General features: G+C 41.8%; 5 protein-coding genes across 5 annotated transcripts; 3 read left to right on the top strand and 2 right to left on the bottom strand.

Moving 5' to 3' along the window:
* Nucleotides 1–10,911: 10,911 nt before the first annotated feature.
* On the bottom strand, nucleotides 10,912–15,097 carry LOC110539100 (tryptase). Its single transcript, XM_021626074.2, is given in 7 exon segments — nucleotides 10,912–11,530; nucleotides 11,533–11,623; nucleotides 12,080–12,150; nucleotides 12,153–12,209; nucleotides 12,990–13,267; nucleotides 13,968–14,138; nucleotides 15,006–15,097. Coding segments are annotated over 5 exon segments (435 nt in total). The 5' UTR covers nucleotides 13,111–13,267; nucleotides 13,968–14,138; nucleotides 15,006–15,097; the 3' UTR covers nucleotides 10,912–11,435.
* A 13,556-nt stretch (nucleotides 15,098–28,653) lies between these two features.
* cln3 (CLN3 lysosomal/endosomal transmembrane protein, battenin) lies at nucleotides 28,654–54,392 on the top strand. Its single transcript, XM_021626061.2, has 15 exons — nucleotides 28,654–29,081; nucleotides 29,224–29,260; nucleotides 32,947–33,043; nucleotides 33,157–33,231; nucleotides 33,565–33,644; nucleotides 33,868–33,953; nucleotides 40,801–40,873; nucleotides 41,024–41,167; nucleotides 42,317–42,462; nucleotides 42,648–42,700; nucleotides 43,009–43,077; nucleotides 43,235–43,290; nucleotides 46,288–46,381; nucleotides 53,396–53,536; nucleotides 53,690–54,392. Exons 1-15 carry the CDS (start codon nucleotides 29,027–29,029, stop codon nucleotides 53,804–53,806), a joined length of 1,323 nt encoding a protein of 440 aa, XP_021481736.1. The 5' UTR covers nucleotides 28,654–29,026; the 3' UTR covers nucleotides 53,807–54,392.
* Nucleotides 54,393–61,243: 6,851 nt separating this feature from the next.
* pp4c (Serine/threonine-protein phosphatase 4 catalytic subunit) lies at nucleotides 61,244–62,889 on the top strand. Its single transcript, NM_001165130.1, is given in 4 exon segments — nucleotides 61,244–61,313; nucleotides 61,775–62,056; nucleotides 62,141–62,192; nucleotides 62,487–62,889. Coding segments are annotated over 3 exon segments (168 nt in total). The 5' UTR covers nucleotides 61,244–61,313; nucleotides 61,775–61,946; the 3' UTR covers nucleotides 62,493–62,889.
* A 24,010-nt stretch (nucleotides 62,890–86,899) lies between these two features.
* On the bottom strand, nucleotides 86,900–121,698 carry mmp25a (matrix metallopeptidase 25a). The gene is made up of 10 exons (XM_021626048.2): nucleotides 120,817–121,698; nucleotides 120,081–120,213; nucleotides 119,295–119,442; nucleotides 98,069–98,379; nucleotides 97,404–97,583; nucleotides 97,169–97,265; nucleotides 96,960–97,042; nucleotides 90,295–90,444; nucleotides 89,806–90,087; nucleotides 86,900–87,447 (listed from the first exon to the last, which is right to left on the bottom strand). Exons 1-10 carry the CDS (start codon nucleotides 120,916–120,918, stop codon nucleotides 87,185–87,187), a joined length of 1,749 nt encoding a protein of 582 aa, XP_021481723.1. The 5' UTR covers nucleotides 120,919–121,698; the 3' UTR covers nucleotides 86,900–87,184.
* An 18,986-nt stretch (nucleotides 121,699–140,684) lies between these two features.
* Nucleotides 140,685–143,438, top strand: si:ch73-248e21.5. Its single transcript, XM_021626057.2, has 2 exons — nucleotides 140,685–140,813; nucleotides 141,157–143,438. Exon 2 carries the CDS (start codon nucleotides 141,159–141,161, stop codon nucleotides 142,767–142,769), a length of 1,611 nt encoding a protein of 536 aa, XP_021481732.2. The 5' UTR covers nucleotides 140,685–140,813; nucleotides 141,157–141,158; the 3' UTR covers nucleotides 142,770–143,438.
* The last annotated feature ends 741 nt before the right edge of the window (nucleotides 143,439–144,179 follow it).

Below are 144,179 nucleotides of genomic sequence, written 5' to 3'. Positions count from 1 at the left end.
CAAGCCTAACCTTGACCGTGTGGCATTAACCCTTAACAGTAAAACAGGGTTTTTTGATCTCACAGATTACAGTGACATCTCTCCCCATAGGAATACATTGCCTGCACCCCTAAATTCAACCTGAAGCCTATATGGGTTATGAATGCCGTATGAACCTGTCTTCGGTACCAGTCCATCAGGCCACTATGAGGTCTACCTGTGTTGATTCTAAGCTTCCTGGACCAACCGGAAGTGATTAAAAACAACCTAAAAGTGTATATCCATACCCTGCCTGCAGTTTGACAGACATAGTGCATTCAACCCTGTGTAAATCAGTCAATTCTTAACGTAAAGACTTAAAACTCAGGATTCTGTAAAAGCATACCACAATGAGGATATGTGGTGACTTATAGCTTCCTGTGCCAACCGGAAGTGCCATAATTGGTGTCTCAGGGGCTGTTTCGAAGGGTTAAAAAAGTCAGATCTGTCCAAAACTTCATATATGTGATTAGGCAACCCCCATGAACTGTAAATCAGTCATTTTTCCCCAAAAAATTCAAAGGAAAAAAAAATCACACTAAAACACAACTTGGAAGGAGGGACGTATTGGGGTGCGTAGAGACAGACAGTGGCTGCAATAGTTAGCTTTGTTCGAGCTAAAAAAGAACCGTCAGACCTAGAGTTCCGAAACTTTACAATCCTGTTCTAGACCTCATGTCGATAGTGCGTGGTGAGTTAGGTGGTTCTAGAAGGTTCTCGGACCGAGAAACAGCCTCATACATTTGCAATACCTTCAATTCATTTTTGCATCACGAAAATGACGACATTTAGAAATATCCCAGAGTCGCAAGACTAGGTGCATTGCGAACGTCTTGGCCCATATAGACAGACCCCAACGTTTCTGTCTGATAGCTCGTTCAAGGACCCCGTAGCAAGTCATGGAAAATAGTGGATTTTCATCACCAATTAGGGTTTTTCTCGGACACCAAATGACCTATCGAGCCGAAACTTGGGATTCGCTAGGCCAACACATAACATAAGAAATGGACCCGCAGCTCGAACGTAACTACGTGTTTTATGTTTTTTTTATGGTTTGAACCGAAGGCGTTGTGAATTTTGGGCCAGCTCTGAAGTATGTAATAGTTGGCTACTAAACGAGTTGGAAAAAGTGGGTTTGGTGTCAGTTTGTATCAGTTTGTTGTCAGAATGATATCTAATTGACTGATGGACTCTTGTCCACTTGACTCTTGTCCATTTGCAATATGTTTAAACAGTGAGGTACCATCACCAAAAGCGACATTCTGAAATCTACCCTAACGAGCCATTGAGATGAACCAGAATCACTGCAAAGCCATCCCGAGTTCATCGGGCCAGTCAATTTCACATTTCTGCAGGATTTTTATAGCATGACAAATTTGTGATGGTACCTGCCCATTAAAACATTTTGCAAATGCACAGTGACTTTGAAAAAGTAAGTAAACATAAACAAATGGACATCACAATTTTTTTATTTTTCGGTTACCAGTTGCACAACAATGCATGTGCATTTGCAATATGATTCTATAGTGAAAAAACATCACCAAAGTGACATTCTGAAATCAACCCTAACGAGCAATTGAGATGACCCAGAATCACTGCCCAGCCATCCCGAGTCCACCGGGCCAGTCAATTTCACATTCCTGCAGGATTTTTATAGCATGACAAATTCGTGATGGTACCTGCCCATTAAAACATATTGCAAATGCACGTGCATTTGCAATATGATTCAATGGTGAAAAAAACATCACCAAATGGACATGATGAAATCAACACAACGAGTGATGGAAATGAACAACTATCACTGCCCGGCCATCCCGAGTTCATCAGTTCAGTCAATTTTGGCCCCAAAAAAATTGACTTTTGACTTTGACTTTTGACTTCCTATGAAATCATATTGCAAATGGACAAATCATATTCCTTATGCACAAGTAAAAAAAAAAATTATGATAATACAAGTTGACAAAGGTATAGTTTGAGCAAAGTATAGTTTGAATTTTGAGCATGACAAATTCGTGATGGTACCTGCCCATTAAAACATATTGCAAATGCACAGTGACTTTGAAAAAGTAAGAAAACATAAACAAATGGACATAATGAAATCACAATTTTTTTATTTTTGGGTTACCAGTTGCACAACAATGCACGTGCATTTGCAATATGATTCTATAGTGAAAAAACATCACCAAAGTGACATTCTGAAATCAACCCTAACGAGCGATTGAGATGAACCAGAATCACTGCAAAGCCATCCCGAGTTCATTGGGCCAGTCAATTTCACATTCCTGCAGGATTTTATAGCATGACAAATTCGTGATGGTAAATGCCCATTGAAACATATTGCAAATGCACGTGCATTTGCAATATGATTCTATAGTGAAAAAACATCACCAAATGGACATGATGAAATCAACACAACGAGTGATGGAAATGAACAACTATCACTGCCCGGCCATCCCGAGTTCATCAGTTCAGTCAATTTTGGCCCCAAAAAAATTGACTTTTGACTTTGACTTTTGACTTCCTATGAAATCATATTGCAAATGGACAAATCATATTCCTTATGCACAAGTAAAAAAAAAAAAAATTATGATAATAACATTTTACAAAAGTATATTCATACACTTCTTACACATGATTAATTGTCTTAAAATCGAAACAAATTCGAAAAACGGTCCAGAAAGCACTTTTTTAAGGGTGTGTGAAGTTTTTTATAAAATTTTGACATTTTTGACTTTTGACTTTTGACTTCCTATGAAATCATATTCCAAATGGAGAAAACATATGCCTTATGCACAAGTAAAACAAAAAAAAATATGATAATAAAGTATGACTAAAGTATGTTGATAAAGTTCTTATACATGTGTAATTGACACAAAAATCGTAAGAATTTTGAAAAAACGGTCCAGAAAGCACTTTTTTAAGGATGTGTGAAGTTTTTTACCAAATGTTTGACATTTTGACTTTTGACTTTTGACTTCCTATGAAATCATATTCCAAATGGAGAAAACATATGCCTTATGCACAAGTAAAACAAAAAAAAATATGATAATAAAGTATGACTAAAGTATGTTGATAAAGTTCTTATACATGTGTAATTGACACAAAAATCGTAAGAATTTTGAAAACGGTCCAGAAAGCACTTTTTTAAGGATGTGTGAAGTTTTTTACCAAATTTTGACATTTTTGACTTTTGACTTCCTATGAAATCATATGGCAAATGGACAAAACATATGCCTTATGCGCATGTAATTAAAAAAAAATAAATTAATGATAACAAAATTGGACAAAAGTATATTCATACAGTTCTTACACATGTGTAATTGACAAAAAAAATCTAAAGAATTTCAAAAACGGTCCAGAAAGCACTTTTTTTAAGATATGTGATAAGTTTTTGACAAAAAAATCCATTTTAAAAATGTTGCTTTTGGATGTTGACTTGGGTTGCATTCCAATATGAAAAACCCCGGTGGAGCGCCCTGTTGGATTTTTGAAGTGTTACAACTGGCAATTGCCATATGGCATTTGCAATATACTTTGCATGAATCAACGCCACATTGGGTGGTATTGGACATCGTGTACATGGTTTGTCCAATGCCAATATGTTGCCATTCATTTTTGTCCATTTCAGGGGGGTATTCCCTTACAAGCATAACCACCTCCCGGAGTCACCCCATGGAGACGATTAGGATTACCAAAAGGGCAATCAAGAGGTCCTCCAAAAGTATTGCAAGGCTCTCCAAACCATTAGTATAATGTCCAGGTTTCTCAGGCACGGGGTTAATTACAACAGGCGATGAATTATACCATACTTATCAAACCAGCTATCAGGCACATAACCCCTCAAACCACTCAAATCCCTTGGTTTAGCTCTACGTAACGACATCTGCCTAACTGTTGTATGAACCACAAGAGATTTCACCAAGGGTAAAACACAACAAAACACAATACCCAGCGCCAATAGACCCCCACCCAGCATAATAGCCATTCTAGAAAACATAGCACCCCACTTTCCCAAAGCTAGGTCCAACCAATCCCAAGCATGAGTATCAAACCCAGCATTAGCCTTAACGTCTGCTCTTAATCCTTTAAGTTTGGCCATAGCAATAGAGAAAGATCCATTAGGTGCAGTGTATTGGGAACGAAAGTGCAACATTCATCTCCAAACATTACACAAACACACCCCTTTTCTGCTAAGAGCCAGTTGAAAGCTTGTCTATTCTGCCATGTCATCTTACTGGTAGCCTGTACCTCTTCTCCCAATGCAGTTAAAGCAGAGTCAGTATAGTTAATGAACCTCTGTTGATTATAGTAAATATAATGAATCCACTCTACATTCTTGTTAGGCGTTATCCACAAGAATATAGATTCAAATCCTGATCTAATCTCATCTCTGGCCATAAACTCATTAGGTACTCCTCTAGGTTGTCCAATTGCATCAAGGTATACTTTAGGATCTGATTCATAAGCCCTTCTAACTCTAGTTTTAACATAGTCATCCTGTTGTGATTTAATAATGGTAACCTGTTGAATTGCTCTGACTAAAGCACAAAGACCAGTCCAACCTTCAGGTAAAACATTCAAGACTCTGTTTTTTCCCACACATCCAAAACTATCAGCGATACCTCTGTGTCCTGATTTTTCAACATAGTGAGAGATGGTGCAACCTGAGTTATGTGCCCACACAAACCTTTCCTATTCTCAAACAAACCTTTCTCATCAAATGTGCGAACTCCTGCAGATTCTAACACCCAAATAGTGGCACACTTGACAGTAGTGTTTCCTACATCAATTCCATCAGTACCATAGCTATAGAAGCATTCATATTTTCCTTTAACAATAGTACTTTTGTCCAGTTGAGATCCAGACAAAATGAGAAACAAAATCCAGAAAATCACATTGTAGGATTGTTAATGAATTTATTTGCAAATTATGGTGGAAAATAAGTATTTGGTCACCTACAAACAAGCAAGAATTCTGGCTCTCACAGACCTGTAACTTATTCTTTAAGAGGCTCCTCTGTCCTCTACTCGTTACCTGTATTAATGGCAACTGTTTGAACTTGTTATTAGTATAAAAGACACCTGTCCACAACCTCAAACAGTCACACTCCAAACTCCACTATGGCCAAGACCAAAGAGCTGTCAAAGGACACCAGAAACAAAATTGTAGACCTGCACCCAGGCTGGGAAGACTGAATCTGCAATAGGTAAGCAGCTTGGTTTGAAGAAATCAACTCTGGGAAAAATTATTAGGAAATGGAAGACATACAAGACCACTGATAATCTCCCTCGATCTGGGGCTCCACGCAAGATCTCACCCCGTGGGGTCAAAATGATCACAAGAACGGTGAGCAAAAATCCCAGAACCACACGGTGAATGACCTGCAGAGAGCTGGGACCAAAGTAACAAAGCCTACCATCAGTAACACACTACGCCGCCAGGGACTCAAATCCTGCAGTGCCAGGACGTGTCCCCCTGCTTAAGCCAGTACATGTTCCAGGCCCGTCTGAAGTTTGCTAGAGAGCATTTGATGATCCAGAAGAAGATTGGGAGAATGTCATATGGTCAGATGAAATCAAAATATAAACTTTTTGGTAAAAACTCAACTTGTCGTGTTTGGAGGACAAAGAATGCTGAGTTGCATCCAAAGAACACCATACCTACTGTGAAGCATGGGGGTGGAAACATCATGCTTTGGGGCTGTTTTCTGCAAAGGGACCAGGACGACTGATCCGTGTAAAGGAAAGAATGAATGGGGCCATGTATCGTGAGATTTTGAGTGAAAACATTCTTCCATCAGCAAGGGCATTGAAGATGAAACGTGGCTGGGTCTTTCAGCATGACAATGATCCCAAACACACCGCCCGGGCAACGAAGGAGTGGCTTCGTAAGAAGCATTTCAAGGTCCTGTAGTGGCCTAGCCAGTCTCCAAATCTGTTGAAAGTTTGTGTTGCCCAGCATCAGCCCCAAAACATCACTGCTCTAGAGGAGATCTGCATGGAGGAATGGGCCAAAATGCCAGCAACAGTGTGTGAAAACCTTGTGAAGACTGGTGGAAAACGTTTGACCTCTGTCATTGCCAACAAAGGGTATATAACTTCTTGATACTACCCATCCCGCATGCGGGAGCGTAATCATAGCCTCAAACTAATTAGCATAACGCAGCGGACATAAATCTTCCGAGAACATTTTCCTATTCATGAAAATCACAAATGAAATATATTGAGACACAGCTTAGCCTTTTGTTAATCACACTGTCATCTCAGATTTTTAAATTTGCTTTACAGCCAACGCTAGACAAGCATTTGTGTAAGTTTATCATGGCATAATGCTATGGCTAGGCTCTGCTAGCATCAGGCAACATTTTCATGAAAATAAGAAAAGCAATCAAATTAAATAATTTACCTTTGAAGAACTTCAGATGGTTTTCACTCAGGAGACTCCCAGTTAGATAGCAAATGTTCCTTTTTTCCAAAAATATTATTTTTGTAGGCAAAATAGCTCCATTTGTTCTTCACGTTTTGCTGAGAAATCGACCGGAAAATGCAGTCACTACAACGCCAAACTTTTTTTCCAAATTAGTTCCATAATATCGATAGAAACATGGCAAACGTTGTTTAGAATCAATCCTCAAGGTGTTTTTCCACATATATATTCGATAATATATCCGTCGGGACAATTGGTTTCTAATAAGAAGCGATTGGAAAGATGGCTACTTGTGTACTTTACACAAGATTTTCTGCCGGAGCCATCATGTGACCACTTGCTAAATGTGGTCCCTTACGGCTATTCTTCAACATAAATGCGTAAAAAGACGTCACAATGCTGTAGACACCTTGGGGAATACATAGAAAATGTAAGCTCATTCGTAGCTCATTCACATTAAAAGGAGTCATTGGCATGAGGCGGTTTCAAAAAATGCGGCACTTCCTGATTGGATTTTTATCTGGGTTTCGCCTGTAACATCAGTTCTGTTGCACTCACAGACAATATCTTTGCAGTTTTGGAAACGTCAGAGTGTTTTCTATCTGTCAATTATATGCATAATCGAGCATTCTGTCGTGACAAAATATCCCGTTTAAAACGGAAAGGTTTTTTATCCAAAAATGAAAATACTGCCCCCTAGTTATAAAAGGATAACAAAGTATTGAGATAAGCTTTTGTTATTGACCAAATACTTATTTCCCACCATAATTTGTAAATAAATTCATAAATAATTTCAAAACCCACTCTCTCCCCCCCCCCCCCCCCCCCGGACTCTCTGGCCCTTCAGGAGAGAATATCCGTTGTTTGCAGCATTGTCTCGCTTTCGTCCTCCTCTTGGTGCATCCTGGCTTCCACCTGGTCTGCTGACTCCTCCCCAGCGTCTCAATTTCCTCCGCTGCTCCTGGTCTTTCCGGGCTCCCGCCTGGTGAATCAGCATCCTCTGTGTCCTCATCCCTAGGTGGTTGTCTACGACGGGACTCTGAGTCGGTTCCAACATATGTTAAGGAGTCCACTTTGTTTTCGTTTGGCACACACATGCATTCCTCTCTTCCCCCCCCCCCCCCCCCTCCAACCTAGTTGGAGATATGTTTTTTTTTTTATTACTCCTTGTTCATTCTACATCCCTAATGGTTAAGTTTCTTGGTAGAATTATTTAATCATTTATCTTAAACCTTGATAAAATATCTTAACAGTCACCAACTCTGTCTTTCCTTTGCATGTTTTTATTAATCTTCAGCATTTTTCTTGCTGTCTTCATGCTGTCTTCATGCTTTTCAACAGACCAACTCCTTCTTCCTTGAACATTCTTAGTAATTCATTTTCTCTCTATCGCTTATATTTCCTTTTCTGTTTCTTGTCATTTGGTTTGTGATTCTTTATCAGAGTCTCCATTTCCTCACACACAGAGACATCCAATGTCCCTGCCGCTGGCCATTTAGTGTTCAATTTCTTTATGCGTTTTTCCCATTTTATAGAAGTCTTTATTATTTATTCTTTGCTTAGGGGTGTCTAGCCTCTAAGATCTCTACTGGTGTTCTGTTCATTGTATCAGTTGACTTATTTTATTATCTTAACTTTATTCAGTGTTATATGCTATTTAATACCTTTCTATTTTTATTTCAGCTGTTTATAATGTTTGTACTTTATCTTTATTTATTCACTTATTATATTCTATCCTACTGTTACTTATTGTTTTTTATTCCTATTTAATCTTTTCTCTGCACTACTTCCTATTTTACTGAATTTACTCAAAACCCACTCTCTCTTCTAGTTTCTGTAACCTTACATGTCTGTCCTCTCCTTAGGCTATATTCCCTAAAGGTTCTGCTGCTACAGAGTACTTAATTACCCACTGTTTCCTCCTTACCGTCCTTCACGGTGCTATAGTATCTCTAGTAGGTACTATAAACTATGCCACGGTACTGTTCTTTATGTGTTCGTTATTACTATTTATTTTAACCATATAGTATAGCTTATGCTCATCTGTATGTTTTATCTTTCCACTTCATACAATGTCATGTACTATATATGCCTTGTTTAATACTTTATTTAACACATTCTATGTATGACAAAATAGTCACTTAACACACTATTATGTCAATGTCCTATCTTTACACAGTTCCTTTTATCCAACATCTATTGATTTCATTCCCTCTTCCCAGTGAGAGCTAGACGCACTCCTCTCAACTTAATTCAATTAACTGTCACAGAGAGGCTGCGTAATCCTTTCTCTGGACCAACGACACTTAGTCCTCACAAATGCACATACAAAATGATGTTTAACAACCCCCAAAGCTTAAGCATGCAGTTTACTGAATTCAAAAGCTCTAAGCATTACTAGGTTTTTAAGAAATGTAAGGAGAGACCTACATGACACCGTTCCCGCTGAGACAGAATCCCTGAAGCAATTTACACAAACATTCAACTATGTAAGAACAAGCTTATCTGATATAGCTGGGTGGCCACACATTTGTGAGATTGCCCAGAAAAACCGTCGCCAGCCAAAAACGCCACTGTCCTATGGTCCCTTCAACTCCTGGCAAGCTCGCCAAAATATGGTGTGGAATATTGCCTCAGAATATAACACTCTTACATAGAACTCAAAATTGACTTTCTTACGAAGTAGCAAAGCCGTGCTGATCCGCGGAACAACCAACCTCTCTGAGCACAGAGCTTTGCCTTTATAGCTTTTCATCCTTGCATACAACATATGGTACATCCCATATGTAAATGAAATCACTCCCCTCGTCCTCTCGCCACCATTATCTTTGAGTCCAGTTCTTTGCTTGTTCACGCCCAATAATGCCCACATCTGCTTCGGGTTAGATTATAATGGTGGCGGGACCCTTATGTCATACAAAAAAATACATGTATTGCACACTTATGTTTCAGATGTTGGTCATTTTGCTACCATCCTCTCTCCACGTACTCCTGACATTAGTATGTCCAGGTGTAACAAATTAAATTCGTCCTTGGCGAATGTACTCATGTACATTAGCTTAATGTAATCTTTGGCATGTTATCCTACGGCAAATGCACTAGGTGTCACCATTTCTCCATCTGGCCAATGTAATTATTGTCCTTACTACTTCATGTTAATTTAATTATTGTTATTGTTTCCTCAGCATGGCAGCTGCACCTAGTTACATTCCATTAACTCCCACACAGCCTGGATTCAAACCAGGGACTGTAATGACTCCCCTTGCATTGAGATTCAGTGCCTTAGACCGCTGCGTCCATGTGTTGTTAACTATTTAACTGTACTAGAATGCTTAAAAGGCCGCAACAAATCTTTATATCGCTTACCGGTGTAGTTGGTATCGGCCAGAAATGTCATATCGGTGCATCACTAGTTTCCACCACGATCCCATTAAACTTTGCTGCATGTAGCATGGCCAGACACAGACCTTTGGGGATGCAGGTTCTCAAAATGAAAAATGCAGCCAGAAAATTCACAACTCAAAATTCATAATTTACAAACTGTTTCTGTATCAAATTGTTTTTTGTTTTGTTGCAATGACCTATTTATCTAATGCAACAACACACTCATGCCAGTGACTCCTAGTAGGGTAATAACTAGAGACGTCCCACTGGGCACAGACGTCAATTCAACGTCTATTCCACATTAGTTCAAAATAATTTCATTCAAATTACGTGTAAACAATGTTATTTGAACCACTGTGTGCCCAGTGGGATAAAGAGTGACATTGGGAAAAGAGGCTATCAGCTGATCATAGCGAATTATGATGTAAATCTGCTAGTTAGCTAGCTAGTTAGCTATGCTGTCAAACCAAACAATTTTTTACTTGATTTGAGTTTGCATCTGCCGCTTACTAACAAACAAGTGAATGCCCCATCTCTGTCCATAACAGTACAAGACATACATGACAGGGCCAACTCAAAGGTAGCCTACCAGTATTCAAACTCACCACCGGTAGCCAATTACTGTACATCGCACTACATGCAGAAGTCAGGCAAGTGCACACTTGAGGTGGGAGTGTGGGGGAGGAGATATTTTTCAAGATTCACAAATATTAAATGCGATAGTTTGTGCAATTCGTTACATATCAAATCTATATTTTTAAAGACACTATAAAGTAATTAATCAACTAAAAAAAAATTACGAGCTGATAGAAGGGCAAAAGGGCCCTTACTCATAGTATGGGCAAAAGGCTTGAGCACTGGTGGAGCCCTATCTGTGCACATGCCTGGCATGTAGAGATCATGGATGTCAGACAAGGATGTCCCCTGTCTCTCCTGCTGTATACTTTGATATCGAAATCCCTGGCCCAGATGATAAGAGAGGACCTTAGCTCTGGTCGCTGCTTCACACCGCTCAACCTAGATTCTAGAACCAGTCACTTTCTATTTTGTGACACTCTCACACAAAAAAAACTGAAACGGAAGGGTTGATGCTTGCAGTTTACTAAGGAGCTACTATTGAAAAGGACATAGCCAGTAAGTCATTGAACATTTTTTTTTTACAACAGACCTGGGTTCAAATACATGTTTATTAAAGTATTTATATTTTAAAGATGTATTTTCTGTATATTTTCTAATCATTTTCTATACATTATATTTTAAACTATTTTCAATTACTTGTTTCCAAATCATGTACAAATACCCCTGTGTTCAAACAGACCTGGTTTCAAATGCATAGAGTACTTAAATATTTCAAATAAATATTCAACATCTTGTATTTTCAAGGAAGAGTTGACTAAATACTTCGAAATATATTGGAAAATAATTTAAAGGTCTGGTAAAGAATAAAACCACAAAGTAATTCACAATCAATACCAATATCTTGTCATTTTAAATCACTTCCAGCTGCATCTCAAGTAAGGACTTTGGCTCAATAGGGAACTGAAGAGAAAGGGAAGACAGAGCGAGAGGGGGATATGGACTGTAAACAGACAGTGTTTCATGGTGACCTAGGCCTCAGCAGAAGCCTGTCTGTCTGAGGTTATAGTCTCGCTGATGAAGTCCATGTAGCGTTTCACACGGGTGTAGACTTCAGGGAAGCCTTCAAAGCACAGCCATTCTTATTCCCAAAACTCACGATTCCCACCTGGACAATCTCACCAGATGAGCGACAAACCAACGGCCCACCAGAGTCCCCCTGTAGAACAAAGAAAACAACACAAACATACATTTACAACATTCAAGTAAGTATGTGTGTACGTGAGAGAGAACGATAGAGAGAAAGAGGGTGTGTGTGTGTGTCAGTGATGTGGGTCAGCTGTTTGTTCACCTGCACCCACCCACAATTGCTAATAACCCATCCACAACCAGCTGATTATGTGATAAAGCAAAAAATCTAAGACCTTACCCAAAAATATAGAGAATGCTCTGTACAGTTCCTTTTTTTCCCTCTTGAACATTTGTTGAATAATTAACAATATTTCATGACCCTAAACCCGCCCGCCTCACGGGGACTGGCGCATCACTAGTGTGTGTGCCCACGTGTGTGTGTGTGTGTGTGTGTGTGTGTGTGTGTGTGTGAGAGAGAGGGAGGGTCTGTGTTTGTATAAAACATGTATATGTACCAATCAGGAGACCAGGAAAGAAGACTCACCAGACAGGAGCCTTTCCCTTTTATGGAGCCAGCACACAGCATGTTGTCAGTGAGGCCCGGAAACTTTTTCACGACTGTTTCACGATGGGCAACTTCAGCTCCTGGAGGGTCATATTACCAGACAATTCCACTGGAGGGAGGGAAAAGAAGAAGAGTAAAATGTAGGATAGAAACTGGTGGGGAGGCAGTGAACGGGCAGGGAGAATTTAAGGGAGAAATACTCACTAACTACAAACAGCAGCTGGATGAAAACAAAATACATTGTGTAAAGTGCACAAAATACAGTATATCTTATTATAATCTGGCATTCTGATTTAATTGGAAATCTTTCTTTAACAATGTGCAAATGTTTCAATTGCTTATTATAACTTTATTATAACTTGTTTTTATCTTTTTTGTTGTTGTATTGATTGTGTTTTTTGGGGGTCCTCAGGGCACCATTGTAAATGAGAAACTGGTCTCAATTGAGTTCCTGTGAGTAAATAAACGTTTATAAATCACACTGCCAGATTATAATTAAGCAATAAAGCACGAAGGGGTGTGATATATGGCCAATATACCCCGGCCATGCACAACGTGGAGTGCTGGGATACAGCCATTAGCTGTGGTATATTAGCCATATACCTCAAACCCCAGAGGTGCCTTATTGCTATTATAAACTGGTTACCAACATAATTAGAAAGGTAAAACATTTTGGGGGTCATAACCAATCAGCATTTCAGCCAGTCAGCATTCAATGCTGGAACCATCAGCTTTATAATGAGGTTTGTGGTAAATCATTTTACACTACTAAAATGTCGCCCACAGAATTGAATGCTGACATTCAATCAAAACCAAACCAACCAAAGATATGCTTTAGAACCTGGCACTGTGAGTGTTTGTATATCGGTGTTGCTGTGTGTTTGCTCACCATTGTTCCCGACATCGCCCCAGCCAGCGATGAAGCACTTCGACCTTGGGCCAAAGGCATCACTCGGTTTGGGCAGGTACATGGGCTTCACCAGGGAGGAAAAGGACACCTTTTTACTCATCTTCACCAAAGCGATGTCGTGCAGCAGGGCCAAATGCTGTTTCTGGTACTGTGGGTGACTGACGATGCGTGAGATGGATCGATAAAACACTGATGGCTCATTCAGGCTGTGTGTCCCCAGACGAATGGAGGAACGGTCTGGAATAGGGTTGTCATTCCTAATACACATGCAGACAGGTAAAACAGCCTGGTCTCATAGACTAGGTGTAACATAGTACATTTAAATCCAGGACACTGAAATTAGAATATGTTACATTTGATATGGTTACATAAGATAGGTTACTTAAGGCAAAAAACGAAAGTAGGATGGTTGTAATGTGAATGTCTATTAACCCAAAGGTTGCGTGTTTGAATCTTATCACGGACAACTTTAGCATTTTATCTTATTAGCAACTTTGCAACTAGTTACTACTTTTTTAGCTACCTTGCAACTAAACATTTAGAAAATTCATAACATATTGTAGGACTTGCAATTCGTAACATATCATATGAATTGTCATTTGTAACATATCATACGAAATGGATGATGGACATCCACAAATGAATAGATACCATACATAGTAACATCATACTAATCGGCATGGTTCAGATTTACGTTTACTCTGTTATGTCTACCCTGAGTCCAGGTTGGATTGAAACATTACACAGACATTGATATATTTCATACAGATCTTTCGGTTCTATTCCAGCAAGCAAATTTGGCCTTTGAAATTATAATGATGTCATTCTAGTTGGTAAACTGGTTTTCTGCTTGCAGACACGTTAAGAAAATTACATCCATGGAAAAAACGTCATTTTGGTTGCAGACACGATAATGAGTTCAACATGCAAACCTCCTTCACACACAAACACACTTACGGGTCAACACAGTGTGCAGCGGTGAGCACCCATTCCTCAGTAAGGAGGGATCCGCCACAGCTAAAGGAGCCTGTATTATCCGTGATTAAAAGGTAGACTATCCACGGCCAGCGGCCCTTTTGAGCATCCTTTCCCCCACGATAGAGCTCCGAGCCTGGGGCACAAACGACTCTAGAGAGGGAGGTGTTGGAGGGTGGAAAGAATGCCAGACTGTGACACTGTTTCCTGTACAAACACTCTGCATTTGATTACTTTGCTCCTGTCAGAACTCTGAAATTAGTGCCACCGCACCAGAACATCTGAGCAGTTGAAATAATAACAGTAACAATAAGTGATCCTCCCCACCCCTGTCTCGGTAAAAAGTGGAGGGATTGGGCTGGAGGATTGTAACCACTTTCAAATTCACAGACAGAGCTCTGGATGCAAGGACTGACCATCCATGATATCACAATTACAGTTTTAACCATGTTTGAGGCTATATAATGTTTGTTTATGTTTACTTTGCAAAACTTGGAGTAAAATAAGCTTTGGGTTCTGATGGGTTACAAACTCAAGAATCTGCTTAATTTATAAGTCCTAATTGGATGTAGCAACTGCAGATTTCCCCTTAAGAGGATTTAGTGGTGATATGTATTTATATGTAGTGGTGATATTCGTAGCTCTGAAGAGCTGCACAAAAGTGCAATACATTTTAAGGCAATGTTCCCGCGTTAGCAGAAGCTGCATTCATGCCACGATAAATGCTACATATGTCGTCTCAGTTGGAAATTACATTTTAATCTGAGCTATAAATATGGTTTGAATAGAGCCCTTAGTGGTCACTAATGCCAAAACAGAGAGATATGCTTGAAGTTCTTTGTTCTAGTGGATGGAAAAACAATTATGTACATGCCCAAATATGTAGGCTAATGATGCTCAAATTAAAACACCAGTAAAAAAAATGCTGTCACTATCTGATGAATGTAATAGTTACTGTGGACCAAGCAAGTTAAACACGATTTTATGCTCTTTTAATTAATACATTTCTGTTGACCTCACCTGCAGCATCTTGGACCAGCAAAATTACAGACAGTAGTCCCCAAAAACCCATAGCTTTTCCTGTCAGTATCCAACCACCAGACGGCTGTTTGATGGATAGACACTGACTGACTGATGTCCAGATTTATAGACGTCCATGCTTAGATTACATCAATGTTACACATGTGCAATCTGATTAACAGTTCCAATGATAGCAGGCTGCTCATCTGGGTTGCTGATAAAATCATGTTTTCTTTTATTTTCAGAATGCAAATTCTCAAAAGAGAGATGAGGTGATATTTCTATCTCAAGCTATTCAATTAAAGAAACAGTGTCCACTGACATTTCTAGTTTTCAACCAGAGTTTGTGTTTACTATATAGAGGAACCAGGCAAGGCTGAAATTACCTTTAAATGGCTCAGCGCTCCATGGACTGAATCCCGGCCTAAGAACAATTAACCTGCATTATTATATGTACATTTTCAGTCAAAAGTTTGGACACACCTACTCATTCCAGGGTTTTTCTTTATTTTTACTATTTACTACAATAGTGAAGACATCAAAACTGTGATATAACACATATGGAATCATGTAGTAACAAAAAAAGTGTTAAACAAATCCAAATATATTTTATTGTTGTAGATTCTTCAAAGTAGCCACCCTTTACATTGATGACAGCTTTGCAAACTCTTTGCATTCTCTCAACCAGCTTCATGAGGTTGTCACCTGGAATGCATATTCATTAACAGGTGTGCCTTGTAAAAGTTAATTTGTGGAATTTCTTTCCTTCTTAATGCATTTGAGCCAATCAGTTGTGTTGTGACAAGGTAGGGGTGGTATACAGAAGATAGCCCTATTTGGTAAATACCAAGTCCATGGCAAGAACAGCTCAAATAAGCAAAGGGAAACGACAGTCCATCATTACGTGAAGACATGAAGGTCAGTCAGTCTGGACAATTTCAAGAACTTTGAAAGTTTCTTCAAGTGCTATGATGAAACTGGCTCTCATGAGGACCGCCACAGGAAAGGAAGACCCAGAGTTACCTCTACGGCAGAGGATAAGTTCATTAGAGTTACCAGCCGCAGAATTTGCAGCCAATAAATGCTTCACAGAGTCAAGTAACAGACACCTGTCAACATCAGCTGTTCAGAGGACACTGTGAATCAGGGCTTCATGGTCAAATGTAACCTTTATTTTAACTAGGCAAGTCAGTTGAGAACAAATTCTTATTTACAATGATGGCCCACACTAGCCATACCCGGACGACACGGGCCAATTGTGCGCATCCCAATGGACTCCCAATCACGGCTAGTTGTGACACAGCCTGGATTCGAACCTGGGTGTCTGTAGTGACACCTCTTGGACTGAGATGCAGTGCCTTAGACCGCTGCACCACTTGGGAGCCTTATTTGCTGAACAGAAACCACTACTAAACGAAGCCAATAAGAAGAAGAGACTTGCTTGGGCCAAGAATGGACATTAGACCAGTGCAAATCTGTCCTTTGGTCTGATGAGTCCAAATTTGACATTTTTGGTTCCAACCGCCGTGTCTTTGTGAGACGCAGAGTAGGTGAATGGATGATCTCCGCATGTGTAGTTCCCACCGTGAAGCATGGAGGAGGAGGTGTTATGGTGTGGGGGTGCTTTGCTGGTGACACTGTCTGTGATGTATTTAGAGTTCAAGGCACACTTAACCAGCATGGCTACCACAACAGTCTGCAGCTATACGCCATCCCATCTGGTTGAAAAACAAATGATAGGACAATGAACCAACACATCTAGGCTGTGTAAGGGCTATTTTGACCAAGAAGGGGAGAGATGGAGTGCTGTATCAGATGACCTGGCCTCCACAATCACCTGACCTCAACCAAATTGAGATCGTTTGGGATGAGTTGGACCGCAGAGTGGAGGAAAAGCAACCAACAAGTGCTCAGCATATGTGGAAATCCTTCAATACAGTTGGAAAAGCCTTCCAGGTGAAGCTGGCTGAGAGAATGCAAAGAGTGTGCAAAGCTGTCGTCAAGGCAAAGGGTGGCTACTTTGAAGAATCTCAATATTGTCAGGCTTCGAAGAGTGATGGGTGTGGAATCAGGCGCAGAGAGCAGAGGATTCGGGAAAAAAAATTATTTCCGGAACAATCACAGCAAACAAAAGAGGGTAACGCCGAACACAGGCGTAAAACACACTAAAAGTACAACACCGGTACATACGCTGTACAGCAGAAAATCAAGACAGGACACTCCTGAACCAAAAACAGCAAACAAGCCCGCACGACCACAGGCGGGCTAACTGAACTTAAATAACCCCAACCCAAAACCCCAAACAAGGAACAGGTGAAACCAATTAGTCCAAACAAAACGAAAAGGGGACAAGGGATCGTAGCAGCTAGTAGACCGGTGACGACGACCGCCCGAGTGCCACCCGAAGGGGAAGGGGAGCCACCTTCGGTGAAAGTCGTGACAAATAGAACATATATTTTGATTTGTATAGCACGTTTTAGGTTACTACATTATTCCATGTGTTATATCATAGTTTTGATGTCTTCACTATTATCCTACAATGTAGAAAATAGTACAAATAAAGAAAAACTTTGAATGAGTAGGTGTGTCCGAACTTTTGACTGGTACTGTTGTTGTTTTTTGTGTCGATTTTGATTGATGAAGGAATGTAACTTTGAGCCGGATGGAGGAAGTTGACATGGTGGAATCAGAAGTGTTATTTGAAGCTGAAAGCACGTCGACTACAGTTAGTGAGAAAGATGAGTGAACAGTGAAGTCAGAATGAAACAAAAGTGCTAAATTGAAGTTCCTTTGGGAAACCCTTTGAAGTCACGAGGTAAAGAAGGCGCTGGGAGAAGTGGATGCAGTCAAAGTAACCAGGACGGTTTGATGTTAATATAGCAAAAGGAGCGCGCATTATGGCTCACAAAATTATCAACACATGAATTGAACAGCTGTGATTTTCGGAGTAAAAGATATTTCTGGAATCCCGTTGGACATTGAAAATCAATATCTTAGGCAAACAAATTCAGGGGTAGTTAATGCACATCGCTTTACCTGTGTGGAGAATGAGAAGAAGTAGCTCTTTTATTGATGTTTGATGTAGAGTATCTACCAACCTATGTAAAGTTGGATAAACAGTGCATTCGGAAAGTATTCAGACCGCTATAGTGACAAAGAAAAAACAGGTTTTTAGAAATCTTTGCTTAAAAATAAATAGAAATGGAAATCTCATTTAGAATAGTATTCAGACCCTATACTCAGCACTTTGTTGAAGCACCTTTGGCAGCGATTACAGCCTTGAGTCTTCTTGGGTATGACGCTACAAGCTTGGCACACCTGTATTTGGGGAGTTTCTCCCGTTCTTCTCTGCAGATCCTCTCAAGCTCTGTCAGGTTGGAAGAGGAGCATTGCAGCACAGCTATTTTCAGGTTTCCCAAGAGATGTTCAATCAATCGGGTTCAAGTTAGGGCTCTGGTTTGGCCAATCAAGGACATTCAAAGACTTGACCCAAAGCCACTGCTTTGTCTTGGCTGTGTGCTTAGGGTCGTTGTCCTATTGCAGGTTTTCATCAAGGAACTCTCTGTACTTTGCCCCGTTCATATTCCCCTTGATCCAGACTAGTCTCCCAGTTCCTTCCACTGAAAAACATCTACACAGGATGATGCTGCTACCACCATGCTTCACCGTAGGGATGGTGCCAGGTTTCCTCCAGATGTGACGGTTGGCATTCAGGCTAAAGAGTTCAATCTTGGTTTCATCAGACCAGAGAATCGTATTTATGATAGTCTGAGGGTCGTTTAGATGCCTTTTGGCAAACTCCAAGTGGACTGTCATGTGTATTTTACTAAGGAGTGTTTTCCGTCTGTGGCTACTCTACCATAAAGGCCTAATTGGTGGAGTGCTTCAGAAATGGTTGTCCTTCCTGTCTTGGTGGTTCCAAACTTCTTCCATTTAAGAATGATAAAGGCCACTGTGTTCTTGGGGACCTTCAATGCTGCAGAACTGTTTTGGGTACCCTTCCCCAGACCTGTGCCTCGACAAAATCCTGCCTCAGAGCTCTACGGACAATTCCTTCGACCTCATAGCTTGGTTTTTGCTCTGATATTGAGATAAGATGGTTCCGAGAGGGCTGCCTCGCTTCTAGTTCTTAGGAAACTTTGCAGTATTTTGTGAATTTATGTATTATTTCTTACATTGTTAGCCAAGAAAATGTTATGTGTTATTATATACAGCTGGGAAGAATTTTGGGATATAAAAGCAGCGGTAACTCACCAGCACTACCAGTATTACGATTAGGAATACGATTTTCCCGAAGCTGATCCTTTGTTCCCACCACCCAGGGCAATTGAACTGATTCCAGGGGCTGACCAAAACAACGCCGGTGAAAAAGAGGGACTCGAATAGGTCTTCTAGTCTGACTTAGGAGGCACGCACACCACCCACTGCTTCCGAGTATATTAATCGCTAATGTTCAGTCCCTGGATAACAAAGTTGAGAAGATCAGGGCAGGGTTTCTTTCCAGAGAGACATCAGGGATTGTAACATACTCTGTTTCACGGAAACATGGCTCTCTCTGGAAATACTGTCGGAGTCGGTCCAGCCATCTGGATACACAGTTCATCCCGCCGACAGGTATGATTGTAATAACATATAGGACCTCAAGTTCTTTTGTTCACCCAACCTAGAATACCTCACAATCAAATGCCGACCATATTATCTCCCAATAGAATTCTCTTTGGTTATTGTCACAGCAACGTATATCCCCCCTCAAGGCGATACCACAACGGCCCTCAAGGAACTTCACTGGACTTTATGCAAACTGGAAACCATATATCCTGAGGCTGCATTTACTGTAGTTGGGGATATTAACAAAGCAAATTTGAGGAAAAGGCCACCTAAATTCTTTCAGCATATCGACTGTAGTACTAACGCTGGAAAAACTCAACCATTGTTATTCCAACTTCTGGGATTCATACAATGCCCTCCCCCACCCTCCTTTTGTCAAATCTGACCACCACTCCATTTTACTCCTCCCTTCCTATTTGCAGAAACTCAAACAGGAAGTACCCGTGCTAAGGAAAATTCAACACTGGTCTGACCAATCGGAATCCACGCTTCAAGATTGTTTTGATCACTCGGACTGGGATATGTTCCGGGTAGCTTCAGAGAATAATATTGAAGTGTACACTGAGACGGTTGGGAGATGTAGGAGATGTTGTACCCAGTGTGACCATTAAAACCTACCCTAACTAAAAACCGTGGATAGATGGCAGCATTCACGCAAAACTGAAAGCGCGAACCACCGAATTTAACCATGACAAGGTGACTGGGAATATGGCAGAATACAAACAGACTAATAATTTCCTCTGCAAGGCAATCAAACTAGCAAAACATCAGTATAAAGACAAAGTGGAGTTGCAATTCAATGGCTCAGACACAAGCCGTATGTGGCAGGGTCTACAGACAATCACGGACCACAATAAAAATCAGCCACGTCGCAGACACCAACGTCTTGCTTTTCGACAAGCTAAACACGTTATTTGCCCGCTTTGAGGATATCACAGTGCCACCTACGCGGCCAGCTACCAAGGACTGTGGGCTCTCCTGCTCCGTGGCCGACATGAGTAAGACGTTTAAACGTGTTAACTCTCACTAGGCTGCCGCCCCGTGTCGGCATCCCTAGCCGCGTCCTCAGAGCAAGCGCAGACCAGCTGGCTGCTGTGTTAAGAACGTATTCAATCTCTCCCTATCCCAGTCTGCTGTCCCCACATGGTTCAAGATGGCCACTACTGTTCGTGTACCCAAGAATGCAAAGGTAACTAAACTAAATGACTATCATAGCACTCACTTCTGTCATCATGAAGTGCTTTGAGAGACTAGTCAAGGATCATATCACCTCTACTTTACCTGTCACCCTAGACCCACTTCAATTTGCTTACCACCCCAATAGGTCCACAGACAATGCAATTGCCATCACACTGCACACTGCTCTATCCCATCTGGACAAGAGGAATACCTATGTAAGAATGCTGTTCATTGACTATAGCTCAGCATTCAACACCATAGTACCCTCCAAGCTCATCATTAACCTCTCTGGGAAATGTGGGACGGTAGCGTCCCACCCCGCCAACAGCCAGTGAAAGTGCAGGGCGCCTAATTCAAGACAACAAAAATCTCATAATTAAAATTCCTCAAGCATACAAGTATTTTACACCATTTTAAAGATAAAATTCTCATTAATCCAGCCACAAAAAGGCTTTACAGTGAAACCCCAACAAACGATTATGTTAGGTAAGCACCTAGTCACAGAAAAACACAGCCATTTTTCCAGCCAAAGAGAGGAGTAAACAAAAGCAGAAATATAGATAAAATTAACCACAAACGTTTGATGATCTTCATCAGATGACACTCATAGGACTCCATGTTACACAATACATGTATGTTTTGTTCGATAAAGTGCATATTTATATCCCAAAATGTAATTTTACATTGGCGTGTTATGTTCAGTAGTTCCAAAACATGCTGTGATTTTGCAGAGAGCCACATCAATTTACAGAAATACTCATAATAAACATTGATTAAAGATACAACTATTATACATGGAACTTTAGATAAACTTCTCCTTAGTGCAACTGCTGTGTCAGATTTCAAAAAAACTTTACAAAGCACACCATGCAATAATCTGAGTACAGCGCTCAGAGCCCAAACAAGCCATTAAGATATCCGCCATGTTGTGGAGTCAACATTAGTCAGAAATATCATTATAAATATTTACTTACCTTTGATGATCTTCATCAGAATGCTCTCCCAGGAATCCCAGTTCCACAATTTTTTTTGATTTGTTCGATAAAGTTCATAATTTATGTCCAAATACCTCCTTTTGTTAGCGCGTTCAGTTCACAAATGAATCCTACAGACGAAGAACCATATATGTGACAATTTTTCCATTTTAAGATAATCAGTTATTTTTATATTATTAATTGTGTGTACCACATTAGGTGTTTTATGGTTGACAAATAATTTACCATACCCATATCTTCCAACAACAATTTATATTTTTTTGTCATTTCAAAAAATACTTTTTTTATTGCCGTTTTAATTTTAAGAATGTGGAAGAACAGTATATCTCCAGTGATGATTTCAGTTTGTGGAAGAACAGTAAATGTGACATTTTGCATGACTCTTGTAAGATGTCCTTTTTTAACACCTGATATGATGTTTTAAGTACTTTCAAGTACAGATGCCCTTCATGTAAATAACTTAAATGCAATATGTAGTTAATTCATTTGTATGGAGGTTCATTTAAAGGTGGTCTATCAACTTTAGCACTGATGACTTTTCTTAAAAGTTGAGTCATGAAATCTTAGTCTCATTTAAAATGAAGCCCTCAATGTGAACATACCATGGAACTACAAAACACTCCCAATCTATACACAGAATGAGTTTGTATTGCACCATTGTGTAACACAGCACTTTTAGAGTTAACGTTAATGTACGTATCATTACTGTCAAAGTTAAACTATGCAAGTGTTCAATATAGCTATTATAATAATAGGCGTTTTGTCTTATTTCTAACCTGTTCTAAGCCGGAGAGAATCAACGCTTGTTGTTTTTCGTATGGGACAGTGTAGAAACTGTTGAACAGATGCAGCTTGCGCTCATCAGTCACTTTCCACACTCCTTTCTGCACGTCGTGGAACACGCTATTCCCTGCAGGACACAGTGTAACTAGCTAGCTACTGTAGCCATGTCGAATCACCCGGTGGATGGAGAAAAAGTAGCTAGCTATGTTTCTTCTATAATCTAGCAATAGCATTTGTAACGATAATGTATGAGTTATTAGCCAACGAACTTTAGCTAATATGTTTTCTCTATAGTTACAAATTAGACAACTCACAACATACATGTTAGTTACTGTACTCTATAGCTAGCTAGCTTGATTGTTTGATATACGGTTCTTCCACATACCTCATTTGGACAGATTTACCCAGTTTTTTCTTGACCCTTACTATTTGTATAGGGTTTTCACGCATCCCGTAAGATCTTCCTTTGCCTGTCTTTCCATTCTTTTAGTTTTGTTTTACGTTTTTTTCCCACATTTCTGCGATTTTCATCAGCAACAGAAAGGTTGTGCGCTTGTCCATCCATTCTGAGTGGTGCACATAAACGGTTATTCCACGAGAGCCTATCTTTATATTTAAGATGATTGTTAATTAGCGCGTGGAAAGCTTGTGAAACCGGTTCACTATAGAAAAAGGGTGTCCAATAATGATTGTTCATGTATATCTCTTTTTTTTTTGTAAATGTCACATATATGGATCTTCGTCTGTAGGATTCAAATCCAAACTCACGAAATGCGGGCAGGTCCAGCCGAAAGGTCGGACGAAAAGTCTAAAAAGTTATATTACACGTCGTAGAAACATGTCAAACGAAGTATAGAATCAATCTTTTGTAACGGCTGTCTTGGGAAGAAGGTGAGGGCCAATCCGCAGCGTGGTACGTGTTCATCTTTTTAATAAAGTAAACTGAACACTGAATAACAAAGAAACAACCGGAACAGTTCTGTCTGGTGTAGACACACAAAGACTGAAAACAACCACCCACAAAACACAATCGAAAACAGGCTACCTAAGTATGGTTCTCAATCAGGGACAACGATTGAAAGCTGCCTGTGATTGAGAACCATACCAGGCCAAACACAGAAATAGGAAGTCATAGAAAAACTAACATAGACAACCCACCCAACTCACGCCCTGACCATACTAAAACAAAGGAACTAAGGTCAGAACGTGACATCTTTAGGATGCTTTTATCATAAAGCTTCAATAATGTTCCAACTGGAAAATTCCTTTGACTGTAGAAAAGCAATGGAACGCGAGGTAACTCTCACATGAACGCACGTCACAAGCCCATGGCACTCTGCCAGACACCTGGCTCATTCCCCTCTCTTTCAGCCCCCCTTCACAGTAAAAGCATCAAACAAGGTTCTAAAGACTGTTAGCATCTAGTGGAAGCCTTAGGAAGTGCAAAATGACCCCACAGACACCACAAGGTTGCGTGCTCAGCACCCTCCTGTACTCCCTGTTGTTAAAGGAATTGTATTCCTATATGTTAACCAATTCAATTAAAACACTCTGTCCGTTTCTAAGAATGTGTAAGATACTTATTTGCATAAAATGGACAGAGACCAGTCTCAAAATCAATTAATAGCGTTTATTCTCGAGAGTACTGAACATAATCACAAAGTACATCAGTTTTATATATCCCACATTACATCATGTCTTACGAAAATGTCTATCCTCCTCCTGGACCATGACAAAGCTGTTTTTCAATTCCGTTCCAACACATACCTTCTGCTACCATATGTTACACAATCTACTGCACACCCAACGGTTTCTCCCCACCCTGGTTGGGGACCAGACATATTTCCTGTTGTTAGTTTCACTGTGGTCACGAGTTGTCTGTTGACCCTTCCTCTTTGCCTATGTACCAACATATTCCTTAACAGACAACATATAACTCTGTGAGTTATAACTCTATGCCCAATGTATACATTATTTAGTCAATATTGACAAAATTCCTTCAACACCTGTTCACCCATGACTGCGTGGCCATGCATGCCTCCAAATCAATCATCAAGTTTGCAGACGACACAACAGCAGTAGGCTTGATTACCAACAACGACGAGATAGCCTACAGGACGGAGGTGAGTGCTCTGGGAGTGTGGTGTCAGGAAAATAACCTCTCAGTCAACATCAACAAAACAAAGGAAATTATCGTGGACTTCAAAAAACAGCAATGGAAGCACCCCCCTATCCACATCGATGGGACAGTAGTGGAGAAGGTGGAAAGTTTTAAGTTCCTCTGTGTATATATCACTGAGAAACTGAAATGGTCCACCCACACCGACAGTGTAGTGAAGAAAGCGCAACAGCGCCTCTTCAACCTCAGGAGGCTGAAGAAATTTGGCTTGTAGGCTAAAACCCTCACAAACATTTACAGATGCACAATTGAGAGCATCCTGTTGGGCTGTTTCACTGGCTGGTACGGCGACTGCACTGCCCACAACCGCAAAGCTCTCCATAGGGTGGTGAGGTCTGCACAACGCATCACCGGGGGCAAACTACCTGCCCTCCAGGACACCTACAGCACCCGATGTCACAGGAAGGGAAAACATATCAAGGACAACAACCATCAGAGCCACTGCCTGTTCACCCTGAAATCATCCAGAAGGCGAGGTCAGTACAGGTGCATCAATGCTGGGACCGAGAGACTGAAAAACAAAAACGTATATCTCAAGACCTTCAGACTGTTAGCCATCACTAGCACAGAGAGGCTGCTGCCTACATACGCATACTTGATATCATTGGCCACTTTAATAATGTTTACATGTCTTGTATTACTCATCTCGTATGTATATACTGTATTCTATACTATCACTGTATCTTAGTCTATGCCGCTCTGACATTACTCATCCATATATTTATTGTTAATTCCATTCCTTTACTTAGATTTGTGTGAATTAGGTATTTGTTGGGAAATTGTTAGATATTACTTGTTAGATATTGTTGCACTGTAACGGTTTTCCTGTTGTGAAGGAGAAGCGGACCAAAATGCGGCGTGGTGGTTACTCATGTTTAATGAAAAAACGATAAACACGAACACTACAAAACAATAAACGTGGAAAACCAAAAAACAGTCCTATCTGGTGCAAACACAGAGACAGGAACAATCACCCACAAACACACAGTTAAACCCAGGCTACCTAAGTATGATTCTCAATCAGAGACAACTAATGACACCTGCCTCTGATTGAGAACCATACTAGGCCGAAACATAGAAATACACAAATCATAGAAAAACAAACATAGACTTCCCACCCAACTCACGCCGTGACCATACTAAATAAATACAAAACAAAGGAAATAAAGGTCAGAACGTGACATGCACTGTCAGAACTAGAAGCACAAGCATTTTGCTACACCCGCATTAACATCTGCTAAACATGTGTATGTGACCAATAAAATTTTATTTTATTTTATTTGATATGCACTGTCAACTGTGGAACCTTATATAAACAGCTGTGTGCCTTTCCAAATCATATCCATTCAATTGAATTTACCACAGGTGGACTCCAATCAAGTTGAAGAGACCGCTTAAGGATGATCATTGGAAACAGGATGCACCTGAGCTCAATTTCAATTATCATAGGGAAAGGTCTGAATTCTTATGTAAATAAGGTATTTCTGTTTTTTATTTGTAATAAATTTGCTAAAATTTCTAAAAACATGTTTTCACTTTGTCATTATGAGGTATTGTGTGTAGATTGATGAGGGAATATTTTTTTATACATGTTAGAATAAGGCTGCAATGTAATAAAATGTAGAAAAAGTCAAGGAGTCTGAATACTGTTCCGAATGCACTGTATAATATACTTTGTGAGAGTGTTTGTGCAAAACCCGATGCAATGCAAGAAGTGTAAAACGTTTGGCCATGTGTCAAGTGTTTGCAGACGTTATTGAATGTTGCAACTGTGGTGGGGATTATATTCCTGAATTCCTTCAGTGCCCTGTTATGGTGAAAGAGGTTGAGGTGTCAAGAATCAGGGCTGTACAGCAAATATCCTATAGGTTTTGAAAAGAGTTGATGGGGCAAGAGGCCACAGTGTTGGAGAAGATGTGGCGTTGGATGCACCTCAATCAGTTGCAAATGTTATACGTCAATCAACTGATCTAGATACACTTCTTGTGAAGAAGGTGGATTTTGTAGCATTTACAGTTGAAGTCAGAAATGTACATACACATAGGTTGGATTCATTAAAACTCGTTTTTCAACCACTCCACAAATTTCTTGTTAACAAACTATAGTTTTGGCAAGTCGGTTAGGAAATCTACTTTGTGCATGACACAAGTAATTTTTCCAACAATTGTTTACAGACAGATTATTTCACTTATCGGTCACTATCACAATTCCAGCGGGTCAGAAGTTTACATACACTAAGTTGACTGTGACTTTAAACAGCTTGGAAAATACAAGATAATGATGTCATGGATTTAGATGCTTCTGATAGGATAATTGACATCAATCGAGTCAATTGTAGGTGTATCTGTGGATGTATTTCAAGGCCTACCTTCAAATGCAGTGCCTCTTTTCTTGACATCATGGGAAAATCAAGAGAAATCAGCCAAGATCTCAGAAAAATTATTGTAGACCTCTACCAGTCTGGTTCATCCTTGGGACCAATTTCCAAATGCCTGAAGGTACCACGTTCATCTGTACAAACAATGGTACGCAAGTATAAACACCATGGGACCATGCAGCTGTCATACCGCTCAGGAAGGAGACTCATTCTGTCTCCTAGAAATGAACGTACTTTGTTGCGAAAAGTGCAAATCATTCCCAGAACAACAGCAAAGCACCTTGTGGAGATGCTGGAGGAAACGGGTCAAAAGTATCTACGTCCATAGTTAAACGAGTCCTATATCGACATAACCTGAAAGGCCGCTCAGCAAGGAAGAAACCACTGCTCCAAAACCACCATAAAAAAGCCAGACTACGGTTTGCAACTGCACATGGGGATCATACTTTTTGGAGAAATGTCCTCTGGTCTGATGAAACAAAAATAGTATTGTTTGGCCATAATGACCATCGTTATGTTTGGAGGAAAAATGAGGTAGGCTTGTAAGCCGTAGAACACCTTCCAAACCGTGAAGCACGGGGGTGGCAGCATCATGTTGTGGGGGTGCTTTGCTGCAGGAGGGACTGGTGCACTTCACAAAATAGATGGCATCATGCGGTAGGAAAATTATCTGGATATATTGAAGCAACATCTCAAGACATCAGTCAGGAAGTTAAAGCTTCGTCACAAATGGGTCTTCCAAATGGACGATGACCCCAAGCACACTTCCAAAGCAAAATGGCTTAAGGACAACAAAGTCTAGGTATTGGAGTGGCCATCACAAAGCCCAGACCTCAATACTATAGAAGATTTGTGGGCAGAACTGATAAAGCGTGTGTGAGCAAGGAGGCCTACAAACCTGACTCAGATACACCAGCTCTGTCAGGAGGAATGGGCCAAAATTCACCCAACTGTGAAGGTTGTGGAAGGCTACCCGAAATGTTTGACCGAAGTTAAACAATTTAAAGGCAATGCTACCAAATACTAATTGCGTGTATGTAAACTTCTGACGAACTGGGAATGTGATGAATGAAATAAAAGCTGAAATTAATAATTCTCTCTACTATTTCACTTTCTTAAAATAAAGTGGTGGTCCTAACTGACCTAAGACAGTTTTTCGCAATTCCTGACATTTAATCCTAGTAAAAATTCCCTGAGTTAAATTGTATTTGGCTGAGGTGTATGTGAACTACAGTCAGTTATTAATTATATTGCACAAGTGTCCAAGAAGCTGGACATCATTACATCTGCAGCTGAGAAGTTTTTTGTAAAAAAATAAGTAACCTTGGCCTAGAGAGATACGCATGGTTATCAAAACGTCATGTCAGGGTAAGTCTATACAAAATATAGCCCTTATTTTAAGTGTTTTAAAATTCCCTATGGAAAAATGAATTGTGGAAAAACGATTGGAACCATTTCCTTGTTTGACCTCTAGGTTTTATGAGTATTATTACTCATACATACTGTGGTACTCCACTTGCAATATGTGGAACCAGCAGTGCGCTGTAGTATTTTCAAGGGGGGGATATTTCGCTGCTACACGCGATGTTTGTTGTTTTCCTTGAATCAGTCCGAAGTTGCAATGTCGTAAACACCTATGAACCAAAATTTAAGCGATAAGAAAAACGTTTTATACTAGTCAATTATAACATATAACAGCTATAACATTTTTCTGTCTGCCCGAAGTTCTGTAAAACATGCTGTCAAATCTGTGACGTATGGAAATTTGCGGAACACCACAAGATAACATTGAGGAAGTAGCTAGCTAGATTGCTAGCTAATCGGACAGCTGTGTAAGAATAACGTTAGATAGCTGTTTATGTAGCTGCTGTTTAATAATCGATTTAATTCGTTTTTAATCATGGACCAAGCAGTCAGCGTCAATGCAGACCCAGATATGCCATCTGACAGTGAAGGTAAATCGTGTGTCACACTTATGATTTGTTTCACCGATCAGACAGATCACACTGCTGTGTGGATGGCTAGCTAGTAGGCTATTTCACTATTTATATTTTATTTTGTTATTTTATTAACACCGTGTCTCTCTACTGTCTACAGGTCGTAGCTCGCGCTGGAGAAATTGGACTGGTTTTTGGTGAGTTTAGTTTTGGGATGTTCTACTGTGGTGAATGTGATGTGAAATCAGAAACGAGCCTAGCTACCAGTGTTTCATTTCTTTAAATGTAACGTTATTTGAATCAAACCTATTTAGCTAGCTACAGTGAACACGGTTACATGCACACAATCTTGCGATTACTGTGGATAGTCAGGTTAGTACAATAGTTTGTTTAAATTGTGTTTACATGCTTCGACACGTGAAATCAGGCTGCTGATGGGACTTTTGATAAATGCAGAAAGTCGCCAATCAAGAAACATTCTACCACAGTGACCATGTTGTTTTTGCATAGACTATTTGATTCGGATTTCGGACACACTGTATGAAGTTTGTATGTAAAAACAATTTATAAGATGCATATATATGTTTTTCCTAACTCACTTCACTCGCGCAAATGCACCAGTGTATCGCCGATTAAACTGTTAATATGTGCTAATAATTCGGAAGATTGCTCATAAAACCAAGTGTTTTAATCGGCGTATGTTTACGTCGATTATGACCTTACGTCGATATAGATAAACAGAGTAAGGTGTTTACATGACGACTTCCATACTCGCCGGCCTTACGCCATAATCAGTTGAATATTGAATAATTGGTGCGCATGTTAAGTACTCGATGGAATAGGGCAGGCAAGCTGCAGGGCCTTCAGAAAGTATTCACACCCCTTGACTTTTTCCCCATTTTGTTCTTACAGCCTGAATTTAAAAGGGATTCATTTGAGATTTGTTGTCACTGGCGTACACACAACACCCCATAATTGTATTTTATTGTATTTTATTTAACCTTTATTTAACTAGGCAAGTCAGTTAATTAAGAACAAATTCTTATTTACAATGCCGGCCAAACCCTCCCCTAATCCGGACGACACTGGGCCAATTGTGCGCCGCCCTATGGGACTCCCGATCACGGCCGGTTGTGGTACAGCCTGGGATCGAACCAGGGTCGGTCGTGACACCTCTGCGCCACTCATGAGCACCTCCAACATTTTGAGCACTTGAGCACTCATGAGCACTTTCCAACATTTTTTTAAACAAATGTAATTAAAAATGAAAAGCTGAATTGTATTGAGTCAATACGTACGTATTCAACCTATTTGTTATGGCAAGCCTAAATAATTTCAGGAGTAAACATTTGCTTAACAAGTCGCATAGTTGCATGGACTCACTGTGTGCAATAATAGTGTTTAACTTTTTTTTTTTTATGACTACCTCATCTCTGTACCTGACACATACAGATAATTGTAATATCCCTCAGTTGAGCCTGTGAATTTCAAACACAGATTCAACTACGAAGACCAGGGAGGTTTTCCAATGCCTTTCAAGGAAGGGCACCTATTCTTGGATGGGTAAAAAAAAAAAAAGCATCCATTCAATATGTTGAAGTTATTAATTACACTTTGGATGGTGGATCAATACATCCAGTCATTACAACGATACAGGCATCCTTCCTAACTCATTTGCCGGAGAGGAAGGAACCCGCTCAGGGGTTTCACCATGAGGCCAATGGTAACTTAAAAGCAGTTAGTTTAATGGCTGTGATTGGAGACAACTGAGGATGGATCAACAACATTGTAGTTACTCCACAATACTAACCTAATTGACAGAGTAAAAATAAGGAAGCCTGTAAAGAATACAAATGTTCCAAATCATGCATTCTGTTTGCAACAAGGCACTAAAGTAATACTGCAAAAAATGTGGCAAAGCAAATCACTTTTTGTTAATAAAACAAAGTTATGTTTGGGGCAAATCCAATACATATTTTTCAAGCATAGTGGTGGCTGCATCATGTTATGGGTACGCTTGTAATCATTAAGGACTGGGCAGTTTTTCAGGAAAATCTATGGCAAGACCTGAAAATGGTTGTCTAACAATGATCAACAACCAATTTGACAGAGCTTAAAGAATTTTGGAAAACAAAATGGGCAAATGTTGCACAATCCAGATTTGAAAACTCTTAGAGACTTACCCGGGAAATAAAAAAGTATTTTGACACTCCTTCAAATTAGTGGATTTGGCTATTTCAGCCACACCCGTGGGTGACAGATGTATAAAATAGAGCACACAACCAACCATGCAATCTCCATAGACAAACATTTGCAGTATAATGGCTTTACTGAAGAGCTCAGTGACTTTCAACATGGCACCGTCATAGGATTCCACCTTTCCAACAAGTCAGTTTGTCAAATTTCTGTCTTGCTAGAGCTACCCCGGTCAACTGTAAGTGCTGTTATTGTGAATTGGAAACATCTAGGAGCAACAACGGCTAAGCTGCGAAATGGTAGGCCACACAAGCTCACAGAACGGAACCGCCAAGTGCTGAGGCGCATAGCTCCTCGGTGGCAACACTCACTACCGAGTTCCAACCTGCCTCTGGAAGCAACATCAGCACAATAACCGTTCGTCGGGAGCTTCATGAAATAGGTTTCCATGGACGAGCTGCCTCACACCAGCCTAAGATCACCTTGCGCAATGCCAAGCATCAGCTGGAGTGGTGTAAAGCTCACCGCCATTGGACTCTGGAGTGATGAATCACACTTGACCACCTGGCAGTCCGACGGACAACTCTGGGTTTGGCGGATGCCTAGAGAACGCTACCTGCCCCATTGCATAGTGCAAACTGTAAAGTTTGGTGGAGGAGGAATAATGGTTTGGGGCTATTTTTCATGGTTTGGGTTAGGCCCCTTAGTTCCAGTGGAGGGAAATCTTAACATCTCAGCATGCATTCTATGCTTCCAACTTTGTGACAACAGTTTCAGCATGACAATGCCTCCGTGCGCAAAGTGAGGTCCCATAGGGAAATGGTTTGTCGATCGGTGCGGAAGATCTTGTCTGGCCTGCACAGTCTTGACTCCAACCCCATCGAATACCTTTGGGATGAATTGCTGCGACTGCGAGCCAGGCCTATTCACCCAACATCAGTGCCCGACCTCACTAATGCTCTTGTGGATGAATGGATTCAAGTGCCCGCAGCTCCATATTAATGCCCATGATTTTGGAATGAGATGTTCGACGAGCAGGTGTCCATATACTTTTGGTTAAGTAGTTTATATCAGTGTCCCCCCCGCTTTGACATGACAGAATACTTTGTGTATATTGTTGACAAAAAGGACAATTAAATACATTTTAATCCCACTTTGTAACACAACAAAATGTGGAAAAAGTCCAGGGGTGTGAATACTTTCTGAAGGCACTATATGTTGTAAAGACTGACTAAACCCCTCCTTGTAGATTCTGTCTGGCCCCAGCAATAAGTATGTATGTAGCCACAGCAGCCATTATGGAATTCTAAAGTGGCTTCTGCTAGCTAGCATGAGGACAAAAACTAGCAGTCGTTCCTTCTACTCGGTGTAGCAGTTGGGACAATTCGAAGTACAACGCAATTGTCATACCTAGATTGAGGTACGTTTTCCAAGCCATATCTTGCACTGGCTTCGGGGTGTCTTAATCTACATAGGAAGGCTGGCTACATCTTATCCTCAGTTTGCCCTACAACATCATTGCGTAGCCTCAGTGAACTTGCTATCATTCATTGGCCCACTGATACTTATCATCATCTCTGCATGCCCCCTCCCCTGCACTGAATGTTCTGAAATGCAGGCAATAGAAATTAATGATTTGAAATTCAACATTGTGTCTCCCACCTTTCCTCCTGACCCTTGTCTTCAGGTTGCTGGGGTTGTGCAATAACTTTGCGTACGTGGTGATGCTGAGTGCAGCCCATGACATCTTAAAACAACAAGGGTCTCACAACTCCACATCGCCTGTAAGAATGGGTTGTAGAATGCTGTATCACCATAGCATTTGTATCTGTTGTTAGTATCAAAGTACTATATTGGCAATATTCTTTCATTCTCTCTCCATGTCCTTCTTCTTCAGACCCCATCCACAGTTGCCTTGGACGTTGAAGGTGGAAAAATAAGTCGTTACGACTGCAGCCCTGTTTCTACCGCGGTAAATAGAGATGCACTGCAGCTGTGAAAGTGTGTGTGATCAAATGTTATTTTATTCAGCAGATGTTATTGCGGGTGTAGCGAAATTCTTGTGTTCCTAGCTCCAATAGTGCAGAAATATTTTACGATTCACAACAATACACACAAATCTAAAGTAAAAGAATGGAGTTAGAAATATATAAATATTAGGACGAGCAATGTCGGAGTGGCATTGACTAAAATACAGTGTATATACATATGAAATGAGTAAAGCAGTATGTAAACATTTATTAAAGTGACCAGCCTGATCCTGCCTGGTTAACATGTGTGTGACCTCTCTGTCCACCTCTCCAAGGCTGTTTTGTTGGCTGATATTCTTCCCACTCTCATGATCAAGTTTTCTGCTCCATTCTTCGTCCACAATCTCCCTTATGGGTAAGAGAAGGACAGATGGTGCTTTCCCAGTTGTCTTTGAATACTTTTTCTTACAGTAAAGGAACATTGTAATAAGATGTTGTCAATGGCTGTATCTTAGCTTTTGCTAATCATAACATAATACAGAAACAATATTATCCTACATTACCAGTTTGTTTGAGTTTGCGAAGGTTTGCCAATTTGAGTGCACATGTCAATTTGGAGGTTGTGTTTTTGTCCACAGTTTCCGAGTGTTGGTATGCGTTGCAACAGCGATTGCAAGCTTCCTTGTGGTGTCCTTATCTTCTACCATGTGGATAAGCGTTTTGGGTAATGTGTGTGTGTGTGTGTAGGCCTATGTTTGTGAATGGGGATGGAAACATTTGAGATATGATCATTGATCACTATTTTAATTCCTAGAACATTGCAGCTCTGACATTTCCCCTGAAACCAGACACTATCTCGCTGATATGGTAACCATGGGGACACATCTATCAGCCAGTCAGCAGTTCTGTTAATAGCTGATTTAGGTGATTAATTAAGCATTTTTATTTAACTAGGCAAGTCAGTTAAGAACAAATTCTTATTTACAATGACAGCCTAAATCAAATACAATTTTATTGGTCACATACGCATGGTTAGCAGATGTTCATGCGAGTGTAGAGAAATGCTTGTGCTTCTAGTTCCGACCATGCAGTAGAATCTAACAAGTAATCTAACAATTTCACAACAACTACCTTATACATACAAGTGTAAAGTAATTCATAAGAATATGTACATATAAATAAATGGATGAGCGATGGCCGAACAGCATAGGCAAGATGCAGTAGATGGTATAGAGTACAGTATATACATATGAGCTGAGTAATTCAGGGTATGAAAACATTGTTTAAAATGACTAGTGATACATTTATTACATCCAATTTTTTGTATTATTTAAGTGGCTAGAGATTTAAGTCAGTAGCAACTCATTGTTAGTGATGGCTGTTTAACATTCTGATGGCCTTGTGATGGAAGCTGTTTTTCAGTCTTTCGGTCCCCGCTTTGATGCACCTGTACTGACCTCGCCTTCTGATGATAGCGGGGTGAACAGGCAGTGGCTCGGGTGGTTGTTGTCCTTGATGATCTTGTTCGTCTTCCTGTGACATCGGGTGGTGTAGGTGTCTTGGAGGGCAGATAGTTTGCTCCCGGTGATGCGTTGTGCAGACCTCACTACCCGCTGTTGCGCCTTCTTCACTACGCTGTCTGTGTGGGTGTACCATTTCAGTTTGTCCATGATGTGTTCCCCCCTGTAACTTAAAACGTTCCACTTTCTCCGCTACTGTCCCGTCAATGTTTGTAGGGGGGTGATCCCTCTGCTGTTTCCTGAAGTCCACGATCATCTCCTTTGTTTTGTTGAGTGTGAGGTTATTTTCCTGACACCACACTCCGAGGGCCCTCACCTCCTCCCCGTAGGCAGTCGTGTCATGGTTGGTAAACAAGAATACCACTGTAGTGTCGTCTGCAAACTTGATGATTAAGTTTGAGGCGTGCATGGCCACGCAGTCATGGGTGAACAGGGAGTACAGGAGAGGGCTGAAAACGCACCCTTGTTGGGCCCCAGTGTTGAGGATCAGCGGGGTGGAGATGTTGTTTCCTACCCTTACCACCTAGGAGTGGCCAGTCAAAGTCCAGGACCCAGTTGCACAGGGCGGAGTCGAGTCCCAGGGTCTCGAGCTTAACGACAAGTTTGGAGGGTACTATGTTGTTAAATGCTGAGCTGTAGTCGATGAACAGCATTCTTACATAGGTATTCCTCTTGTCCAAATGGGTTTGGGCAGTGTGATTACGATTGCGTCGTCTGTGGACCTATTGGGGCGGTAAGCAAATTGGAGTGGGTCTAGGATGTCAGGTAGGGTGGAGGTGATATGATCCTTGACCAGTCTCTCAAAGCACCTCATGATGACAGAAGTGAGTGCTACGGGGCGATAGTCTTTTAGCTCAGTTACCTTAGCTTTCTTGGGAACAGGAACAATGGTGGCCCTCTTGAAGCATGTGGGAACAGCATACTGGGATAGGGAGAGATTGAATATGTCCGTAAACACACCAGCCAACTGGTCTGCGCATGCTCTGAGGACTTGCCTAGGGATGCCGTCTTGGCCGGCAGCCTTGCGAGTGTTAACACGTTTAAATGTTTTACTTACATTGGCTGAGGTGAAGGAGAGTCCACAGATTTTGGTAGCGGGCCGTGTCGGTGGCACTGTATTGTTCTCAAAGCGAGCAAAGAAGTTGTTTAGTTTGTCTGGGAACAAGACATTGGGGTCGGTGACGGGGCTGGTTTTCTTTTTGTAGTCCGTGATTGACTGTAGACCCTGCCACATTCCTCTAGTGTCTGAGCCGTTGAATTGCGACTCTACTTTGTCTCTACTGACGCTTAGCTTGTTTGATTGCCTTGCGGAGGGAATAGCTACACTGTTTGTATTCGGTCATGTTTCCAGTCACCTTGCCCTGATTTAAAAGCAGTGGTTCCTGGGAACAGTGGGTTAACTGCCTTGTTCAGTGGCAGAACGACAATTTTTCCTTGTCAGCTCAGGGTTTCAATCCAGCAACCTTTCAGTCATGTGTATATTAACCTCTCTGCGCACGGAACACGCTAGCGGGCTGAAATTCCACAACATACGTTGATCGTTACATAAATAGTCATATTAAACATTCATGAAAATACAAGTGTCTCACATGTATCGAAAGCCTAGAATCTTGATAATCCAACTGCGTTGTCAGATTTAAAAAAGGATTTACTGCGAAAGAATACGATGCAATTATCTGAGCATAGAGCCCCATAAAAACATTTTTTAAAACCAGCACAGGCGTAACATAATCACAAACTGCATTAAAATAAATAGTTTACCTTTGACGATCTTCGTCTGTTTGCAATTCCAATGCTCATTGTTACACAATGAATTATCTTTTGTTTGATAACATTTTGTGAACCGTGTCGTGAATTCCGTCTCATTCCATTTTCGACGACAAATTCCAGGTAAATAACCCACAAAGAACGTGACTTTTCCAGTCATGTTTGGTTTCACTGCAATCAACTGGTTTGTTTGTAACACAATCAAACGTGATGGGCCATTTCGCGGGACGTATTGACTGAAAGAAACTGATTTGAAGACAACAAGTCATGACATCATTGTGCACCAATGATTTGCCTGCTGTTTCGTTGATTGACTGTCTTTTAACCCAATGACCACTGATCGTCTTGAAATCTAGCTGGGTAGATTGCCAATGAGCTGAGCTAAACAGCAATATGCCATGTTTATGTGTTGCAAGACCAACCCATGTAGTAAGCTCCAGCTTAACGAGAGTCTTTCGCTATTGAAGTTTCATACCGGAAGGAGCTACGCATATTACGCACTGCATTGTTTGGTAAACGCGCAGATTCAGCTGTTTATATATCAATCATTATGGCGACTAAGTCAGGGAAAGCTAAATCTAAGTCTAGATATACAGATGTACACACAATTTTAGAATAAATTGATTGGGAAAGTGAGACAGAGATTGTTGTAGGATGCTTCATTTAGCGATTGTGGAGGGATATTTTTTGAACGGGAGAGGGCATCGTTTTGGACTGGTAAGTTCTTATCATGCTAATACCCTTGTTTGAAATTAATAATATAAAATATTATTTGTGATATGAAATTGAAATTGAAATTTTAGAAGCAATATATAATCATGTAATGTCATGAAATGTGAGATGCGTGTGTCTGCCGCCCCACCCCAACCCACATGAAATAGCCTATTTGAGGCTGTTGAGGAGAGGGCAGGACCACATCAATGGCAAAAGTGAAATGGAGACGGTAGATACAACTGGTCTGTTGTAATATAATGAAGACAGTAGATCTAGCTGGTCTGTCATAATATAATAGAGACAGTAGATCTAGCTGAAATGTCATAATATAAAAGAGAGAGTAGATCTAGCAGGTAATAATAATATATTCAACCTTCTATATATATCTGTTTATTATACCTGTTGATACAGGGCTCATACAGTGGGGCAAAAAAGTATTTAGTCAGCCACCAATTGTGCAAGTTCTCCCACTTAAAAAGATGAGAGAGGCCTGTAATTTTCATCATAGGTACACTTCAACTATGACAGACGAAATGAGGGAAAAAAAATCCAGAAAATCACATTGTAGGATTTTTAATTAATTTATTTGCAAATTATGTTGGAAAATAAGTATTTGGTCAATAACAATAACAAGTTTATCTCAATACTTTGATATATACCCTTTGTTGGCAATGACAGGTGTGTCAACTTTTGACTGGTTGTGTGTGTGTGTGTGTGTGTAGTGCCTTTGGTAAGTATTCAGACCCCTTGACTTTTTCCACATTTTGTTACGTTACAGCCTTATTCTAAAATGTATTAAATGAAATTTTTTAAATCCTCAGCAATCTACAGACAACACCCCATAATGACAAAGCGAAAAGAGGTTTTTACATTTTAGCACATTTATTTCAACTTAAAAACGGATACCTTATCTACATAAGTATTCAGACCCTTTGCTATTAGACAAGAAATTGAGTTCAGGTGCATCCTGTTTCTGTTGATCATCTTTGATATATTTCTAGGATTTGATTGGAGTCCACCTGTGGTAAATTCAATTGATTGGACATGATTTGGAAAGGTGCACACACCTCTCGATATAAGGTTCCACAGTTGACAGTGTATGTCAGAGCAAAAACCCAGCCTTGAGGTTAAAGGAATTGTTCGTAGAGCGCTGAAACAGTATTGTGTCAACACAAAGATCTGGGGAAGGGTACCATAAAATGTCTGCAGCATTGAAGGTCCCCAAGAACATAGTGTCTTCCATCATTCAAAAATGGACGAAGTTTAGAACCACCAAGAATCTTCCTAGCGCTGTCGGCCCGGCCAAACTGAGTAATCTGGAGAGAAGGGCCTTGGTCAGGGAGGTGACCAAGAACCCGATGGTCACTCAGACAGAGAGCTAGAGTTCGTCTGTGGAGATGGGAGAACCTTCCAGAAGGACAACCATCTCTGCAGCACTCCCAATCAGGTGTTAATGGTGGAGTGGCCAGACGGATGCCACTCCTTTAGTAAAAGGCACATGGCTACCCGCTTGGAGTTTTTCAAAAAAGCATCTAAAGACTCTCACACCATGAGAAACAAGATTCTCGGGTCTGATGAAACCAAAATTTAACCATTTGGCCTGAATGCCAAGCATCACGTCTGGATGAAACCTGGCACCATCCCTACGTTGAAGCGTGATAGTGACAGAATCATGCTGTGGGGATGTTTTTCAGCGGCAGGGGTTGGGAGTCTTGTCAGGATTGAGGGTAAGATTAACTGAAAAAAAATACAGAGAGATCCTTGATGAAAACCTGTTCCAGAGCTCTCAGGACCTCAGACTGGGGAGAAGGTTCACCTTCCAACAGGAGAACAACCCTAAGCACACAGCTAAGACAACACAGGAGTGGCCTCAGGACAAGTTTCTGAATGTCTTTGATTGGCCCAGCCAGAGCCCAGACTTAAACCTGAGGGGACCTGCAGAGAAAAATGGGTGAAACTCCCCAGATACAGGTGTTCCAAGCTTTTAGCAGTTCGCTTAATTTTTTTATAATATATTACACTTGATTTTTCTTGAATAAGTTCCTATTTGTTTTTGTTTTCCACATATTCTGTGCCTCTATGGTACAATTTTTATTGCTATCTATCTGTACTGTTAGTCCTGCTATTTCCTTTGTTAATATGAACTCTTGACCTAAATTGCTATTTTTTTAAAGATGAGTGTTGAATTGCATGTCCTCTAAAGGAACATTTTAAAAGTGTCCCATACAATAAGGGGATCTGCATAACCTATGTTATGTTGGAAAAAGTCAGTTATAAATTATTCTTTCTTGGTTAAAAACAAGTTGTCATCCAATTTCAAATATCCTTTTCTCAAGACATGGTGCTTTGCATTCAGGTCAAAGAGTACATTCTTTGTCTCATCAGACCACAGAATCCTTTCTTTTATGATCTGAGTCTTTCATGTCTTTTTGCAAACTCCAGGTGTGCAGGTGCTTCTACACCTGCATTGCTTGCTGTTTGGGGTTTTAGGCTGGGTTTCTGTACAGCACTTTGAGATATCAGCTGATGTACGAAGGGCTATATAAATAAATTTGATTTGATTTGCTGTCGTGCCTTTTTCTAAGTTGTGGCTTCTGTCTGGCCACTCTCTTATAAACGCCCAGATTGGTGAAGTGCTCTAGAGACCGAATGTCCTTCTGGCAGGTTCTCCTATTTATGACAAGGAACTCTGTAGTTCTGTCAGAGTGGTCATTGGGTTCTTGGTCACCTCCCTGACCAAGGTCCTTCTTGCCTGGTTGCTCAGTTTGGTCAGACGGCCACCTCTAGGCAGAGTGGGTGGTTCCATATTTTTTCAGTTTCGCAATGATGGAGACCACTGTGCTCTTGGAAACTTTCAACACTCTAGAAATAGTTGTATACCCTTCCCCAGATGTATGCCTCATCACAAATCTCGACGATCTATGAACAGTTCCTTGGACTTCATGGTATAGTTTCTGCTCTGACATGAGCTTGTCAACTGTGGGACCTTTTTATATAGTTTTTTTATTTTGTAAATCATGTCCAAACAACTGAGTTGGCCACAGGTGGACTCCAATCAAGTTGTTGTGACATATCAAGGATGTTCAAGTGAAATTGGATGCACCAGAGCTCAATTTGGAGTGTCATAGCAAAGGGGTGTGAATACTTATGTAAATTAGATGTATCTGTATTTCATTTTCAATATATTTGCAAAAATGTCAAAACATATTTTCACTTTGGCATTATGAGGTAGATGGGTGAGAAACATTTTGAATTCCGGCTGTAACATAACAAAAATGTGGTATAAGTCGAGGGGTTTGAATACTTTCTGAAGGCGCTGTAGTTTTAACCATGTTTTGAATCTTAACCTTATTTATTTACAATGATATATTTTACCAACAATGGAGTAAAACAGACTTACATTTGGGGTTTTGATGGGTTAGGACAGTTGAACTAAGCTCATGAAGCATTTATAAGTATTCTTCAAGAATCCATGGCTATATACTGTATATAGTTTAAAAATAATGTACCAATCCCAATCGTATTAGAGTACATATTTGCATCCATATTAAAGTACTGTGTATCTTTTAGGTGTGATCTTTGCCAGTGTGAGCGCTGGACTGGGAGAGCTCTCCTTCCTCTCTCTCACTGTCTTCTTTAGCAGGTAGACTATCTCCCTGATTTACTAACAGTTCTGTAAGTTGTTTACTTTGCAGCTCTTTTTTTTTACATAAAAGGTATTCTCACTCAAACCCCTCTCAATAGTTTTTTTCCGACACTCTCACCCCGTGTCTCTTTCTATCCGCCTTCTTAGAGATGTGTTGGGGGGCTGGGGCTCTGGCACCGGTGGAGCAGGTGTGGCCGGGGCTCTGCTGTACTCTGGTCTCACGCAGGCTGGCCTCTCACCCAGGAACACGCTGCTCATCATGCTGGTCGTCCCTGTAGCCATGGTGATCAGGTCAGTCCCAGGGGTGAATGTAAGGTAGTTCGGTACGGCGTACTGGCAAAATAAATAGTGGGGGTACGCTGTACCAGAAACATGAGCCTATCACAATAATTCAAGCAAATGTAAATGAAACTTTAGGCTTTTATGCCATTATTTATCATTACCGTACGTCAGAGGCATGAAACATTTGCGAATGGTGGTATAACCTACGCTCAAAACTGCAATGTGGTTCAACGAGAACACTAACATTTTGCCAAGGCAGAGATGAGTGGCTGAGACGCGCGAGGACAGCAGTGGGTGCATCAATTCTCCAAATGTCAATACATTTTTTGGGCGTTTTGTGTAACCGATGTCTCTTTCCATTCACCAGTTTGGAGGCTGGAAATATGTTGTGAGTGGATGAGCGTGTGTCGGTAGTCTAGTAAAGGAGCCCTTTTAAGTGATAGTTTGACAAGCGCATGCACACACAGGAGGTCCCATACCGGGAAGAAATGAGTTCTATACTGAACAAAAATATAAACGCAACATGTAAAGTGTTGGTCCTATGTTTCATGAGCTGAAATAAAAGATCCCAGACATTTTCCATACGCACAAAAAGCTTATTTCTCTAAAAGGTTGTGCACAATTTGCCAGTACGTCCAACCAGCCTCACAACCGCCGACAATGTGTAACCATGCCAGCCATTGCCCAGGACCTCCACATCCGGCTTTTTCACCTGCGGGATCTTCTGATTCTGAGACTAGCCACCCGGGCAGCTGATGAATCTGAGGAGTATTTATGTCTGTAATAAAGCCATTTTGTGGGGAAAAACACGTTCTGATTGGGTGGGCCTTGCTTCCATGTGGGTGGCCCTCCCAGGCCCACCTATGGCTTCACCCCTGCCCAGTCATGTGAAATCCATAGATTAGGGCCTTATGAATTTATTTCAATTGACTGATTTCCTTATATGGACAATAACTCAGTAAAATTGTTGAAATTGCATGTTGCGTTTATATTTTTGTTCTGTATGCTTTCACCCCTGATCGGTCCCATAAACAATGTGGATGTGATAAGTTAATGTGTTGTTAGGTGAGTGGGAAAGGATTACTCTCCTTTTCTGTCAGTTTATCTGAACCCTTCACCCCCTTTTTGTCTCTTCCTTTTCCCCCACTTTCCCCTCAGCTATTTTTTCCTGCTAGTCTTCCCCCCATCCTTCCCACAGTGGAAGTGCAGGGAGGTGGAGTCTGTGAGGGGCAGAGACTCACAGAGCAGGCAGCCCCTATTGGATGACACTGATGAAGAGGAGGAGCGGGAGAAAGGTGCTGAAGGTGTGTTTACCTTACCACATGCTGACATGATAAAGAATTTTGAGGAAAGTGATGTGTGGTAATATGGATGTTTAACACAATATATTTTTAAGTAATGAAATATTACATTTTAATTGTAAAATATTTTGTAGGACATTGATTAACCAAACAGCCCATCTTCACTTCCTTCCTTCTGAATATAATAGAAGACAAGGTCACTGGACCACTGACATGTATTGAGAAACTACACATCACTAAAGTGAGTTTGAAGTCACTTTAGAAAAGTGGACTTGGTCTGTACCATTTTCAGATTAAAAAGTTATATACGCTCTCAAAGTTGGCCCAGACCAGGGTAAGCCAGGCCAAAATCTCATAAATATCATTTTTTCCCAGTCGATATAAACTCAATTCCCCAATGTGATAGACATAGAACAGTTTTACTTTAATTTCATTTTCACATGTGCTAAATAATCAGTTTAACCCTGGCCTAGTAAGTTTTACTCAGTCTTGATGTGCTCCATATGTTATTGCCAATCTGCTAATATCAATTCTACCGCCTCCCCTCAGGGTCTGCTGAGGTTTGTGGTTCCGTTAGGAGTTGTCTACTTCGCGGAGTACTTCATCAACCAGGGCCTGGTGAGTAAGGCCTCTGTCGCCCCTTGGCAGTTTATAGTGTCACTGCAATTAGTTGATATTCTCACCATCACTTCCATTCTCATTGTATAGTATGGATGACCCCCAACTTCTTGTTACAGTTTGAACTCATTTCCTAATTTTTCTACTTTCTTTACAGTTGGAACTCCTATATTTCCCAAACTTCTATCTCTCCCATGCAGAGCAGTATCGCTGGTCAGTACCATTCAGAATATATACAGTTGAAGTTGGAAGTTTACATGCGCTTAGGTTGGAGTCATTAAAACTCATTTTTCAACCACTCCACAAATTTCTTGTTACAAACTATAGTTTTGGCAAGTCGGTTAGGACATCTACTTTGTGCATGACACAAGTAATTTTTCCAACAATTGTTTACATACAGATTATTTCACTTAGTCACTGTATCACATTTCCAGTGGGTCAGAAGTTTACATACACTAAGTTGACTGTGCCTTTAAACAGCTCGGAAAATTCCAGAAAATGTCATCATTTGAGTCAGTTGGAGGTGTACATGTGGATGTATTTCAAGGCCTACCTTCAAACTCAGTGCCTCTTTGCTTGACATCATGGGAAAATCAAAAGAAATCAGCCAAGACCTCAGAAGAAATTGTCCACAAGTCTACAAGTCTGGTTCATCCTTGGAAGCAATTTCCAAACGCCTGAAGGGAACACGTTCATCTGTACAAGCAATAGTACGCAAGTATGAACACCATGGGACCACACAGCCGTCATACCGCTCAGGAAGGAGACGCGTTCTGTCTCCTAGAGATGAACGTACTTTGGTGCGAAAAGTGCAAATCAATCCCAGAACAACAGCAAAGGACCTTGTTAAGATGCTGGAGGAAACGGGTACAAAATAATCTATATCCACAGTAAAACGAGTCCTATATCGACATAACCTGAAAGGCCGCTCAGCAAGGAATAAAAAAGCCAGACTACGGTTTGCAACTGCTCATGGGGACGAAGATTGTACTTTTTGGAGAAATGTCCTCTGGTCTGATGAAACAAAAATATAACTGTTTGGCCATAATGACCATCGATACGTTTGGAGGAGAAAGGGGGAGGCTTGCAAGCAAAAGAACACCATCCCAACCGTGAAGCACGGGGGTGGCAGCATCATGTTGTGGGGGTGCTTTGCTTCTGGAGGGACTGGTGCACTTCACAAAAAAATGTTCCTCTGTCATGATGACATCTATATGGATATTTCGAAGCAACATTTCAAGACATCATTCAGGAAGTTAAAGCTTGGATGCAAATGGATCTTCCAAATGGACAATGACCCCAAGCATACTTCCAAAGTTTTGGCAAAATGGCTTAACCTTTCTAGGGCAGGCTAGCGGAACCCCCTCGACAACATTCTGCTGAAAAGGCAGTGTGCAAAATTCAAAAATATTTTTTTGAAAAATGTAACTTTCACACATTAACAAGTCCAATACAACAAATCAAAGAAGCTTCTTGTTAATCTACCCATCGTGTCTGATTTCAAAAAGGCTTTACAGCGAAAGCACAACATATGATTGTTAGTGCATAGCCAAGTAAAAAAAAACACAGCCATTTTTCCAGCCAAAGATAGGAGTCACAAAAAGCAGAAATATAGATAAAATTAATCACTAACCTTTGATCTTCATCATAGGACATCATGTTACACAATACATATATGTTTTGTTCAATAATGTGCATATTTATATCCAAAAATCTCAGTTTACATTGGCGCGTTACGTGAAGTAATGTTTTGATTCCAAAACATCCGGTGATTTTGCAGAAGTACTCAATAAACATTGATAAAAGATAGTGTTACTCACAGAATTAAAGATAGACATATCCTTAATGCAACCGCTGTGTCAGATTTTTTTTAAACTTTATGGAAAAAGCATAATCTGAGTACGGCGCTCAGTGCCCAATCCAGCCAAAGAAATATCCGCCATGTTGGAGTCAACAGAAGTTAGAAATAACATTATAAATATTCACTTACCTTTGATGATCTTCATCAGAAGGCACTCCCAGGAATCCCAGTTCAACAATAAATGACTGATTTGTTCCATGAAGTACATTATTTATGTCCAAATAGAGACTTGTTGTTAGCATATTCAACCCAGTAATCCATCTTCATGAGGCACGAGCACTACGTCCAGACAAAAACTCGAAAGGTTACGTTACAGGTCGTATGAAACATGTCAAACGAAGTATAGAATCAATCTTTAGGATGTTTTTAACATAAATCTTTATTAATGTTCCAACTGGAGAATTCCTTTGTCTGTAGAAAAGCAATGGAACGCGAGGTAACTCTCACATGAACGCGAAGTCACAAGCCCATGGCACTCTGCCACACACCTGGCTCATTCCCCTCTCATTCAGCCCCCCTTCACAGTAGAAGCCTCAAACAAGGTTCTAAAGACTGTTGATATCTAGTGGAAGCCTTAGGAAGTGCAAAATGACCCCACAGACACTGTATATTGGAAAAACTACAAACCTCAGATTTCCCACTTCCTGGTTGGATTTTTCCCAGGTTTTTGCCTGCCATAGGAGTCCTACTCAAACAGTTTTAGAAACTTCAGAGTGTTTTCTATCCAATACTAATAATAATATGCATATATTAACATCTGGGACAGAGTAGGTTCACTCTGGGCACGCTATTCATCCAAAAGTGAAAATGCCCCCTATCCCAAAAATGTTAAGGACAACAAAGTCGAGGTATTGGAGTGGCCATCACAAATCCCTGACCTCAACCCTATAGAAAATGTGTGGGCAGAACTGAAGAACCGTGTGCGAGCAAGGAGACCTACAAACCTGACTCAGTTACACCAGCTCTGTCAGGAGGACAGATTCACCCAACTTATTGTGGGAAGCTTATGGAAGGCTACCCAAAACATTTGACCCAAGTTAAACAATTTAAAGGCAATACTGCCAAATACTAATTGAGTATATATAAACTTCTGACTCACTGGGAATGTGATGAAAGAAATAAAAGTTGAAATAAATCACTGTACTATTATTCTGACATTTCACATTCTTAAAATAAAGTGGTGATCCTAACTGACCTAAAACAGGGAATTTTTACTAGGATTAAATGTCAGGAATTATGAAAATCTGAGTTAAAATGTATTTGGCTAAGGTGAATGTAAACTTCTCTGATTAAGTTGTGTAAAGCTATTAACTCACATTCTTTGTGTGTGTGTGTGTGTTTGTGTTCAGGTACCAGACACTGTACCAGGTGGGGGTGTTGGTCTCGCGATCCTCTCTCTGCTGTGTGAAGTTCAGGAGAATCTGGGCTCTCTCTCTGCTTCAGGTGAGTGAACAATAGATGATATACAGTACCTGTCAGAAGTTTGGACACCTACTCATTCCAGGGTTTTTCTTTTCTTTTTACTATTTAGAATTATAGTGAAGAGATCAAAACTATAAAATAACACATGGAATCATGTAGTAAACAAAAGTGTTACACAAATATAGATTTATATTTGAGAATCTTCTAAGTAGCCACCTTGATGACAGCTTTGCACACTCGTAGCATTCTCTGAACTAGCTTCACCTGGAATGATTTTCCAACAGTCTTGAAGTAGTTCCCACATATACTGAGCACTTGTTGGCTGCTTTTCCTTCACTCTGAGGTCCAACTCATCCCAAACCATCTCAATTGGGTTGAGGTCGGGTGATTGTGGAGGCCAGATCATCTGATGCAGCACTCCATCACTCTCCTTCTTGGTCAAATAGCCCTTGAAAAATGACAGTCCCAAACCAGATGGAATGGCGTATCGCTGCAGAATGCCGTTTTAGCCATGCTGGTTAAGTGTGCCTTGAATTCTAAATAAATCAGTGTCACCAGCAAGCGGTGATGAAATTGTCGGTCATTACATTTTATCAGCCGGTAACTGTTATGCAAATAACTGCCTGTCTCACTGTAATATTCCTTTTAAATAACAAAACATTTAGCATCTTTGGGCTTCCACGCATAGCCTACAAGCAACTCTGATGCAGATATTTGGAACATCTGCATTTTAAAAAGTCTAATAAATCCATTTAATATAGCCTACACCATCACAATAAATTAATTATTTTAAGTAGATCTAAAGAACCATTATATGAAGAAAATGTAACCTATACCGAAGAACAGAACAGCATATTTTGAGTTGTCCTCATGTTAGGCCCTGATCTGGCTCTGCCATATGGCTGTGGGCTACACTAATTATTTTTACAGGATTTTCTTAGAATTCCGTGGCATTATTTGATAGGAAGAAGAATATAATAGAAAGGATATTGACTTCAGAGGGTGTGCCCACAAATGGCTATTCTGTGTTGTGGTTAACAAAGTGATCATTTGAAACAGGTCCTTCTATATGCTGAATATGTAGTTATGTATGCAACTTTAGTTGTGCGACTAATGATGATTTGAAAAGAGTTGGATGAAAGGCATGCGCTCTGCTGTTTCTTGCTCAGGTTGCACACACTTCATCAGTCTCTCATCCACAATTTGACAAGTACTTGATAATATTCTCAACTATCTGACTATTCTCAATGTAATCTGGTGTTTACATATTTGTGCATTTTTTTTATTTTTAGAATGGCCCACACAAAAAAAAATCAGTAGCCTGCACTCAAATAGAAAGAACGTTACGTGCGATTTAATTTTTTGTAGATGCCAGGTAGGCTACACTGGTCATAAAGAGGATTAATGTGCTTAATTTTAAGAATTGAGCAATAAATATAGCATCACAAGAAAGCTGGGATCCTCTTTTAAATGGTGGCCAGTCAAAACTCTGTTCACACGCCATAGCGCAATGACTGGGCTTATAAGAACACGGTTCACCAAGTTCTGTTGGCTATGGGCTCTCCAACCCTGTTCCAGGGGTCCTAGGCTTATAGGCTACGCTTTGAGTAATTTGGCCGTGATACAAACTGTGATACAAACCTTATCAAAACGTATAGGCTTATGAGCTGAAAAAGTTTTAAAATAATGCATGTGCTGTTTTTCTTTAGACTGCACACACTGGGCATCATTCACAAGTGATAATATTCTCACCCATTAGACTATTCTCAATTTAATGTTGTCTTTACATACTAAATAATATACTGAACAAAAATAAACACAAAATGAAACAATTTCTAAGATTTACAGTTCAGTTCATGTAAGGAAATCCGTCAATTGATATGAGTTCACATGACTGAGAATACAGATACCTTTAAAAAAAAGAGGCTGGATCAGAAAGCCAGTCAGTATCTGGTGTGACCACCATTTGCCTCATGCAGCGCGACACATCTACTTTGCATAGAGTCAATCAGGCTGTTGATTGTGGCCTGTGGAATGATGTCCAACTCCTCGTCAATGGCAGTGCAAAGTTGTTTGATATTGGCGGGGACTGGAACACGCTGTCGTACACGTCAATCCAGAGCATCCCAAACATGCTCTACGGGTAACATGTCTGACTATGCAGGCCACGGAAGAACTGGGATATTTTCAGCTTACAGTAATTGTGTACAGATCCTTGCGGCATGGAGCCGTGCACGACAATGGGCCTCAGGATCTCGTCACGGTATCTCTGTGCATTCAAATTGCCATCGATAAAATGCAATTGTATTTGTTGTCCGTAGCTTATGCCTCCCCATACCATAACCCCACCATGGGGCACTCTGTTCACAACGTTGATATCAGTAAACCGCTCGCCCACACGATGCCATACACATGGACTGCGGTTGTGAGGTCGGTTGGACGTATTGCCAAATTCTCTAAAACAATGGAGGTGGCTTATGGTACAGAAATTAACATTTAAATTATTTGACAACCGCTCTGGTGAACATTCCTGCAGTCATCATGCCAATTACATTCTCCCTAAAAATTTGAGACATGTGGCAACTGGCTCTAACCAGAATAGAAAGAGTGGGAGGCCCCGGTGCCCAACTGATCAAGAGGACAAGTACATTTAGTGTCTAGTTTGAGAAAGAAGCCTCACAAGTCCTGAACTGGCAGCTTCATTAAATAGTACCCGCAAAACACCAGTCTCAACGTCAACAGTGAAAAGGCGACTCCGGGATGCTGGCCTACTAGGCCATTTTTATTTGGTACTATGCCTTAAATGTATTCACACCCTTTCGATTTTTCTACATTTTTATTGTGTTACAGCCTGAATTTAAAATGGATTCAATTGAGATTGTCACTGGCCTTCACACAATACCCCATAATGTAAAAATTGAATTATGTTTAGAAATTTTTACAAATTAATTAAAAGCTGAAATGTCTTGAGTTAAGTATTCAACCCATTTGGAAGCATAGATAAGTTCAGAAGTAAACATTTGCTGAACAAGTCACACAAGTTGTATGGACTCACTCTGTGTACAATAAGTGTTTAACGACTACCTCATCTCTGTACCCCACACATACAGACAATTGTAAGATCCCTCAGTCAAGCAGTGAATTTCAAACAGATTTAACCACAAAGGTTTTCCAATGCCAAGGCAGCAGCTAATGGGGATCCATAATAAATACAAATTATGTTCTAACTTCTAAAAGTAACTGTATCCACTGGCAAATTGGGAGAGAGTGAGGTGATTGCCGTGTAAGATCCAACATAATATTTTGCGGCAGTGTTGCCTGTCAGCATTAATCATCTCTGATTGAGAGATTCAAGGAGCTATCATCGTTAAGTAACAGATGCAAAGCATTGAATTTACATTCATGCACTTCTAAATTAAATTTGTATCTTTGCCAAGAAGCATTTAACTGCAGGGTACACCCACATATGGAGGAGTGTGCTTACCTGATTTTAGGAGTTGGGGTCAATTTAATCGTAAAACGATTCCTCAGTGTTAAATACAGTGTGTGAACAGACAATGTATAAATTGATGGTTCAGATTACGGGATGCCAAAGTCATGTTTTTCAATGTTCTGTTCCAGTTAAAGGGTTGTTCCGAATTCAATTTGATCTATGGACCATTTTTTTTATGACTAGCTCAGAATGAGCTTTCCAAAAGTTTTCTATATTATAGAGATCAGTCCTTTTCAGGAGCCCAGATCATTTATTTATAAATCCCAGCATTGGATGGTTCGGTAGTTGGGTTTCCCAGGGGACTCCATAGGCCAGCAAAGCTGAACTAAATTGTAAATATAGAAAAAAGATTTGCTTGGTATGTACAGTGCCTTGCGAAAGTATTCGGCCCCCTTGAACTTTGCGACCTTTTGCCACATTTCAGGCTTCAAACATAAAGATATAAAACTGTATTTTTTTGTGAAGAATCAACAACAAGTGGGACACAATCATGAAGTGGAACGACATTTATTGGATATTTCAAACTTTTTTAACAAATCAAAAACTGAAAAATTGGGCGTGCAAAATTATTCAGCCCCTTTACTTTCAGTGCAGCAAACTCTCTCCAGAAGTTCAGTGAGGATCTTTGAATGATCCAATGTTGACCTAAATGACTGATGATAAATACAATCCACCTGTGTGTAATCAAGTCTCCGTATAAATGCACCTGCACTGTGATAGTCTCAGAGGTCCGTTAAAAGCGCAGAGAGCATCAGGAAGAACAAGGAACACACCAGGCAGGTCCGAGATACTGTTGTGAAGAAGTTTAAAGCCGGATTTGGATACAAAAAGATTTCCCAAGCTTTAAACATCCCAAGGAGCACTGTGCAAGCGATAATATTGAAATGGAAGGAGTATCAGACCACTGCAAATCTACCAAGACTTGGCCGTCCCTCTAAACTTTCAGCTCATACAAGGAGAAGACTGATCAGAGATGCAGCCAAGAGGCCCATGATCACTCTGGATGAACTGCAGAGATCTACAGCTGAGGTGGGAGACTCTGTCCATAGGACAACAATCAGTCGTATATTGCACAAATCTGGCCTTTATGGAAGAGTGGCAAGAAGAAAGCCATTTCTTAAAGATATCCATAAAAGGTGTCATTTAAAGTTTGCCACAAGCCACCTGGGAGACACACCAAACATGTGGAAGAAGGTGCTCTGGTCAGATGAAACCAAAATTGAACTTTTTGGCAACAATGCAAAACGTTATGTTTGGCGTAAAAGCAACACAGCTCATCACCCTGAACACACCATGCCCACTGTCAAACATGGTGGTGGCAGCATCATGGTTTGGGCCTGCTTTTCTTCAGCAGGGACAGGGAAGTTGGTTAAAATTGATGGGAAGATGGATGGAGCCAAATACAGGACCATTCTGGAAGAAAACGTGATGGAGTCTGCAAAAGACCTGAGACTGGGACGGAGATTTGTCTTCCAACAAGACAATGATCCAAAACATAAAGCAAAATCTACAATGGAATGGTTCAAAAATAAACATATCCAGGTGTTAGAATGGCCAAGTCAAAGTCCAGACCTGAATCCAATCGAGAATCTGTGGAAAGAACTGAAAACTGCTGTTCACAAATGCTCTCCATCCAACCTCACTGAGCTCGAGCTGTTTTGCAAGGAGGAATGGGAAAAAATGTCAGTCTCTCGATGTGCAAAACTGATAGAGACATACCCCAAGCGACTTACAGCTGTAATCGCAGCAAAAGGTGACGCTACAAAGTATTAACTTAAGGGGGCTGAATAATTTTGCACGCCCAATTTTTCAGTTTTTGATTTGTTAAAAAAGTTTGAAATATCCAATAAATGTCGTTCCACTTCATGATTGTGTCCCACTTGTTGTTGATTCTTCACAAAAAAATACAGTTTTATATCTTTATGTTTGAAGCCTGAAATGTGGCAAAAGGTCGCAAAGTTCAAGGGGGCCGAATACTTTCGCAAGGCACTGTATCTGTCTTTCAATTCTTGGAATGTTCACGAACCATTACTATCCATGACATCAGCAAGGGTATGGATTTCACATTTGGACCATTGGGAGGGATGCAAAAGGCCACCCTCCAGATCACAAGGCATTATTGTGAAATATTGGAGTATAGGCATGTCATTTTGAATCCCAGTTATATCGATTTTCAATTTGACGCCATATAAAAATGGTGTGATCAATAATAGGACCAAAGCGTAGTTTACATTTGTTTAAGGGTTATATCAGTGAAGACCACCTCTTCCAGGGCAATAGGAGACACCATATTTCACTCTATACTCCGCAACGGGGCAGAAGATTCATGTCTAAACCAATTTAGGATGGAACGAAATGCTAGTGCCTGGAAATACAATTTAAAGTTCGGTACGGATAGTCCTCCTACGTCTTTCCCTCTTAGTTTTTTTCATTTGATCCGGGCTCGCTTATCCTGCCATATATATTTAGAAACTGCATTATGATTTTATCCAAATAGCCAGAAGGGGAAGCATTGAACTCAGCCATGGAAATATATTCATTTGGACAGATATGCCATTTAAAGCTACTGAGATATTAGTCAGTCTCATCTCACTGTCAGAGCAGCTCACAGACTACTGCACCTGTACTTAGCCCACCTATAATTTAGCCCAAACAACTACCTCTTTCCCAACTGTATTTAATTAATTAATTTATTTATTTAGCTCCTTTGCACTCCATTATTTTTATTTCTACTTTGCACATTCTTCCACTGCAAATCTACCATTCCAGTGTTTTACTTGCTATATTGTATTTACTTTGCCACCATGGCCTTTTTTTGCCTTTACCTCCCTTATCTCACCTCATTTGCTCACATCGTATATAGACTTGTTTATACTGTATTATTGACTGTATGTTTGTTTTACTCCATGTGTAACTTTGTGTCGTTGTATGTGTCGAACTGCTTTATCTTGGCCAGGTCGCAATTGTAAATGAGAACTTGTTCTCAACTTGCCTACCTGGTTAAATAAAGGTGAAATAAAAAATTAAGTGTTTGATTAGATGTTTGGAATGCATTTGCATTGAAATAGAGGGACAATAGAGCGCTGAGTACCAGGTCATTAGCGACTGGCTGTTAGCAAGTTTGGTAGGCTACTAATGACCATCGGCAACATCAGAGTGCAGTTTTGGAGAAGCATAGTTACCGTGACTCAACTGTCATGTGGAATTTGACTGCGGTCATGACTCGTGATTGCAGGTGTGGTGGTAATACGGTCAGCGTAACAGACCTAGTGGTGGAGCTATAACTTTCTCTGATCTTTCTCTCTCTCCACCTGGCTTTATATTTTCTTCTTCCTCCCCTCTATCTCCCCCACCATCCCCACCACTACCTTTTGTACCCTTATTCATAAAGCGTCTCAGTGTAGGCGTGTTGATCTAGGATCGGGTCCCCCCTGTCCATGTCATTTTATCGTCCTAGATCAGCACTCCTACTCTAAGATGCTTTGTGAATACGGGCCCTGGTCCCTCAGTGTGTGAACGCGGTGTTGCTCTGTCTCCCTCAGTGTGTGAACGCGGTGTTGCTGTTATTGTCGGTGTACTACCAGTTCCTGCCCAGTGCATGGCTGGTGTTTGTGATAGTCCTCTACGAGGGGTTGCTGGGAGGAGCTGCATACGTCAACACATTCTACTTCATCAGCAAGGAGGTCAGTCACCAGTGTGTGTGTGTGTTTGTTTGTCAGCCTGCATATAAGGTTGTGTTTATGTCAATATGTAACATTAGCTGGAGGGTCAGCCATCGGACATGTTTTTGTGTGTTTGCGTGCCACACCCCTTACCTTTCCCCTCTCTCCCTGCAGACTGGAGACAGACAGAGGGAGTTTGCCATGGTGGCAGCCAGTGTAGGAGACAGTCTGGGCATCGCCGTCTCCGGCCTCATAGCTTTCCCAGTCCACAGATACTTCTGCTCACTATGAGAGATAGTAGAGGGAGAAAGACTGGTGGGAAGTGCAAAAGAGGTAGTATCATGTTTTGAAGTGCTTGGTATTTCCTTGGAGGTCTGAAGAAGAGACTCTCTACAGCTGGGGTGGATGGAAATTGCTGATAATTATTGTTATGCTTAAATTAGAGGTCTGTTCAGACATCTTCCTGCACCTTAGCAACCTTGCTGGGTGTGTGGTAGATTCCTCCATTTACTTAGAAATCACATTGTTACGACTGGTACAAGTTTCATATCACTAGCCAACTAACTTCAATATTTCTGCCATCACCAAGGACATTTGTCAATGTGCCTTTGATAATTATCAGGATTGTATGTTTTAATATATTTATCTTTTCACTACATTCCAATGTCTAGTATCCTGCTAATATTTTTTAAAAATGTAACCACTAACTTTTTCTTTGCTGCTATTGTTGAGTTACTGTTATAAAATTGTGAATGCTCTAACTTAGCTCTGCTTACAGTGTTTACATGTGGTGGGCTTGTATGATCAATGTTCAACTTTTGAAAAATGACCTGAGATTCTACAAGTGATTAAAAAAAAAATAAGATTTTGAATCAAATGTGTGGTTTATTGTTCTGTAGGCCTATTTTGTTTTTAAATAAGATAAATTCCATAATTAAAGCTAGAATCCTTAGTTGCTACATCCATTTTGACTTTTAAATTAATTATACAATTGAAGTCAGAAGTTTGCATACACCTTAACCAAATACATTTTAACTCAATTTTTCACAATTCCTGACATTTATTTCCTTGTAAAAAATGCCTTGTCTTAGGTCAGTTAGGTTCACCACTTCATTTTAAGAATGTGAAATGTCAGAATAATAGTAGAGAATTATTTATTTAAGCTTTTATTTCTTTCATCACATTCCCAGTGGGTCAGAAGTTTACATACACTCAATTAGTATTTGGCAGTATTGCCTTTAAATTGTTTAACTTGGGTCAAATGTTTTGGGTAGCCTTCCACAAGCTTCCCACAATAAGTTGGGTCAAATGTTTTGGGTAGCCTTCCACAAGCTTCCCACAATAAGTTGGGTGAATTTTGGCCCATTCCTCCTGACAGAGCTGGTGTAACTGAGTCAGGTTTGTAAGAGCTCCTTGCTCGCACACGCTTTTTCAGTTCTGCCCACACATTTTCTATAGGATTGAGGTCAGGGCTTTGTGATGGCCACTCCAATACCTCGACTTTGTTGTCCTTAAGCCATTTTGCTTTGGAAGTATGCTTGGGGTCATTGTCCATTTGGAAGACCCATTTGTGACCAAGCTTTAACTTCCTGACTGATGTCTTGAGATGTTGCTTCAATATATCCAGATCATTTTCCTCCCTCATGATGCCATCTATTTTGTGAAGTGCACCAGTCCCTCCTGCAGCAAAGCACCCCCACAACATGATGCTGCCACCCTGTGCTTCACGGTTGGGATGGTGTTCTTCTGCTTGCAAACCTCCCCCTTTTTCCTCCAAACATAACGATGGTCATTATGGCCAAACAGTTCTATTTTTGTTTCATCAGACCAGAGGACATTTCTCCAAAACGTACAATCTTCGTCCCCATGTATAGTTTCAACAAGTCTGGATTTTTTATGGCGGTTTTGGAGCAGTGGCTTCTCCCTTGCTGAGCGGCCTTTCAGGTTATGTCGATATGGGACTTGTTTTACTGTGGATATAGATACCTTTGTACCTGTTTCCTCCAGCATCTTCACAAGATCCTTTGCTTTTTCTTTTGATTCTCCCATGATGTCAAGAAAAGAGGCACTGAGTTTGAAGGTAGGCCTTGAAATACATCCACAGGTACACCTCCAATTGACTCAAATGTTGTCAATTATCCTATCAGAAGCTTCTAAGGCCATGACATTTTCTAGAATTTTCCAAGCTGTTTAAAGGCACAGTCAATTTACCCACTGGAATTGTGATACAGTGAAATAATCTGTAAACAATTGTTGGAAAAATGTCTTGTGTCATGCACAAAGTAGATGTCCTAACCGACTTGCCAAAACTATAGTTTAACAAGAATTTTGTGGGGTGGTTGAAAAATGGGATTTAATGACTCCAACCTGTGTGTAAACTTCCGACTTCAACTGTTTATACCCCTTGATTATTGAATAATATAACTTATAAATGCCACATGAGCTAAGTTCAACTGTCGTACCAATTCAGAACCCAAACTATAGGCTTGTTTACTCCCGATGTTTAAAAACAATGTAAATGTAAACAACCATTTCATAGCCTCAAAACATGGTTAAAACGATCATTTTGATATCGTGGATAGTTGGGTGTCTAAATCTGAGCGTGGTTACATTTCTCCAGGCCACTTTGTTATTGTTTCAATTAAGTAATCTAACTTTAAACAGACACAATGTGGATCGACGTCCACTTCGGTTTGCAAATTACATTCAGAGGTACTAAAGTAATCTCAGCCAGGGTTTCCCCTCCCATTTCATGACTAAGAAATGTGCTTCCCCGACATCGGAAGTTGACTGGTTCCCAAACTGTGGGTCGAACCAGCCCAACTGGGTCGTGGGATGACCAAAGATTTACAGTGCATTTGGAAAGTATTCAGACCCCTTGACTTTTTCCACATTTTCTTACGTTACAGCCTAATTCTAAAATGTATGAAATAGTTTTTTTACCTCAACCCATACACACAATACCTCAATTTAATACATACAAAAAAAAAATATATATATATATATATATATATACATTAGTTAAGTATTCAGACCCTTTTCTGAGTACCTTGTTGAAGCACCTTTGGCAGCGATTACAGCCTCGAGTCTTCTTGGGTATGACTCTACAAGCTTGGCACACCTGTATTTGGGGAGTTTCTCCCATTCTCTGCAGATCCTCTCAAGCTCCGTCAGGTTGGATGGGGAGCGCTGCACAGCCATTTTCAGGTCTCTCCAGAGATGTTTGATTGGATTCAAATCCGGGCCATGGCTGGGCCAGTCAAGAACATTCAGAGACTTGTCCTGAAGCCACTCTTGCGTTGTCTTGGCTGTGTGCTTAGAGTCATTGTCCTGTTGGAAGGTCAACCTTCGCCCCGGTCTGAGATTCTGAATGCTCTGGAGAAGGTTTTCATTAAGGATCTCTCTGTACTTTGCTCCGTTCATCTTTCCCTCGACCCTGACTAGTTTCCCTGTCCCTGCCGCTGAAAAACTATCCCCCACAGCATGATGCTGCCACCATGCTTCACCGAAGGGATGGTGCCAGGTTTCCTCCAGACGTGACGCTTGGCATTCAGGCCAAAGAGTTTAGTCTTGGTTTCATCAGACCAGAGATTCTTGTTTCTCATGGTCTGAAAGTCCTTTAGGTGCCTTTTGGCAAACGTTAAGCCGGCTGTCATATGCCTTTTACTGAGGAGTGGCTTCTGTGTGGCCACTCTACCATAAAGGCCTGATTGGTGGGGTGCTGCAGAGATACAGTGCCTTGCGAAAGTATTCGCCCCCCTTGAACTTTGCAAACTTTTGCCACATTTCAGGCTTCAAACATAAAGATATAAAACTGTATTTTCCCACAACAAGTGGGACACAATCATGAAGTGGAATGACATTTATTGGATATTTCAAACTTTTTTAACAAATCAAAAACTGAAAAATAGGGCGTGCAAAATTATTCAGCCCCTTTACTTTCTGTGCAGCAAACTCTCTCCAGAAGTTCAGTGAGGATCTCTGAATGATCCAATGTTGACCTAAATGACTAATGATGATAAATACAATCCACCTGTGTGTAATCAAGTCTCTGTATAAATGCACCTGCACTGTGATAGTCTCAGAGGTCCGTTAAAAGCGCAGAGAGCATCATGAAGAACAAGGAACGCACCAGGCAGGTCCGAGATACTGTTGTGAAGAAGTTTAAAGCCGGATTTGGATACAAAAAGATTTCCCAAGCTTTAAACATCCCAAGGAGCACTGTGCAAGCGATAATATTGAAATGGAAGGAGTATCAGACCACTGCAAATCTACCAAGACCTGGCCGTCCCTCTAAACTTTCAGCTCATACAAGGAGAAGACTGATCAGAGATGCAGCCAAGAGGCCCATGATCACTCTGGATGAACTGCAGAGATCTACAGCTGAGGTGGGAGACTCTGTCCATAGGACAACAATCAGTTGTATATTGCACAAATCTGGCCTTTATGGAAAAGTGGCAAGAAGAAAGCCATTTCTTAAAGATATCTATAAAAAGTGTTGTTTAAAGTTTGCCACAAGCCACCTGGGAGACACACCAAACATGTGGAAGAAGGTGCCCTGGTCAGATGAAACCAAAATTGAACTTTTTGGCAACAATGCAAAACGTTATGTTTGGCGTAAAAGCAACACACCATCCCCACTGTCAAACATGGTGGTGGCAGCATCATGGTTTGGGCCTGCTTTTCTTCAGCAGGGACAGGGAAGATGGTTAAAATTGATGGGAAGATGGATGGAGCCAAATACAGGACCATTCTGGAAGAAAACCTGATGGAGTCTGCAAAAGACCTGAGACTGGGATGGAGATTTGTCTTCCAACAAGACAATGATCCAAAACATAAAGCAAAATCTACAATGGAATGGTTCAAAAATAAACATATCCAGGTGTTAGAATGGCCAAGTCAAAGTTCAGACCTGAATCCAATCGAGAATCTGTGGAAAGAACTGAAAACTGCTGTTCACAAATGCTCTCCATCCAACCTCACTGAGTTCGAGCTGTTTTGCAAGGAGGAATGGGAAAATATTTCAGTCTCTCGATGTGCAAAACTGATAGAGACATACCCCAAGCGACTTACAGCTGTAATAGCAGCAAAAGGTGGCGCTACAAAGTATTAACTTAAGGGGGCTGAATAATTTTGCACGCCCAATCTTTCAGTTTTTGATTTGTTAAAAAAGTTTGAAATATCCAATAAATGTCGTTCCACTTCATGATTGTGTCCCACTTGTTGTTGATTCTTCACAAAAAAATACAGTTTTATATCTTTATGTTTGAAGCCTTAAATGTGGCAAAAGGTCGCAAAGTTCAAGGGGGCCGAATACTTTCGCAAGACACTGTAGTTGTCCTTCAGGAAGGTTTTCCCATCTCCACAGAAGAACTCTGGAGCTCTGTCAGAGTGACCATTGGGTTCTTGGTCACCTCCCTGACCAAGGCCCTTCTCCCTTGCTTGCACAGTTTGGCCGGGCAGACAGTCTTGGTGGGTCCAAACATCCATTTAAGAATGAATGAGGCCACTGTGTTCTTGAAGACCTTCAATGTGTCAGACATTTATTGGTACCCTTCCCCAGATCTGTGCCTCAACACGATCCTATCTGAGCTCTACGGACAATTCCGTTGACCTCATGGCTTCGTTTTTCCTCTGACATGCACTGTCAACTGTGGGACCTTATATAGACAGGTGTGAGCCTTTCCAAATCATGTCCAAATTTACCACAGGTGGACTCCAATCAAGTTGTAGAAACACCTCAAGGAGGACAAATGGAAACCGGATGCACCTGAGAGAAAATGTTGAATCTCTTAGAAAAGGGTCTGAATACTTGTAAATAAGGTATTTTCGTTTTTTGTTGTTAATGCATTGATATAATTTCACTTTGTCATTATGGTGTATTGTGTGTAGATAAGGATTTATTTTTATTTGATACATTTTAGAATAAGGCTATAAAGTAACAACATTTGGAAAAAGGGAAGGGTCTGAATACTTTCCGAATGCACTATATATATATATATATATATATATATATATATATACACACACACACACACACACACACACACACCATCCATACATACATACATACATACACACTAGATGGCGAACAGGGGGCTCTGCCACTGCGCCTCCATGTTGGCACTCCCCCACAATGTAAAAAAATATTTTGGAAGCTATAGAAATGTATGTCTACATTTGTTTGTTCCACTTTTATTATATTACAGACATCTTAATGCATTCTTTTAAATAATACACTGAACAAAAATATAAACGTGACATGTAAAAGTGTTTCATGAGCTGAAATAAAAGATTCCAGAAATGTTCCATATGCACAAAAAGCTTATTTCTCTCAAATTACTGTTAGTGAGCATTTCTCATTTGCCAAGATAATCCATCCACCTGACAGGTGTGGCATATCAAGAAGCTGATTCAACAGCACGATCATTACACAGGTGCACCTTGTGCTGGGAACAATAAAATGCCACTAAAATGTGCAGTTTTGTCACACAACACAATGCCACAGAGCTGTTGCCAGAAAATATGTTAATTTCTCTACCATAAGCTGCCTCCAATATCATTTTAGAGAATTTGGCAGTACGTCCAACCGGCTTCACAACCGCATACCACTTGAATGGCGTTGTGTGGGGGCGAGTGGTTTGCTGATGTCAACGTTGTGAAGAAAGTGCTCCGTGGTGGTGGGGTTGTGGTATGAGCAGGTATAAGCTACGGATAACAAACACAATAACATTTTATCGAGATGGGATTCTGAGGCCCATTGTCATGCACGGCCCCAAGGATCTGTACACAATTCCTGGAAGCTGAAAATGTCCCAGTTCTTCCATGGCCTGCATACTCACATACTCACCCATTGAGCATGTTTGTGATGCTCTGGATCGACGTGTATGACAGCGTCTTCCAGTTCCTGCCAATATCCAGCAACTTTGCACATCCATTGAAGAGGAGTCGGACAACATTCCACAGGCCACAATCAGCAGCCAGATCAACTCTATGCGAAGGAGATGTGTCACGCTGCATGAGGACAATGGTGGTCACACCAGATACTGACTGGATTTTTTTATGGTATCTGTGACCAACAGATGCATATCTGTCTGTATTCCCAGTCGTTAAATCCATAGATTAGGGTCTAATTTATTTATTTCAGTGGACTGATTTCCTTGCATGAACTGTAACTCAGTAAAATATTTTAAATTGTTGCATGTTAAATTTATATTTTATTATGTGTGCTAAACAAAAAAACTAAATATATATAAATTTTCCTTAAAGTTTATATATATTTTGAAGTACTAATGTTAGTGTCTGCACTACAACAACAAAAAATGCTTAAATACATGTAACATTGTCCTCACAACATTCAATTTAAATTCCGTAGAATTCCATCAATTCCTTCTGGGGAGTGCCAATGGCTTCAAAGCCTCTCATTGGCCAATACATAGAAAATGCAATCGGGGGTCCATATACATCAATGGGGGTGAAATTGTTTGTGGATAGCAAATAAATATTGTTATTATTTGACATTTTCAGATGGGAAAAACTATTTCAGTGGCAACTTAAACGACTAAAACCAAATAGAAAGTATGTAGAAATTTTGCTTAAAAACTGAAAAATTCCCCTCCCGTTTCATGACTGCGAAATGCGCGTTCCCGACAGCGGAAGTTGCAGACAGAGCCCGTCCGGCTGTGGTTTGGTGAACCGGTGAAAAAAGATAACCGTGGTGGAGCGGAAAAATTGCTTTTACGTGGAATAAAACAGCTATATGTATGTATCTCGAGTTCTTCTTCCCCAATATTCAAAGGTATTTATGTTAGTTTTGGATTACGCCGTTTCGACTAGAACACATTGGTAACAGCTAGCTAGCAAGCTAAATTAGCTAGCTAAGCAACGTTAGCATTTCGTAAGTACCTGATAAACAGGCCAAGATTGTTAGCTAATCCTAACAACGCAGTTCTCTTTTCTACCACAAACGATCTGAGTATTACATATGAATACAAATATAGCCATAATACCAACCTTAATGAAAAGACCAACCAACTAGCAGACTGAGGTAACGTTACCAATTAACTAACGTTATTATGTTAATGTTTAACTCACTTCATGCTAACTAACTCGCAAACTTCGCTAGTAACGCTAACTATTACGCTAGTTGGTTTATTGGGGTTTACACTATTTGAAGCCCTCACATTGAACAGGACAGACATATAACAATGTCTACATGTTACCATGCTATAAAAAATGTATTTTCTTACTCTTCCATAGATCCCTCTATCTGCCGCTCTCTCTTTGTGACTATAACTGCCTGAACAGCGAGTGTGTGTGTGTTCCGGACCAGGGTGACTGTGTGTGAAGAATACACTCTGTGTTTGCGAGGCCCTGTAGGTGACTCCTCCAGACCCCAGAGTGAGGATTGTGTGTGAGCCTCTCGCTCCATATGTGTGTGACAATGGGGGACATCAGTGATCTGGACAGACAGATAGAACAACTTAGGCGTTGTGAACTTATCAAGGAAAATGAAGTCAAAGCACTGTGTGCCAAGGCCAGGTAATTAAACACAAAGACCATATTACTATAACATTTATGATACTATCTAAATCTTCATCACTATCTTCATCGTTTGTGTTACAGGGAGATTCTGGTAGAGGAGAGTAACGTACAGAGGGTGGATTCTCCCGTTACTGTGAGTATTTTCAGAATAGAAGACACCTTGGTTACTTCGTAGATCTGCCTAGACTGCCATTATTTGCACTTCCCAATCTGAGCCCTCGTGTTATGTGTAATGTTGGATGGCTGAATACATTAAGGGAGAATGGAAACACTAGGCTTTAGAACCCCAGTTAACTGTAAAGTCTAGTTCATACTTGGTCTACATGTTTGTAGGCAATTAGAATGCGACCAGTGTCACTGGTCAAAACAACATTTGATTTATACTCAGGTGGAATGTCTGTAGACCGTCACTTTCCTTGTCGCACAGACGTGAAAAAAGTTTACTTCTCTGCGACTCGCAGTGTCCGTTGATGTGGTTACCGTACTGTCACAGCAACCAGACCAAATCCTCCTTTGATGATGATGCTGTTCTAAAAATTCTCAGAATGACCAACTTTTATTTTGTCACACTATGGCACTAAGCTATTTTCTGTAAGCTCGCAATTACCTTGTAAATAATTAGGTTGGTTTACTTTCCTGTAATAATGGATCACAAGTAACTAAAGTTTAGACGTTGTCAGCTATACTCTGGTCATTATTTGAACTGGCTAGACAACGAACCAAAACATTGTTTAGAAAATAGCTTTTTAGTTGCCTGGCTTGCTAGGTTGACATTTACTGAATTCATTTTTTAAACGGATGGGTTTTATTGGTGATAAAATAAAGTATGCTATTTGGAGCACTGGGGTGCTGATGTCATGCAGAGACTGTTTTGTTTATACTTTTTCATAAGTGTAACGTTTGATGTCGGACGACGATAGAATGTTCATGATGTCGCTAAGACAATTGTCTGCAGACATGTCGATAGACAGACTGTAAACCTGACTTAATTGTAAATCGCCATATTGGCATTGTTGCATCATCGGTTGGAGAGTTTTGAAATTCCTGAATTTACTGAGATCTTGCATACCTAAATGAGCTATACTTTGCTGTTGTCAAACCATTATGAAAACATGATACATATTTTGAAAGCTGAGAAAGAGCCCTTTCAAATGATATGACGTAAATCAAATGGTAATCAGTCAAGAAAAAACACCTGTGAAAATGTGCCATACACTTTTTTTTCTCCAAACAACTGCAATTTACACTTCCTAATGAAGATAGAGAAACACTTAGAATATATTGAGTCTTCCTTGTCTTGTAAAGATTGACTGATATCAGAATAGTAATACCTTTTAACTGTGAATGAGTTACAGCTGTTTTAAAGACCCGTGGTATTTTTGTAGAATTTTATGGAATGTTCTGCAATCAGACACTTTCTTATTTGGATAGCATAGTAAATGCATATATGCACCAAAACATATTACAACTGTCATTTAGTCTTACATTTGATAAGGAAAGACTTTATATTACTTAAGGGAATACATGATCTCATTCCACCCTGAAAACAAAGTGCAAGTTACATCATGCTATACTAACCATAACATTATATACAACTTTCATCTTTGGGATATTGTCATCAAAATTTTACTGGAATTACAAAATATAAGAATGAAGCATATAATAACAATTTGCTTTTACAACTTAAATTTCTTCTTACAAACGTTCTACTAGGCATATAGCCTAACACACGAAGAGTCAAAAAGGGAACAAATGAAAAGCATGCAAGAAAGGGCAAATGACAAGTGACAATCTAAGCTATTGGGTGAAGACTAGGAGTCACTTCACTAGTACCTATGTATATCTATGTATCTGTCCTGTGAGTGTGTGATTGTCCCTCAGCACTGTTTGCAGCATGTTGTCCAGTCTCTTCAGCCCCTGCCTCTCCTTGTTACTGTGGGTTCAACTATTGACTGCCTGGTGCACAGGTGACATGTCTATAGTGTCGTCCTCAACACAAAGGTCTGAGAGCTGACAGTGCACCACAGTGTCATATAGAGAGTGAGTGTTTAGAAAAAAAAAACATAGGCCTAATGGTACATAACAATAAGAATTGACAGTTACCTTCCAGTCAAAAAGCTTGGCAGAGGCAGCAGTATTACGTGGTGGCTCAAACTTCCTCCTGCTCGTCCATTTTCAATCTCGTCCTCATCTTCCCCAAGTAATGATGACCCTTCAGCACATAAAACATGGAACAATGAATGGAAGGGAGTTGTACAAGTTATCAAACGGCTTGCAAGTTGACAGTTACATTTTATTGTCCAAAGGTTTTGAGCAAACATGTAACATTTTATATAACATAATACACAAATTCCCATCAAAATCATTCAGTTTAAGCTATATAAGATCCGTCTCAATTCACCGCATCTGCCTGTCGGCCTTCACATCTACGGTGGAAAGTGGCAGCGCTACAGCGCTGTTTGTCAGAACAGGAGACATCCCATCTCTTCTCATGAAAACGTCTATAGCGTCCAAACGGGTTTGAAAAATGGAAAGTTAAGACTCTCAGGAGCACAGTGATGTTCACTGTTTTGCTCTACGACCACCAGAAGCCACACGGACTCGTCTGAAGTCAGTACCGCCGATATACCTACTTCTATCTGTAGCGTCTGTTTGGGCTACAAACTAGTATGAACCCACTATGGAAAGGGGAGAATTGTTTTTCTGTAAGCTCGATATGCAGTTTCTGTAGATATATCAGATCAAGCCTGAACTGTGCGATGTAGTAGGGAGTTGTAGTTTCCAGGCCAATATTCTATATAGTTAAGCACAGAACTTGGTAATTAACTACAATGCCCATAATCCATTGCACGCCCACTTAAACTTGTCCGGTCTGTGCGGCGCAAGACCCTGAGACTGAGAGAAGAGAGAACACAGGATGGAGAGAGATAGAAAGCAGTTGCTTCGCGAGCCTGAAAATACATGATCTAAGGCAGGGGTGTCAAACTCAAATACCCAGTGGGCCAAAATGTAGAACCTGAACAAAGTCACGGGCCAACATTGAACAAATTAACCTTTTAATATGGACCCAAACAAGTTTTGCTTTAACATTGAATATGGAACAAGCATCGCTTATTACCATACAATATATAATTTAATAGTGGAGACATGCAAAATCGAATTTCAAATGAAAAAACACATCAATGGCATTCATTTATTAAATAAATAAAATTTAAATGAAAATTGTATGCCTCTTTTCTATTTGCAGCCTTCTGATTTAAATACCAAAATAAACTTTTTCCACTGGCTAATAATTTTACAAATAAAATGATAATAAATCGATCAACCATTCAAGCCCATGCCTTGTAGCAAGAAAAAGTGCATAAAGAAAACGTTAATTATTGCACACTGGTTTAATCTGATGTGCCCAAGCCAGATACCTGGCATCTCTTCTTGGATGTTAGTTCATCAATGTCTGGGCTCAAGCTCTGAGCTGAAGAAATCCTCAGTATCGAGGGAAGATGTTCATCAGTCAGACGTCTCCTGTGAGTTGGTTTGGTCATCTTCATCGAGGAGAAAAGTTGCTCGCATAGATAAGTGCTGCCGAACATGGAGAGCATCTGAGCAGCTTGGGTGCGGAGCTGAGGCATTGTGTCAGGGATGAACCGTGGAAACTGTGCGGCGCCCACAGCATCATACTTTGACTTCAGCGTGTCGTTGCACTGGAGTTCAATCAGCTCCATTTGGATGTTGGTTGGTGCATTTTCCACATCAACTGCGAAGGGATTACTAAGCAGTTCAAACTTGCATTTCTGGGCATCGAAGTCGGCAAATCGCCGGCTAAACTCAGCGCGGCGAGAACACTGAGTTTTTCAGCAAACTGTGCGCATGGGAACACGGCGGTAGAGATCTGCGCTTTTATGGATTGGCAGCAGGGAAAATGGCAAGGGTTTCCTTGCAGCATCTGATTCTCCCACAGGCACAGTTTAGTTTTGAAGGCCCTCACTGCAGCGTACATGTCTGTGATGATGCGCCCCCGCCCCTGAAGCTGCAGGTTCAGCGCATCGAGATGGCTCGAGATGTCACAGAGAAAGGCCAGCAGACACAGGAACTTTTGCTCCCGGAGCTCTGCTGTATCCTTCCCTTTGGTTTCCAGGAATTGACATATTTCCTCACGCAGCTCGAAACATCTGTTCAGTACTTTTCCTCTGCTTAGCCATCTCACCTCTGTGTGATACGGCACGTCTGCGTATTCCGAACCACACTCCTCCAGAAAAGATTTAAACTGGCGGTGATTTAGACCTTTGGCTCTTATAAAGTTAACTACCTGTGTTACTGTGGTCATAACATGTTCCATCTTTAGGGCTTTGGCACACAGTGCTTCCTGATGTATGATGCAGTGGTAAACAGTTAGCTCACCTGCACAGTTCTCTTCCCGCATCTTCTCCCGAACCATGCCCACCAGTCCACTCTTTTTACCGCACATTGCTGGCGCACCATCTGTCGTTAATCCAACGAGTTTATCCCACGGCAGCTTTATTTCAGTTACACATTTGGAAACCTCAAAGATTTCCTTTCCTGTGGTTGTGCCATGCATTGATTTGAATCCTAATAGCTCCTCCGTAACACACCGATTTGAGTCCACTCCACGGATGAAGACTGACAGCTGAGCAGTATCAGATGCGTCGCAGCTCTCATCCACAGCGAGGGAGAACGCAACAAAATCCTTTCCCTTTTCCATCAGCTGGTCATACAGATTGGTGGCAAGATCACATGTGCGATCAGCTACTGTGTTCCTGCTCAGGCTCACGTTTGAAAATGCTTGTTTTTTCTCTGGGCATACAAGGTCACAAACCTTCATCATGCACTTTTTCATGAACTCTCCCTCATTAAAGGGCCGGGCTGATTTTGCGATCTCTGCTGCCACTATATAACTAGCCTTTACAGCAGCCTCGCTTTGTGATGTGGCTTTTTTAAACATATTCTGTTGTGAAACCAAACTTCTTTTCATCTCCTCTACTTTCTGGCTCCTTTGAGTCATGTCCAGGTCCTTGTATTTGTCATGGTGTTTCGTTTCATAGTGTCGTCTAATGTTGTACTCCTTACTTACAGCCACATTGACTCCACAAACAAGACAAACAGGTTTGTCTTTTACATATGTAAACAGATATTCTGCCTCCCACTTGTCCATAAAGCTCCTGTTTTCTGCCTTTCTTTTCGCCATTTTTGGGAAGGGTTAGCTCGTTGACAGTTGTAGCGTCTATGTTGCTATGACTACTGTCACAGAGGAGAGAGCGTTTCTGGGTCCTGTCCTGATTGGCGCGCGAAAACAGCAGAGCATTATGGGATTCGTATTATTAGTGGTGAATGCGCTGTATAATACCGGCGGGCCAGCTCTAGTAGTAATTTGGTATTGTCTCGCGGGCCAAATATAATTACCCCGCGGGCCAAATTTGGCCCACGGGCCAGAGTTTGACACCCATGATCTAAGGGATTGATAGTTGGTATTCAGCATTCATAAAAGTAGGCTATGTCTTTATTTACTTTGAAAAACTACTAAAATAGTGATTTTTGTCAGACCGCATAGGCAGCAGCTCTATATGAAATGATGACTTGGAATGAAATAATAAACTCATCAAATATTTTTATTAATGTAGATAAATGGTTAGTAAGCAGTAATGGGCAGTCATTACCGTCATGCGATTTTTATTAATTATTTTATTCTGTGTTACAGCATTCAACCCACATAATGCATTTAATGTAAAAAATAATAATAATAAAAAAAACATTTTAAAGTGATTTATTTAACTAAACTGACCTAAAAAAGAGCTAATCGCTCAGCACTGGCCAACAAAAAAGGGGTTGAAAATGTCCAAAGAACACAAATATTTCCTGAGCATATCTCCTATATATGACAGACACTTCAAAACCTTAGTCAAAAAATAAATCATAAGGAATGTCTGTTTTGCCATTTATGAATGTGTTATTCAATGCGTTTTAATGGGCTATAGTAGTGAAAGCCAAATTCAGTATTTTCTGATGCCTACAGGGGCCCTAAAATAAAATATCTAAATGATCCATGGTATGACCATCTTTAAACAAATCCATATGTTGGCTTAGTAGAACCTCCCTCAAAAGGTTTAGACTTCGCGATAACAAAGTTGGTGAGCTTAGAGCAAGGGGGCCTGTAACATACTTTGTTTCACAGAAACATGGCTCTCTCGGGATACTCTGTCAGAGCCGGTAAAGCCAGCAGGATTCTCAGTACATCACACAGACTGGAATAAATTTCTCTCTGGGACAGAAGGGTGTTTTTCATGATTAATGACTGGTGTAATTCTGGAAACATACAGGAACTCAAGTCCTTTTGTTCACCCGACCTAAAATACCTCTCAATTAAATGCAGACCATATTATCTCCCAAGAGAATTCTCCTTCGTCATCGCCACGGCCGTTTACATCCCACCTCAAGCCGTTACTTCGACGGCCCTCAAGGAACTTCACTGGACTTTATGCAAGCTGGAAACCACATATCCTGAGCCTGCATTTATTGTAGCTGGGGATTTTAACAAAGCAAATCTGTGAACTCGGCTGTCGAAGTTCTGTCGACATATCAACTGTACTACTCACGCTGCTAAGACTCTCGACCATTGCTATTCAAATTTCCGGAATGCTTACAGGGCCCTCCCCTGTCCGCCTTTTGGCAAATCTGACCACAACTCCATCTTTCTCCGTCCTATAGGCAGAAACTCAAACAGGAAGGACACATGCTTCGCACTATTCAGGAATCCACGCTTCAGGATTGTTTTGGTCACGTGGACTGGAATATGTTCCGGGCAGCTTGCGAAAATAATCAAGACCCATACACGAATACTGTGACTGAGTTTAGGAGGAAGTGTATAGGAGATGTGGTACCCGGTGTGACTATTAAAACCTACCCTAACCAGAGACCGTGGATAGATGGTAGCATTCGCGGGATGGAAATATGGAAGAAGTGTAGTGTAGTTATTCACTCCGCAAGGAAATCAAACAGGCAACACGTAAGTATTGAGACAAAGTTAAGTCTCAATTCAACGGCTCAAACGATACGTTTATTGACATAGCTCAGCATTCAACACCATAGTACCCTCCAAGCTCATCATTAAGCTCGAGGCCCTGGGTCTGAACCCTGCCCTGTGCAACTGGATCCTGGACTTCCTGACAGGCCGCCTCCAGGTGGTGAAGGTAGGAAACATCACCTCTACTCCGCTGATCCTCAACTCTGCGGCCCCACAAGGGTGCATGCTCAGCCCCCTCCTGTACTCCCTGTTCACCCATGACTGCATGGCCAAGCATGCCTCCAACTCAATTTGCAGACCACACAACAGTAGTAGGCTTGATTACCAATGATGATGAAACAGCCTAAGGTGAGGGCTCTGGGAGTGTGGTGCCTGAAAAACAACCTCTCACTCAACGTCAACAAAACAAAGGAGATGATCGTGGACTTCAGAGGGTGCACCCTCTGCTATCTACATCGACGGGACCGCAGTGAAGAACGTGGAAATCTTCAAGTTCCTTGGCGAACACATCACTGACAAACTGAAATGGACCACCTACACAGAGAGTGTAGTGAAGAAGGTGAAACGGAGCCTCTTCAACCTCAGGAGGCTAAATAAATGTGGCTTGTCAACTAAAACCCTCAAACTTTTACAGATGCACAATTGAAATCATCCTGTCCGGCTGTATCACAGCCTGGTATGGCAACTGCACCGCCCACAACCGCATGGCTCTCCAAGGGGTGTTGCGGTCTTCCTGATGCATTACCGGGGCAAGCTACCCGCTCTCCAGGACACCTACAGCACCCGATGTCACAGGATTGCCAAAAAGATCATCAAGGACAATAACCACCCAAGCCACTGCCTGTTCACCCCACTACCATCCAGAAGGGGAGGTCAGTGCAGTTGCGTTAAAGCTGAGACCGAGAGACTGAAAAACAGCTTATCTCAAGGCCATCAGACTGTTAAACAGCCATCACTAGCACATTAGAGGCTGCTGCCTATAGGCATAGACTATAAATCACTGGCCACTTTAAGGAATGGCACACTAGTCACTTTTAATAAGGTTTACATATCTGGCATTACTCATATATGTATATATTGTTTTCTATACCATTCTATGGTATCTCATTCACTTAATGTTTACATATCTTGTATTACTCATCTCATATGTATATGCTGTATTCTACACTATTCTACTGTATCTTAGTCGATTCCGCTCTGACCTTGCTCGTTTATATATATATATACACACACACACACACACACATACATACATACATACATACATACATACATACATACATATATATACACACACACACACACACACACACATACACACATACACACATACACACATACATACATACATACATACATACATACATACATACATACAGTGCCTTGCGAAAGTATCCGGCCCCCTTGAACTTTGCGACCTTTTGCCACATTTCAGGCTTCAAACATAAAGATATAAAACTGTATTTTTTTGTGAAGAATCAACAACAAGTGGGACACAATCATGAAGTGGAATGACATTTATTGGATATTTCAAACTTTTTTAACAAATCAAAAACTGAAAAATTGGGCGTGCAAAATTATTCAGCCCCTTTACTTTCAGTGCAGCAAACTCTCTCCAGAAGTTCAGTGAGGATCTCTGAATGATCCAATGTTGACCTAAATGACTAATGATGATAAATACAATCCACCTGTGTGTCTCCGTATAAATGCACCTGCACTGTGATAGTCTCAGAGGTCCGTTAAAAGCGCAGAGAGCATCATGAAGAACAAGGAACACACCAGGCAGGTCCGAGATACTGTTGTGAAGTTTAAAGCCGGGTTTGGATACAAAAATATTTCCCAAGCTTTAAACATCCCAAGGAGCACTGTGCAAGTGATAATATTGAAAGGGAAGGAGTATCAGACCACTGCAAATCTACCAAGACCTGGCCGTCCCTCTAAACTTTCAGCTCATACAAGGAGAAGACTGATCAGAGATGCAGCCAAGATGCCCATGATCACTCTGGATGAACTGCAGAGATCTACAGCTTAGGTGGGAGACTCTGTCCATAGGACAACAATCAGTCGTATATTGCACAAATCTGGCCTTTATGGAAGAGTGGCAAGAAGAAAGCCATTTCTTAAAGATATCCATAAAAAGTGTAGTTTAAAGTTTGCCACAAGCCACCTGGGAGACACACCAAACATGTGGAAGAAGGTGCTCTGTTCAGATGAAACCAAAATTGAACTTTTTGGCAACAATGCAAAACGTTATGTTTGGCGTAAAAGCAACACAGCTCATCACCCTGAACACACCATACCCACTGTCAAACATGGTGGTGGCAGCATCATGGTTTGGGCCTGCTTTTCTTCAGCAGGGACAGGGAAGATGGTTAAAATTAATGGGAAGATGGATGGAGCCAAATACAGGACCATTCTGGAAGAAAACCTGATGGAGTCTGCAAAAGACCTGAGACTGGGACGGAGATTTGTCTTCCAACAAGACAATGATCCAAAACATAAAGCAAAATCTACAATGGAATGGTTCAAAAATAAACATATCCAGGTGTTAGAATGGCCAAGTCAAAGTCCAGACCTGAATCCAATCGAGAATCTGTGGAAAGAACTGAAAACTGCTGTTCACAAATGCTCTCCATCCAACCTCACTGAGCTCGAGCTGTTTTGCAAGGAGGAATGGGAAAAAATGTCAGTCTCTCGATGTGTAAAACTGATAGAGACATACCCCAAGCGACTTACAGCTGTAATCGCAGCAAAAGGTGACGCTACAAAGTATTAACTTAAGGGGGCTGAATAATTTTGCACGCCCAATTTTTCAGTTTTTGATTTGTTAAAAAAGTTTGAAATATCCAATAAATGTCGTTCCACTTCATGATTGTGTCCCACTTGTTGTTGATTCTTCACAAAAAAATACAGTTTTATATCTTTATGTTTGAAGCCTGAAATGTGGCAAAAGGTCGCAAAGTTCAAGGGGGCCGAATACTTTCGCAAGGCACTGTATATACTGCTCAAAAAAATAAAGGGAACACTTAAACAACACAATGTAACTCAAGTCAATCACACTTCTGTGAAATCAAACTGTCCACTTAGGAAGCAACACTGATTGACAATAAATTTCACATGCTGTTGTGCAAATGGAATAGACAACAGGTGGAAATTATAGGCAATTAGCAAGACACCCCCAATAAAGGAGTGGTTCTGCAGGTGGGGACCACAGACCACTTCTCAGTTCCTATGCTTCCTGGCTGATGTTTTGGTCACTTTTGAATGCTGGCGGTGCTTTCACTCTAGTGGTAGCATGAGACGGAGTCTACAACCCACACAAGTGGCTCAGGTAGTGCAGCTCATCCAGGATGGCACAATGCGAGCTGTGGCAAGAAGGTTTGTTGTGTCTGTCAGCATAGTGGCCAGAGCATGGAGGCGCTACCAGGAGACAGGCCAGTACATCAGGAGACGTGGAGGAGGCCGTAGGAGGGCAACAACCCAGCAGCAGGACCGCTACCTCCGCCTTTGCAAGGAGGAGCACTGCCAGAGCCCTGCAAAATGACCTCCAGCAGGCCACAAATGTGCATGTGTCTGCTCAAACGGTCAGAAACAGACTCCATGAAGGTGGTATGAGGGCCCGACGTCCACAGGTGGGGGTTGTGCTTACCGTCCAACACCGTGCAGGACGTTTGGCATTTGCCAGAGAACACCAAGATTGGCAAATTCGCCACTGGCGCCCTATGCGCTTCACAGGTGAAATCAGGTTCAGTACATTACTTCTCGTGCTTGTCGTTTGCATTTTTCCTCACCCAAGTAGCCCTCGTGTATTTTCTGTAGTGTTTCTTTCTATAGTGTCAATCTTGTTGCCTTTGAACACTGTCATCCACAACGGTGAGCTCTGCCCTGCACATCCAGTAATCCTGTATTCTCCTTGGACAGTTGTTTTCCTGTGCGGGCTATCCTATCAGTGTTGTTTCTTTCAACTCTATCATTGTTTGGTCAGCTGCAGCTTCTCTTTTGATCTGCTCCATTCTCTCAGAAGACACAGGGAGTAATGCTACAATCATGTCGACGTAGGCCTGAAATTTGTGTGTTTCTGTGTTTCAAAGCTCTCTTTCTTGTCGACTGCTTGAGAAAGAGTGTCGGCGGCGAACAAACTTTCCCGGGGTATAGATCGTCTTCACATTATACTTTTGCTGTCTGGTCAACATTCTTTGGATTCTCATTGGACAATCATTCAGTGGCTTAGACTGATTGACACCAATGGTTTGTGGTCGTGTCTACTTTGAAGTCTCCCAAGCCAAACTGACGCATCTGCAGAAATCCTTGTGCTTTTCTCTGAATCGTAGAACTTGATCACGGGCTCTTCTGTGATTGTCTTTGTTTTTCAAGCAGTTTTCCTGTTCATGGGACCATTCCCATTCATTTTTCTGTTCCAGAAAACATCTGAGTGGAGCGGACTTTGCTAACAGTTGCGGAATGAACTTTGCAATGTAGGTGATCATGCCCATGAAGCGTCTCACGTCGTCCTTTTTCTTCGGGCGCTCCATGTTGTTGATGGCTAATGCTTTCCTCAGGTCTGGTTTGACTCCATCCTTTGAAAGTACGTCTCCCACGAAGGTAAGTGTTTTCACACCAAACTCAGATTTGTCCTTGTTTAGTTTTAGGTTGACTTTCCGTGTCAGGTCCAGCACTTGTCTCACTCTCACGTCGTGTTCTTCTTTTGTGGACCCCCAGACGATGATGTCATCCATCATGGTCTCCACTCCTGGAATGTGTTCGAAGATCATGTGGATTGTCTTGTGGTAGACCTCTGACGCTGAGAGAATCCCATATGGTAGATGAAGAAATCTGTACCTGCCCTCAGGTGTGTTGAATGTGCATAGCCTTGAGCTTGCATCGTCAAGCTTCATTTGCCAGAATCCTGATGAGGCATCCAGCTTACTGAACCACTTTGCTCCACTGCAAACTGCGACATTCTCTTCTCTTGTTGGCAACTTGAAATGCTCTCTCTTTCTTTGTTGAGATCTCTTGGGTCTAGACATCCTGAGATCGCTGTTCTTTTTCACCACCACAACCAGTGAGCTTACCCAGTCTGTAGGTTCATCCATTTTTGTGATGGACACATGGAAAAGATGGATGTCGAGTTCCTCCTTGAGCTTTTTCCTCAGTGCAAAATGGAACTTTTCTGCATGCATGCACAACCGGAGTAATTTTGTCATAAGTACGTATTTTGTGTTCTCCTGGTAAACATCCAAGACCCTCAAACACGTCCTCATACTCGGCCAGTAACGATTCTTGGTCATTTTCAGTCTGTAATGTCAATACATACACTCTTTTCAACAAATTGAGCTTTTCACATGCATTGATTCCTAGAATAGGCTGTACACTTTTCCACGATCAGCAGCTGTGCTTTGAACTGTTTTCCTTTGTGCTGTAAAGTTCCTATGCAGCTTTCTTTGACTGGTACGTTCTCCCCAGTATAACCAGTAACCTTAATTTTCACCAGATGTATTTTGCTCTTCACCTTCAGTGTTTTATAGTCATCCAGTAACAATAGGTTTACCTGTGCTCCAGTATCAAGCTTGAATGGTATTATAGTTTCACACAGTGAATGGCACAATCCATTCAGCTTTTACTGCGTTGCCTATTTCCACAGACTCAACAAAGATTTCTTCAATCTCCTTGACTGTGTGAACCATTTTCTTTGTAGCCTCAGCTTTGCAGCATTTTGTAAAATGATTATTTTTCCCACTGTTGTTACATGATTTGCCATATGCAGGGCAATTTTTTTGCTTGTGGATAAATCCACATTTTCCACATGTAGTGTTTTGATTTCCCTCTTTTGCTTGTTTTTTGTTTTGTAAGGTGTTGTGTGTGTGTGGTGCTCCTCTATTTTTATTGCATGCACTGATGTCTCATCCCTGTGCAGCTCTTTAGCTTGTGCTCTGGTGGTTTCGGCTGCTGGACACAAATTCACTGCTTTATAAGTATGCCACAGACAGGAAAGTCTTTCACTAGTGAGTCTTTCAGTTTTTCAAATTCACACGTTTTGCTCAGTGTGTTCAGCTCAGCCAAATACGGGTCAAAACTGACACCCTGTTTCTGATCATGAGAGAAACTTGTATCTCTCAAACGTGACGTTCTGGCATGGTACAAAGTACTCCTCAAATTTAGCACAGTCAATGTCAAGTTTGCCTCGTCTTGCTGAAAGCTATTGTAAATGTCCAATTCATTCTCTCCAATAACATGCAGAAAAATGGAAGCCTTCCATTTGTCATCTCCCCCTGCTCCACTGGTTGCTAGGTAGAAATTGAATCTCTGCTTGAAATGTTTCCAACTGTCAGCTAGATTTCCTGTTAACTGTGTAGAAGGACTAGGCCTATCCATGACGGAGAACAGGAACAGTGTCAATTTCTCTTACTTCAGTATGTTGCTCATCAACTTGCTCGTCAACAGATTCCAATGCAGCCTCGCTCTCGCTACTGTCACTCTTGCTGCTGTGGCTCGTTGTCCTCGCTCTTGCAAGCTAGCATCTTCGACTACTCACGTCACTTCACTTGTGGTAGAATGTTCAATTTTCATCACAGAAATTTGTGGTGTACTGCTTTCTTTTCTCTTTGTCTCGTCATAGCGACTACCGATTTGACACCATGTTATGTTTGTTCCTTGTATAATGACAAACCGGGGCGTAGGTTTAACTACTTTTAATGAACATGTACTTAAGCTAAACTCCTTGTTTAGCCATGCAACTCATTATTCAACCCCCCCCCCCCCCCCCCCCCCCTTAGTCTAAATGTTATTAACACATAACGGGTAGTATCATATGAAACAGCACTATGGTGTTCTAAAATGTTGGTATCCATAAGTATCATGATGTTTTGGTACCGTGGTACCAGTATACCATGCATCACTTCTTCATATTTAACTTAATCATTAGCCAGTTCGTGTTAGCTAGGTCTAGCTCATACCTAATGACAAATGCTCTTCAAAGTGTCAGTAGGAGTATTTTAGTTTGTAGTTATCAATGAAAATATTTACATAAAGACAAGTTGAGCTCAATCAAGAAGGCTGGCTAGCTAGTTATTAACTACTTTGCCTCATTTTGGCTGATTTGTCTACTCCGCTTGTTGTCAATTTCATTTCACCGACTTATCAACTGAAAAAATACTCTAAAGTGTACATGTCATTACATCAAAATTAATTGTATACAGTTTCATTCCTTAATATTGTTGTCCTGATCGCAATCCAGTAGAGGCGAGGAAATTCCCAGTGGCAGCATTCACTTGCAGTCTCTGTGCCAAAACTCACAATCTGCTCACTCCTACCAATGCAATGACACATCGGCGCTACCATGGCAATTCAAGATAGCGCTACCCTTACCTCTAATAAACGTTGTTAAAGGTCAAAATACAAAAAATATAGATTTTTCTATGTTACAAGCACATGTTTAGTATTAGTGGATTAAATACATTTTTGCTCAGCTTTACTTCCTGAATTGTTTCCCTTTAATTCCCTACAATTCTCCTTTTCTATCACAGGTGTGTGGGGATATCCATGGACAGTTTTATGACCTGAAGGAGTTGTTTAGAGTAAGTTGTCTCCTTTTGTCTGCATTTCATCTGTATGATTTCTGAGTGTTGCTCTGTGCGGTGTGTGTGTGTACAGTTCCAAACTCAACATATGCACAATTTTTCTTCATAATGCCATAAACTCGATGTAATTTACATACATGTTATATTCTACTGTGCCCTTTTTGCTGTGTCATTATTTAACACTTCAATTACGTGTGTGCAAGGTTGGGGGTGATGTTCCGGAGACAAACTATCTCTTCATGGGTGACTTTGTGGACCGAGGCTTCTACAGTGTGGAGACGTTCCTGCTGCTGCTAGCACTCAAGGTACTCGAGAGAAGCCAGATCAAAGCTATTCAATTATTTTTATTCTTCTGACTCTCTTTTACCGCCTCTGTAGTAGTGTTTCTAATGCTATGCAAGGTGGGCGTTAATTCAATTTAAACTTATGTAAATTCAGGAAATGCAATGATTGGACATTTTTGTGTACTTCTTCATTATACTGTGCGATGTGTGCCCTTTGTCTAGCCCTACTACTAACCTAAGCTCTCTATAGGTCAAAGTTGGACCTACCACCCCTCTCATTTGCTTTTTAGCCAGTAGGGTCCCTCTGAAGGACCCATTCTAACACGTAACTTACCCCCTCCTCCTCCCACAGGTGCGGTATCCAGACAGGATCACTCTGATCCGAGGGAACCATGAGTCACGGCAGATCACACAGGTCTACGGCTTCTATGACGAGTGCCTCCGCAAGTACGGCTCGGTCACTGTTTGGAGATACTGCACCGAGATCTTTGATTACCTGTCCCTCTCTGCCATCATCGACGGCAAGGTGCGCTCCCCGGCCCCTTCAGTCATATTTCTCTGCTTCTCTCTGATTGTTATTTGTGCCATCTTACCAACTCCTATGGTCATGCCAAGTACGGACGTGACAATGAACATAGGAGTTGACAATTCAGAACAAATAGATCTGGGACCAGGCTAGATTGTTATGGTTAGATGGCTAGTCTCACTAAATAGCTAGCTCTCACTGAAACAGCATGACTCGCTACAATCTCCCCTCTTTATATATTTCCTGCTAGCTCTAGTTTTCCTCTGTAATTGTTAACTCTGTAATTAATGCAAGTAACGATCGCAATTGCACCCATCGATTCAAACATGTTTTGCTGCTGTATGAGGAAGAATGTTTTTAAAGAAACCTGTTTCTGGAGTTGGATTGTGTAAGGCCTTAACTAGACTGAACAACAATTTAAACACAACATGCAACAATTTTAAATATTTTACGGAGTTACAGTTCATATAAGAAAGTCAGTCAATTGAAATAAATAAATTAAGCCCTAATCTATGGATTTCACATGATTGGGAATACAGATATGCATCTGCTCACAGAAACCCTGGAAAACATCAAATTGCCTCATGCAGTGCAACACCTCCTTCGCATAGAGTTGATCAGGCTGTTGATTGTGGCCTGTGAAATGTTGTCTGACTCTTCTTCAATGGCTATGTGAAGTTGCTGGATATTGCCAGGAACTGGAACACGCTGTCATACACGTTGATCCAGAGCATCTCACAGATGCTCAATGGGTGCCATCTCTGAGTGTGCAGACTATGGAAGAACTGGAATATTTTCAGCTTCCAGGAATTGTGTACAGGTCCTTGCGACATGGGGCCGTGCAATTTCAGGTGATGACTGCGGATGAATGGCACAACAATGGGCCTCTGTGCATTCAAATTGCCTTTGATTAAACAAAATGCTATTGTGTTCGTTGTCCATAGCTTATGCCTGCCTATACCATAACCCTACCGCCACCATGGGGCACTCTGTTCAAAATGTTGATGTCGGCAAACTGCTCGCCACACGACGCCATACATGGGGTCGGCGGTTGTGAGGGCTGTTAGATGTATTGCCAAATTCTCTAGATGTTGATGGCTTATGAGAGAGAAATTAACATTCAATTCTCTGGCAACTGCTCTGGTGGACATTCCTGCAGTCAGCATGTCAATTGCACAGTCCCTCAACTTGACAGCTGTGGGATTGTGTTGTGTGACACAACTGCACATTTTAGGGTGGCCTTTTATCGTCCCCACCACAAGGTGCACCTGTCTAATGATCATGCGGTTTAATCGGCTTCTTAATCCGTCCTCCTGACAGGTGTGGCGCATCATCTTGGCAAAGGAGAAATGCTCACTAAAGTTGTGCACAAAACTTGAGAGAAATAAGCCTTTTGTGCGTATGAAAAATGTCATGGGTCTTTTATTTCAGCTCATGAAACATGGGATCAACTTTTTACATGTTGTTTATTTTCTCTTTGTGTAGATATTCTGTGTGCACGGCGGCCTTTCTCCATCTATTCAAACACTGGACCAAATCAGAACTATCGACAGGAAGCAGGAAGTGCCTCACGACGGCCCCATGTGTGACCTGCTGTGGTCTGACCCAGAAGGTAAGATACTGGTACTGTCCAGAAACAACCCCCTAAATAAACTTCTGCCCCAAAAACGTGTAGCTGTAAGCAAGATGGTGAAGATTCCTTCAAGTCATCCTGTCACACATTGTAGCATCTATGCCCCAACGAAAAGGAATGAGATGACTCCAGTAGCAACCAGAATGTCTCTCTGCTCCTCTCTCTCCCAGACACCACAGGGTGGGGTGTGAGCCCTAGGGGGGCGGGCTACCTGTTTGGCAGTGACGTGGTGGCCCAGTTCAACGCAGCCAACGACATCCACATGATCTGCAGGGCCCACCAGCTGGTCATGGAGGGATACAAGTGGCACTTCAATGAGACCGTGCTCACTGTGTGGTCTGCACCCAACTACTGCTACAGGTCTGTGTCCTGTCTCCATCTTTTTCTTGCTCGCTTGTCTCGTTTTCTTCTCCCGTTTATGGACAAACTCTGCTGTGTATGCATGTGCTTTGTTAGCTTATAACAATGTTTAGGTCGCAACTCTCTCTCTCTCTCTGTGACAAACAGATGTGGTAATGTGGCGGCCATCTTGGAGCTGGATGAGCACCTGCAGAGGGAGTTCATCATATTTGAAGCCGCTCCGCAGGAAACCAGGGGCATTCCCTCCAAAAAGCCAGTGGCAGACTACTTCCTGTGACCTCTCACCCTGGAGGGAATATGGCGCCTTTGGTCGCGTTCCCCTGCTTAGACGTTGCGTGCATCAACCAATGGTTACGTGCCACGTCATCGACTGTCGTCGATTGCTATAACTTGATGCGTTGTTTGCTATAACTTGATGTGGTTAGCTGATACTTAAAATACCTATCCAGGGGTTGTAAGATCTGGCATGCGTCAGCAATGCCTGGGCAGAGGAACGCGCCCTTTATGTTAGGATGGATTCTGGTGTCTTGAATCTCTTCAGTTCCGTTTCAAACTGACCCCTAGACCAGGGGTAGACAACCCTGTTCCTGGAGTGCCGCAGGTACTGTACAATTGTCTCAAAGAGCCACACTGAGCTACTAAGCTTATTGTTCAGTGATTGCCTAAATTCAACACACTTGGTTTTCCAGGTCAGTTTAATCAAAAACAGGAAGTGTCTGCCGCACTCCAGGACCAGGGTTGCAAACCCCACTCTAGACACTTCTTGATTCTCCACTGGAGAAATGAAAGCGCTGTGTCGGTGTGAGCAATATGGCAGAAACTCTACCTAGCCCTCTATCTACCGTATCAGAGGATGAGGTAGAGCTATTACCATACTGCTGATACTGTCCAGACCTTGGTCGGAAGATCATTAAGTATTTAGTTGTGGCCGCTTTGGGTCCGTTTGAAACTGTGCCCATGACTTGTTATTTCAGCTCTATAAAATGGTCATCACGGAGTTCTCCTTTTTCTTCCTCCCCTCCTATTAACTTCTCTTATCCCCTCTTGCCGCCATTGAGTTGTTTGGTATTTGTCATTCCCCCTAATCTTGTAGTATTTTTACATTTGAAAATGGGAACATTGTCCTACAGATGTCGGGATACTTGAAAGGAGATGAGAATATTTTAATCTGCAGATATAGGAAATTAACCCCATTTCTGGGTTGAATTTTCCATATGCATAATTTCTTAAACATTTTTCTTTTCTTAGATTTTTGTATAACTGTTGTGTAAAGGATGAACTGCAAAAATGATTTTTGCTCCAGTTTGCTATTTCAGTTTACTGTTTGCTTGTGTTTTGTCTCCAACTCAGTTTTCAAAAACATTGTTCTCAATGCTACTCAGCATGCACCTACACTCAAACAAAAATAAAGTAACTGGTTAAATGGGATCACTACACACAACTGTTTATTTTTTTTCTCTCTACCCTGTTGATGCCTATTGATCCACAAATCTCTGTAGGGTTCACTGTTGACTTTTGATATTGTGAAAATAAAATCTTTTTGTATCAATCTCCTTTATCTGCTGGAGGTTTCAAGTTCTGTTTATTTAGCCAGTTGATGCATGGATTGAAGAAAAAAAACTGTTTTTGACCTACTTCAATTATGTATCCAGACATGATATACTGTTGGGTGTTGTTCCCAACAAATCCTAATAGCAATATTACAGAATGCATGAAATGAGTAAGTGTGGTGATTGTAGATAACATTTTAGTAATTTAGCAGGCACACTTGTCCAGCGTGACTGCTATATATTTCCACATATATGTTTATATATTTAAATATGTGGAAATTCAGAGAAACATTCAGAGAGAGCTAATGAGCAGATGGGCTCCTGCATTTTCAGCATGTTTTTACAGAAAGATGGATTAAGAGCTAGATAGTTTTGCTTTTCTGCAAGGACATATACAGGATTCTACCCTCCACAACATAACCTTCAATCCAAATCAAAACTCCAAACCTGCAACCTAATTTTGGACAGAATTGCCTGGAAGGATTCCTACTACCAAAGATTATTTCCTAGGTATATACAACGAATGCGCTGGCAAACTAACTACCAACAAAATAAACACAAGAAACCTGAAAACACCATCTAACCTGGAACTGAGTAATGTTTAGTCTGAAGTTACATTTAAAGCCAAGAAGAAAAATAAATATGAATTATATATTTTACTTTATAAGGACTGAATGCGAAGTTAAGGCTACCAAGCTTGCTAGGACAGATCAGATCAATTAGCACAAGTGAGCGGTGTCAAAGCCCTTGAGCCCAACAATGGCAGGAGAGTTTCACAGCCTCCCCCACCCAAATGCAGAGGCCTTTGAAGCCCCCCCATCTGTGCAGAGGTCCTTACAATACAGTATCCCCTGGATGTATCTCTATTTTGAACTGATATGCTGCAAGGACACTTCAATTGTTAATTACATCAAACTATTTTGTTGCTTTGATCACATCAGAAAATATCCTCCCCGCAATCTCCAAAATACAACAGCCGCAGGACAACTTTGTTTGGAAGTCGTAAAGGACGATTCGCCAACACTAAAGAGATATAGCTAGCTAACGTCCTCCTTTTCCACGTGGAAAAAAAACAGTGGACAAAGACTTGCTAGCTGGGAATTTCTACAAGGAACCCGAAAAATCTTCTCCCAAGTGGGTGTGACACCTACTCCCGTTGCCTGCTACACTGCTGCTTGGATTCCACCTGGCGATCTGTTCACCGTCTGCCCTAGCCTGTCTGGGTACCTGTGCCCTCCCCCTGTCTGGTACAGGTACCCCCGCCACACTCCCCTCTTTCTCCCAAGCTTTCACTCGCCTCCAGCACATGCACTGTTGGGGCGAGTGACTCTTTGCTAGCCCCAAGTTATATATTTTATCTTGTGCTTTAAGCTATTTGCCTCATGACTCCTGTGTGCTTGATTGACTATGAACTTCCTTGTTTACCCAACCGTGGGACAGACTACGTTTGTTTCCACACTCGGGACGCCGACTTTGTACTCATGTTACCTGATGAAATTGCTGTACAATATGATCTTGTTGCCATCTAATCCACATTCAAATGTCATAAATCAACACTACAGAGCTCTCCCTGTCCTCTGCCGTGCCCTGATTGTATTACTGCTGATGATATCTGGAAATGTGCATGTACACCCTGGTGCATCTACTGTTGCTAGCCCTAATTCTCACTTGTGCTCTGGCAATCTTTACCAAGGAACACCTTCAGTGCTTGCTTGTCTCCACAAATTCTTTCTCCAAATAATTTGATTTGCTGTTTTTAAGCATTCAACTTTCAAATATCTCTTGACTGTTTCTGGGTATTATCGTCCTCCATCAGCACCGGCCTGTCCTCTAATTGCCCTAAGCGCTCTCCTGGACCCTTACACTAAGTCTGAATGTGTCCTGTTAGGTGACCTAACCTGGGACATGCTTAAACCACCTGATCAAGTCCTAAAGCAATGGGGCTCCCTAAATCTTTCTTAGATTATTACCAATCCCACAAGGTATGACTCCAAACACCCAGGAAAGGCTAATCTCGTTGATGTTATCCTCACAAAGAATCCTGATAGGTATCAGTCTGGTGTTTTCTGTAATGTCCTTAGTGATCACAATTTTTACAGCCTGTTTTCGTAATGGCTGCTCAGTGAAACGACCTCTCCTGATTTGTCATGAATGCCTGCTAAAAAACTTTAATGAGCAAGCCTTCCTTCATGACCTGGTCTCTGTAAATTGATGTAGAAACAGCTTTATCCCCTCTGTCGAAGACACCTGGACCTCCTTTTTTTATATTTTCAGTTGTACTGTTCATGTCCATTACATGAAATCCAAATAAAAATTGATTCAAATTACAGATTGTAATGCAACAAAATAGGGAAAATGCCAAGGGAGATGAATACTTTTGCAAGGCACTGTACTCCACCTCAAGAATACCATTTGGCGAAAGGCTCGGCACACGCATAGTTAGGCTGACTGGCTCTCGTTCAGGCAAATGAGAAATAAGTGCACTCAGGCTATCCGGAAGACCAAAATGAGTTACTTTAAGGAGCAGTTCTCTCTCTGTTGGTCTAACCCCAAGAAGTTATGGAACACGGTTAAAGACCTGGAGAATAAACCCTCCTCTTTCCAGCTGCCCATGTCCCTTAATGTCGATAATGTGGTTGTTACTGACAAGGAGCACATGGCTGAGCTCTTTAATCACCATTTCATTAAGTCAGGCATCATATTTGACTCAGCCATGCCTTCTTGTCCGTCCAGCATTTCCTCATCTTCCACCCCTTCTAATGTGACTATCCTTGATGCTGCTCCTCTTTTTCCCCTGCCCCGCTACAAAGTTTCTCCATGCAGGCAGTCACTGAGTCCGAGGTGCTAAAGGAGCTCCTTAAACTTGACCCCAAAAAACCACCTGGGTCAGATGGTTTATACCCTTTCTTTTTTAAGGTTGCTGCCCCTATCATCACCAAGCCTATCTCTGACCTTTTTAACATCTCTCTCCTCTCTGGGGAGGTTCCCATTGCTTGGAAAGCAGCCACGGTGCATCCTTTATTTAAAGGGGAGATCAAGTTGAGCCTAACTGTTATAGGCCAAATTCTATTTTCCCTGTTTATCAACAGTGTTGGAAAAACTTGTCAATGATCAGCTGACTGGCTTTCTTGATGTCTATAGTATTCTCCCCTCCGGATTTTGTGTTAAACGCTCTGCAACAAAGCTTTCTCTGCCCTTAACCTTGTTCTGAACACCACCAAAACAAAGGTCATGTGGTTTGGTAAGAAGAATGCCCCTTTCCCCACTGGTGTGATTACTACCTCTGAGGGTTTACAACTTGAGGTAGACACCTCATACAAGTACTTGGGAGTTTGACTAGACAGTACACTGTCCTTCTGTCAGCACATGTCAAAGCTGCAGGCTAAGGTTAAATCTAGACTTGGTTTCCTCTATCTTAATTGCTTCTTTGCCCAATAATGTTTGTACCATGTTTTGTGCTGCTACCATGTTATGCTGCTGCCATGTTGTGTTGCTTCCATGTTGTTGTCATGTGTTGCTGCCATGCTGTTGTTGTCTTAGGTCTCTCTTTATGTGGTGTCTCTTGTGATATGTGTTTTGTCCTATATTTTTAATCCCAGCCCCTGTCCCCGCAGGAGGCCTTTTGCCTTTTCGTAAGCCGTCATTGTAAATAAGGATCTGTTCGTGACTGACTTGCAGAGTTAAATACATCCCAAATACATTTTGACAGCATGCTATGGTAGTTAGTCAAATATAATCCAACATATTTTTCATAAATACTGTGCATTGGGAAAGTATCCAGACTACGTTTTCTAAAATGGATTACATTTTTGAGAAATGTTTGCAAAATAAAATAGAAATACTTAATTTACATAAGTGTTCAGACCCTTTGCTATGAGAATCTAAATTTACGTCAGGTGCATCCTGTTACAATTGATCATCGTTGAGATGTTTCTACAACTTGATTGGAGTCCACCTGTGGTAAATTAAATTAATTGGACATGATTTGGAAAGGCACACACAGTGGATGTCAGAGCAAAAACCAAGCCATGAGTTCGAAGGAATTGTCCGTAGAGCTCCGAGACAGGATTGTGTCTAGGTACAGATCTGGGGAAGGGTACCAAAAAATGTATGCGGCAATGAAGGTCCCCAAGAACACAGTGGCCTCCTTCATTCTTAAATTGAGGACTCTTCCTAGAGTCAACCAAACTGAGCAATCGGGGGAGAAGTGCCTTGGTCAGGGAGGTGACCAAGAACTCGATGGTCACTCAGACAGAGCTCCAGAGTTCCTCTGTGGAGATGGGAGAACCTTCCAGAAGGACAACCATGTTGTCCAACCAGCACTCCACCAATCAGGCCATTATGGTAGAGGGGCCAGATGGAAGCCACTCCTCAGTAAAATGCAAGCTCGCTTGGAGTTTGCCAAAAAGGCACCTAAAGGACTCTCAGACCATGAGAAACAAGATTCTCTTGTCTGATGAAACCAAGATTGAACTCTTTGTCTGAATGCCAAGTCTCACGTCTGAAGGAAACCTGGCACCATCTCTATGGTGAAGCATGGTGGTGGTAGCATCATGCTGTGGGGAGGTTTTTCAGTGGCAGGGACTGGGAGACTAGTCAGGATCGAGGGAAAGACGAACGGAGCAATGTACAGAGAGCCTTGGCGAAAACTTTCTCCAGTGCGCTCAGGACCTCAGACTGGGGTGAAGGTTCACCTTCCAACAGGACAACGACCCTAAGCACACAGCCAAGACAATGTAGGAGTGGCTTTGCGACACCTCTGAATGTCCTTGAATGGCCCAGCCAGAACCCGGACTTGAACCCAATCGAACATCTCTGGAAAGACCTGAAAATAACTGTGCAGTGACGCTCCCCTTCCAACCTGACAGAGCTTGAGCGGATCTACAGAGAATGGGAGAAACTCCCCAAATAAAGGTGTGCCAAGCTTGTAGAATCATACTCAAGAAGACTCAATGCTGTCATCGCTGCCAAAGGTGCTTCAACAAAGTACTAAGTAAAGGGTCTGAATACTTATGTAAATGTGACATTTTTATTTTATTTTATTAGCAACAAAAAAACATTATGGGGTATTGTGTGTAGATTGATGAGAGAGAAAAAAACATTTAATCTATTTTAGAATAAGGCTCTAACCTAACAAAATATGGAAAAAGTGAAGGGGTCTGAATCCCTTCCGACATTACATTAAAATGTGTTGAAAGTGTTTCTTTTTAAGGAAATAGTATTTCACAGTTCACTAGCTTCATGCTAACTGAATTTAGCTTCGCCAATCTCTAGCTAGCTTTAGGCTATTAAGTTTCAGCTATTGTTAGCTCACATGTTGACGGTTTAGAATGTAATGGTTCTAGCATTGTTTATCTCATGCCGTCAGTCATTTGTAGCTTCATGGGAATTGACACTGCTGAGTTCTATATAATGTTACCCGCAACACTATTGCTAATCATTTGTTTTTGTTAGTGATGATTCATTTGCTTTTGGATCATGAAATATGTTTGTGAAACCATATGGGAACATTTACACACTTTGCATTCAGTATTTTCACAACACATCTTGTGTTTGGGACTTATTGTTCATATGTTTATGCCCCAAAAAATCTCAGCCTTTTTAATTTACATTTCTTGATTCTTATTTTTTAATACAATCTAAGAGGTGAACCTGCAAGAAGGCATTTAATTGTACACCATGTGTATCCTGTGCATATGACAAATACATGTTGATTTGAATTACATAATTTTTCTCGATATCTATCTTTACCAACATCTCTGTGTTCTTGTTCGCAAATGTAGCAAAACATTCAATCAACTGAACGTGCCCCTAAGCTAAGTTCAGAACAACTAAATAATAATTGAACCAATCATGGCATTACACAGGATAGGATAGAATAGTATAATTTAATATCCCATACGGAAATTGTCTTTGCAACAAAGGACAGGCATACTTGGTGTACAGATAACATACATCATATCAGGTGACATACAGTACATCACAAGACCTAATGACCAGATGGACATACTTAAATACACTGTAAATGTCTTATAGTCCTCTGAGCACTGAAATCATCACAACTCCTGAACCTTGCTTGCTGTCTGTCTTTTTATCTATTTAATTTTCACCAAATCATTGTAGTTGACAGAGAAAAAAAAACATTGAAAACAGTGAATACTAACATACAGAAACAGAAAATAACAACAAAACAGAAACAGACACTATGATTAGCCAATAAGATGCTTGTATTGTTACAGTTCTGCTCCGGTCACAGTCTCTGCCTGTAGGGTGAGGCATCTTGGGTAAGTGGGTGGGAGTTGGTCCACCAACCTTACATTTCATCCAATCCACTGCTGTGGATTTTGGAGTGATACTTCCCTGGTCCAACCCCCCTCTCTTTAGCACCCAGTAGGAGGTGTCCTTGAAGAAATAAGCATCTCCTGAGGGAAGAGAGTGATTGTGGTATGGTTTGTGTACTTCAAGGAGAGATGTGGTCAACTAAACATATTGGGAGATTCTCAATTGGTATTGCTCGATTCCTCGCTTCATCTCCTCGCCTCCTTTTGAAAAAGGTCAAAGGTAATCTAGGAGCGGAGGCGAGAAGAGGATACGTTGAAAGAAATGCGCTTGTATGAAGTTAGACTCTCCTCCACTCGTGCGTCATCAGGCAAATTACATTTACAGGGGAGGAATCCAAAAATAAAATGGTTATATAACTACTGTATAGTTTTTAAATGTGTGCATGCTTTTCTCCTTTGAGAGGGTGTGGTAGATTTGTTTTTAAACACTTCTGCGCTAGCTGCAAGGAAGAAACTCTTGTGCATCCTCTGCCGAAGTAGGTAATCGAGGAAGAGAGCATACTCCTCCATTTGCTTACAAACAAATTGACACTCTCCTCCATGACTCATCGGTTTTGGGGTCACAGAGGAGAGGAGGATGGAGGGGTCAAGGAGAGGACAGACTTTTCAACAAATGAGAATCTCCCAATATCACACTCTCAGTAAAGTTGCATATAATATATTTATATTCTATTCGTGTGGGATTTGTCGTAAGGATGGTATACAGAAGACAGCCCTATTTGGTAAAAGACAAAGTCCATATTATGGAAAGAACAGCTCAAATAAGCAAAGAGAAACGACAGTCCATCATTACTTTAAGACATGAAGATCATTCAGGAAAATGTCAAGAACTTTGAAACTTTCTTCAAGTGCAGTCGCAAAAACCATCAAGCACTATGATGAACCTGCCTCTCATGAGGACTGACACAGGAAGACCCAGAGTTACCTCTGCTGCAGAGGAGAAGTTCTTTAGAGTTAACTGGGCCTCAAATTGCAGTCCAAATAAATGCTTCACAGAGTTCAAGTAACAGACAAATCTCAACATCAATTGTTCAGAGGAGACTGTGTGAATCAGGCCTTCATGGTCGAATTGCTGCAAAGAAACCACTACTAAAGGACATCAATAAGAAGAAGAGACTTGTTTGGGCCAAGAAACACGAGCAATGTTCATTACACAGGTGGAAATCTGTCCTTTGGTCTGATGAGTCCAAATTTGAGATGTATGGTCCCAAACACCATGTCATTGTGAGACGCAGAGTAAGTGAACGGATAATCTCTGCATGTGTGGTTTCTACCTTGAAGCATGAAGGAGGAGGTGTGATGGGGTGCTTTGCTTGTGACACTGTCTGATTTATTTAGAATTCAAGGCACACTTAACCAGCATGGCCACCACAGCATTCTGCAGTGATACACCAACCCATATGGTTTGCACTTAGTGGGACTATCATTTGTTTTTCAACAGGACAATGACAATGACCCAAAACACAAGGGCTATTTGACCAAGAAGGAGAGGGATGGTGCTGCATCCTGGCCTCCACAATCACCAGACCTCAACTGAATTGAGATGGTTTGGTATGAGTTGGAATGCAGAGTGAAGGAAAAGCAGCCAACAAGTGCTCAGCATATGTGGGAACTCCTTCAAGACTGTTGGAAAAGCATTCCTCATAAAGCTGGTTGACAAATTGCCAAGAGTGTGCAAAGCTGTCATCAAGGCAAACATTTATTTAGATTTGTTTAACACTTTTTTGGTTACTACATGATTCCATGTGTTATTTCATAGTGTTGATATCTTCACTATTATTCTACAATGTAGAAAATATTTAAAAAATAAAGAAAAACCCTTGAATGAGTAGGTGTGTCCAAATATTTGACTGGTACTAAAAGTGCCCCAGAACTACCCTTTACTAAGCCTTAAGGACCCACAAAGCTTCCCTCGGAGTACTGTAGTGTCATCCTGTATTGGTCAGTTGGTAGAGCATGGTGCATTTTGCTATGGGGCGTAGAGAAGATTTTGCAATTTCATAACTCATTTCATGCAATTCTACTCATTTTGCCAAGGGGCGGGGAAAAGAATTTGCAGTTTTACAGCTAATTTCCTGCAATTCTACACATTTTGCCATAGGTCGGTAATTCGACCATGCTTACTACAATTTTAGATAGCTGGCCACTAGACTAATTTACCAATCTAAAAAATGTTAGCTGACATGGGCTACTGTAATTGAGTGACTGTCAGTGACTGACATAATAGAATATTATGCAACATTTTGAAATATTCCATGTTCCAGCTCTCAACAGTAAGTTGCGACCCCAATTGAGTTCCTAAAACAAATGGATCCGCAGGCCTACAAAAGTGGGGGTAGCCAGTTGCCCATTTCTGGGTAAAATGGTTGGATTGGATAAAGGCCAATCTGATCCTGGATCTGTGATTAGGTGCAAACACTAACTTAGCGTATTTCTTACCGTCTCCCCAGCTGATGATGTCATCTGGGTCAGAGGGCACCCCTGTCCAGAGGGAGGCCATTTTGGGGTAGCCCCCCTCCAGTTTCCTGTCCTGCCCCCCTTCGTCAAATCTCCAGAACTCCCCTCCGCTGAACACGTACGTTTTCCCATTGTGTGCCCACACAAACACCGCCTCCACCCTCTCCAGTGGCCGACCCTCCATGGTATGCATGCCCCATTCCTCTAGGGAGCGTGGGTACCCAGGCAAAGAGGCCCTGTCTTTGAACATCCAGTACTGGGCTCCTGCATAAGACAACCAGAGAGAGATTAATCACATTGAAATATATAATTTATCAGACATAAACAGATAGAAGACGCTCATTTGGGCATTCATATACTACTCACACAAGCACATAACAGTAAGCAATATACAATTGAGAATACTATATATTTACGGTATCATATCATATCATATTATGCAGTATTATATATTTTTGAATATATTCTCACCAATGAAGAAGATGATGTGTCCGTCACTCCTTTCATAGACTGTGTCGATCCGGTCCAGCCTTAGGGGGAGCCCAACCCAGAAGTTGTGGATCAATGCTGGGTTGAAAGACACCAGAGAACCCCACTGCTGAGCACGCCAGAAAAAAGCACCTGAGAGAGGGAGAGAGAGAGACAAAGGGAGAAGCACAGGTTGGGGGGAGAGAGTGTGTTTTGGGTGTACAGTATACAGTAAGTGTATGCACTATGCATATGTATTTGTGTACAATGTATGGGTTACAGTTGACTTTAGATGTGACAATGGAAAATATGCACGATAGACAGTATGTTAGACAGTATGTTCCACAAATCTAACAACGTAAATGTATTGTATTTTCTCTAAACAGTCTTCATGCAAAAAAAAATATACACTTATATTTTCGCAATGTGATTTACATTTATCAAAAACTCAGATACCAACAATACGTTGGGCTTTGACGTCAAGAAAGGAAAAGCCTGCTGGTGGCTTCGGTGATGGAGGCGAATTGGGTAAGTAGGTACAAAATTGCCCAAAGAGTTTGGTCATGTTATGTTGGTAGTAGATGATTTTTTTTAAACAGTCCATGCAAAACGAACTGGCCCACTCAGATCTAGCATGGTGCTTGGGGATGGAATAGGCTAGCTAGCTAGCAAGCAAGCTACAACAACTCCATCAACATTGCACGTTTTGCAAAAATAAATGGTCAAATACCAATTGGATTAATGTCATCTTTTGTTTCAAGGTATGTCTTTATTTTTGCTGAACTGTGATCTTTATTGGCTGATATATGTTGCAGAATATCATGGTAGCCAATGTTGGGTCAGCCATTATAAACTCAGCAAAAAAAGAAACGTCCTCTCACTGTCAAATGTGTTTATTTTCAGCAAACTTAAAATATGTGTAAATATTTGTATGAACATAACAAGATTCATACAACTGAGACATAAACTGAACAAGTTCCACAGACATGTGACTAACAGAAATGGAATAATGTGTCCCTGAACAAAGGGGGGGTCAAAATCCAAAGTAACAGTCAGTATCTGGTGTAGTCACCAGCTGCATTAAGTACTGCAGTACATCTCATCCTCATGGACTGCACCAGATTTGCCAGTTCTTGCTGTAATATGTTGCCCCACTCTTCCACCAAGGCACCTGCAAGTTCCCAGACATTTCTGGGGGGAATGGCCCTATCCTTCACCCTCTGATCCAACAGGTCCCAGACGTGCTCAATGGGATTGAGATCCGGGCTCTTCGCTGGCCATGGCAGAACACTGACATTCCTGTCTTGCAGGAAGTCACACACAGAACGAGCTGGTGGCATTGTCATGCTGGAGGGTCATGTCAGGATTAGCCTGCAGGAAGGGTACCAAATGAGGGAGGAGGAAGTCTTCCCTGTAATGCACAGCATTGAGATTGCCTGCAATGACAACAAGCTCAGTCCGATGATGCTGTGACACACCGCCCCAGACCATGACGAACCCTCTCCCTCCAAATCGATCCCGCTCCAGAGTAGAGGCCTCGGTATAACGCTCATTCCTACGACGATAAACGCGAAACCGACCATCACCCCTGGTGAGACAAAACCGCAACTCGTCAGTGAAGAGCACTTTTTGCCAGTCCTGTCTGGTCCAGCGACGGTGGGTTTGTGCCCATAGGCAATGTTGTTGCAGCTGATATCTGGTGAGGACCTGCCTTTCAACAGGCCTACAAGCCCTCAGTCCAGCCTCTCTCAGCCTATTGCGGACAGTCTGAGCACTGATGGAGGGATTGTGCATTCCTGGTGTAACTCTGGCAGTTGTTGTTGCCATCCTGTACCTGTCCCACAGGTATGATGTTCGGATGTACCGATCCTGTGCAGGTGTTGTTACACGTGGTCTGTCACTGCCACTGTCAGCTGTCCGTCCTGTCTCACTGTAGCGCAGTCTTAGGAGTCTCACAGTATTTTATTGCCCTGGCAGTCCTCATGCCTCCTTGCAGCATGCCCAAGGCACGTCCACGCAGATGAGCAGGGAACCTGGGCATCTTTCTTTTGGTATTTTTCAGAGTCAGTAGAAAGGCCTCTTTAGTGTCCTAAGTTTTCATAACTGTGACCTTAATTGCCTACCGTCTGTAAGCTGTTAGTGTCTTAACAACTGTTCCACAGGTGCATGTTCATTAATTGTTTATGGTTCATTGAACAAGCATGAGAAACAGCGTTTAAAACCCTTTACAATGAAGATCTGTGAAGTTATTTTTACGAATTATCTTTGAAAGACAGGGTCCTGAAAAAGGGATGTTTATTTTATTGCTGAGTCTACCTGGATTTACTGTTACTGCTGCTAGTAACATTAGCACTCCGTTTAGTATGTGGTTAGCTATAGCTACCATCGGCAAAGAACAGTTTTAGCCAGTTTGGTTATCGACGTTCAATGTCTACTATGATGATAAAGGTTTATTTTGATTTTGTATGAGAAACGCTGATGTGCTGAACTTCTAATAAGTGATGTGTTTCAAGGCTGCTAGTGGTTAGCTAGTGGTTAGCTAGTGGTTAGCTAGTGGTTAGCTAGTAGGGGTAAGCCAGCAGGGGTGTAAAAGGGGTTATGCTAAAAGCTTGCGCACTGTACAAGTGCCACGGTGTACTCTCTGTTTAGGGACAAATAGCATTCTAGTTTGCTCAGTTTTTTGTTAATTATTTCCAATGAATCAAGCAATTATCTTTTTGTTTTCTTATGATTTGGTTGGGTCTAATTGTGTTGCTGTCCCGTGGCTCTGTGGAGTCTGTTTGTGTTTGTAAACAGAGCCCCAAGACCAGCTTGCTTAGGGGACTCTTCTCCAGGGTCATCTCTCTGTAGGTGATGGCTTTTTTATGGAAGGTTTGGGAATCGCTTCCTTTTAGGTGATTGTAGAATTTAACGTCTGTTTTCTGCATTTTGATAATTAGCGGGTATCGGCCTAATTCTGCTCTGCATGCATTATTTGGTGTTTTACGTTGTACACAGAGGATATTTTTGCATAATTCTGCATGCAGAGTCTCAATTTGGTGTTTGTCCCATTTTGTGAATTCTTGGATGATGAGCGGACCCCAGACCTCACAACCATATAAGGCAATGGGTTCTATAGAAGGCCCTTTTTGCCTTGTCTCTCAGCTTGTTCACTGCTTTGTGAATGTTACCTGTGGCGCTGATGTTTAATCCGAGGTATGTATAGTTTTTTGTGTGCTCTACGGCAACGGTGTCTAGATGGAATTTGTATTTGTGGTCGTGGCAACTGGACCTTTTCTGGAACACCATTATTTTTGTCTTACTGATATTAACTGTCAGGGCCCAGGTCTGACAGAATCTCTGCAGAAGATCTAGGTGCTGCCTTTGTTTTGGTTTGTTTCTTTGTCAGTTAGGGTGCCGTCTAGCGTACAGTAATTTGGCAAAAAAGCCAATTTGACATTTGCTCAGTACATTGTTTTCACTGAGGAAATGTACGAGTCTGCTGTTAATGATAATGCATTTTTCCCAAGGTTGCATATCCCACGGTAGTGATTGGGGTAACATTTGTCTCCACTTTTGTGGATTGGGGTGATCAGTCCTTGGTTCCAAATATTGGGGAAGATGCCAGAGCCAATGATGATGTTAAAGAGTTTAAGTATAGCCAATTGGAATTTGTGGTCTGTATATTTTATCATTTCATTGAGGATACCATATTTTGTCCTGTAGTTCATTCAATGTAATTGGAGAATCCAGTGGGTTCTGGTAGTCTTTAATAGGTGATTTTAAGATTTGTATTCGATCATGTATATGTTTTTGCTGTTTGTTCTACGACCAAAAAGAAAGGAGAAGTTATCAGTTTTGGATAGATAACTCTTCGTATTGTTGTTTGTTTAGGGTTTTCCAATTTTCCCACACTTGGTTAGACTATGGATTTTTCAATTACATTGAGCTGCTTTCTGACATGCTGTTTCTTCTTTTTCCGTAGTGTATTTCTGTATTGTTTTAGTGATTCACCATAGTGAAGGCGTAGGCTCAGGATTTCTGCATCTCTATGTTTAGGTTGGATAGGTTTCTCAATTTCTTTCTTAGGTTTTTGCATTCTTCATCAAACCATTTGTCATTGTTGTTCATTTTCTTCGTTTTTCTGTTTGACATTTTTAGATTTGATTGGGAAGCTGAGAGGTCAAATATACTTTACACCTTCACTCTTACAGTGGGACGTTTTGTCCAGGAAGTTGTTTTGTTGTTTTTTGGTAGGTTTCCACACTACTTTCCTTCCATCTATAGCATTTCTTAATATTATTTAGTTCCTTTGGCTTTGATGCCTCATGATTGAGTATTGCTCTGTTCAAGTAAACTGTGATTTTGCTGTGATCTGATATGGTTATCAGTGAACGCAGTGACTGTGAACGCTCTGAGAGACTAGGTTGAGGTCAGTGATAAAGTAGTCTACAGTACTACTGCCAAGAGATGAGCTATCAGTGTACAGTGCCTTGCGAAAGTATTCGGCCCCCTTGAACTTTGCGACATTTTGCCACATTTCAGGCTTCAAACATAAAGATATAAAACTGTATTTTTTTGTGAAGAATCAACAACAAGTGGGACACAATCATGAAGTGGAACGACATTTATTGGATATTTCAAACTTTTTTAACAAATCAAAAACTGAAAAATTGGGCGTGCAAAATTATTCAGCCCCCTTATGTTAATACTTTGTAGCGCCACCTTTTGCTGCGATTACAGCTGTAAGTCGCTTGGGGTATGTCTCTATCAGTTTTGCACATCGAGAGACTGAATTTTTTTCCCATTCCTCCTTGCAAAACAGCTCGAGCTCAGCGAGGTTGGATGGAGAGCATTTGTGAACAGCAGTTTTCAGTTCTTTCCACAGATTCTCGATTGGATTCAGGTCTGGACTTTGACTTGGCCATTCTAACACCTGGATATGTTTATTTTTGAACCATTCCATTGTAGATTTTGCTTTATGTTTTCGATCATTGTCTTGTTGGAAGACAAATCTCCGTCCCAGTCTCAGGTCTTTTGCAGACTCCATCACGTTTTCTTCCAGAATGGTCCTGTATTTGGCTCCATCCATCTTCCCATCAATTTTAACCATCTTCCCTGTCCCTGCTGAAGAAAAGCAGGCCCAAACCATGATGCTGCCACCACCATGTTTGACAGTGGGGATGGTGTTTTCAGCTGTGTTGCTTTTACGCCAAACATAACGTTTTGCATTGTTGCCAAAAAGTTCCATTTTGGTTTCATCTGACCAGAGCACCTTCTTCCACATGTTTGGTGTGTCTCCCAGGTGGCTTGTGGCAAACTTTAAACAACACTTTTTATGGATATCTTTAAGAAATGGCTTTCTTCTTGCCACTCTTCCATAAAGGCCAGATTTGTGCAATATACGACTGATTGTTGTCCTATGGACAGAGTCTCCCACCTCAGCTGTAGATCTCTGCAGTTCATCCAGAGTGATCATGGGCCTCTTGGCTGCATCTCTGATCAGTCTTCTCCTTGTATGAGCTGAAAGTTTAGAGGGATGGCCAGGTCTTGGTAGATTTGCAGTGGTCTGATACTCCTTCCATTTAAATTTTATCGCTTGCACAGTGCTCCTTGGGATGTTTAAAGCTTGGGAAATCTTTTTGTATCCAAATCCGGTTTTAAACTTCTTCACAACAGTATCTCGGACCTGCCTGGTGTGTTCCTTGTTCTTCATGATGCTCTCTGCGCTTTTGACGGACCTCTGAGACTATTACAGTGCAGGTGCATTGATACGGAGACTTGATTACACACAGGTGGATTGTATTTATCATCATTAGTCATTTAGGTCAACATTGGATCATTCTGAGATCCTCACTGAACTTCTGGAGAGAGTTTGCTGCACTGAAAGTAAAGGGGCTGAATAATTTTGCACGCCCAATTTTTCAGTTTTTGATTTGTTAAAAAAGTTTGAAATATCCAATAAATGTTGTTCCACTTCATGATTGTGTCCCACTTGTTGTTGATTCTTCACAAAAAAATACAGTTTTATAACTTTATGTTTGAAGCCTGAAATGTGGCAAAATGTCGCAAAGTTCAAGGGGGCCGAATACTTTCGCAAGGCACTGTACCTACCATAGGAGTCCCCTCGAAGCCTACCATTGACTATGTGCATACACAGCGTGTGACAGAGCTGCAGGATTTGTGACCCGTTTTTGTTGGTTATGTTGTCGTAATTGTGCCTAGGGGGGCATATGGAGGAGGAAATGCTGTCTCTTCCAGATAGGTGTTTGTGTGTGCTGCGGGTGTCAGGTGTCTTTCCAGTTCTGGAATTTAGGACACCAGACTAGTGCATGTCCCTGGGCTTGGAAATGATTGACTTCCCCCTCCAATATAGAGAAGCTGTCCTCATTAAAGTATGTGGATTCTAGTGGGAGGATATAGGTAGTACACAAGAGGACATTTTCCTGTGTTTTTTCTCCCTCTGCTGTGTGTGCATCTTGCTAGCTATCACTCAAATGATTTCTCTCTCATTTTACTAGCTGTCACTCAAATGGCGAGGGACTGAAGGTCACAGACTGAAACTCAAATTGCTAGGGGGCTGGACCACGTGGGAGAACATTTAGAGAAAATGGCGCCACACAGACACTGACAGTCCCAAGCCCATACATTTTTCTATAGTTAACATGAAAAATGGTTGTTCTTCTTACCCTTGAAGAAGAAGACTTCTCCTCTGATGTTGGCAATGGCATCATATTTCCCCTCACAGCGATCTGGCAGAGCAGGGTCTGGGCTGTGTTTGTAAGGGGCGGTAGAGAGAGGGTACTGTATCTTTATGATATTTTCATGATATTGTCATATAGTATCTTAACCATAACAAGTTGTAGTATTTGCAGTATTTGTCCAGTTATACACTCACTGTGGTGTTAGTCTTGGGGATGGAGGACTGGGCAGGAAAGGTAGGTTGGGAGTGGTTGGGGCCGGAGTGGGATGCGTGGCAGACCTTCTTCTCTTTCCTATGAAATACCATTTCAGTATTTTTGAGCATTTGTGTTCCTGTGTCTCTGCATATGGGTCTTTCTAATATTTCCCTTTATTGAGGACCCAAACAAAGACTTCAAATGTGTGTGTGCACTGTGTGTGATTGTGTGTACCGTATATAGCCTGTATTCCCAGCCTGTCATCTGTAGGTAGTGTGTAGCTCTGGATGTCCCCCACAGTCCCCTGGTAGTATGGCCTCATGATGGAGGGATTGGAAGAGGTATGTGAGAGGCCCAGGGCGTGGCCAAACTCATGCACTGCTACCGTGAAGAGATCAGTGGTGCCAATGTCATCTGAGAGAGAGATGGATAGGAGAGAAAAAGAGACAATAGATCTCAAATCAAATTGTATTTGTCACATGCTTCGTAAACAACAGGTGTAGACTGTGAAATATTTACTTATGTGCCCTTCCCAACAATGCAAAGAGAAAATAATAACACAAGGAATAAAAATATAAATTGTAACAATAACTTAGCTATATTACAAGGGGTACCAGTACCGAGATGATACATATACTGTAGGTATAGGCTATTTGGTGATAGCGGGAGAATGACAGAAATGGAGGAAGGGAAAAAAAGCGAGACAGAGGTTGGGGAAGCTAAAGATGAAGAGAGAAATGGAGGGAGGGGAGAGAAAGGGAGAGAGAGCGTAAGAGATGTTGGCAGGAAATGAGGTAGATGGATAGATAGGGAAAGATAAAGCAATTAAAATCTCATTATGTTGTTCACAGAAGTGCACACCGTTTATGTGTGTTACGCCCTATAAGCCTCTCCCTCACCTCCATACCCGTAACTCCAGCTCTCCCCATTGTCAAAGTGGGTGTCCCCCGCCATGTCCGCCGTCCCGGGGAAGAACGCGTGAGCCAGGGTGCCCCCTCTGCCATCGAAGGGGTACCCGTCCTCGTGGTAGGAGCTGGGAAAGGACACCCTGAAGTCCCCCTCTTGGTTGGGGTGGTCCCGGGAGGGGCGAAGAAGTTGGAAGTTGAGGGGGGTGGGGTTGCTCCACACACGGAGGGCATAGGTGAGGATGAGATCCACCAGTTCGGGGTGGAGGGAGGGGGACAGGGAGGGGGAGGGGTAGCTGAGCACACTGGAGTGGGGGAGGATGATGGAGGGCATGAGAGGAGATTTGGGTTGCGAAGAGAGGGTATATTACTGGAAACTTTCTAAGTTTACCTGTAAACTACCATAATTATCTTTCAAGGGTTTTATGTAATCTATCACAAGACATCTAGTGGCTCATTAGGGCACTTCAGAATATGAACCATCAACTTAGTGAATATTATTGGTGTGTAATATGAGGGATTCAAATCAAATCAAATTGTGTTAGTCACATGCGCCGAATACAACAGGTGTAGACTTTACAGTCAAATGCTCACTTTCGAGTCCCTAACCAACAATGCAGTTGAAAAAAAACATGAGTAAGAACAATAAATAAAAGTAACAAGTAATTAAAGAGCAGCAGTAAAATAACAATAGCAATACTATACACAGGGGGTACCGGTATAGATTCAATGTGCGGGGGAACCGGTTAGTTGAGGTAATATGTACATGTAGGTAGAGTTATTAAAGTAACTTTGCATAGATGAAAATAACAGAGAGTAGCAGCGGTGTAAGAGGGGAGGGGGGGGGGGGGGGGGGGGGTAGTGCCTTGCGGTCGGAGGCCGAGCAGTTGCTATACCAGGTGTTGTTGTGCCCTCGACTGTCTTGGTGTGCTTGGGCCATGTTAGTTTGTTGGTGATGTGGACACCAAGGAACTTGAAGCTCTCAACCTGCTCCACTACAGCTCTGTTGATGAGAATGGGGGTGTGCTCGGCCCATTTTGTCTGTAGTCCACAATCATCTCCTTTGTCTTGATCATGTTGAGGGAAAGGTTGTTGTTCTGGCAACACACAGCCAGGTCTCTGATCTCTCGTCTTTGTCAGTGATCCGGCCAACCACTGTTGTGTCATCGGCAACCATAATGATGTGTTGGAGTTGTGCCTGGCCGTGCAGTCATGAGTGAACAGGGAGTACAGGAGGGGACTGAAAATTCACCCGAGGGGCCCCTGTGTTGTTACCTACCCTTACCACCTGGGGGGCGGTCCCTCAGGAAGTCCAGGATCCAGTTGCAGAGGGAGGTGTTTAGTCCCAGGGTCCTTTTTTTCATCCAGGTGGGAAAGGGCAGTGTGGAGTGCAATAGAGATGGCATCATCTGTGGATCTGTTGGGGTGGTATGCAAATTGGAGTGGGTGTAGGTTTCTAGGATAATGATGTTGATGTGATCCATGACCAGCCTTTCAAAGCACTTCATGGCTACAAACGTGAGTGCTACGGGTCAGTAGTCATTTAGGCAGGTTACCTTAGTGTTCTTGGGCACAGGGACTATGGTGGTCTGCTTAAAACATGTTGGTATTACAGACTAGGACAGAGAGAGATTGAAAATGTCATTGAAGACACTCGCCAGTTGGTCAGCTCATGCTTGCAGTACACGTCCTGGTAATCCATCTGGACCTGCGGCCTTGTGAATGTTGACCTTTTTAAAGGTCTTACATTGACTCTGGAGAGCGTGATCACACAGTCTTCTGGAACAGCTTGTGCTCTCATGCATGTTTCAGTGTTATTTGCCTAGAAGCAAGCATATAAGTAGTTTAGCTCGTCTGGTTGGCTCGTGTCACCGGGTAGCTCTCGGCTGTGCTTCCCTTTCTAGTCTGTAATGGGTTGCAGGCCCTGTCACATCCAATGAGCGTCGGAGCAGGTGTACTACGATTCGATCTTAGTCCTGTATTGACGCTTTGCCTGTTTGATGGGTCATCGGAAGGCATAGTGGGATTTCTTATAAGCTTCCGGGTTAGAGTCCCGCTCCTTGAAAGCAGTAGCTCTAGCCTTTATCTCAGTGCGGATGTTGCCTGTAATCCATGGCTTCTGGTTGGGGTATGTATGTATGGTCATTGTGGGGATGATGTCATCGATGCACTTATTGATGAAGCCAGTGACTGATGTGGTGCACTCCTCAATGCCATCGGAGGAATCCCGGAACATTTTCCAGTATGTGCTTGCAAAACAGTCCTGTAGCTTAACATCTGCTTCATCTGACCACATTTTTATTGATCGAGTCACTGGTGCTTCCTTCTTAAAATGTTTGCTTGTAAGCAGGTATCAGGTGGATAGAATTATGGTCAGATTTACCAAATGGTCTCCGTGTGTGGAGTAAAGGTGGTCCAAAGTTTTTTCCCTCTAGTTGCACATTTAACATGCTGATAGAAATTTGGTATTACTGATTTAAGTTTCCCTGCATTAAGTCCCCTGCTACTAGGAGCGCCGCCTCTGGTTGAGCATTTTTCTGTTTGCTTATGGCGGAGTACAGCTCATTCAGTGCCAGCATCAGTCTGTGGTGGTATGTAGACAGCTACGAAAAATACAGATGAAAACTCTAGGTAGATAGTGTGGTCTACAGCTTATCATGAGATACTCTACCTCAGGCGAGCAAAACCTCAAGACCTCCTTAGATATCGTGCACCAGCTGTTATTTACAAAAATACATAGTCCGATGCCCCTTGTCCAACCAGACGACGTTGTTCTGTCCTGCCGATACGGCGTATAACCAGCCAACTGTATGTCGATAATGTTGTCATTCAGCCATGACTCCGTGAAGCATAAGATATTACAGTTTTGAATGTCCCGGTAGTTTAATCTTCCGCATAGGTCATCGATTTTATTTTCCAAAGACTGCACGTTTGCTAGCAGAATGGAAGGAAGTAGGGGTTTCGCCTACGAATTCTCAGAAGGCAGCCCGCCCTCTGGCCCCTTTTTCTCTGCCTTCTCTTCACGCAAATGATGGGGAACTGGGCCTGTTCCTGGGGAAACAGTATGTCATTCACGTCGGGCTCATCGGACGCGTTAAAGGAAAATAAGTAATCATAGTACTGATGTCCAGAAGATCTTTTCGGGTCATAAGAGATGGTAGCGGCAACATTATGTACAAAATAAGTTTTAAAATAAGTTACAAACAATGCAAAGAAACAAACAAAAAAACGATTGGTTAGGAATATGTAAAACATCAGCCTTGTTCTCCGGCAATCATCTTGATTCTGAATGAAATAATCATTTTTTAAATCATTTTTTCACACTTTTATTTATTTTACTATGTCAGTATGTATTTTGTCAATGTTTTGGCATCAAGCTGACGGCAGCTGTGAAAGACATTAACAGTTGGAGGAGTTGCAGAGTTAATTGAAAATAATGCCATTGTTGATTAGATGCTTTTTTCATTAGGATATTTGGTCTATCTACTACAGTGCCTTGCGAAAGTATTCGGCCCCCTTGAACTTTGCGACCTTTTGACACATTTCAGGCTTCAAACATAAAGATATAAAACTGTATTTTTTTTGTGAAGAATCAACCATAAGTGGGACACAATCATGAAGTGGAACGACATTTATTGGATATTTCAAACTTTTTTAACAAATCAAAAACTGAAAAATTGGGCGTGCAAAATTATTCAGCCCCTTTACTTTCAGTGCAGCAAACTCTCTCCAGAAGTTCAGTGAGGATCTCTGAATGATCCAATGTTGATCTAAATGACTAATGATGATAAATACAATCCACCTGTGTGTAATCAAGTCTCCGTATAAATGCACCTGCACTGTGATAGTCTCAGAGGTCCGTTAAAAGCGCAGAGAGCATCATGAAGAACAAGGAACATACCAGGCAGGTCCGAGATACTGTTGTGAAGAAGTTTAAAGCCGGATTTGGATACAAAAAGATTTCCCAAGCTTTAAACATCCCAAGGAGCACTGTGCAAACGATAATATTGAAATGGAAGGAGTATCAGACCACTGCAAATCTACCAAGACCTGGCTGTCCCTCTAAACTTTCAGCTCATACAAGGAGAAGACTGATCAGAGATGCAGCCAAGAGGCCCATGATCACTCTGGATGAACTGCAGAGATCTACAGCTGAGGTGGGAGACTCTGTCCATAGGACAACAATCAGTCGTATATTGCACAAATCTGGCCTTTATGGAAGAGTGGCAAGAAGAAAGCCATTTCTTAAAGATATCCATAAAAATTGTTGTTTAAAGTTTGCCACAAGCCACCTGGGAGACACACCAAACATGTGGAAGAAGGTGCTCTGGTCAGATGAAACCAAAATTGAACATTTTGGCAACAATGCAAAACGTTATGTTTGGCGTAAAAGCAACACAGCTGAACACCCTGAACACACCATCCCCACTGTCAAACATGGTGGTGGCAGCATCATGGTTTGGGCCTGCTTTTCTTCAGCAGGGACAGGGAAGATGGTTAAAAATGATGGGAAGATGGATGGAGCCAAATACAGGACCATTCTGGAAGAAAACCTGATGGAGTCTGCAAAAGACCTGAGACTGGGACGGAGATTTGTCTTCCAACAAGACAATGATCCAAAACATAAAGCAAAATCTACAATGGAATGGTTCAAAAATAAACATATCCAGGTGTTAGAATGGCCAAATCAAAGTCCAGACCTGAATCCAATCGAGAATCTGTGGAAAGAACTGAAAACTGCTGTTCACAAATGCTCTCCATCCAACCTCACTGAGCTCGAGCTGTTTTGCAAGGAGGAATGGGAAAAAATGTCAGTCTCTCGATGTGCAAAACTGATAGAGACATACCCCAAGCGACTTACAGCTGTAATCGCAGCAAAAGGTGGCGCTACAAAGTATTAACTTAAGGGGGCTGAATAATTTTGCACGCCCAATTTTTCAGTTTTTGATTTGTTAAAAAAGTTTGAAATATCCAATAAATGTCGTTCCACTTCATGATTGTGTCCCACTTGTTGTTGATTCTTCACAAAAAAATACAGTTTTATATCTTTATGTTTGAAGCCTGAAATGTGGCAAAAGGTTGCAAAGTTCAAGGGGGCCGAATACTTTCGCAAGGCACTGTATACATATGGAAACAGTATTGAAACAGATACAACATAAATTATACTATATATAAATTTTAAAAAATTGTTATACAAATATAAATGACCAAAGTTATGATAGATTGCCATAGACTTTCTGTTAATTACCAAAATGACTGAAGATTCCGGTAACTTTGGTAAACTACCTGTGGTATATTAACGAGGCAAGATGCAGCCATGCTGTTTAGCATCAAGTTTAATAACAGAATTAATTGACATGTGCATTCTCATAATGCACTTTGACCTTGACTATGGTACGTACGGTGACCTGCGTGTACCAATATTACTATTAACCCTATAATGTAATACCATAATTGAACCATGTAGTTGTTATAGGCTAATTAATACACTACATCATCTACTCATTTTAGTCTGAGAAACAGTAACAAATGATCCCTATTAAATGGGCGGCAGGTAGCCTAGTGGTTAGAGTGTTGGACTAGTAACCGAAAGGTTGCAAGATCGAATACCAGAACTGTTGAACACAAAATCTGTTGTTCTGCCCCTGAACAAGGCAGTTAACCCACTGTTCCTAGGCCATTGTTGAAAATAAGAATTTGTTCTTAACTGACTTGCCTAATGAAATAAAAGTTTTTTGAAATGCTTGTACTGTAAACAACTAAAATAGTATGTATCTTTTAAACATTTCAATGAACAGTTTGACATCATGCGTTTATTTTTCTTACAACCTTTGTCCATACATCTTTTCACATCATAACAATTCTTTCTCTTTTTTTCAGCCTCATCAGTGTGAATGCGTGTGTGTAAAAGTCTTTAAGCGCTGTAATGCTGGGGTGGTCTGATGACCCTGTGAGAGCAACGCAGGCTTTGTGTGTCTGCGTTCAAATGTCCTTAACTGACACTGTACAGGTGAGACGAGTCAGTCAAAGAGTCGGTTACCACCAGAGATGGTGTTTCAGGAGCAACTCATGCTCTCAACTGATCCCTGTGTCATATGTGGACGGTCAGTGTCTCTGCCTATCACTTTGTAAGATACTGGACCTGTCTGTTGTGTGACAAACTCAGGTATCCATCTCTGTCCTCCTCACGTTGTATTTCGCAGGTACACGGCATCATCCAATCCAAATTACCTTTCCACTGTACGTTGGTCATGGTTAGAGCATTGGGCCAGTAACTGAAAGGTTGCTGGTTTGACTTACTCAAGCCGACAAGGTTAAAAATCTGTCACATCGACAGTTAAGGGCACATCGCCCTTGAGTATGACACTTAACCCTAATTTGCTCCCAGGGGGTGGTATTACTATGGCTGACCCTGTAAAACATCACATTTCACTGCACCTATCCGATGTATGTGACAATATTTTCATTTGGTTTTACTTGTACTGCTTGTACTGTGTGAAGCACAGCATTGCGAACATGTCTGCTCAAGAAGAGGTCAGCAGGCGTTTGTCCTGTTGTGTAGTCCGTTGTGGTGCGGTACTGCAGTCAGAACAAGGAGATCTTGTCCTTTATGTCCAGAGTGGTACTGGCAGGCTTTATTAAAACAATTTTTGAATGTCTGAACATACCTCTCTGACAGCCCTTTTGAAGCTGGGTGTCCATGCGTGCTGGTGGAGGGCAGGATTCCGTTCTACCTCACAAACGTCTGGAATTCGTTTGACATTAAAGTCTTCGCATTGTCCGTTACGATTTTCTCAGGTAACCCGAATGATGAGAACAACTTCTCAGTCTGGTTATGGTAGCATGTGAAGTGATTTGTGACATTCTGAACACTTCTAACCATTTAGAGTGTGCGTCAACCACTATCATAAACATGGGCTTGCAACATCTGTGTAAACATTTAACACTCACCATGGAACTCCCATGGATGCAACAAAACCTGTCATGGTATTTCACACTCCTTGCAGACCGGGTCCACTTCTCTAATATCGTTCTGGCCACTTGACATAAAGTATTTGCGAGCAAGTTGTTTCGTTTTTACAATGTCCTGGTGTCCTGTGTGTATTGCCCCATAAGAAACACCCTCGTTCCTCCGTGTGTAGAATTTCAAATTTACTTCAACCAGTTCAAGCCAACTCTCCATTATATATTTGTAGACTTTTGAGAGCTCCCTCTCCATGTGTGTTGCCCTGGCTATTTGTGTAGCATTCAGCAGTGCTTCCTCAAAGTACTCTGCTGGCAGTGCGTGAATGTTCCGGCATTACTGGTCTCAGGTAGTAGTCATACGCTGACAAAATGTTGGCCTACCGCTGGATGCAATCGTAGGGAGGCTCTTGTGCTCCCCAAACATGGTAAGTAAGGGTTTGTGATCAGTCAATAAGTTAAATTGTCTCCCCCACCGATACTGATGGAAATTTTAGTGCATAGATTAGTCCCAAGGCTTCCTTTTCAATCTGTAAGCATTTCTTCTCAGCTGGGGCATCTCTATTTGGCATAATGTGCTGGATGATGGCTTCAATACTGTACAATGCGTCACAAGCCAAAGAAAGAGGTACTCACGAGGCACAGATGTCAATTCAATGTCTATTCCATGTTGGCTCAATGTAATTTCATTGAAATGACGTGGAAACAACGTTGATTCAACCAGTGTGTGCCCAGTGGGTAGTTTTGAGTCACAATGGACTAAGACCTGATCACTCGTTAACAGCTCTTTTCATTTGTTGAAGGTATCCTGTTCCGGTTGTTTTCAACGCCAAGTCACTTGGTCTTTCAGCAACCTGTACAGTGGCGCTAGAACTGTGCTCTGCTGTGGCACAAAACGCCAATAGTAGTTAACAAGACCCAGAAAGGCCCTCAGCTCCTACACGTTTGTAGGCGCATGTGCCCCCTTGGATAGCTTTGATTTTCTCTGTGGACGGGTGAATTCCTCTGTTATCCAACACATGACCTAGATACTTGATCCGTGTTTTCTCAAATTCACATTTGGACTTTTTCACTTGGAGTCCGTTCTCCTGAGGACGTTGCAGGACCTTTTGTAGGTTCCTCGGGTGCTCCTTTTCATTCCATCCAATCAAGATCCTTCATCAGATTTTCCATAATCCTCTGAAAGATAGAAGGGGCGGAGCTTACCCCGAAAGGTAACCTATTGTGCATTCAGAAAGTATTCAGAACCCTTAACTTTTTCCACATTTTGTTACTTTACAGCCTTATTCTACAATGGATAAAATAAAAACTTTTCCTCATCAATCTACACACAATAGCCCGTAATGACAAAGACAAAAACAGGTTAAGAAATGTTGGCAAATTTATAAAAATTCAACAAAAAAACGAAATACCTTATTTACATATGTTTTCAGACCCTTTGCTATGAGACTTGAAATTGAGCTCAGATGCATCCTGTTTCCATTGATCATCCTTCACCTGTGGTAAATTAAATTGATTGGACATGATTTGGAAAGGAAAACACCTGTCTATATAAGGTCGCAAATTGACAGAGGGTGTCAGAACAAAAACCAAGCCATGAGGTCGAAATAATTGTCCATAGAGCTCTGAGACAGGATTGTGATCTGGGGAAGGGTACCAACATTTTTTTGCAGCATTGAAAGTCCCCAAGAACACATTGGCCTCCATCATTCTTAAATGGAATATGTTTGGAACCACCAAGACCCTTCCTAGAGCTGGCCGCCCGGCCAAACTGAGCAATCGGGGGAGAAGGGCCTTGGTTGGGGAGGTGACCAAGAACCCGATGGTCACTCTGACAGAGCTCCAGCATTCCTCTGTGGAGATGGGAGAACCTTCCAGAAGAACAACCATCTCTGCAGCACTCCACCAATCAAGCCTTTATGGTAGAGTGGCCAGACGGAAGTTAAGTATCTATGTACGAGCTCATCTGGTGCAACTAGGGCTGTTGCAGTGACCGTATTACCGCCACACCGGCGGTCACGAGTCATGAAGGCAGTCAAATTCCATGTGACTGTTTAGTCACGGTAATTAGGCTTCTCCAAGCTCTGATGCTGCTGATGGTGATTAGTAGCTGATCAAACTTGCTAACTGCTTGGTACTCAGCAATCTATTGTCCCTCTAATCACTCTGACATCAATGCAAATGTATTCAAAAATCTAATCAAACACTTAATGAGAGCCCATGAGCTCACGTTGTGCAATATTTCTATAGGCTATGCAACTGCGCAAAAAAACAGAGTGATAGCCCCTACTAAAAAAAGGAGGATCCATTCAGCTTTCTATAGACTAGGCCTACTATATATTTTTCTCAACTTTCCTAATATTAAGCACATTGTTTATCTTGTCATGACTGTCCTGTTCAGATCCAAATAGGTCAGATCAGGTTTGCAATGAATGACTGCAACCACATGTCCTCTCACCCGCAGAAGGGGGAGGAGGAAACTGATGGGGGTTAACTCACTCCCTGTTGTAAATCAAGGTAGAAGATTCAGGTCTCACTCTCCAAATTCATTAAAGGAATGTGCCAATTTTTCAACAGACTTTTCCCGCCAAAACTCTAATACGTTCCAAAGCGAATGCTGGAACAATATTTCGAACATAGAACGTTGGGAATGGTCAGAGGTGATCTAAAGAACACTAATGTCATTTTGGTTGTTATTTTGTGATGTCATAAAAAATTCCATTTGCTTTTTACGTGCATATTTTTCCCGACGACCCTGTTGAGACAGGTGCATGATAACGGTCCATTCTAAATCAAAACCAATTTCACACATATATTATTTAGTATATGTAAAGATTAAACCAAGAATAGTCTGTTGGGTGACAATATTAGCCTATCATGTGTGATGTCACACCCTGATCTGTTTCACCTGTCTTTGCAGGACCTTTTGCAGTTGGGCTTGTCTCCACCCTAATCTGTTTCATCTGTCTTTGTGCTTGTTTCCTCTCCACCTTGATCCGTTTCACCTGCCTTTGTGCTCGTCTCCACCCCCTCCAGTTGTTGCCCATCTTCCCCATTATCCTCAGTGTATTTATACCTGTGTTCTCTGTTTGTCTGTTGCCAGTTTGTCTTGTTTTGTCAAGCCTACCAGCGTGTTTCTCTGTTTTTTAGCCCTCCTGGTTCCGACCTGTTCTGCCTGCCCTGACACTGAGCCCGCCTGCCTGACCCTTCAGCCTGCCATGACCTTGAGCCTGCCTGCCACCATGTACCTTTTGGACTCTGACCTGGTTAATTAACTTCTGCCTGTCCTCGACCTGCCTGCCCCTTGTATTCTAATAAATATCAGAGACTCTGACCATCTGCCTCCTGTGTCTGCATCTGGGTGCATCTGTGTTGTTATATGAATTATATATTATCACTTGAATGATGCCCAGCATAAGAGACTGCTTTTTTCCCCTAAACTTTTTAGATTCATATTCGCACACCTCATGTAGCCTAGCCCATAGGCCTATATGTGGCCAAATAACTTCTTAAAATGAACCACATTAATCCGCTTTACAAGGGGTTTAAAGCCTAACTGACTTACATAAGCAGGGCATGAGTTTCAAGTTAGGGAAAGATCATTTTAACCATAAAAATGCAACTTTATAATGAAAGCATTACGTGCATAATCTCATTTGAGGTCACTTTTGATAATGGGGTTTTCTCGCTAATGGAACATTCACGCTTAGCCTACTGCCATGTGTGCATTGCTGCGCTTATAATGTGAAGAAATAGCCTAATAGTTTATCAATATTTTAAGCTAAACGTTCTGATCTATTGCGTCAGCCACAAAAAAAATGCTAGTGGCTATATTAATTTGGGATCTATTGAACCCCACAACTGTCCCAGGCTATTGTTTGGAATATTTATTTATCGCACAATAGGGTCAACTTTTGTACTATGGGGGACAGTAGGCTAGTGCTTTTGCTGTACGTTAGACCTACTCATCTTGTTGGCTGACGATAAGTAAATGATAGACAGTTCTTCCAGTATCTTCAATATGCACCTCGGAATTGGATAAGAACGTGCACAGTTGTGTCCCCGGTGTGTCTGTCTTCACTTGTAGCCTGTGAGAAAGACCTGATCACATCTCGGAGAGCCATTTGAGTGAGAGGCACTTCGGATTGCGCAGCACTCAGGGAGAAGGGCACAATGCATCACTCCAGGCCGCAAAAAGAATGTATTTTTTATAGGGTGCATTACGACAACAAAGGCGATGCCGCCGTGAAGTGTTTGTCAAATTGTGAATGAGAGACTATTGGAGTGTTTACAGCCTGCGCAAAAAAAAACAAAGCAGGGCTCATGCCTTTCAAGCAACTTTTTTCAAGTCTTAAAAATCAAAACAAAGCCCAATGTTTGTAGAACAACTAAAGTTACATTAATAACTCTAAATTAAGCATATTAGGAGTTCCTATGTCACGTCTGCTCCCATTCTTCCCTCCCCCTGGTGCTTGAGGGCACCAGGTTGTCCTGCATCACGCACTCCTGCCATCCATCATGCACACCTGCCTTCCCTCGTCATGTGCATCAGCGTTATAGGACTCACCTGGACTCACTTATCACCTGTTAATTTCCTCCCTCTGTTCCCCGCTGCTGCACTGTATTGTTTTTTTCTTTAGTATTAGTTTGCTGACTCTGTTCCTGTCTCGTTCCATCTCCATTTTACTCCCCGTACCTGCTTTGTCTCTCCAGCGTCATCTCAAGTGACAGAATGCAGTAGCCTACATACGAAGCAAGAGTACTGGCGTTCCGGTTGGTATGGTGGCATCGGTGGCATCTGGGTCACCACCGATGGAACCGGGGGTGCTTAGCCAGCTCGTCGGGCTTCCATGCCCTAGCTGGCTCGAGAGTTCCTTGCCCTGGTTGGGTCGGATGGCGCCCATCCCACGTTGGGCCTCAGCCGGATCGTCACTTCTTGTTCGCCCGGCCGGTCCAGTTTTTTGGTGATGTCGGGGTGGATTCCGCTGTCGGGCTTCCACGCCCTGGCTGGCTCAAGAGGTTTCCTTGCCTCAGTTGGCTCGGCGGCTTCCCATCCCATGTCACTCTCCACCGGATCATCTCACTCTCTCTGCAGCGGGATCGACAGGCGTCTTGCCTCAGCCGGATCGTCAGGCTCCCATGCCTCAGCCGGCTCGCCAGGCTCTCACACTCCTGCCGGTTCGTCGGGCTGCCACGCCCCAAACGGCTTGCCCAGCGCCCATGTCTCCGCCGGTTCGCCCAGGTGGGACACCGGGTGGCACCCAAAGAGGGGGAGGGGGGGTACTGTCATGTCTGCTCCCGCTCTTCCCTCCACCTGGAGCTTGAGGGTGCCAGGTTGCCCTGCATCACGCACACCTGCCTTCCCTCGTCACGTGCATCAGCGTTATTGGACTCACCTGGACTCACTCATCACCTGTTAATTTCCTCCCCTATATTTGTCAGTTCCCCAGCTCTGTTACCTGCTGCTGCATTGTATTGTTTTTGGTCTTTCTTATTAGTTTGCTGACGCTGTTCCTGTCTCATTCCATGTCCGTCTTTATTAAATGTTTTACTCCTCGTACCTGCTTCGTCTCTCCAGCATCATCTCACGTGACAACCTATTTCTTTGTTAACCGCTCAACACAGAATAGCCGTATGTGCGCACTCTCTCAAATCATTTGGAGAAAATATTTGTTCATTTGTTTTCTTCATACTATAAAATAATGCCACATGAATTCTAAGCAAATCTTGTTTTCTAAATTAACTAGTGTAGCCCACAGCTGTTTGGCATAACCACATCAGGACAACTCAAAGTATGCTATTCTTTTCTTGTGAAATAATGGAATTTATTATGAAGGTGTATGCTATATTACATGAATTAATTAGACTTTTAAAATTTAGATGTTCCAAAGGTCTGCATCAGTGGCTTGTAGGCTATGTGTGGAAGCCAGGAGATGCTGAATGTGTTAATGTTAATTAACGGTCAATTTAGGGTGAGACCGCCAGTTATTTGCTTGACAATCACCGGCTAACGAAATTTCGTGACCGGCACAGCCCTAGGTACAACCCCTCTCGAGATGGTATCATCTGTCTCAAGGCATAACACCCCATTCTTCACATGTAATGTCCCACACAGTTGTTTGAAGGTCCTGAACTTTGGCTCCGATTGCAACTCCACAGGGAGCTCTGCTCTACCCTATTTTTCAATTTGTTTAACCGGGAGACCACTGGGTCTCTATCCTGTGCATCCAAAAGGAAAGCTGCTTTTGTGGGGACTGCCTGGCTTGTTTGAGTTCCAACTACAGGCTCAATAGTGACATCCTGAGGATTGTTTACGATGCCTCTCAGATTGGCAGTGGCCTCCTGTGAGTCAGCTGTGTCTACACTCTCTGTCTGTGTGTGTTGTGTGACACACCATCTGCATTACTGTGCAGTCTCTCAGGCCTGTGGACAATATCATTGTCAAACTGATCCAGTTTCGCCAACCATCTAGCCAACTGTCCCTCAGGTTGTTTGAAGTTACTCAGCCACCTCAGTGAGCTGTGATCAGTTCTCATTATACATTTCCTCCCCAGCAAAAACTGTCTGAAATGTTTAAGAAACACTACCACAGCAAGAAGCTCCTTTTTGGTAGGTGAATACTTCCTCTCCTGTTTTGACAGTGACCGACTGGCATATGCTACTACTCTGTCTCTACCCTCGTGTTTTTGGAGAGGACTGCCCCTATGCCTGTGTCACATGCGTCAGTATCCATTATGAAATCTAGATTTGGGCCAGGGGAAGCAAGTATGGGGGATGTGGTAAACTTGGAATTTAATTTGTTAAAGGCAACTTCATACGCTGCGTTACACTCAAACATTTTCCCCTTATCTGTCAAACTGTACAAAGGCTCCGCCATAGCTGCAAAATCTGGTATGAACCTCCTGTAGTATGACGCCAGGCGTAAAAAGCTTCTGTCTCCGTTTTCATGGGGTCAGTCGACACTATCAGCCGAGATGATGTGTCCCAGGTAGCTCACCTGTGACCTGAACAAATGGCACTTAGATGGCTTCATCTTAAGTCCTGCATGATCCAAACCTTGTCTAAACACTTCACATGCTCTTGGAATGTACGACCAAACACTATGATGTCATCTAAGTACACCAAACATGTTGACCACTGTAAATCAGCCAAAACCAGGTCCATGAGACCCTGAAAGCTGCTTGGAGCATTTGTCAACCCAAACCCCATTATCTGGAACTCGAAAAGTCCTCTCATTGTCATAAAAGCAGTTTTGCAATGCTCGACTTGCCAGTAACCACTGGCAAAGTCTAAAGTGGAAAACCACTGAGCACCGGAAAGCAAGTCCAAGGTCTCATCGATCATAGGAAATAGATAAGCATCTTTTAGTGTTCTCATTTAACCTTCTGTAATCCGCACAGAACCTGATTGAGCCGTCCTTCTTTCTTACTAACACCACTGGTGCTGCCTATGGACTGCTGGATGGGTAAACTATTCCCCTTTCTAACATATCCTGCAAATGCTCGTCAAACTCTGCTTGCAGATGAACAAGCACCCGCCTCAATGCTCGTTTGATAGGCCTGGTGTCCCCTGTGTCAATCCTATGCTGGACTAGTTTAGCGCAGCCCAAGTCAAAATCACCAGTGCTAAACATTCCCACATACCTCCCCACCATTTCCTTTACAGCTCTCAGCTGCATCGCAGTTAGCTGGCTGCAATCTATATAAGATAACTAACGAGACTGCCCCAGGAGAGCTCCTGATCGACATGTGTACTTGGTGCATTGAGTTGGTTGGAACATCTCCAGCGCTCTGATAATAAATAATTATTAATTTAAGTGTAGAATTTCCATGACACTACCAACAGGTTACTTGTATCAGTGACTAACGCAGGTCTCAAGAAGACCCTCAGTTTTGTCATTTTTTTACTGTACCCTCAACTTTACCAGTTATAAACATTTCACTTCTGGATGGGATAATCGTGCCATTCATCAACACCACTTAACACACTCCCCCTGCCACTCCCCTGAAAATCAAGGGAATCTGCTTCCCCAAAACACGTGTTTTCTTTTTCACGTCAAGTACAGCCCCATATTTTACCAGAAAGTCTGTCGCTATCAGTACACACTGGTCTGCGTTGCTAGCAACGACAAAATCCCAGGTCAGATTCAATGTTCATGACTGTGGACCAGGTCTCCAAGACTGAGAGAAACTGTCCATTTGCTACTTTAAAAAACTTCTCTAGGATAGGGGCATCATTTGGAATTTTGGATGAAAAGCATGCCCAATTTCAACTGCCTGCTACTTATCCACAGAAGATAAGATATGCATATTATTAGTAGATTTGGATAGAAAACACTCTAGTTTCTAAACTGTTTGAATCATGTCTGTGAGTAGAACAGAACTTATGTAGCAGGCGAAACCCTCGAGGACAAACCATTCAGATTTTCTTTTTGAGGTCACCCTCTTTTCAATGAATTTTCATTGGGATTCCAGATTTCTAAGGGACTTGCTTGCAGTTCCTACCGCTTCCACTGGATGTCACCCGTCTTTAGAAATTGGTTGAGGTGATTCCTTTGTGTAATGAAGAAGTACAGCCATCTTGAACAAGTGTCACATCATGTGTACTATTTGATAGAGGCGCAAGACCAGAAAGCATGCTTGAGTTTGTTGTCTTCCTGTATTGAACACAGATCATCCCGTCTTCAATTTTATCGATGATTTACTTTAAAAAATACCTAAAGTTGTATTACAAAAGTAGTTTGAAATGTTTTGGCAAAGTTTACAGGTAACTTTTGAGATTTGCGCAAGTTGGAACCTGTGTTTTTCTGGATCAAACGCGCCAAATAACATTGTGGACATTGTGGATATATATGGACGGAATTAATCGAACAAAAGGACCATTTGTGATGTTTATGGGACATATTGGAGTGCCAACAGAAGAAGCTCGTCAAAGGTAAGGCATGATTTATATTTTTATTTCTGCAGTTTGTGTCGCGCCTGCAGGGTTGAAATGTTCTCTCTTTTGTTTACTATGGTGCTATGCTCAGATAATAGCATCGTTTGCTTTTGCCGAAAATCTGACATTTTGGCTGGATTCACAACACATGTAGCTTTAATTTGGTTATCTTACATGTGTGATTTCATGAAAATGTTATTTTTATATGAATTTATTTGAATTTGGCGCTCTGCATTTTCTCTGGCTTTTGACGTTAGCGCCCCGCATATCCCAGAGAGGTTTAACCATGCTTTGGTATGGTTGCAATGTACCACTTATCTCCAGTAGCATTTCTATGTCTATCTATGTTCCATGGAAACCTGGACCCAGAGACCACCACGACCTCATACCACGACCTCATACTCTGAGTCGGCAAATTTGCACTCCAGGTAAACCCCACTCTCCACCACACTTGATGTAATTCTCGCTGTGGACTGGTCAGCTGTGCATGTAGTTGAAGCCGATGCTGTGCTGACATGGAAAAGGAAAGGACAGTTTTTTCATGTGCAATGACATTTCCAGCAGGCCCTGCTATTGGTCGACGTAGGTCATCCTCTGTCGCTCCCGGGGAAGCTAGATCTCCCTCTCCCTGGTCCGGTCTGTATCCTCCCGTGGCGTTTGCCGTTGCTACTGTAGAAGACCCTGGAAACACTCTGCTGCTTTGGTATGTCCGCCTCTGATGTGGCTGCCAAATACTGCACCTTAGTCCGCAACTGTGCAATGCTCTCACACAATGACTCAAACATCTCTTTTGGAACTCTGACATTCTCTCCAACTTGAGGCAGAGTTACCTTCCTTGTCCCACACATGTTCACTTTTTTATTGTGCAGTGTCTTCACTTTCCAGCATTTCTAGCTGCTTTATCTGATCAAGCTCTGTAGCCATGCTAATGGCCTCTTCCAACGTTTCTGGTACTGCCTTGCGCAGGTGCATACGCAGATCACTGCCCCCAATGTGTGTAATAAAACGGTCTCGTGCCAGCGAATTACGTGTGCTCGTGTTATAATCTGGATAAGCCTGCTTAAATCATGCCCAAAGTCATGAATGCACTCAACGACTTTACCTTTTCTGTCCTGAAAAAATGCATGATTCCAGTCAGCATGTGCCAGTGGCTCAAAATGCCTCTGCAAAGCCACTTTCACACTGTTCTAATCATTCTTGGTATCCTGAGGTAAAGTACTACAAAATCTCATTTCCCCTCAGCAACAGCATGAGAAAGTTCAAACGATCTACCGCTCACCATCCATTCACTTGCGCTGCTAACTCAAATTGTTCAATCCAAACAGTCCATTCATCTTCTTCCGCTCTAAAGATTCTGACATGAATACTGGCTGGTCAATCCGACTGTCCATGGCATCTGGCTGATCCACCACCGGCTGTCGTTCGGCCAGTGGTTGTTGATTGCTGTTCCCAGGTTGTTCAACTTTTCCCTCCATTTTCCAATGCAGCTAACCAGCTAAATTAGCCAAGCTCGTAAGTTGTTAGCTAGTTGACGTGCAGATCCCACCATTGCCACCAATTTGTAACGAGCCTGTAAAGCTAACGAAAATCACACGTAGTTTGACTAGCGTAAACAGTCCTAGGACACTGATTTCCCATAAATAACCAAGTTGTAATTTATTTGGATGAACACAGACAGTGCACCCCAGCACTGACCCGCTGCACAATCGCCTCACCAAAGACTCTCCCTCAGCATGCTCCAGCATCCTCACATACAGCAACTAATTTGCATAACATTGTGTGATAGCCTGAGAGACTTTTGAATGTGTAAAACATTACACTATGAAAGAGCAAGTTGATAAAGATTTTGGATTCCCAGTAGATTACAACGGCATTGGACAAATAGTTGCTTCTAGCTCTGTCAAGTTGGTTGTTGATCATAGCTAGACAGCCATTTTCAAGTCTTGCTGTAGACTTTCAAGTCAATTAAAGTCAAAGCTGTAACTAGGCCACTCAGGAACATTTAATATCGTCTTGGTAAGCATGTTATTGTCCTGCTGAAAGGTGAATGTCTCCCAGTGTCTATTGGAAAGCAGACTGAACCAGGTTTTCCTCTAGGATTTGGCCTGTGTTTAGTTATATTTCATTTATTTTTATCCTATAAAAACTCCCTATTCCTTGCCGATAATAAGCATACCCATGACATGATGCAGCCACCACCATTCTTGAAAATATGAAGAGGGGTACTTAGTGATGTGTTGTGTTGGATTGGATTTGCCTCAAACATAACACTTTTTATTCAGGACATAAAGTACATTTATTTAGTGCCTTATAGCAAACAGGATGCATGTTTTGGAATATTTTTATTCTGTACAGGCTTCCTTCTTTTCACTCTGTAATTTAAGTTAGTATTGTGGAGTAACTACAATATTTTTGATATATCATCAGTCGTCTCCTATCACAGCCATTAAATTCTGTAACTGGTTTAAAGTCACCATTGGCCGCACGGTTTCCTTCCTCTTCGGCACCTGAGTTAGGAAGGACGACTGTATCTTTGTAGTAACTGGGTGTATTGATCCACCATCCAAAGTGTAATTAATAACTTCACCATGCTCAAAGGGATATTCAATGTCTGATTTTTATTTTATTTTTACCCACCTACCAATTTGGGCCCTTCTTTGCGAAGCATTGGAAAACCTCCCTAGTCTTTGTAGTTGAATCTGTGTTAGAAATTCACTGCTCGACTGAGGAACCTTACAGGATTTTATGCGTGGGGTACAGAGATGAGGTATTCATTCAAAAAACATGTTAAACACTATTATTGTAAACAGAGTGAGTTCATGCAACTTATTATGTGACTTTTTAAGCATATTTTTACTCCTGAACTTCTTAAGGCTTGCCATAAGAAAGGAGTTGAATATTTATTGACTTTTAGCTTCAAATTTTGTATTCATTTGTAAAAAGTTCTAAAAACGTAATTCAACTTTTACATTATGGGGTATTTTGTGTAGACCAGTGACACAATCTCAATTTAATCAATTTTAACCCACAAAATACTTTGAAGGCACTGTAAATGCATGAACTATTTTTTTAAATAAATCTATTCGTGGTTTATAAACTCTGTTTACAAACTTGAAAGCTGTACTTTTAGTTTATGGTTGACACAGCTTGTTGGCCATTAGCCAATCTGTGTTTCTCAACTAGTTAAAATCACATGGGTTTGGTGAACTGATACACCGCTAACTGGTATTTACAAATTCACTACTGGTAAATTTCCACCTCGCACATGGTTAAAAACACAGCATCAGAGTGAAAGCGTTACTTTTTTTGTACCTTATTTAACTAGGCAAATCAGTTAAGAACACATTCTTATTTACAATGACGGCCTACACTGGCCAAACTCGGACGACGCTGGGCCAATTGGGCGCCGCCCTATGGGATTCCCAATCCCAGCCGGTTGTGATACAGACTGGAATCGAACCAGGGTGTCTGTAGTGACGCCTATAGCACTGAGATGCAGTGCCTTAGACCGCTGTGACACTCGAGGGCCCTACATTGCCCAATATAACAATACGGTCAGAGCAGACAATGCAAGGAACATTGTGAATGCTGAACATTGTTTTCCCACTGTACCAAAACCGAACTGTGAACGTAAAACCACAATACCTACTGATACGTGGGTTTGGTGAACTGATACACCGCTATTAGGAACTTTAAAAAAATAATATATGTTTCAATATGAACATCTCCACATAGCCTAGCTTCCCTATAGGTTTACATTAAAATGAAATGAAAATGCAAAAGTACAGTTCTAAAAATGTAATACGTCTTAGTTTGTATCGATGGATGTTCGTCTTATCTCAATCGCCCACTGGAGTTTATAGTTTACTAATTACCCACTTTTTTTTACCACTACATCACTGATATTAATACAAAATCTTAATAGTCCAATATTTCATGTGAATGTGATAATGCAATGACTGTGTGCTCCATTGATGTCTGTTTGTGCGGAGCTTGATTAGTAATGCCTAGGAATAGAAACGTGAACGCTCTGTAATTTGAGAAAATAACTATGTGAAGGGTTGATGATTTTATACAATTCATCATTACAACTGACTGAACAGTTGCTGATTCTGTGTGTCATTGTGAATAATGAATCATATTTCCCCCCTTTTAGGGGTATAACATTACAATTGTATAGCTAATAGGCTATGTGTTCGTAGATTCCTCTCTTTCCGGACCTCACTAAAACTCAAACCCTGGTAAATGGCTCTGCCTGCATATACAGTACAATTCATAAGACAAAATCAATGAAAATACGATACAATATAAAACAAAATAAAATACAGCACTACACAAATATTCTAGAAAAACGTACATTCTTCAGTAAGAAGGTCCCCAAGCAATATTAAATTACCGAGCTGTACCAGAACATCCAATTCTAATGTATTTTGTAGTTGGTTCCAGCAATGAGGTGTATTAAAACTAAAAGCGGATTATCCTAGTTCGGTGAGGACCTGAGGTTTGGTATCTCATGATTTTATACTTTAACAAGTTAGGTAAATCGGAAGCTTAGTAGTAGAGCTTTGGAAACAAAAAGGGAGTAAAGAAGTGATCTACGGGATTTTAAAAATGAGGACCAGCCAACCTTTTGATACAGGATACAGTGATGAGGATTAAATCAGTCACCTGTGATAAAATGAAGGGCACTATGGTAGATGGTTTATGAGTAATGGCTGCTGCATTCTGGTAAATGGTGTCACAATAGTCAAGAACTGGCAGGAAAATTGAATGTACTGTACAATTGGCTTCTTGCTGTTTAGGGACATGCAAGACCCATTTCCAAAAAAAAAGAAGCCCACTTTAAATCTTAGCTTTTTAACTAGCACGTCTCTGTTTTTTAAAATGTTAAATCGAGTGGAGATTATTATGGCCTAGTATGTGCCATGTAAACAGCTGGTAACTGAGTTGTTTCGAAATCTGGTAACTAAGTTCATTCAGAATCTGGTAACTTGTGTTCTAGACATTGTCCACAAACATGGTGTATAATTGAGCAATAAAACCAGAGGAGGTGTAGTATATTGCCAATATACCACGGCTAAGGGCTGTTAATATGCACGGCGCAACAAAGAGTGCCTGGATGCAGCCATTAGCCTTGGTATATTGGCAATATACCACAAACCCCCGAGATGCCTTGTTGCTATTATAAACCGGTTACCAACGTAATTAGAACAGTAAACAGTAATTTATTGTCATACCTGTGGTATACGGTCTGATATACCACGGCATTCAGAGCTCAAACCAACCAGTTTATAACTAGTATTTTTCAGCGACATCATACCTCCAGGTGATATCATTCTTTTTCCAGCTCAGCCCGGTCAAAGCATATCTCTTTTTCCTCTTCCTCCTTCTCTTCCTCAGGTCTTCCGTTCCGACAATGTCAGGCAGGGAACAGCGAGGGGTCTTCATCAAAGAAAGAGTAGCATGGTCTGAGGGAGGAGAGGGAGGGGGGCCAGAGAGAGGGGGAGAGATAGAGGACATTCATATTTTTATAATTATATTATATTCTTTCATCAGTGTGTACAATAACAGTTAGGGTGGAGAAACAAAGATGAAGTTATCCAGGCTCACTCTATATATATATATATATATATATATATATATATATATAATTACACACACACACTACTGGTCAAAAGTTTTAGAACATCTACTCATTCAAGGGTTTTTCTTTATTTTTACTATTTTCTACATTGTAGAATAATAGTGGACATCAACTATGAAAGAACACATATGGAATCATGTAGTAACCAAAGAAGTGTCGAGATGAGATTCTTCAAATAACCACCCTTTGCCTTGATGACAGCTTTGCACACTCTAGACATTCTCTCAACCAGCTTCTCCTGGAATGCTTTTCCAACAGTCTTGAAGGAGGTCACACATATTCTGAGCACTTGTTGGCTACTTTTCCTTCACTGTGCAGTCCGATATATATATTTGAATAAAACATTTTTTAAAACTATTTTGTTTAATAACATTTAGGTATTTTGTCCATTTAGCAATAAAACATGTTTTTTTTCCAATTAAACATAGACTCAGCGTTGCAAAAGTATGCTAAAGAGTTTACCCAGTGTTCCTGTCTCCTCTAGCCCAGCAAACCTCTGCATCTGGCGGAGAGCTTTCTGGATGCCCTCCCTGGTCTGGAGCCTCTCTGTGCGGGGGTCCGGAGGGGGCAGGTACCCATACCGACTCAGCCAGTCCTCCACAGAGAGAGAGACACACATACATGCACAGAGTGATTCCTAATTCCTTGATATATTACAGAATAAGTAGTGATTAAGTGTGTTTGCATATGTGGAAGAAATACAAATGTTTGTGGAAAAAGACAGCTCAAGAATGATACCATACACGCACTTTGTACACACACACACACTGTGAAACTATCTCCAGTATGCATATACACTGGCCTCAGTTCCAAGGAATATTGTAAACATGCACCACTATATGCAATTTATTGTTAAACATTAGCCTGCCCACATTTGAGTCCAATGAGCTTTTCTTTTGTTTAAAACACATAACTGAAACATAACATTTATGGGCAACACCACAGTCAAATAATTCAATGCAAATGGCAGTATGGATCTAGTGTAAATCATTAGTAGAGTCCCAATACTAGCATTGAACGTAGTATGCCAATCTGGCTATTTGAACAATGCCTATTGTATGAAAACGTATTTAATATCTAATGTGTACACCTCACATGTCATATGAATCTGAGGGAATGTCATAAATGCGAATAATGAAGGTTATTAAATTGGTTGTCATTACCGGACTGGAAGAAGCGTGTAGGGTTTCCTACTTACCACTCCACGAGAGTACTGGTCAGCCGTTGGGGCACACAGCCCGATGGAGATTGTTAGAAGGAGCCCTGCTCCGCTCACCAAGAGCAGACGATGATAACACATAACTAACCTGAAAATGCGTTTGCTCACCACGACCTCTCGTAAAGATGGGCTACACAGGATGTCCGTTTCATTCCACAGAGTGTGTGACCACTTGAGCAGTCAAATGCTTGACTCATAACCGTTGGCTTCTCGGTGGACACTCAACCTGAAACCTTTGCAGCTCTCTGGATAACTCTGATGAATCAAATAAATAAATAGATATAAACAACCTTTTTCCTGAGTAAACAGAGAAAGCACAAGATGGGGAGAACAGTTCCTCAGAATAGTTGAAGATGCTTCTTTAGCAGAGCTCTGTCTCGGTCTGTTTTTCTCTTGCAACATCCCCTGAGACTAGGCTGGGCCTGCGCATGGATGGACATACTGTATAGATCAATAGGATGCACTTATGGTCAGCAGCCCCACCCCACCCTTTTTCTCTGGGTTCATTTTCTCATCCACTCCATTCTGGTAAACACACACACACATACACTTTTTTGTTTCCTCTCACTCTGCAGAGCACTTGTTTAGAAGGTGGACATGTAAACAGCTTGTCCTGTATATTGCTCTATATACCCCATCCTGAAAAGGAGCTGTCCCACACTGCATCGAACCCATACTCCGCCTCTGATCCGGGGATGATAAGTTCAAGAGTACAAACGTCTTCATAGAGTATGTCCAAATTGATGCCAAACGATGATGTCATCGGCGTACAGAGGCGACGGCAAACCGGCAAGAGAACTGACCCTGTGTCATACACATACCCACATGAGTTCAGCAGAACCCACAACACAGACGGTAACAGTATTCACCACATATTTTTCATTCAAAGCAGAGAGATGTGTATCTTTTTGTGTCACCACTGTAAAGGGCCAGACGAGATGAAGGAGAGAGGAGGGATGGAATGTAAGAAATAATCAATAGAGGGTCTGAGAGAGGATATGAATGGGGGCGAAGTATGGAAAGTGTGGGGGGGGGGGGGGGGGGGTGAGGTCCTGAAACAGTGGGTTCCACTCCTTCCTGTTTGCTGGGGCTGATGTTTGACACCCCCCGGGGAGAATTCCAACCTGTTGAGTATTGTGTTTATAAAAATAGATTAGATAGAGGATGTTTATGAGGAAGATTAAAACAGAGGAAGACAGCTGGGGATTTACCGAAAGAAAGAACGCAATACATACACTACATGACCAAAAGTATGTGGACACCTGCTTGTCAAACATCTTATTTGAAAATCATGGGTTATTATGGAGTTGGCCCCCCCTTTCCTGCAATTACAGCCTCCACTCTTCTGCGAAGGCTTTCCACTAGATGTTGGAACATTGCTGCAGGGACTTGCTTCCATTCAACCACAAGCGCATTAGTGAGGTCAGGCACTGATTTGGGTGATTAGGACTGGCTCACAGTTGGCATTCCAATTCATCCCAAAGGTGTTTGATGGGGTTGAAGTCAGGGCTCTCTGCAGGCCAGTCAAGTTCTTCCACACTGACCTCAACAAACCATTTCTGTGTAGACTTTGCCTTGTGCACGGGGGCATTGTCATGCTGAAACAGGAAATGGCATTCCCCAAACTGTTGCCATAAAGTTGGAAGTACAGAATTGTCTAGAATGTCATTGTACGCTGTAGCGTTAAGATTTCCCTTCACTGGAACTAAGGGGCCTAGCTCGACCCATGAAAACAGCCCAAAACCATTATTCATCCACCAAACTTTACAGTTGCAACTATGCATTTGGGCAGATTGCTCAAATAAACAGCAAATTTGGTTGAAAAAAAAAAACAGATAAAGCAACACCTTATGGCAAAAAGCCTCTCCCCTATTTGACTTAAATAGTTTCTGTGTATGCATTGATATGTAGGCTGTGTGTGCCTTTAAAAAAAAAGTATATAGTTCTGTCCTTGAGCTTTTCTTGTCTATTAATGTTTTGTATTATGTCATTCTGTATTATGTTTTATGTGAACCCCAGGAAGAGTTGGGATCCTAATAAAATACCAAACCCAGATTTGTCTGTCGGACTGCCAGATGGTAAAGCGTGATTCATCACGCCAGAGAACGTGTTTCCATTGCTCCATAGTCCAATGGCAGTGAGTTTACACCACTTCACCGAAGCTTGGCATTGCGCATGGTGATATTAGGCTTGTGTGCGGCAAATCGGCCATGGAAACCCATTTCATGAAGCTCCACATGAACAGTTGTTGTGCTGATATTGCTTCCAGAGGCAGTTTGGAACTCGGTAGTGAGTGTTGCACCCGAGAACAGATTATATTTACGCGCTACCCACTTCAGCACTCGGTGGTCCCATTCCGTGAGCTTGTGTGGCCTATCACTTTGTGGCTGAGCCGTTGTTGCTCCTAGACATTTCCACTTCACAATAACAGCACTTACACTTGACAGGGGCAGCTCTAGCAGGGCAGAAATTTGGCAACAGCACACCAGACAACCAAATAAAAAATCTAAGTTAATTAGGCCAGTCTGCATGTGTGTTTGTATTTAATATCTTATTCTAGAACACAAATGGAACATTTTAATTGGAACAAGAATCAACCACCTTTATGCATATAATTTGATTTCCATGTACTGTACCTTACTGAACTCTCGAGCAGGTGACTTGATGGTTTGGTGTGCTATGTTTAGGGATAAAAAAAATGACCTCCTATGCCACTGACTCTAGAACACAGCAGTGTGTGTGTGTGTGTGTGTGTGTGTGTGTGTGTGTGTGTGTGTGTGTGTGTGTGTGTGTGTGTGTGTGTGTGTGTGTGTGTGTGTGTGTGTTAGGGATGTGTCACGGTCGTCCTTCTCTTCATCTGAAGAGGAGAAGTGAGAAGGATCGGAGGAATGGGGCGTGGTATGGGGCGTAGTATGTGTTCATGATGAATATTTAATAAAAGAAAGCACTGAACACTGAATACAAACTATACAAAAACAATAAACAAATAACGACTGTGAAGCTACAGTGCCTTGCGAAATTATTCGGCCCCCTTGAACTTTGCGACCTTTTGCCACATTTCAGGCTTCAAACATAAAGATATAAAACTGTATTTTTTTGTGAAGAATCAACAACAAGTGGGACACAATCATGAAGTGGAACGACATTTATTGGATATTTCAAACTTTTTTAACAAATCAAAAACTGAAAAATTGGGCGTGCAAAATTATTCAGCCCCCTTAAGTTAATACTTTGTAGCGCCACCTTTTGCTGCGATTACAGCTGTAAGTCGCTTGGGGTATGTCTCTATCAGTTTTGCACATCGAGAGACTGAAATGTTTTCCCATTCCTCCTTGCAAAACAGCTCGAGCTCAGTGAGGTTGGATGGAGAGCATTTGTGAACAGCAGTTTTCAGTTCTTTCCACAGATTCTCGATAGGATAGGATAGGAAGAGATTGTTTAAACTTGAATGTAGCAAGAACCATTGAATAACCAAAAATACTGTACATTACATTATTTAAGTAATGAAAAACTATTTCAGTAATACTTCCAAGAATTGGAAATTGTTTTCATTGTTCAAATTCCCGACTTTCCCTTCACTACCATCCTATCTTCTCTATCGTTCCAATTCATTTTTTCGCAAAAATAAGGAACACTTCACATATTAATTGGTGGTTGCACACCAGTCATAATTTTCCTGCATATGTAGCCGATGTGAAATTGCTAGCTAGTTAGCGGTGGTGCGCGCTAGTGGCGTTTCAATCGGTGACGTCACTTGCTCTGAGACCTTGAAGTAGTGGTTCCCCTTGCTCTGCAAGGGTCGCGGCTTTTGTGGAGGGCGGCAGATTTAGGGTCATAAAATATTGTGTTGATGAAATGTGGGTGGCGGGAGGATTTGAATAAAGAGAGAACAATACCTTAAATATATCTTCAGGCTACAGGTTTTTCTTTCATTATTTTAGGCTCTCTCGCATTAGTGCGGTAAGCCTAAATGGCCTACCCAATCGCCAAATGCTTTTTGGGAATGGTTAGAAAAAGTTAATCTAGAAGAAAAAGAAACGCACACCTATTATGGCGAGGTGCTGGCTAGCAGAGTAGAACACTTGAAAATAAAAGGGAGCAGGGAGCTCGGATGCAAAAATTGAATTACCAACGTTTCGACAACCAAGCTGTTTCCATTTAAAAAAACTTTATTTAACTAGGCAAGTCAGTTAAGAACAAATTCTTATTTTCAATGACGGCCTAGGAGCAGAACGAGAGATTTGTACCTTGTCAGCTTGGGGATTTGAACTTGCAACCTTCCAGGTTACTAATCCAACACTCTAACCACTAGGCTACCCTGCCGCCCCCATCATCAGGGTATAATCACAAACACTGCGGTATGACTCGTTGATATAGTGCCAAAAGACACAGGTGTCTGTATTCATGGCCAAGAGTGGCCTAATATCATTGGTTAATTATCAAATATTAAAATGGCATACAAAGAACAGCATTCAAACAAGAAATGGATAGCATACGATCATAAATTCATTTTCGACTACACAAGCTTACAAACAATTACAATGGCAAAGTCACAATAATCACAAGAATGGCTTCAGATCCAAGTCTACGTATAGTCACAACGCATCTACATATAGTCACTCTTAGTGATTATGTGCGTCAAGTCATTATTCCACGGGGACCCAGGTGGCAAAAATAACCATCATTGGGACAGCGCACAGATGATTTCTGTGAGCGCTGGTATGCCATCCTGAACAAATGCTCTATTGATTTAATGACATTAAATTGTTGACCAGTTGAAGAAGGATTTTATTGAAATGGATAACACAATTAAAGACAAACGCACAGCTCTACAAATAGTTGTTAATGATGATGGCATATTCAATGAACTGATGAAAACTAACCAAGTTGTCTACAGAAGTAAAGGAACTTAAAATCAAGAAATTCAACCAAGACAAAAAAGGCCGAGGATAAAGTATACTTCTGGAGAAACCCTGACAAGGGAGGTCCTGCTCCTCCTCTCCATGGCAGACGCAGGAGGGATGCCGCTTACTTCGATCCACCCCCGTCTGATCAACGCTCTACAAACCATCGGCGTCCAGCCATCCAACCATCCAAGTGGTCGTTTTTTATTCAACGAGAGACTGGACCAAACGAAGGGCGGAGGTGGCTGCAGGCACGCGCATCAACGAGATGCCGCACCCGACGGGACTGAGTGTCTTTAATTTATCAAGCAAGATATTGAGCCCTGCCCATGTCTCTTTGCTTAATAAAGGGTTATCTTTTTTTGCCTTACAACCCAGTGCAACGATTTTGATGTTAAGGTAGACATGTTTAAGTTTTTTGGAAACATCCGTTTAAGGGAATACTTCAGCTCCCCTAATTCTGACACTTCCATTGAACCAGTAGGTTGCTCTCCTTGCACATACTCCGACTCCTTTTAGAAGCAAGAGTTATTTTATTCATCCAGCCAATCACTCTATCAAGACATATTGCAGACTTGTGGAAAAAGATGTTGGACATCTCTTTAAGAATAAACAGGGGCCTAAATCTTTCCATAATTTACCTAAGTATGAAAAACAAGCTTTGCTTGATATATAATCCGATATGTCAGTCCTTATTCATCCTGCTGATAAGGGTGGGTCGGTTGTGCTCATGGATAGGACAGTTTATGTAAATGAGTGTCATAGACAGCTGGTTGACAACATCTTTTACAAGAAACTCAGAAGTTACCCTACTTCACAATTTCAGAATACTATCTTTACTGTCCTAGATGGGTATTTAAGTTCTGATCAGATAACCAAAAAATAACATGACTTTTTGGCTATACAACACCCTAAAATTGCCACTTTCTACACTTTGCCGAAATTACACAACAATGTTACAAAACCTCCAGGGCGCCCCCTATTGTAGCGGGCATTGATGCAGTAACGGCCCCTCTATCTACTTTTGTTTACTTTTTTATTCGACCACTCGCAGAACAGCTTCCCTCCGTTGTAAAGGACACCAGCAGTATCATCTCTATCATTGAATCTCTTGATCCTCTCCCTGAGAATACCTTGTTAGTTACTTTTGATGTTGAGTCGTTATACACAAATATTCCACACGAGGGCGCTAATAAAGCTATGGAACATTTTCTTCTGCAACGTGACACTAATGAACTACCTTCCAGTGCATGCATTATAACATTGGCTGAAATAGTACTCATACATGTGTAACGGATGTGAAACGGCTAGCTTAGTTAGCGGTGCGCGCTAAATAGCGTTTCAATCGGTGACGTCACTTGCTCTGAGACCTTGAAGTATCAAATCAAATCAAATGTATTTATATAGCCCTTCGTACATCAGCTGATATCTCAAAGTGCTGTACAGAAAACCAGCCTAAAACCCCAAACAGCAAGCAATGCAGGTGTAGAAGCACGGTGGCCAGGAAAAACTCCCTAGAAAGGCCAAAACCTAGGAAGAAACCTAGAGAGGAACCAGGCTATGTGGGGTGGCCAGTCCTCTTCTGGCTGTGCCGGGTGGAGATTATAACAGAACATGGCCAAGATGTTCAAATGTTCATAAATGACCAGCATGGTCGAATAATAATAAGGCAGAACAGTTGAAACTGGAGCAGCAGCACAGTCAGGTGGACTGGGGACAGCAAGGAGTCATCATGTCAGGTATTCCTGGGGCATGGTCCTAGGGCTCAGGTCCTCCGAGAGAGAGAAAGAAAGAGAGAATTAGAGAGAGCATATGTGGGATGGCCAGTCCTCTTCTGGCTGTGCCGGGTGGAGATTATAACAGAACATGGCCAAGATGTTCAAATGTTCATAAATGACCAGCATGGTCGAATAATAATAAGGCAGAACAGTTGAAACTGGAGCAGCAGCACGGCCAGGTGGACTGGGGACAGCAAGGAGTCATCATGTCAGATAGTCCTGGGGCATGGTCCTAGGGCTCAGGTCCTCCGAGAGAGAAAGAGAGAAGGAGAGAATTAGAGAACGCACACTTAGATTCACACAGGACACCGAATAGGACAGGAGAAGTACTCCAGATATAACAAACTGACCCTAGCCCCCTGACACATAAACTACTGCAGCATAAATACTGGAGGCTGAGACAGGAGGGGTCAGGAGACACTGTGGCCCCATCCGAGGACACCCCCGGACAGGGCCAAACAGGAAGGATATAACCCCACCCACTTTGCCAAAGCACAGCCCCCACACCACTAGAGGGATATCTTCAACCACCAACTTACCATCCTGAGACAAGGCTGAGTATAGCCCACAGGATGACCACATCAGTGAATCAACCCACTCAGGTGACGCACCCCCTCCAGGGACGGCATGAGAGAGACCCAGTAAGCCAGTGACTCAGCCCCTGTAATAGGGTTAGAGGCAGAGAATCCCAGTGGAAAGAGGGGAACCGGCCAGGCAGAGACAGCAAGGGCGGTTCGTTTCGCCTTTCCGTTCACCCTCCCACTCCTGGGCCAGACTACACTCAATCATATGACCCACTGAAGAGATGAGTCTTCAGTAGAGACTTGAAGGTTGAGACCGAGTTTGCGTCTCTGACATGGGTAGGCAGACCGTTCCATAAAAATGGAGCTCTATAGGAGAAAGCCCTGCCTCCAGCTGTTTGCTTAGAAATTCTAGGGACAATTAGGAGGCCTGCGTCTTGTGACCGTAGCGTACGTGTAGGTATGTACGGCAGGACCAAATCAGAGAGATAGGTAGGAGCCAGCCCATGTAATGCTTTGTAGGTTAGCAGTAAAACCTTGAAATCAGCCCTTGCTTTGACAGGAATCCAGTGTAGAGAGGCTAGCACTGGAGTAATATGATCAAATTTTTTGGTTCTAGTCAGGATTCTAGCAGCCGTATTTAGCACTAACTGAAGTTTATTTAGTGCTTTATCCGGGTAGCCGGAAAGTAGAGCATTGCAGTAGTCTAACCTAGAAGTGACAAAAGCATGGATACATTTTTCTGCATCATTTTTGGACAGAAAGTTTCTGATTTTTGCAATGTTACGTAGATGGAAAAAAGCTGTCATTGAAATGGTCTTGATATGTTCTTCAAAAGAGAGATCAGGGTCCAGAGTAACGCCGAGGTCCTTCACAGTTTTATATGAGACGACTGACTGTACAACCATTAAGATTAATTGTCAGATTCAACAGAAGATCTCTTTGTTTTTTGGGACCTAGAACAAGCATCTCTGTTTTGTCCGAGTTTAAAAGTAGAAAGTTTGCAGCCATCCACTTCCTTATGTCTGAAACACATTCTTCTAGCAAGGGCAATTTTGGGGCTTCACCATGTTTCATTGAAATGTACAGCTGTGTGTCATCCGCATAGCAGTGAAAGTTAACATTATGTTTTCGAATAACATCCCCAAGAGGTAAAATATATAGTGAAAACAATAGTGGTCCTAAAACGGAACCTTGAGGAACACCGAAATGTACAGTTGATTTGTCAGAGGACAAACCATTCACAGAGACAAACTGATATCTTTCCGACAGATAAGATCTAAACCAGGCCGGAACTTGTCCGTGTAGACCAATTTGGGTTTCCAATCTCTCCAAAAGAATGTGGTGATCGATGGTATCAAAAGCAGCACTAAGGTCTAGGAGCACGAGGACAGATGCAGAGCCTCGGTCCGATGCCATTAAAATGTAATTTACCACCTTCACAAGTGCCGTCTCAGTGCTATGATGTGGTCTAAAACCAGACTGAATCATTTTGAATACATTGTTTGTCTTCAGGAAGGCAGTGAGTTGTTGCGCAACAGCCTTTTCTAAAATTTTTGAGAGGAATGGAAGATTCGATATAGGCCGATAGTTTTTTTATATTTTCTGGGTCAAGGTTTGGCTTTTTCAAGAGAGGCTTTATTACTGCCACTTTTAGTGAGTTTGGTACACATCCGGTGGATAGAGAGCCGTTTATTATGTTCAACATAGGAGGGCCAAGCACAGGAAGCAGCTCTTTCAGTAGTTTAGTTGGAATAGGGTCCAGTATGCAGCTTGAAGGTTTAGAGGCCATGATTATTTTCATCATTGTGTCAAGAGATATAGTACTAAAACACTTGAGCGTCTCTCTTGATCCTAGGTCCTGGCAGAGTTGTGCAGACTCAGGACAACTGAGCTTTGAAGGAATACGCAGATTTAAGGAGGAGTCCGTAATTTGCTTTCTAATAATCATAATATTTTCCTCAAAGAAGTTCATGAATTTATCACTGCTAAAGTGAAAGTCATCCTCTCTTGGGGAATGCTGCTTTTTAGTTAGCTTTGCGACAGTATCAAAAAGGAATTTCGGATTGTTCTTATTTTCCTCAATTAAGTTAGAAAAATAGGATGATCGAGCAGCAGTAAGGGCTCTTCGGTACTGCACAGTACTGTCTTTCCAAGCTAGTCGGAAGACTTCCAGTTTGGTGTGGCGCCATTTCCGTTCCAATTTTCTGGAAGCTTGCTTCAGAGCTCGGGTATTTTCTGTGTACCAGGGAGCTAGTTTCTTATGAGAAATGTTTTTAGTTTTTAGGGGTGCAACTGCATCTAGGGTATTGCGCAAGGTTAAATTGAGTTCCTCAGTTAGGTGGTTAACTGATTTTTGTCCTCTGGCGTCCTTGGGTAGACAGAGGGAATCTGGAAGGACATCAAGGAATCTTTGTGTTGTCTGTGAATTTATAGCACGACTTTTGATGATCCTTGGTTGGGGTCTGAGCAGATTATTTGTTGCAATTGCAAACGTAATAAAATGGTGGTCCGATAGTCCAGGATTATGAGGAAAAACATTAAGATTCACAACATTTATTCCATGGGACAAAACTAGGTCCAGCGTATGACTGTGACAGTGAGTGGGTCCAGAGACGTTGGACAAAACCCACTGAGTCGATGATGGCTCCGAAAGCCTTTTGGAGTGGGTATGTGGACTTTTCCATGTGAATATTAAAGTCACCAAAGATTAGAATATTATCCGCTATGACTACAAAGTCCGATAGGAATTCAGGGAACTCAGTGAGGAACGCTGTATATGGCCCAGGAGGCCTGTAAACAGTAGCTATAAAAAGTGATTGAGTAGGCTGCATAGATTTCATGACTAGAAGCTCAAAAGACAAAAACTTATTTTTTTTTTTTTGTAAATTGAAATTTGCTATCGTAAATGTTAGCAACACCTCCGCCTTTGCGGGATGCACGGGGGATATGGTCACTAGTGTAGCCAGGAGGTGAGGCCTCATTTAACACAGTAAATTCATCAGGCTTAAGCCATGTTTCAGTCAGGCCAATCACATCAAGATTATGATCAGTGATTAGTTCATTGACTATAATTGCCTTTTAAGTAAGGGATCTAACATTAAGTAGCCCTATTTTGAGATGTGAGGTATCATGATCTCTTTCAATAATGACAGGAATGGAGGTGGTCTTTATCCTAGTGAGATTGCTAAGGCGAACACCGCCATGTTTAGTTTTGCCCAACCTAGGTCGAGGCACAGACACGGTCTCAATGGTGATAGCTGAGCTGACTACACTGACTGTGCTGGTGGCAGACTCCACTATGCTGGCAGGCTGGCTAACAGCCTGCTGCCTGGCCTGCACCCTATTTCATTGTGGAGCTAGAGGAGTTAGAGCCCTGTCTATGTTGGTAGATAAAATGAGAGCACCCCTCCAGCTAGGATGGAGTCCGTCACTCCTCAGCAGGTCAGGCTTGGTCCTGTTTGTGGGTGAGTCCCAGAAAGAGGACCAATTATCTACAAATTCTATCTTTTGGGAGGGGCAGAAAACAGTTTTCAACCAGCGATTGAGTTGTGAGACTCTGCTGTAGAGCTCATCACTCCCCCTAACTGGGAGGGGGCCAGAGACAATTACTCGATGCCGACACATCTTTCTAGCTGATTTACACGCAGAAGCTATGTTGCGCTTGGTGATCTCTGACTGTTTCATCCTAACATCGTTGGTGCCGACGTGGATAACAATATCTCTATACTCTCTACACTCGCCAGTTTTAGCTTTAGCCAGCACCATCTTCAGATTAGCCTTAAAGTCGGTAGCCCTGCCCCCCGGTAAACAGTGTATGATCGCTGGATGATTCGTTTTAAGTCTAATACTGCGGGTAATGGAGTCGCCAATGACTAGAGTTTTCAATTTGTCAGAGCTAATGGTGGGAAGCTTCGGCGTCTCAGACCCCGTAACGGGAGGAGTAGAGACCAGAGAAGACTCGGCCTCTGATTCCGACCCACTGCTTAGTGGGGAAAACCGGTTGAGAGTTTCTGTCGGCTGAATGAGCGACACCGGTTGAGCGTTCCTACAGCATTTCCTTCCAGAAGCCGTGAGAAAGTTGTCCGGCTGCGGGGACTGTGCCAGGGGATTTATACTACTATCTGTACTTAGCAGTTCCCCTTGCTATGCAAGGGCCGCGGCTTTTGTGGAGCGATGGGTAACGATACTTTGTGGGTGACTGTTGTTGATCAATCAATCAATCAAATTTATTTTATATAGCCCTTCGTACATCAGCTGATATCTCAAAGTGCTGTACAGAAACCCAGCCTAAAACCCCAAACAGCAAGCAATGCAGGTGAAGAAGCACGGTGGCTAGGAAAAACTCCCTAGAAAGGCCAAAACCTAGGAAGAAACCTAGAGAGGAACCAGGCTATGTGGGGTGGCCAGTCCTCTTCTGGCTGTGCCGGGTGGAGATTATAACAAAACATGGTCAAGATGTTCAAATGTTCATAAATGACCAGCATGGTCGAATAATAATAAGGCAGAACAGTTGAAACTGGAGCAGCAGCACAGTCAGGTGGACTGGGGACAGCAAGGAGTCATCATGTCAGGTATTCCTGGGGCATGGTCCTAGGGCTCAGGTCCTCCGAGAGAGAGAAAGAAAGAGAGAATTAGAGAGAGCATATGTGGGATGGCCAGTCCTCTTCTGGCTGTGCCGGGTGGAGATTATAACAGAACATGGCCAAGATGTTCAAATGTTCATAAATGATCAGCATGGTCGAATAATAATAAGGCAGAACAGTTGAAACTGGAGCAGCAGCACAGCCAGGTGGACTGGGGACAGCAAGGAGTCATCATGTCAGGTAGTCCTGGGGCATGGTCCTGTTGATGTGTGCAGAGGGTCCCTGGTTCGCGCCCGGGTATGGGCGAGGGGACGGTCTAAAGTTATACTGTTACATTGATGCTGTTGACCCGGATCACTGGTTGCTGCGGAAAAGGAGGAAGGTCAAAAGGGGGGTGAGTGTAACGGATGTGAAACGGCTAGCTTAGTTAGCGGTGCGCGCTAAATAGCGTTTCAATCGGTGACGTCACTTGTTCTTGCGCCCGGGTATGGGCAAGGGGACGGTTTAAACTTATACTGTTACAGTGGTGCCGTGACCTTTCTTCTGGATCGGATCATCCTTCGCTGGATTTCCATCTCAGAACTTCGCCGTGGTTGCTGTTGAAGAATCAGATAAGACGTTGCTGGTGCAGTTTATGGCGATATCGCATTTTGCCACAAGAGGGCGCCACTAGAACGTTTTATCGAAATGTATGATTTCTCTGGCTGAGGCTCTTCACAGATAAACTATAACTTTGGTGTTACTTGTTTATTTGCAATTCTAATGTAAATCTGATATAAGTAGGGTGAGTTTTACTAGTGTACTAGATATAGGTTAGAGTTTGACGTGAGGTTTAAAAATATATATATATATATATATATATATATATATATACATGTTTTGCTGTTTACATTTTTATTAGGGTGTTGTTTTCCCATTGTTAAAATGGAAGGTGTTGGGAGAGGTAGGGGTTTCCTGTCATTTAATCTGTCACTATCTGTTGGTAGGGGTTCAACCAAAATTCCAGTTACTTCTACACCTATACCCAAACTGGAGGGTTTTGATGATAGTTTACCCAGTGAACAAGCACCAAACCAGCGTGCGTGAGTGCAGAGTTGGATGGTGAGACGTGCATTGCATGACGTGCAATTTTGTGTCGTTCTTATCAGAATAAAGCTACATGACTGGTGCTACATGTAGGAGTTCCGTGTCGATGACTGATTGTACACAACGCAAGAAGAGTACTGTTACACATGACTATTTCATGTTTCTAAATGTTTTCGTAATTCAGACGAAGGGTACTGCTATGGGATCCCCCATGGCTCCTAACTATGCTAATTTGTAAGTGGGTTACATGGAGAAACAGTCTTTTCAATCCTCTGAAAAATGTTTTCTTGCCTAACATCATCATTTGGAAACGATATATTGATTATATTTTTGTTCTATGGAGGGGTGATGCAAAACAGCTCCAGGCATTCCATGCTTTTCTTATCTCCTGTTCTGAGCATCTGAGATTTACTATGCAATCTGATACACGTCAAATCAGTTTTCTTGATCTTCTGATCTTGTGTGAAGATAATGTTCTATTCACTGATCTTTACAGGAAGCAAAACGCAGCATCATATGACGCAAAATGCATCATACTGGATAATTTCTGTATTTTGAAAGTTACATATCTTGACAACTTGATTGCTGATAAGCAACACACAAAAATGGGACTACGTCAACAATGGACTAATGAAACAAATACCAAAAGATTTGAGGTGGAATTTTCCTTTGATATTAACTTTTGCAGAGTTAAGCATTTCTTGCAGTAAAAGGATACACCAAATGTAGACAACATTTTTACTCAGGAACAGGAATGGAGAAATATGATTTCATTCTTTCAGTTTTCATCTTGAGAGAATGCGAATGTGCGAGAATGCGAATGTAGATACCATCTGTAGAGGTGTTATCTTTATCAGCATGATAGAAGCGGATAGTTTTTCAACCAAATAAAATATGTATCCAAGCAGTTTTCTATTTCCTTTACAACCGGTAATTTTGACATTTTGCACTGAAAAAATATTTCCCGTTTTTGTTTCTTTTTTTTTTCTTCTTTTTTTCCCTGGTAAATAAACGTCTTTGCTCTGCAAAAATAAGCATAGAAACTTTACCGATTTCAACTAGATTGAAGCATTCATTCGATCCATTTATGACATTATTCTGGTGTGCAAGGGATTATTTACTCTTCTGGCGCAACATATGACAGAAGAGAAGCTGCATGTATCTAATTACAGACAAGTTGACTACCAAAATCTCAGAAATTATAAACAGAAACAAATCATTCCACCATCTTTGACTAGCCTACAGTGCATTTTCTATATTAGTGGGGTAGGGGCTGTTGCGGAACTCAGAAGGTTACTTTATCACAAATAGGCTAGTCGTGTTGCGGATGGGTTATTAGCAATTGCGGGCGGGTGTTGAAAAAACCCCAGCTAACTCGCGCATCACTAATGTCGTGCCTCTACAGCCACCTACTGGTATTCACAGAACATTACAGTTGCTTCCCTCATTTTGGACATCAAGAAACACTGTTCCACAGGTTGGTGTGCAGTGTTTGTAAATTCCTGTAAATAATAAACTCAGGGAGTTATTTTTCCAATTATTAAAAAGGGCTCCACTTTCTAAATATCAGATTTTGAAGCAGCACAGGGTGATATTGTAGATGTTGTCTTCTGGAGAACACAGGCATTCTGACAAATGGTACAATTACATCAAAACAATGAAATCACACATCAACCAATGTGTCAAGTTAAGCTGGTGAATGTGTGTGTGTGTGAAATCAAATCGTATTTGTAAACAACAAGTGTAGACTAACAATGCTTACTTACAGTACGTGTGTGTATTGCAGCACAGTACAGACTTACGAAAATCACATGATTTCATAAGTGAAATTCCCATGTTTTGCACATGTAACTTTTTATTTCCCATAAAAATGCACATGTGAAACCATGTGGTTTTGGAACAGCTGATAATATTTAATGTGGATTTTCACATGTATTCACATTTTTACATGAGGCACTGCCAACAAAAAGTTGTTAGGATGTCTCCAGAACATCAGAAAATAGCCGCAGTGTTCTCCACTCAAATATTTGACACTGTGTATGTTTATTTATACAGTAAATACTATTCAACATGTTATTACCTGAGATTTGAACTCACAACCTCTTGGTTCACGGCATGCCAATCTTCCTGATGCACCACCCTGTCTGTGTCACTTTTTTAATATCACCTGTATTCCTACACTAAACTTAAAAGTACATCTCAGCTTTTGTATAATACACTCAATATATATATACTTTTTTAATTTATATTTATCATAGTGATTCAGGAGTAACATTTAAACAGAAAACCCTCAAATTGCTGAGAAAATACTGATTCATTTATAACTAAAATAGCAGATGCATTATAGGTAATAAATGTGTAGGGGATATTGTGGAAATTCTACACAGGGACACTCTAAGTCAATCTTAAATTAACAATTTCTAACACAGGGACACAGTCAATTTTAAATGAACATTTTTTTGATCAGCACGCTGGGGAGGTTCCAACCAATTCAATGCACCAAGTACACATGTTGATCAGAAGCTCTACCCGGGGAAGTCCCGTTAGTTCTCTTCTATACAGACAAGTTATATTTGCATGATTTAACCTATTTATCATTCATAATAAATGTTTGCTTCCTTCATGTGACAGACAAATACCTCGAGAGGCTTCTTCTCTCTAAGCTGAGGCCCTGTGATATCCCTTTCTCAAAGCAAGGTTCTTGGCGTAACCGCCAAATTGCAGATACTGATAGTGAGGATTCGTTCAATAAGTCACTTGCATGAACACATACATTGGTTATTAGAAAAGCACAAACTTAAAAAGTTCCATGTCAGGGTCTTCTGAGAAGGCTACAGACTTTGTGGCGCAGCATGAAGATCAGCGTAATGCAAAACGTGAGTTCAAATTCCTGGTTCGTTTGTACTGAGAAGTCAGTACTAAGTGATCAGGTGAAATGTAATCATACTGACTAAAGATTAGTAAAACACGTTTTTACACATTTTAGGTGAACAGCACACACCGCTTATCTTAAAAACCCCATACAATTTAATGAATTCACTTACAAAAAGCCATATGTGAAATAGCTATTTTCACATGTTGAGCTGAAATGTTCACTTCAAAACAAATGAGACACATGAGGTCAGTTGTTCACATGTTTTCACATACCTTCAGAAAGTATTCACAACCCTAGACTTTTTCCACATTTTGTTGTGTTACAGTGGGATATATACATTTAATTGTCTTTTTTTTGTTAATGATCTACACAAAATACTCTGTACTGTCAAAGAGAGAATTTTTTTAAAATCAAACACTAACATATATTGATTAGATAAGTATTTAACCAACTGAGTCAGTCAATACATGTTAGAATCACCTTTGGCAACGATTACAGCTGTGAGTCTTTCTGGGTAAGTCTCTAAGAGCTTTTCACACATTGATTGTGCAACATTTACCCATTATTCTTTTCAAAATTCTTCACGCTCTTTCAAAATGGTTGTTGATCATTTCCATGTCTTGCCATAGATTTTCAAGCAAATTTAAGTCAAAACTGTAACTAGGCCACTCAGGAACATTCACTGTCTTCTTGGTAAGCAACTCCAGCCTTGTGTTTTAGGTTATTGTCCTAATGAAAGGTGAATTAATCTCCCAGTATCTGGTGCAGAGCAGACTGAACCAGGTTATCCTCTAGGATTTTGCATGTCCTTAGGGAAGTGTACGTTATTTATAATAAGGGTTACCTGGAAAAAATCAGATCTCTGAAATGAGAACGGTTGGCACTCCCTTCAAGCAAAATATATTTTAACTAAACCCTCCCTGAACACTTGAAAAAAACAAGTGACCCTCCCCTATACCCCAAATAATTAAAACATACAGCGCATTCAGGAATTCGGACCCCCTCACTTTTTGTTACGTTACAACCTTAGTCTAAACCTTAGTCTAAACCTTAGTCTAAACCTTAGTCTAAACCTTAGCCTAAACCTTAGTCTAACATTTTTTATTTTATTTAACCAGTTAGGCCAGTGGAGAACAAGTTCTCATATACAACTGCGACCTGGCCAAGATAAAGCAAAGCAGTGCGACAAAAACAACAACACAGAGTAACACATAAACAAACATGCAGTCAATAACACAAAAGAAAAGAAAAATAGAAAAAAATAGACAAATATATGTAGTGTGTGCAAATGTAGAAGAGTAGGGAGGTAGGCAATAAATAGGGTAGTACAGTCGTGGCCAAAAGTTTTGAGAATGAAACAAATATTAATTTTCACAAAGTTTACTGCTTCAGTGTCTATAGATATTTTTGTCAGATGTTACTATGGAATACTGAAGTATAATTACAAGCATTTCATAAGTGTCACAGGTTTTTATTGACAATTACATGAAGTTGATGCAAAGAGTCAATATTTGCAGTGTTGACCCTTCTTTTCAAGACCTCTGCAATCCGCCCTGGCATGCTGTCAATTAACTTCTGGGCCACATCCTGACTGATGGTAGCCCATTATTGCATAATCAATGCTTGGAGTTTGTCAGAATTTGTGCTATTTGCTGCTATGAGTGCGGTGAGCCGGGGCACCTCGCGTGGAGATGTCCTGGCTGGGAGGAGGCCATGCCATCCGCATCCACCAGCTCTGGGGTAACCCGGATGGCGAGTTACGTCACCTCCTGTTGGGCGCACACCGAGACGGCCCCTCCGATGGTTCCTGTACGAATCGATGGCATCGACACCAGCGCTCTGCTGGACTCTGGCAGCATGGTGACCCTGGCCCACCCACAGTGGCTCACACGGGGCCCGAGTCGGACCCAGAGGAGGGAGACGACCCCGCTCCGGCAAGCAAGCCACCGTGCGAGGAAGACCTCAGGCTCCCCTTTATGGAGGTGGAGGCCCTAGACGGACCTCCCGACACTGGAATCCTCACGGGTCAGTTCGGGACGGCCTAGTTAGAAGACCCCAATCTCCAGAACGCTAGGGGCCAGGTGATTGCAGTGGATGGCGTACTGTTACCTGGGGTAAGTGATTGGCGCTACCCCCACTACGCAATCAAGCATAATTGATTGTATCAGGTAGCAAAGCATAATGGGGATGCAAAATACTTGTTCCTCATACCCAGCCAGTATGTCAGGACTGTGTTGCAGCTTGGCCACACCCACCTGCTTGCGGCACACCTGGGGATGGAGAAAACCAGGGAGCAGATCGAGAACTGGTTCCACTGGCTGGCCCGGAGTCAAGCGCGCCGTGTAGGACTACTGCCGTAGTTGCCCGGAGTGCTAGATCACAGCTCTGGGGTTCTCCGAGGTGCCGGGGCACATGGATCTTGTGGAACACCATATCCACACCCGTCCAGGAGAAAAAGTACGTAAACGGCCATACCGGATACCATAAGCCCGGAGGGTGGTGGTCCAGCGGGAAGTGGCGACAATGTTAGAAATGGGGGTACTGGAGGAGTCACACAGTGAGTGGTCTATCAACATAGTGCTGGTTCCAAAACCGGACGGAACCGTCCGCTTCTGTAATGACTTCCGGGGCCTGAACAAGGTCAGTAAGTTCGATGCCTACCCCATGCCCCAGGTGGACGAACTGATCGACCGCTTGGGGATGGCGAGAGACGTCAGCACCTTGGACCTGACGAAGGGGTACTGGCAGGTGCCACTGGCAGCGGCCTCCTGGGAGAAGACTGCCTTCTCCACCCCAGGGAGGGGGGGGGGGGGCTATACCACTACCGGGTTCTGCCTTTCGGGCTCCACGGGGAGCCTTTCAGTGACTCATGGACCGCGTCCTGCGGCCGCACAGTGAGTACGCCGCTGCTTATCTGGATGACATAATTGTGCACAGTGACAGTTGGGAGTCACATGTTTGCAGGTTACAGGCCGTGGTGGATGCGCTAAAGGATGCAGGTCTGACCGCGAACCCCCACAAGTGCAAGCTGGGCTACGCCGAGGTGGAGTACCTGGGCTATCAGATCGGGAGGGGTAATGTGAAACCCCAAGAAAAAAAAAATCGCTGCCATTAGGGGATGTCCGGTCCCCCGAACCAAGAGTCAGGTGAAGGCCTTCCTGGGGTTAGCAGTGTATTACAGTAGATTTGTACCTAACTTTGCCGCAATACCTTCTCCCCTCACAGACTTAACAAAGGCACGACTACCCCAGACAGGGCGATGGACAGAGGACACAGAGGCGGCGTTCCTGGCCCTGAAGGATGTGCTATGTTCGCACCCGGTACTCGTCACCCCGAACTTCTCAAAAAACCTCCTGGTCCAGACAGACACGTCTGACACAGGGGTAGGGGCCGTTTTGTCCCAAGAGCAGGAAGGCGAGGAGCAGCCCATCCAACCAGCCGTGGAGGCCAAATAAAAGGAGCATGGTGGCACACCGCGAGAGAGACCGACACCAAGCCACAGTAGAGAAGAAAGACGGAGCCAAACCGAAGTGATTTTCTTTGTTATGTTTATTTTCTGTGTTAGTAAAGTTGTTTTTGCGGACTAAAGCCTCCCCGTCTGTGTCGATCTCTGCACACTAAACCCAACACCCCACGGTTTACCACAAATGTAATTTACACATCCTGTACACGTATGTTCATAAATTCATCATCTATGGAAAATCATTTTACAGATGACCATGATTGTGTTAAAAAAATTCCCCTAATCTGCACTGGATACTTTTTTTGTCAAGCAGGCATGATGAATAATCAGTATGTTGAAATCACTTAGCATTATGAGTAAAGTGTTAGACATCACTGTTGACCTCAATGGCAAAAAATGATAATTACAGACTTGAATGCTGTCTGTCACTTTTCTCTCCAAACGTTCACTTGTCACTTTGAATCTGTAACATGTGAGATGAATTGAGTCAACAGGAAGCGGGGTGTAACTCGTGTTTTTATTCCAAACTGCCGTCTAAGGGGACTGAGCAATGGAGGATGGAGGAGGGGCCATGTCATACCACATCATCATACCACAACTTGCACCTTATAGCTCTGTTGCCACGGTAATCAAAACAGACCTCGTGTCAACTTCGAGTGAGAGGCTTGTGGTTAGAGCAGGGTGCGATGATGAGTGGCGCCGCAGAAGAGGAAATCACAGATAAAGGGGAAGAGGCAGTGAGATGAGAAAGCTGGACAATTAGGTATGTGTACTTTTCTGTGTATTTGCATAGATATTTTATTATCCATGTTGAGCAGAGTTATTGTTCTCTAATTGTATGAAATCGCTAGAAATCGCTAGACTTTTTCATCGAGAACTGACAACTTACTGGGTATGAGACTGAATGGCCATGGGAAGCAATGGGAGAGTTTAGTGTGCTACAGTACTACAAGCAAAACAAAGTAATCTGATTAGCTGGATGCCTCTGTCTCTCTCCCGTTTTCACGCTCTCACGCTCTCTCTCTCTTTATTTCTCATTTTCTTTCTCTCTACCTCTCTCTCCCACTATTTAAATATTTCTCTGTCCCCCTCTTTCTCGCACACAGACATGATGAGAGGGGCTCTGATTTCCCTTGCCCTGTGCCTTCCTCACCTCTTCGCCACTCTTGTCCTCCATTCCACCATTGCGGCTTCACCGAGCGCCACAGAAACCACAACAACAGTTCTAGACCTTAGTATCAGCACTCCAACATCAGACCCCCTGATGCTTCCACTCTCCACAACTGAAAACCACCCTGGTAGGACTAGTGGCACGTCTAAAACACCATTGAAGAAAAGCACTAGCTTAGCAGCTGTCAACAACTCAGGCCGAACGACTCATGGAAGAGGCATTCTCGGAACAGGAACTGCCACCACAGCCGTACAGAAGAGCAACAGGCACACAACTGCAGGAGACTTGAGGAAGGAAACAGAGAGCCACAATCACCATGAGACTCTTCCCTTCAGCAGACACACAGCCTCACCCACAACTGACCACCCCAGCATCACCACTCTCCCCAGGGAGGAAGGGACTGAGTATCATGACAGCAGCAACATTGAAATAGCGAGAGAACTGAACACACCAAATTCCATAGAGACTTGGGCTGCTGACACCAGTAATGACTCCAGGCTAGCGAAGCCACACTTAGACAGATCACAAGCAGCAGACCAGCACACTGCTACACAAGGACTAGAGACTGCTTCAGGAGATTACCACACAACACAGAGAGACTTCTTCACATTCACCCCAACTAGTAGAGCGACAGGTTTGAACAGAGGTAAACAAAGTAAGGCCAACAGCGTCGCAACAACAACGACGGTTTCACCTACGTACACAGTCACACGTCCTGGTTTGTATGAGCACATGACCGTGACTTACAGGGCTACCGGCTACAAAACACAACCTGACGACACAAGCCAGTTTAAGGACTACACCACAGCCACAGTTTCAATCCCCCATGCTGACAATAGCACAGCTCCATATATCAATGCAAACACATTTACAGATAATAACACAGACAACTACACAGACACACTTTCATACAGTAATACCACAACCTCTAATAATCGTAACACAACAGTACATTTGAATAAGAAAACTCATACTCATTCCCTTGGACACAACCACACAATCTCAGGCTATGACAACAGGCTGAACTACACAACTGAAAACAATGTGCATCATCGTCCTGAGTGCGGAGAGGCAGACGAAAGGTCCCCATCATTGCCTCCTGGCTCTTCTAGACTGGTCTGTTTCATTGTTCTGTGGGCTCTGGGATTGACTGCTTCGGTCTTCCTTGGTCTCACCGTCTTCCTATCGGTGCGTTTGTCAGTCCAGAGAGAGAGGGAGAGGAGAGTGAGGAGAGGAGGAGAGAAGGTGTCAGGGGTGGATCTGGAGAACCTGTGGGTTGACCAGATATCATCGGCGGAGGAGAGGGTGGAATTCTGGTACGCCAACGGCTCCACCGTGGGACCCGGCCATAAACAGAGGGAGAGAGGGAGGGAGAGGGTGAAGGAGAGGGGGAGGAGGGAGCAGGTGAGGCAGAAAGGGGTAGAGTGTGACAACCTGTGGGCTCAACCCAAAGTGACACTGGAGGACATCACTGATTTCTGGTATGCAAATGGAAGCGCGATACCAGAAGAAACTACAGACCAAACATTGTTGGAGACCTGCGTATGATTCAGTTTTTTGTACTACAGTGCTACAATTTACCTGGAATTACTTTGGAGAGAAATGTTCATGCTTAGTTCACCAATTCCATGGCAGATTTGAAAACTATAATCCTGACAGAGTTTAAACATTTCCAATATGAATTGATAATCTGTATGTTTATTGGCTGTAACAAAAGTATAAGATCTACATAAGTCTACTGAAAGACAGATTAAGCCTGGGTCTGATCAGAGAGAGAGGAATAGAGAGAGAGATTAGAACAACATGTCTAACTGGAAATAACACTTGATAAGAGAGTTCCCATTTTAAGACAATTCAGACCTTGTTAGTGACACATCATCGTCATGTGTCAAACAGCAACGAGGAGAAAGGTGCCATTTCTACAAACACACCGAGACAAATACCGTTGACTCCTAATACTGTACATGCACTGTTATCAGGAGCTAGTCAAATAAAAAGGATTGGTGAACTGCACTGGGCATAAACAATTTAGCTTAATTTATCTGACTGACACGTTTTCATGCGTACTGTATTCCAGATAATAGTATAGTTAAGGTCTTATTATAGATAAGCTGTTTAAATACAATTTGATTTGATTTGAAAGGTGTATGTCACATTCACGTGTTTAGCAGATGTTATTGCAGGTGTAGCGAAATGCTTGTGTTTCTAGTTCCAATAGTGCAGTAATATCTAACAAGTAATATCCACAATCTAAAGTAAAGGAATGGAATTAAGAATATATAAATATTTGGACGAGCAATGTCAGAGCGGCATAGACTAAGATACAGTAGAATATGATAGAATATAGTATTTACATATGAGATGAGTAATACAAAATATGTAAACATTATTAAAGTGACCAGTGCGGGGGGTGGAGGGATGCTCCCGTGCTCCCTCTGCTGTTTCCTGAAGTCTGCAATCAGCTCATTGGTTCTGCTGACGTTACGTGAGAGGTTATTTTCCTGGCACCACACTCCCAGGGCCTTCACTTCTTCCCTGTAGGTTGTCTCGTAATTGTTGGTAATCAGGCCTACTACTGATCTGCAAACTTGATGATTGAGTTGGAGGAGTGCGTGGCCACTCAGGGCCTCGAGCTTAATGATGAGCTTGGAGGGTACTATGGTGTTGAATGCTGAGCTATGTCAATGAACAGCATTCTCACATAGGTACTGTATTCCTCTTGTCCAGATGGGATAGGGCAGTGTGCAGTGTGATGGTGATTGTACAGTCTGTGGACCTATTGGGGCGGTAAGCAAATTGAAGTGGGTCTAGGGTGTCAGGTAAGGTAGAGGTGATATGATCCTTGACTAGTCTCTCAAATCACTTCATGATAACAGAAGTGGGGGCGATAGTCATTTAGTTCAGTTACCTTTGCTTTCTTGGGTAGACGAACAATAGTGGACATCTTGAAGTATGTGG

This window comes from Oncorhynchus mykiss, chromosome 12 (genome assembly GCF_013265735.2).
Source record: "Oncorhynchus mykiss isolate Arlee chromosome 12, USDA_OmykA_1.1, whole genome shotgun sequence".
Lineage (NCBI taxonomy): Eukaryota > Metazoa > Chordata > Actinopteri > Salmoniformes > Salmonidae > Oncorhynchus > Oncorhynchus mykiss.
This window is presented reverse-complemented; position numbering and strand designations above follow the sequence as displayed.

Coding starts and splice junctions, on each gene's coding strand:
- cln3 (XM_021626061.2), top strand. CDS start 29,027: ATGGACCAAGCAGTCAGCGTCAATGCAGACCCAGATATGCCATCTGAC. Junction 33,645..33,867: donor GTCCACAATCTCCCTTATGG/GTAAGAGAAGGA, acceptor TTTTGTCCACAG/TTTCCGAGTGTTGGTATGCG. Junction 46,382..53,395: donor GGGCTCTCTCTCTGCTTCAG/GTGAGTGAACAA, acceptor TGTCTCCCTCAG/TGTGTGAACGCGGTGTTGCT.
- si:ch73-248e21.5 (XM_021626057.2), top strand. CDS start 141,159: ATGATGAGAGGGGCTCTGATTTCCCTTGCCCTGTGCCTTCCTCACCTC.
- mmp25a (XM_021626048.2), bottom strand. CDS start 120,918: ATGTGTTATCATCGTCTGCTCTTGGTGAGCGGAGCAGGGCTCCTTCTA. Junction 97,266..97,403: donor GGGAATACAGGCTATATACG/GTACACACAATC, acceptor GGTATTTCATAG/GAAAGAGAAGAAGGTCTGCC. Junction 87,448..89,805: donor CATCATCAGCTGGGGAGACG/GTAAGAAATACG, acceptor CTCTTCCCTCAG/GAGATGCTTATTTCTTCAAG.